Consider the following 121,896-nt stretch of genomic DNA (forward strand, 5'->3'; position numbering starts at 1 on the left):
TCTCCTCATATGGGGGCCTTACAACATTGGGTACACAGAATATTGGTGGGTTACATGAGAGGTGGACAAGAATAGGATAACTAAGATGACCAAATCTTTCATGCCATACCTTACTGATGCCCACTCCTGAAGAGACTGTTAGTGCCGTCAGCTCGTAGAGATTGTTCTTCCTTACTGCCTTGCCGACCACCTTGCCCGCTGCATTAAGGATTTCTGCTCCGGTCCTCTTGAAACGCACCTCCAAGTTGCGATCAGTTATCGCAGCAACCGAAAGCAAGTTCTTCTTTAGCTGAGGAACTAGTAATACATCAGAAAGCTCTTTAGTTTCACCCTCTTGAATGGAAAGAGAGATAGTACCTGTACCTTCCACAGGGCATTTTGCATTATTACCGACCGTCACGTTCATGGGCTCTTGTAGAGGCTTGAAAGAGCTATACCAATCCTTCTTTCTGGTCATGTGACGGGACGCTCCACTATCAAGGAGCCACGAATCATTCGTTGTTGAAAATTCTATTGAGGAGCATATTTCTTCAATTGCAACCCATAGCTCCAACTCAGTTTCAACTGTGTTGGCAGATTCCTTGCCTTTCGAAGAAGACTGTGTAGTGCCATTCTTTTCGTCCTGCTGCTTCTTTCTGCAATCCTTGATCATGTGACCGCTTTTGTTACAGTAGTGGCACTTACCTGAAAACTTCTTCTTCTTACCATTCTTCTTCTCTCCACCCTTCCCTTTGGATGTGGTTGAGAATGCTGCATCACTTCCGCCATCGCGGGTCTTCATTCGCATCTCCTCCTCTAGAAGCATCGCGCTGAACTCTTCAAAAGTGAGGGGTGGATTTCTTACCTACGTGTTGAGTGTCGTGACCAACGCATCGTACTTTTGTGGAAGGATCCGAATGCACCTTCTGGCCAACTCTTCGCTGGTCTTTGTAATCCCAACCGCCGCCATCTGATCACGTAGATTCTTGATCCGTGTGATGAATGTCTCAGCTGATTCTCCATCAGAGCACCTCTCTGCAGCAAGCATATTCTCCAGATTTTGAATTCTGGTCTGATTCCGCATTTCATACTGACCTTTCAGTATGTTCCAAGCCTCACTTGCCTTGTCTGTATGCTGAATCAGAGTCAAAACAGAATCACTTGAACTGGTAACAAGAGCACAGAGTGCATCTGCGTTCCTTCGTTTCCATGCCCGAAGAAGATCTGCATTCGGTGGCGTTATGACGTTGGGGTTGTTTGGATTCGGTGATCCAACCGGTTCTGGATCCAATCCCAGAACAGTATCCAGAAGCTCATATGAATCCAAGATCGCGCTGATCTTGAATTTCCACAAAGTATAATTCGTCCCATCGAGCTTGCCTTCATTGAAGGCAGGTGGACGAATTCGCAACGGGGTTGGTGCAGCCATCCCTCCTAGTAGCCTTTGCTAACAAAGCTCGTTGAACTTGCAATAAAGTCGTTACTCAGATAGCCTGAGCTCTAATACCATGTAAGAAAATAGTACGCAGCGAAAGATAACAACAAAACGCAAGTACACGATGGAAAGCTGGAGAGAATACAAAAATTCTAATATACCAAACTACTGATACAACTGATGGTTGGCTGTCCACCCGTGCGCTCTATAGACAGAGCTTCGATGGTGATCTAGACAGATGCTAGACAGAGGACTATGAGCGTGAAGAACTGGTGATCTTATGATAGGGGGTGGCCACTTATATAGTGTAAGTGGTTGACGATCGGCCCTGTAATAGGCAGTCGGCCTAATAGACAGTCGGCCTGGAAGACCACCGACCCTTCAGAAAACATGCCAATGGGCAGATGAAGGATCGCGCATAGGTCATACTGTCGGGCCTGGGGCTACCGGTAGCCCCCAGACCCTGCCGCTGGGGGCTTTGCCCCCAAACCCCCACCGGGGGCCTACGCCCCCCGGACCCCCTGCTATCGGGGGGGCTATCGCCCCCCCGAACCCCCCCTTTGTGCAGACAGGTATCTACTCTTGGCTCCTAAGCTGTCTCATAACCATCTGGTCTACTCTAAGACCCCTTCCAGTGTCTAAACTGGGGATCCCTCCCAATATCTGATACCCATCATGGCTTCTCCTCATATGGGGGCCTTACAACATTGGGTACACAGAATATTGGTGGGTTACATGAGAGGTGGACATTTGAGCTAACTCTAACATGATCATGAGATAGAAGATACAGATAGAAGAGATAGAAGATACAACATCGAGTAGCATGCAAACCAAATCGACCTTAGTTCATATGTTGGACACGAAAGCCTTTAGTCCAATATAAATATTCCACAATATCATGCCACTAACATAAAAGAAACAAAACTTGAGAGTTTTAAGCAAGCTCCATTAAACAAAAAAGAGATCATTTTCTTCCTTCAAAACCAATTTGGAGAGTGCCAATTTCATTGGATTTTCCCACTTTTCCTAATACAGTCTTCTATTGATCATACTAACTTCAATATCTACTTATGAGTGTAGTGCTCTTCACAAATTCATGCCATGATGTATCTTGATAAAAGTTTGTTTCAAAACTCACCTTTTTTTGGATCAAAATTGTGAGTGACAAAAAAAGTCCGACTTGGGATTTTCCCTCTTTTTCTAATACGGTGTTTTTAACCTCTTTTACCTAGTAACTACACTTCTCTTCATTATAGATGGGACTTATAGGGTGAGAGTATCCCAATTAAGTTCTTGAGACATTTTAATCATACATTAAACAAAACATATGTTTAGATGGAAGTCCATAGCAAAATTGATGACATGGCATGTTACAAATCATTCCAAGGACTTAATTCTAAGGTTTTTCATAGATTGTGTAGCATAAATTCATATATAAAATCAAAACATAAAATCTAAGGACTTCGAATATAATATACAAATCATTCCAAGGACTTAATTCTAAGGTTTTTCATAGATTGGTACATATGAAGAAGATCATACATGAAGCTAATGTTTGATTTTCCCCAAGAGACTATTTTGCACTTGATGGGATCATTGGCCCCAAAAAAAAATGCCCACCTTAGTGGCAAGTGATTGGCATGAGACATAAAGAAAGAATTTAAAAATGCATTAGTAAACATCAAGAGGCTATATGACAAAATATGAAGAGGGGAGAGGAGAAGAGTGGAGATGAGGAGAGAGGGCACAACTAGAGAGCACACCACAAATGACTAACTGTACACTAGATTTAGTTGCAAAAATAGAATATATACAAACCCTTTTAGGGTTAGGGTTAGGGGATCTAACCCTTTCCTTTATAGCACTCTATAAGGTTAGTGCTATGCACATATGATCACGTGATGGTGCTATGCACACATGATCACATGATGTTGAGCGTGAACTCTCAACACCTTCCCTCAAGATCAACATCATGAAGTAGGCCTTCCCTCAAGATGATGATTCTGGGGAATCGAAGAAGGAATGAGCATTACATTCCATCACATGTTTGCAACATTCTCTTTGCTATCACAATGCTGCAGTGTGATGTCACCAAGTAACACTCTTTCTCTGATGAAGTGCTCTCTGACATCAATGTGCTTTGTCCTAGAGTGATATACTGGATTCTTGGCCAATGCTTGAGCCGATTGATTATCATAGTATATTGTTGTTGGCTTTGACTCATCAAAGTAATCTGTTTCTAACAATAGTCTTCTGAGCCATATAGCCTCACATGCACCTGTAGTGAGTGCTCTATATTTTGCTTCAGTCGAAGACAAAGAAACAGTTGGTTGTTTGTTTGACAACCATGATATAGCACCTTGACCAAGGAAAAATGCATATCCCTATGTCGATCTCCAGGTCTAATGATCTCTGGCATAGTCACTGTCATAGTATCCATGCAACCGTGGATGACTTCCTCTGTATTCTATCCCAAACTGTCTTGTACCTTTGATGTATCTCAAGACTCTTTTGGTTTCATTCCAATGAGAATGTTTTGGATTTGCCATAAACTGTGCTAGTGAGCTTACTGCATAACAAATATTTGGCCATGTGATTGTCAGATATATAAAGAGATCTGATGAGCTATCATTGATTGTAGGCTTTTCTGAATCTTTAGTAAGTTTCAAACTCTATTCCATGGGAGTGGCTGCAATCTTGCAATCTGCCATATGAAACTTCTTCAGGAGACTGTCAACATACTTGAGCTGACTCATGAATGTGATATCTGAATCTCTCCAGAACTCAATTCCAAGACAATAGTGCATAAGTCCAAGATCTTTCATGTCAAACTCTGTAGATAAGTCTTGTTTCAATTTTTTGATGAAGCTATCCTTGCCTCCTATCACAATCAGATCATCTATGTACAAAAGTGCAATAGTAATGTCTTCCCCTTGAACTTTGTAGTAGAGAGTATGATCTGCATTGGATTTCATGTATCCCAGATCAGCAAAATACTTGTCAATTTTGCTATACCAACTTATGGGTGCTTTCTTTAAGCCGTAGAGACTTTTCTTGAGATGGCAAACCTTATTCTCCTTTTGTGGTTCAACATAATCTGCTGGTTGTTGCATGTAGACTTCCTCGTCTAGATAACCATTGAGAAATGCATTCTTGACATCAAGCTGATACACATTCCATTTGCTAAGTGTTGCTGGTGATATCAAGGACCATATGGAATCCATCTTTTCTACTGGAGCATAAGTCTCATCATAGTCTTGACCATATTGTTGTGCAAATCCTTTTGCAACTAATCTAGCTTTATATCTCTGAATACTTCCATCTGGATTGTACTTCACTTTGTATACCCATTTGTTTGCTATGGCCTTCTTTCTTGGTGGAAGGTCGCATAATTCCCAAGTGTTATTTTTATACAAAGCATCCATTTCTTCATTCATAGCAGTTTGCCATTCCGGCTTGTCTACTGCATCTTCGAAGTACACTGGCTCTTCTGTAGCCACGATGGTATTCATAAGAGCATAGTTGGTGGTTTCCACCTAAATTGCATTGCCTTTCTGAGCATATGTCAATCTGGCTGGTGGTCTGCCTTCCCTAGTAGACCGTCTGAGCTGTTGTGGCTCTGCTTGGGGTGTTGCTGGCAATTCTTGCTCTTCTTCATCAACCTGTTCTGTCGATGACCGTGAAGTCGATGCTTCTATCTCCTGTGTAGGTGAGGTTTTCCATTTTGATTCCTCATCAAAGATTACATCTTTGGAGATAATGACTTTGTGGTTGACGGGACCATACAATTTGTATGCTTTGCTTTCTTCACTGTAGCCAACCATGATGCATTTGCATGACTTCGCATCCAATTTTCTGCGATGATCATCAGGTATGTGGGCATATGCTATGCAACCAAATATGTGGAGATGCCCAATGCATGGCTTGTGTTCATTGAATGCTTCATGAGGAGACATACCCTATATCGGTTCGATAGGAAGCCGATTAAGCAAGGAGTTAGTTGTAGCTATTGCTTCTGCCCAATACTGATTTGGAAGATGCTTTTCACTAAGCATTGCTCTAACATTGTCTGCTAAAGTCCCATTCTTCCTTTCATCTCTTGCATTCTACTGAGTATCTGCACATGTGAATTGTCTTCGTATGCCATGATTTTTGCAAAAGTTCATGAATGTTGAAGACATGTATTCACCTCCTCTGTTTGATCTCATGACCTTGATCTTTTTGCCTGTCTAGTTTTATACCATGGCTTTGAATTCTTGAAATCTGGAAAACACTTTAGATTTCTCTTTCTGAAAGTAGACCCAACAATATCTGTTGTAGTCGTCGATGAAATTCAAGTAGTAAAATGAACCATTGATGCTACGGGTCTGGGCATAACCCCATACATCTGTATGTATCAAATCAAGAATACCTCATGCACGAGAGGTACTTCTGACAAAATTAATTCGCTGTTGTTTGCCAAAGCAGCATGCTTCACAAACCTTTCCAAGAAACTGTAGCTTCAAAATCCCAATTGCCATATTCTGATTCCTAATATCTAACAAGTACTTGAAGTTGACTTGACCATATGTCTTGTGCCATTTTGCAGATAGTGGCATCTGTTGCATTTGAGCTGACATGGCATGCTTATCTGGTACTGTAGCTAGCATTCTGTATAAGCATCCTTCCTTGAAAACTTTTGCTACTAGCTGACATCTTTTGGATTTATCTCTGATAGTGCATTCATCACCGCCGAAGATGACTTTGTAAGTCTGATGCAATTCCTTGCTTGCAAGAACATATTTCCTTGTTCATTTGCAAAATGACTGTGACTAGAATGTCCACCACGATGATTTCCTTTGCCTCGGAAATTCCCTTGATTACTGCTAGTGGATTAACCACCTTGGTCATACTACTTCTTGTGGCAATCTCTTTCATAGTGTCCAAACTTGTGACAGTAGTTGCACTGAATGTTTGACACATTGGTGGATGCATTCCCTCATCCTTGGAATCTTCCTCAATTGGAATGATTTTCTCTTTGTTGATTCTAATGTTGCTGAGAATGATGCTGATGTTGATGTTGATGCTAACTTTGATTTTGTTGATGATGACCACTTTTTTTGTATGATCTACCTCTGCCTCTGCCTTTGCCTCTGCTTCTGTTTGAAGCTGTGAATGCCTGATCATGAGAATGACCTTTACGTGCTTGAATGGCCTAAGTCCTGAGTTCTTCACCAAGTAGGACTGACTAAAGTTCTTCCAGTGTTAGAATTTGCCGTTGGATGGCAATACTCTGGACTAGATTCTCGTATCCCTCTCCTAGTCCATTCAGGATTACTTGAACCATTTCTGTGGGGTTCGTAGTCTCTCCTGCTATTGCAAGTTGATTGTTGTAGTCTTTTATGCAGAGTACATAAGCATGATGGATTTCATTGCTATTGCGGAAACTCTGGTTGATCTGGTTTCTCAAGGTGAGAATCCTGGATGTATTCTTGGACTCGTAGAGAGCTGCAAACATATCCCATGCTTCTTTTGATGTCTTGACTGTGTCCTAGCATGACATCTTGTACATTCTACTTGATCAGGTGACAAGCATACTTGTCTTTCTTATCCCATTCTGCTTGAGCTCGGGCAATGGCAGGATCTGATACTGGTGCGAAAATTGTTTATGTAGATGTAGACCCCAATGTAGATCTTGGTGCTATGATAACAAATGGAGTAGAGCTACTGGTGGCTGGATCGGCCAATGGTCTAGGTGTAGACCCATCGACATACTCCCATTTGTCCTAAAGTACAAGAATGGTCTCCATTCGGTATTTCCATGTACCATAATTGGAGTTGTCTAAATTATCAGATGCCTCCAGATTGAGGTTGCTAGTCGACATGGTGTAAGAAATGTACTCAAAAGTGTCATGAAGATCTCTGTATGAATCAACTGCAAATACACTGAATATGCCAAGTGAAATCTCTGAACCATCAGTGAAGATAGAACTGCAGTATATAAAATCTGATCTATATTACAAGGCTTGTGGCAATGATGCCGGGAATAGCCAAGAGGCTTTACAAGGCTGAAATCATGTGCACGATGCCGTGAGATAGCCGAATAGGCGTTACAATGGTGGCATGTGTGTGTGAAATCAAATGTATCTGCCCACTGAATCAATCTGCAATGCCTCTGAACTCTGAAGTCTGCTCACGAACCGATGAACATAAGGTTTCTGGTAATGTAATGATGTGAAACCATATGTGAGCGTATGGACTGACTCCGAGTAGGTACTAGTCGAGAATTTTTGGGCATGGCTTAGATTGGCAACTTGGGGAAATTCAAAGCATCCCCTCTATGGCAATCTAGTCTACTCTGATCTAGATCTAAACCAACCATCGATTGATGAAAGAACACCAAATAATTCCTTTTCTTTTGTTCTTTTTAAGTGCTGGGTCAGATGCGTCGATGTAGAGGCAAATGTGCGTGAAGGAAGTGGTTTTGTCAGTGAGGCTCAAATGTGAGTGTAAGTTGTGCCGAAATGTGCATGTGATATGACAAGCATGTAGAGCATGAAAAAACAATCGATTTTCCTTTTTGAAGCGCCCTCAAATTCTTCCTGGATCAAGAGATATGACTTGATCTAGGTGGAGGGGCAAAAGGACTGCAAATGGTGCTCGATGATGATGTGTCACTATGAGTCACATGTAGTGATGATGTGGCATTGTGATTGGCAAGAGGTGTGCCTGTGAAGCCCTGTGCTGAGGTGGCAGAAGTGGTCATATGCAGTGACTGTGAAGCACTGTGTGTGCCTGCAGAGGTCAGTGCTGACTGGACAACTGAGGTGGCACTACTGATGTGGTAGAGGTGATATGGCAGGATGATGTGGCCTACTTACATGGCATTGATGATGTGTCAGCTGAGCTAGACTACTGACATGGCAGTTGGAGATAAGATGATGACATGGTAGCTTCAGAGATAAGGTTGCCATGTGGCATGCACTGGAGACTGCTGACATGGCAAGAGGATAGGGTGTGACACATGGCAAATGAATAAGGTGATGTGGCAAGTGGATAAGTGCCACATGGCTAATTTCTCGCTAATTTTTTACCACTTTTCCCTGAGTAACCCAACTTGACTGGGGGTTCACTTAATCATAGTTACCTAACCAGCATTAGGGGACCCAACCTTATCTGGGTAACTGGACACGTGTCAGTCTCCTAAGGTAAGTGAACCTTGAAGATTTCTGTGAGACTTTGTGCATGGAGGCGACAGACATGAAGGAGACGGCGTGGACGACTCGTTGAAGACGCAAAAGTCGGAGGTCGTTTGAAGCTTGATAGAGGTAGTTTTGCAGAGGCAACCTGGGGCTATAGTCAGGATGGCGAGAGGTAGGGTGCTCACGGCGATGTAGGAGCCTTACTATTGTGGCATCGCTGTTGTAGTCTTGGAGCTATGCAGTCTCACTTCGCTTAGTCATTGCAGAGCGTATGGGATTCCGTAAGCCGTCGGGAAGAGCGATGAGCTGGAGGCAGAAGCACATTGAGGAGGCTGAAGCTCCTGAGGATCTAGGTGTTGCTTTGGGAGTTTGTTGTTGATCTCGGTCGACGGCTGTTGGGAGGTAGGAGTCGTAGGTATGTTGCCCATGGAGATTGGCGCTGTTGTCGATGGAGCGGCCCGTTGGCTTGGAGTAGTGCTGGACAATGAAGTTGGCAAAGTTTGTAGCTAGAGATAGAGGCATCTGGAGGCGGCATTCGAAGATGCAGTTCATTGGAGCATTGCAATGAAGGCTGAGCGCTAGCTATGGAGATGGCTGCAGAGTTTGCTAAAGGAGTCATGATGGAAGCTTAGGCTGATGGCGAGCTGATTGAGCCACCTTGCTGCACGATGAAGACTTGGTCTAGTCATTGAGGAAGCCGTCGGCTGATGGTCATTTGTCACTGTGGGTGTTAACTCATGCATCTGACAATAGAAGCTATTGCTTCTTCTACATAAAGGAGAGATAGAAATGTTGGTTAGAAAGATTCATTGAAGTGAATCTTTCTCCTTAGATTAGTCAAAACATTTACAAAACAATAGTAGGCCAATATAACTATGCAAGCAATCTTTCTCCTCTAAGTTAACTTATAAAGGTCTTCAAAGGATCTCTCCTTTTATCAAGCATCATTAAGACTAAAATTTACTCCATATTCATAGCTATGTTCTTGCTTGAGAAACACTTTCTCTCAAACATTATGACACAAGAGGCACACTTACTTATACTCATAGTCAATGAGCTAGCCATTGCACAAACAATGCATATCATTTGACACATTCCTTGAAAACCCCATCAAATCCTTAAAGCATTTTGAGAGACAAAAAACAAGACCATGGTAGAGGATCGGTCAATGTAGGAGTCATGGGCATGTATCATAGAGCTCACTGCATGCATGGGTCTTAAGTATCCCATTCCTTTTCCAAAGTTATGATGATGATTATGTGGTAGCTAAGGTTACTCAAGGAAAGGGGACCATGTGGTAGCTAAGGTTGCTCAAGGAAAGGGGATCATAACTTATAAGAAAGATAGCTAAAATTTTGAGGAATTGTTGGAGGTAGTGACCTCATCCCTCGTGATAGGCCAAATACATGTGGAAATGGCATAATGTGAAGGAGTCTTATAATTATTGGACACATGGATCTCTAGGATAATTATAACTATGGGCAAATAATGATCGAAATCCCTTCCTCTCCATCTCCCTCTATAGGGACCCTTTTGGAGGCGAGGAAGCCATGTGGCTGAGGAGCCCTTCATGGTATGGAGCCTAGAAACATGATAAGCCCTCATCGAATTCAATGAAAAAAAGTTTGTGGATTGCTAGTTTATGTGCATTCTTACGCAAGTTGATGTGTATTTGACTTAGGTGGTTTTATCAATGGATATTCTTGATGGATCACCATGTGTTCATCATGGCAGCCAATGTACTCACTATTGATGTGAGTTGACTAGGCTATTGCCACTCAAGGATTCAATCATAGGGAGATGTTTTAGGTAATGATTTGACTCCTCATGAAAATTTCAAATATACCTTATAAATAGGTCAAATATATGTGGAAGTCCTCTAATGTATTTAAGGGGGACCTAGACACATTAGACATGTGGCTCTCTAGTCTTCTAGATAATCCCATATACATGCATTGCATAAATTAAAATTATGAGCATATATTAGTAGAAGTTTAAGGGCTTCTAATGTGTTTAGGGTTTAAGGTTTTTGTTTGCTTGTGGAGGTCCTAAATGTTTTTTTGTCTTTATCCTAAAGCTTTTGTCTTTTGTTAGGTATCTCTCTTTGTCTCTTGTATGACACCACATTTATATTACTTTTGCCAAAATAGGCACTCATCCCCACTTTTATTTAATGGCCCATCCACCACACACACACACACACACACATCTTTTCACCTCTTTTCTCTCCTCTCTTTCACTCATGTACCTTTCCCGATATTGCTTCACCTTCACTTGCTTTTTCTCTTTTCCTTTCCTTTCCATTTACACCTATCGTTTTCTTTCACAAGTTATTCGAAATATTTATCGAGCTACTTACACTTGGACTTATAATGACACTCCAAAAGGCAGGGCCGAACTCTAAACAAATAAAAATAACACTTTTGTTTTTCTTGAAGAGTGTGAATAGGTATGTATATCTAATCTAAAGAATCCATGTACCTTAAAAAAAAGACAAGGATGAGTTTTTGACAAGTGGAAACTCGGGTGAGAAGAGCTTGGGAAATGCAACAACGTGCCACCCTTGGGCTCTTGGATATCATTACATTTGGGATTACTAACCTTGAACTCTTGGACTTTTACGGATGCATGAATTACCACAGGGCTCTTAGACTACCTCCCTTCGACTCTTAGACTACCAAGGGCTCTTAAACTACCACCGGCCTTGGACTCTTAAACTATGATGGGCTCTTTGAATATGCCACATGCAACCCTTGGACTCTTTTGGACTATCACAATCCACAATCCTTGGATGACCCACCCTTGGACTCCTAGACTTTTATGGACTAATGAACCACAACAAGATACCACACACATACACATGCATACGTGTACTCTACACACATACACACAAGTATACATGCCACAAAAAGGCAAAGATGCATGTAGTGGATGTGGTAAGAATTTGCAAGACCCATGGAAGGCAAGTCATGCAAACTATGAATTAAGCTCATTACCTCATTCTTTTTAAGATTTGTTGAATATATGTATAAGTAACTTATTTGATAATAGTTTTTTTTCCAACATTGGGGGCTTTCATAAGAATCGTTGTGACCCAAGATGGTGGCACGTGGTGGAAGCTACTCCTAGAGTAAGGTGAGTTTTAAAGATAGAGATATGGATACTAGGATGCCTATGCTTTTGGTTGATGCATTATCCTTTGAGGGAAACATGGACCTTCAATAGTAAAGGTCAATTCCTCTTTTCAATGGTTCATGTAGTGGGTGGAGAGCTGGTTGCATTCGGTAATCAGATGAGGCAACAGTACATTTTTTCGTGAATGCTGTGTGGTTTTCTTCCTGATTCTCGTTGTTGCGTGCAATTCGTCATTGTATCGAACGGAGGAAGTCCCTCATGCAACATGTATCAAACAGGCTTACTGGTTTTCATTGAGCGCCTGCATAATGTTGTGAACTTGTATGCATAATGCATTCATGCATCCAATTTACGATTATAAAAGAATCGTCCAAAGGTGTACAGATACGTAAGTACATTTTTGCAGTGTCTTCCCGGCTATGTCAATGGTAGTTCTCCGCGAGTACGCTCAAAATTTTGTGTAGAATACATGCCAAGAAGATCCAAATAATAAACTCTAATCTCTTTGAATGACGGTGTGTTATTCACTAAGAATTAGATCAATGTGCACGAACTATTAGATTTGCCGAAACTACGTACACGGACATGGCTGGCCAAAAGTAGAGGATCCCAACATTGGCGTATTGACAGGCTCTGCTTAGAGCTCTTAAAGCGCCAATACCAGAAAAATCCACGCACAGAGAAGTAGAAAGAGTGGCGGTAACAAACTGCAAGAAGCCTGAGACGCTGCAGGTGCTACGGACATAATCTTTGGATTATCCCACGCTATGGAAGCTGCAACAGAGCAAAATTTTGGAGTCAACCCCTAAACATTTATTGTCGTTAACAAAGCCGCCAAGAAGGATCGAGCCGATAATCAAACTGTTACTAGCAGCTTTGCAGGTTGAGAGAGAGAGGGGGAGAGAGAAGAGAGAGTGTGTGCACCTGCTTTAGAGAGCTTCCAATTCGTTGGATCGTCGTAGCTGACAGCCCAAAAGAAATAACCCCTAAAACCCAATTCCCTGAATTTCATCACCTTTGTAGCAACTGTTGTGGCATCGTCATATCCAATCCATACGTCGCCTGCATAGCAATACGCACTCTTCGTTGTGTTATCGTGGATCACTGTTGCGTTCTGGGAGACAATAAACTCTTCGATCTCGAAGAAATAGAAGATCCCTGACGACTTGCTGGTGTTCTGAGCAGGCCCCGGGCCTATAGCTTTAGCGCCGATGCCAGGATCTGCCTCGTCCAGCAGCAACCATGACCTTCCATACGCAGCGAGAGCAACGATTGCCATTTGCGGGGCTAGGCCGTCCTTCACCCATTCATCAAGGCCGTAAACAGTGCTGAGTACCGTGCCTTCCATCGCAAGAGCCGTGTGCTCTCCCGTAAAGTTCTCCCACCTACCATGATAGTCGAAAGCCATGATGCACACCCAATCCAAATTCTGATTAATGGAAGAAACTGGGTACGGGATATGTGAGCCATTATCATCCAACGCTCTAGAGCTATAGTATACAGCGGCAGTGAGGAGGAGAGGAGCCTTGCTGGACGCGTTTGCTTCCTTCTCCACAGCGTCTCGCCACTCCGAAAACAAGACCCCAAGGTTCTGCATGTCTGCTCCAGTTTTGGGGTATTCCCAGTCCAAATTCAACCCATCGAAGGCGTTTTGGCGAGCTAAGCTAATGCTTGAATTGATGAAAGCTTCTCGAAAGACTGGAGAAGAGACGCAGAGGGACAAGGCAGCGGCGTTACCATTGGCACCACCGATGGAGAGCAAGGTTTTAACGGAGGGGTTGAGGTTAAGAACGGTGGAAGAAAATGTGGAGAGGAGGAGGGGATCATCGGGTTGGACGAAGAAGGTGGAGTTGTCGAGCTGGGCGAAGGCATAGAGGAGGTGGGTGAAGAGGGAAGCGTTAAGGGAAGGGAGGGGGGAGTAAGAGGAAGAGAAGGAGGGCCAGAAGGCGGCTTTAATGGGGGGGAGGGAGGATGCAACAAGGGAGGAGGAGGAAGAGATGAGGAAGGCTAAAACGAGGAGGAGATGAAGGCGAACCATGCTAACTGGAAGGGAGGGAGGAGAAGGGAGGTTGGCAAATAGAGGAGGAGGAGATTGAGGTCTGGCTATGGCGAAAGAGAGCTCTACAAAGATCAGAAGGCTTAGGGTGACGAGGAAGAGCGTGAGGCCGTCGGGCTATGGCGAGAGATATCTCTACACAGAGAAGAACTTGACGAGGAACAGGAACAGGCTATGGCGAAAGAGAGCTCTTCACAGAGAAGAAGTTCACGAGTAAGAGCTTGAGGTTTGGCTATGGCTCTACACAGAGAGTTTGAGGTGTCTTGGCTATGGCGAAAGATCGCTCACAGAGAAGTTGACGAGGAAGATGAATAGTGAAGCATACTGAACACCTTGTCTATTGCACATATTTTATAAAACTATTTGGCGAAGTTAGCTAAGATGATCATCTTCCTCTAAACTTAGCCGGCCCTCTTATGCCTTCATACCTTGCCACTTGTATTGCCCATATTGAATACAACTATAGCTAAGATTCTCATCATCCACACATTTTCCAATGTCTTAGCCGGCGCTCTTAGTGACTTCTTACGTTGTCCCTTATATTGCAAACTTTTTTTTTAATAAAAATATAAGTTTAATAAAAAAACCTCCTACCACCACCCCCTATAAATGCCACTCACAACACTTTTCACGCATCTGCTTAGGTAGTCCATCTGTTTGGGCAAACCGTGCGTGAGACCTGGGGCACTGGGCCAAGTCCATGGTGATGGTCGAACCCACACACACACACACACACACATTTTGACCACTAGGTGAGGACGCAAAGCCTTACAAAGTTAGCTATGAAAGAAGAAGATCATCATCATGTCTCATCAATGTCTAATTAGCCCTCTTAGCACCTTCTTTCCTTGCCACTTGTATTCCCCTTATTAGATACACCTTTTGACAAAGATAACTATCAAAGAAGAAGAGATCATCATCATGTCTCTAAATTGCACTTTTATCAATGTCTAGCTAGCCGTCTTAGTGCCATTTTACCTTGCCTCTTGTATTGCCCATATTAAATACAACTTTTGGTAAAGTTAACTATGAAAGAAGAAAATATTTTCATGTTGTCTCAAATTTACACTTTTATCAATGTCTAACCAACACTCTTAGTGCCTTCTTACCTTGCTTATTCACTCTCCTATTTGCTTCCTCTCTCACTCTCCTATTAATTAATTATCAGTTTCCTCGACCCCCCTTTTTCCTGCAATGAACCCATTTAATCGCATTAATGTTTGCCATTCTCCTCACTTTGCTTCCTCTCGAGCTTCTCCCTCCCTCCTCCCCCTCGCCTCTCTCAACTCCTCTCGCTTCCCCATGCCTTCTCCACTCACCCCCCCTCTCTCTCCCTTCCTCCCCTTCTCTTCATCCTTATCCTTGAGAGGCTTTCACAGCCCCCTTATTTGCTTGCCTGCAATCTACTCCCTCCTCCTTTTATACTGGTGGCAGAACATTCTGGATGTGGAGGCTTCTTGAAGAGCCCCTCAAAACTTCTTGATTTCATATATTGTGCCCCTGCCTTAATAGATCATCTTACATACCTTAATATTAGACATTCCTCCCCTGCCTCTTACATACCTTAATCGATTTCAAACATGTTTAGCCCACACAAATTAATTATTTGCACAAACTCAATCTGAGGGTACCCTAATTACCTTGCCTCTTGTATTGCCCATATTAAATATAAAATTTACTCTTCCATCAATGTCTAGTAGGCCCTCTTGGTGCCTTCTAACCTTACCACTTGTATTGAATATATATTAAATACAAAGGTGAAAGCATGATTAGATGGTACCAAAAAGTAGTGTCCACAAAGAATTTTAGTCACAAGTTTAAGAACAAGAATTATCCTACAAATAGATTTCTTATTTCTGGGGGGGGGGACCCCATATATCACATGCGTTTTTGTAAAACCCCTTATCTAAAATTTTATCATGAATAAAATACACCCTTTTTTTATTCAATATATGAATACCCCCTTTACATGCTACCCTTCTATGTGAAAAATGTGTAAAAAGGGGATTTTAAAAACTCCTTATGTTGAACCCACCTGCTATGCTTACGTATATATGAGTGATCCCCCCGAGTCTTATTTCCACCTTAAAAGCGAAAAATTTGTCATGATCATTCACCCAAGCTTTCCTTCTCACTCAAGATGGTTGTCAGTGTCACAAGCTCCCTCTCTAGATGATGTTTCACCCAAGCTATTCTTTTCTTAATGGTTGTCTCATTGTAGGATTCTTAAGATGTTGCTTCATTCTGCATCTGTCATTTTCTCTCAAGTGGACCAACTCAGAGTCACTCTCTAAAAGCCTACTACAAGCGCCCATACCCCCCACATTTGGAACTTTGTATAAGTCTAAATGATTCTCACCTCCATTTCTAAGTGCACGAGGTTGAAATATTAAATATCCGCTCTTATGACTCCTTGAACTCGTAAAAAATTGCAACTCTTTGCTCACATGCACATCCTCATTCTAATTATTTTTTAGAAACCCATTCTAGAAATACAAAGTTAATTTCATAAGCAGCAAATATCCTCATATTTAGAAAAGTATCACATTAGTGTCCAAAGTTTTTAACCTTGGCAATGTGTGAGCATGCATGAGGGGGAGTGCATTGTTTTCATAACAACAAATAAGAAACAATGCCTTTTGATAGAAACAATACGATATCTTACTAAGCCATAAGCCTCGAGGATTGCACTTAAATATGCAACTATATAACAACATGGGTTTTAATTTAATCACAATCTAAAAAACTCATAGAAATATTCGTACATTAGCAAAGATTCAAACTCAAAAACAGACTCTCAAATTAGGAATGTAAGTAATATACTCATAGAAATATGCATACATTAGGGTTGGGGAGGTAGACATTATTTTTATAAAAAGGCATAAGAAGCAACATCTTTTAATAGAAACAATATGATATCTTTTAAAGCTACAAGCCTTCGAGTTGATGATTGCACTTAGAATATGCAACTAATAGTGAGTCATGAAAAACGACGACGAGTCATGATTTGTCGTTTGCAACATGTTATGTAGATTTTTCACTACTCCTAAATATTGATTAATTTATAATCTTTTGGTGATATTGAAAAATACTAATTTCATAACTTTTGCAAAAAATAAACATAGTTTCAAATGTTTTTAAAAGTTGTACAAATTGTTAATTTAAAGGTAAAAACATTTTTTAGTTTCATGTCAAAATTAAATAATGAAACAAAATTCAATTACAAGATCTAATACTTTTAGAGGTACTAATAATTCAAGCATGGCTATGTAATGTATAACATATCCTTTACTTAGAATTACAAAAATATGTCTTATCCTTTATAAGAAATCAAGTAATTTTGTCTCAATCATTGCAGTTCATCCTAATTAGTGAATAAGAGCATATCTTTGATGCTAAGCTAAATAGGTATATGAAGTCCATGCTGTAGAAGAGGTTTATTAAGAGTAAAGATGTCTAAAAAATTAGATATTAATTGAACAATATAAATGGTCAAATTTCAAATGAGTGAGTAATACAATATATCATCATTCGGATCAAATGGTTTAATTTTAATCTAATGGTCAATATTTAGAGGGTGGAGAGTTTAAATTTTATTAATTTAATTTATTTAATCTAAGCAATCGCAAAAATATAACTTCTAGTTTACAATAGTTAAATTTAAGTCATGAAAACAAGAATAATAGACGTTTAAAAACAATGATATGAACTGGGATCCTAGAATAGAAAATTTGTAACAGATTGACATTTTTGTCAATAGAAATAAGGGGAAAAGAGGCGGTCCAAAAATGATTCAAATCTCATTTCTATTAGATGAAACTTCTAGTGTTGAAAGTTCTTGTCTTGATGAAAAAACATTTGTCAAAAAATTCTATCAACAAAAAATTTCCATCATCAAAAAATTTCACCAATGAAAAAATTTCCATCGATGAAACATTTTTCTGTCATCAAAATCAAGATTCTTTTATGGAATTTCAAATTTCATTGATGAAAAAAAGAAGCAGGCCATCTATCAAGACCATTATAGATACGTGAATATACGTGATTTTTATATTTTCCCTCTCTGGTGGTGCTTCTACAAAGTACATATACTTGGCATAGATCAATTCCTCCACCCACATGAATAAGCATCTTCTTGTTGTGGTTCCTCCTGCACAAACATAACAACCTTATGCAAGAGATAAAAAACAATGTTGAATAGCTGGGAATGCTCTTACCCTCAAGTCATTGGTTCAAACAGGATCTAGCAGATTTACATTTGGAGGACAATGATCCAAGACATCCAACGGCTTTTTTTGACATCTACAAGGTATAATCCTATTGTTAATAACACTAAAGCACTCATTGAGGAGTTCAACAGGGCTATAGTAAAGAACACATATAGATCAAATTCCTTATGTGTTCCATAGAGCAAGTTTATACAAAAACATTGCTTCTGTTGAAGGTCAATGCCAACTAGGCTCCAATGGTTGCTATAAAACAAGACACATAAATCAGTGTATATTACAACAACAAATGATAGAAGCTTTGAAGTAAAATGCCTTGTTCACTTACTCTTGAGTGATAAGGGAAGATGAGGATAGTGAACAAGCTGAAGTTGTAGTACTTGAACCACTTGACAAGATCACCAATAGTGGACACCCTTGTTAAGGAAGAATGCAGGGATCAAGTATATGAACTTCAATTCGATACTTCTCTTTTATCTTTGCTTTTTACATGTTAGTTAAAATATTGCTATCAATGTATTGTATAAGAAAGTCATAACATATCGTCAACTATGCAAGAACATGGCTTCCTGAGAGTAGAAAAAATGATTATATCTATCACCACTTTGTCTGTGGCTTCAGTGCTAGCAAACACTCTTTGGTCAAAGGAATCTCTTCTTTAGAATTGACATCTCTCAAGTTGATGATATCCCTGACCCCAACTCAATCAACCTTTGTAAATTTTGTGCATCCCTTATAGTAGTCTCTTGAATAAATTATACATTAGATGCCTCTCTCTAAGCTCTCATGGCCTCTTCATATGTTGTCTTTCCTCTTGTGTCGTTATGTGTTATCTTAGGTACTTCTATTCCTTAACTATCTCAAAATCTTTCACCACCAATGTCGCTCTATATGAATGAGCAACAATAAGCATGGAATCAGAAGAACTCTACCATGGAATCCTAGCTGCCTCTTAGAGGGTGTATAATGCAGTCATCTATGAACTATATCCTAACTACCATTTGTCACAAATCTCCTTCACAATCCTATGAAAGGGGGCCTTGGGACTACAAATCTAGTGGCATTTTGCTCCTTCCTAAAATCTCCCTTAACACTATTACCTTTTGTAAAACTCCCTCACTTTGGCTTGGTGAAGGATGTGCATAGAGTTCCCTTTACTTTGATAAGAACATTTAAGACTAGAATGCTATGGCAATTTGTGCAATGGCAATCCCTTTACCAACCCTCCTAGCTGATTTCTTTGTCCTTGCCATCAGTAAGACTACCTACTGGCCTACAAATAAGACCTAAATGTAAAAGTACCAAAGACAGCGATTTGGGACTTTAGGATAAGAGCCAACACAGAAAATTGCTTTCTTGAGAAATTTTTGTTTTCATAACTCTATTAATATATCATAGATGTGCAGATTCTCAATCAAAAGCATCCATAACTGCAATTTGTGCTCCTAATACAACATTGTGTTAGCTTTCAAACCCTTTGGAGGAAGAAGAGCACCCAAAATAGAAAAAAAATGAAAAACATAGAAATGTGTTTAAGAAAGAAAATTTGAGGATTAAGGATATGCTAAATAGGCAAAATTGATTTCTTAAGAACTTTTTGTATTGACAATTAAATAGATTAGAAATGGACAACTTCTAGAATCAAAGGCACCGAATAAATTTTGAGCTCTAATAAAACATTTGTTAGCTTCTAATCACTCTAGGAGAAGAAGAGAACCCTATCAGAGGAAAAAAGCAACAAAAGGAGAATTGTACTCAAGAAAGCAATTTGTAAGTTTGGAAGCTAACCTAACAAGCAAAACTAATTTCTTAAGCACATTTTGCTTGGACATATCTAAAGGTTGTAACTACACAAACTCCACACCCAGAAGCACATTTTGCTTTGACTTATCTATAGATCATAAATACACAAATTCCCTTCAATGAGTTGAGATTTTAGTCAATTTTTGCCGACAAACATTTGAATTAATCAATGAAAATTTTAGCCCATAGACTTCTTTTTTCCACTTCGATGAAATTTGGGAAATCCACTTGGATTATGGAATTGGTATAAAAAAAAATCATCGATGAAAATTTTATCGTCAACAAAATCGGTGAGACTTTTAGCACTAAAATTTTCATCTGTCAAAAGTGAGTTTTAACACATTTTCAGACCACTTCTTTTTCCCCATTTTTTGGATGGAAATTTCACCTTGTCAATGGAAATGTCAATCCATCACAAAATTTTGGACTCAAAAATCCAAGTTCATATCACAACAATCTTGACCAAGATAAAGTAAATTGATAAATTTCAAAAAACTTTGCTATCTAATGGTCTTTGACCATTACATCAAAATCAAACCATTTTATCCAAATAATATAAGATTACAGATATCCTTAGTTAATATTTAAATCTAGAAACATCTTTACTTTCAATAAACCTCTTGTATGACCATAGACTCCATATACTTGCCTATGTTAATATCAAAATATGCTTAAAGTCAAACATTAGATCAACATTGTATAAAAAGAAAGGTTTTTTCAATATGTTCATTCCTATTAGTTTATGGATAGCACGTTATGTATAAGATGCAATTTGGAAACATGTATTGGTATAAAACTTATACTTAAGGGCAATGTTCTTACTTTTGTGGAAGTACATTCGTATAAAACTCTTTTGACAAAAGTACTCAAGGAAAAGGAGAGGAAAAGTATGATCCAAATATGCCTAAACAAAGTAAAAAATAATATAAAAGTGGAATTCATCATTGTGTGGAAATGTTTGAATTGGAATATGTAGAAATTCTTATGTGTGGATTAGAGTTTAAAAACTTTGGACTATTAAGTGCTAAAAACCAATTGATATTTTAAAGCAAAAGGTCCAAGGACTCTCGTTGTTGAATGAAAGAGTTTCTCCTCCTTTGTAAGTTGTCATGTTTTCCAAATTTTATGTTTAAAAACTTTTTCTAAATCATAATTTTGGACATTTTTGGGTCTTAGACCAAGATATCAATAACTTTTTCCCACAAAAGTAGTTATTTTAAAAAGATGTTTCACATGAAATTGAGTATTTTGTCTCCATTATTTTAAAGAAGGTACTTTTTTTTATTTTTTCCCAAAACTAGAGTTGTATTTTCCATAACTATATGTGCATTTTGTTACAATACATATTTTATGCATTAATCTTGGCTCTTAGAAGACATTCATATCAATAATGAACTCTTTGATAGCCTCCAACATTTATTATAAGGAGATACATAAATCCTCTTCTTATTCTATTATAGTTGTTTGCTACACGGTTACCTAGTAAGCATAGCATTCTTTGATTGAGTAATTTGAGCACTTCATGCAAAAAGGTTGATGGGTATGGAGGGTTCCACCTACCCAAGGATGAATTTTGGCTCTTTTCAACTAAACAAGCTTCGATCTACTTTGAATATTACAAGATTGGTTGTTACAATAGACCAAGGACTCTGTGTGTGTGGGGGCCGGGGGGGGGGGGGGGGGGATTTGGTAACTTGTAATCTAATTTCACGCTCATATGTCCTTGTGTTGGCCTACCCATCTTTTTTTTCATTTTGTTACAATATATATTTCATGCATTAATCATGGCTCTTATAAGGCATTCATATCATTAATGAACTCTTTGATACCCTCCAACATTTATTATAAGGAGATACATAAAATCCTATTCTCATTCTATTATGATTGTTTGCTACATGGCTACCTAGTGAGCATATTGAGTAATATGAGCACCTCATGCAAAAAGGCTATTGGTGTGGGGGTTCCACCTACCCAAGGATGAATTTTGTCTCTTTTCAACTAAATAAACTTCAATCCACTTTGAACGTTACAAGCTTGGTTGTTACAATAGAGGAAGGATTTATTGAGATGATTGCTCAAGTGGTGCACTCTAACTCCTTAGGTGAAATGTGTCACTTTTGCATGTCCATTCTATGCATGCAAAGAAAAAATATACAAGAATGAGCAACATCAATATGTCCAAGTGAAATATTGATGCCAAACTTTGTAATGGTATTACATTTTGTTATTTCCATGTTCTTGCAAAGTTCGATGTGCATCGGACACCAAATGTGAGGTGAAATGCCCTGGTTTGCTTGTGCATCCTACGTACATGAAGGAAAAATATGCAGTGGTGGCCCGCATCAATATGCCCAAGTGTTAGATTTGTTCCAAACTTTGCACAAGGATTAAATTTAGTGGTTTACATGTTCTTTCAAATTTTGATGTGCATCAAACACCAAATGTGTGTTCAAGAAGGTGATATGTCCCGATTTTGCATGTGCATCCTCCGTACATGAAGAAAAACTTTGCAATTGTGGTCTGCATAGATATGACCAAGTCTTGTATTGGTGCAAAAATTTTCATGGGTCTTAATTTTATTATTTTTCATGTTCTTACATATTTTAATGTGCATTGGACATGGAATGTGCAGCCACAAAGATGAAATGCCCCGATTTTGCATATGCATCCTACACATGTGAAAGAAAAATATTCAATAATGATCGACATTCCGCATGTCAAATTGGTGCCAAACTTTGCACAGATCTTACATTTTGTATTTTCCATGTTCTTGCAAAGTTTAATGTGCATTGGACACTAAATATATAGCTGGGAAGGTAAAATACACCGGTTTTGCATGTGCATCCTATGCACATGAAGAAACAATATGCAACAGTTGTCAGCATTGATATATTTAAGTGTTAGATTAGCTCCAAAACTTTCATAATTCTCAATTTTAGTGTTTTCATTTTATTTCAAATTTTATGCGCATTTGACATGAAATGACCACGAAATGTATGGCCAAGAATGTGAAATTCCCTGGTTTTAGATGTGCATCATGAAGAAAACAATATGCATATGGTGGTCAGCACTGATATGCCCGTGTCAAATCGGATCCAAATTTTGAATAGGTATTGAGTTAATTTTTTTCCATGTTCGTAGGAAGTCTTACATGCATCATACATTGACTCTATGATCAGGAAGGAAAAATGGCTCGGTTTTGTGTGTGCATCCCATGTATGTGAAGGAAAAATACACAATCGTGGTCAGCATTGATATGCCCAAGTGTTATATTTGTTTCAAATATTTAATGGGCCTTAAGTATAGTTTTTTCCATGTTTATGCAAACTTTAATGTGCATTGAATAGCTAATGTGCAGCTCGGAAGGTTAAATGTCTCGATTTCGCATGTGCATCCTAAACATGTGAAGGAAAAATATGCAATGGTAGGTGACATCAATATGTCCAAGTTTTAGAATTGGTGCCAAACCTTGAAATTTTATTAATTATATTGGTTTCCAAGTCTTGCAAGTTTTTATGTGTATCAAGTATCGACTATCTAAACAAGAAGGTGAAATCCCTAGTTTTGCACGTGCCCCCTATGCACACGAAGAAATAATATGCAATAGCAGTTGGCATCAATATGCCAAGTGTAAGATTGTGCCAATCTTTGCATGGATATTTAGTGTTCTCTTTTTTTATTCCAAATTTTTATGTGCATAGGACATTGGCTACAGGGTCAACCGTCGTCATTTTGCATGTCCATCCTATGCATGTGAAAAAAATATACAATGGTGATTGACATCGATGTGTCCAAGTGTCAAAGTGGTGCCAAAGTATGAATGGTTCTTAAGTTACAATGGTTCCCATTTTTTTCAAATTTTAATGTGCATCAAACACTCGATGTGTGCCCAAGAATGTGAAATGCCCTAGTTTCACATGTGCATCCTATGCACATAAAGAATAAATACACAAAAGTTGTTGGCATCAATATGCCCAATGTCAAATTCATGCCAAAATTTTCATGGGTCTTACTTTTAGTGGTTTTCACGTTTTTGAAAATCTTGATGTGCATTAGACATCGAACATGCAACCAAGAAGGCAAAGTGACCTAGTTTTGCATGTGCATCCTATGCCCATGAAGAAAAGCTTTCATATGCCTGGAAATTTTGATGTGGATTGGACACTAAACGTGTGGCTAGGAAGGTGTACCCTAGTTTTGCATGTGAATCCTATGCACATGTGCAATAGTGGTCAGCATCATTAGTTTGCATGATCTTTCAAAACTGCATCAGTTGCTGAATGTGCGGCTAGGAAGGTGAACTGCCACAATTTCACATGTGCATTCTGTGTATGCAAAAGGAAAATATGTAATTGTGGCCAGGATCAATATGCCCAACTACTAGCTTAGTGACAAACCTAGCAAGGAATTAAGTATAAGTTTTTCCATGTTCCTATAAAGCTTGATGTGCATCAAACATTGGTCAAGAATGTTAAATTCCCCAATCTTGCATGTGAATCCTATGCAAGCCTAAGCAATTTTGGTTGACATTGATATTTCCAAGGGTTAGATTGGTGCCAAAACTTGCACATTTCCTAATCATAGTGGTTTTCATGTTCTTGCAAAGTTTGATGTGCATTGGACACCTAATATGTGGCTGGGAAGGTGAAATGCCTAGGATTCACATGTGCATCCTATGCACATTAAGAAGAAATATGCATTATTGGTATGACTCATGACCAACCAAGCACTACTGAAACTCGATGAAGCTGCCACATTTCCATATTTGCAGAAAGTGCATCCTCATTGAACATGCTCTTTATTGAAGAGCATCTCAAAAAGTGATAATCGATGCCCTCGTCATTCCCCTCATGAGCAATAATAGCAAATACCTCATTAACAACCACCCAATTTTCCAACCAGTCATAATCCATGATAGATGCAAAACCAACATCCCTGATAGATTTCCACTTATCATAATCTCTACTAGATGTGAATCCAACATCCTATAAACATTCTGTGCTACCTTCCAAGGATGGTTATAAGGCGAAAGTACATGTTGTGCCCATGGATGAGCCCAGGTTATCATTAAACATCATCCCCATACACCATTAATATATGCCAAGAAAAAACAAGAAATTTATTGAGAGAAGATCGTGGGTTCCATAAAGCATGTGCTCCTAATAGAATGGAAATCCAAAGTACATGTACTGATTAACACTCATATGCAATAGATCAATCAATTCTCCCAACATCCATGCATTAAACAAAACACCTCACCACCCTATCACCATGTGATCAATAAGAAGATGTAGCACTAGTACTCAAGTGCTATGCACATTACTTAACCACTTGATATGCGTCTCTAGATTGATCACTGTTATGTCGCAACTGGTGGTGTCATAAAGCATGCTTCATGGATGCACCTACACCCTTGTGCTCTCCCTACCATGCCTAGTCTCAAAGTAGCTCCAAATAACCGGGATGCTAATGTCATGGTGCAATCTACACAATCAAAAATACTATTTAGCAGATTTGAATAGTGCACCACACCTATCGGACAAAGTCTAGTACTACTACCATGTGACTCCTTGATCTCTCAAGGAACTATCATGAAGACTGACAAAAACAAAATGTTCATCCCATGAACACCCATCCTTGATGTAGAAGTGATACTCTCTAATAATCACTCAAGAGTCAAGCATGCCAATCAACCCCATCCAATTGTGCCCACCCATGATGGTAGCTAATGTGCACAAATATAGCAACCTACAAAAAAATTTTAAAAAAAAAGGGTGATGGGATGGAAATAAATTCTTGGAAAAGCACAATAAAAAGATTAATTGTTACCTACATTAAAAAATAGTACTCTAACTAGATCTCGTGCTTGTGGCATGAAAGTGTAATTCCCAGCATAGTCCACAATTGAGGCAACCATCCATGTCACTCACATCTTGCTTAACCCTAGGAAGTCTAGCTAGTTCATGGCTCTCTCTCTCCATTGCTCTCGCCCCCCCCGCTGCCCTCGATGCCCCCCCCGCTGCCCTCTCGCCCCCCCCACTGCCTTCTCGCTACCCCTCGACCCCCCCCGTTGCCCTTCTCGCCGCCCTCGATGCCCCCCTCTCGCTGCCCCTTGACGCCCCCCCCGCTACCCCTCTCGCTACCCTCAATGCCCCCCTCGCTGCCCTCGACACCCCCCCCGCTGCCCTCGACGCCCCCTGGCTGCCCTCTCGCTGCCCTCGACGCCCCCCGCTGCCCCTCGATGCCCCCCCCGCCGCTACTGTAGCCCTCGATGCCCCCCCTGTTGCCCCTCTCGCCCCCCCCGCTACCCTCGACGCCCCCTGCTGCCCCTCTCGCTGCCCCTCGACGCCCCCCCCGCTACCCCTCTCGCTGCCCCCTCGTCGCTCTACCTCCCCCTCCCTCATCGCTCGCCCCCTCCCTCGTCGCTCAGTCCCCCCCTCTCGTGTAGCTCTACTCTACCCCCCTCCCGTAGCTCCACTTTGCCCCCCTCCTCCCATAGCTCCACTCTACTCCCCCCCCTCCCACAGCCTCTACACCACCCCCCCCTCCCGTAGCCTCTGCCCCACACCCTCTCGCAGCCTTCCCGTGGTCTGAGGGCCCTTGTCTGCTGCAAGCCTTGGCTTGCCACTGGCCTTGCGCAGGCCTGTGCACCCCTACAACAATGCTGCACAAGATCAGCCTCCCCTAGAAATCGTGCACTTGAACAAGTCCTACAATGGCCCACAAACCCAAACAGTCTCCGAAGCCAACCATGGGAGAGATCACAAAGCGCATCTCCAGGAGTGGATTAGCAATTGACAGCCAACCAGCCATGAAAACATCAGGTGCAATGGACACCGATGCAGTTCTTTCTCCCGTAGCCATCATCTCTACCCCAATCACTGCCCTCCCACCACTGTACCACTCAGCCTGCCCCCCATAGGAGAGGGTCACAGTCCCTCACCCCCCACACAGCTTCCTTCTGTCTCCACCACTCTTATGTCCCCCCTTCCCCTCACCTAGCAGCCTTTCTCCACTCCTCTGCCATATACAGCTAGCCTATCGCCCACGCCTCCACAGCCATATGCCATGTCCCAGTTCGCACCCCCCCGGGTCCCACCTAAGACGATAGATTACATCTTTGCAGAGCTACATCGACTACGGGATCACACCGTAGCACAAGACCAGCTTATTCAAAGCATGCGCCAGGAGATCACTCACCTCCGTCAGGAGGTTGTCTCTCTCACTGCTACAGTCACAGCGGCCCCGCGCACTACACCAGAGGTAGAGGAGCGGATCGCTACTATCCAGACTGCTATTGCGGAGACTACCAGATGGGTGGACGTTGCGAGATGGGCACCCAAAGCAGCAGTCTCAGCCACCATCGCCAAGCAGGAACAGAGGGCCAGTAAGGCTCTCAACATCCGAGTACGGGGTATCCCCCGCACAGATTCACTCACCCCCCTTAGCAGACGCGACTGCTTTTGTGACCTCTACCCTCGGCCTCGTCGAGCATAGGATCGAGCATGCATGGTGCATAGGATGGGATCCCACATGCCCACAGCCACTCATCATCCAATTCAAGGATACTCAGGCTCGACTTGCAGCACTCAGGCAGCGTGCTACACTACGGGACCACCCTACTATCTTCATGGATGAGGATCTCACACCTATGCAAGTGGAAGAGCGGCGCACCCTGCTTCAGCAGCAGCGAGATGTAGCCCGTCAGGAGGGGAAGTGGGCTGTCGTCTGAGATGGCTGCTTGTTAGTTGGCCCCCGCCACCGAGCCCCACCAGGTACTCCAGACATGGTAGCAGACTCCCCCCCCACATAGGGAGACATGGTCTATGAGACTCAGACTCAGCACACAGTACCCTTGGCATGCACCGTATGGAACTGTAATGGTACCCTCTGGTCTGACCCTGGGAACTTCTCAGAGTCATACACTGGACGCGACATCGCTTTCTATATAGAGACACATGAGAGCCCCGAGCGCCCTCTCCCCTTGGTCAGTGGCTATACCTGGGAGTCAATATTCCGTGAGGAGACCAGATATACTGGGGGGGTCCGAGGGTCAGGCAGAGTTGCAGTACTCCTTCACTACTCCTTCGCACAGCGCTCACGAGCTTGACATCCTTGGTTAGACGGGATGCCCATGCCCGTTACCTATGGCTCCAATTCCGACGCCCCTCCACACGTGACCTCTTTATTGCAGTCTGTTATTTTCCTCCTGAGACGTCACATTTCGCACGGATACTTCACGAGGACACGGGGGTATCCTCCTATCTAGATCTCTACTCAGACATTGTGGAGTTCTCCAGATGCGGAGAGTCCTCCTAGTTGGGGAATTCAATGCAAGGACAGGTGCACGTCAGACATCACTCCTGGATTTCCACTCAGATCCGGTCCTATTACCTGAGATGGACACAGAGGACTCGGGCTTCCCTCGCTCCTCGGCTGACAGTCGCGCTCCCATTACTAGGTATGGGCAGGCTCTTTTGGACCTTGGACGTATACATGATCTGGTCATCTACAATGGACTAGATCGGTGGCCTGCCTCCTCTGGTTTCACATATTTCCCACATGGCGGAGGAGCCAGTGTCATCGACTATATTTTGGGATCTCCTGCTTTATCCCCACAGATCACTGACTTCCGCACTGCACCCTTACCCCCAGGAGCCGATCACACTTACCTTTTCTTTCATATACTTGCATCCCGAGCCCCTCCTAGCCACACCCCGCACTATACTACCTATCATGATATACACTTCGATCATAACCTCTCACCTGATTACTCAGCCCACCTAGCCTCCCTCGTCAGATAGATAGGCACCATACCCTCTCTAGATCACCGAGCCACCCTTATGACCCACTCCCTTCACAATGCAGCCCGCCACATCTTTCCTTCCACTGCCCGGTCCACCTGCCCTCCACCCGCTGGCTCTACCCCTTGCAATAGATGGTATGATGACGAGTGCAAAGCATTACGCCGCACACTCCGACTCACAACCCAGCGAAACGCTAGGGCCAACCCACATCTCACCAGGGATTATCGTCGACTAGTCCATTGCAAGAAGCTAGCCTTCCTGCGCCAGAATGAGGATACGCTACTGAACATTCTATTTAGTAGCAACTCCAAGGATTTCCAGGCTGCTCTCTTGCTGGGACTGCCATCCAGATTCTCCTATATGCAGACGATGTAGTACTACTATCCTCTTCTGCTACTGGTCTTCAGTGACACTTGGATGGACTTCAGGCCTTCTGTGATACACATGACTTGAAGGTCAACCTTGGGAAAACCAAGGTGATAATCTTCAACACTTCCAGACCCGCTATGCACCGAGAGCAGTTCCTCTTCGCAGGCGACCTTGTTGAGATAGTTGACTCCTACACATACTTGGGCGTTGTCTTCTCAGGCCCCCGATCTTCACGATGCGCCTAGCCATGCAGGCTAGGATCAGCCGGGGATATGCCGCTCTTGCCAGGCTGGAGCGACAGTGCTACCACTCCACTTCCAGGACCCACGGACCAAGTCTCTCCTTTTTTATTCTTTGCTACAATTCTCGGATCAGCGGTGCCTTGCCGCTTTCTTACATGAGATGACCCACCACCGAGATACTTCTCTCCGAGCACGGCGACACGAGTAGCACACACAGCGTGAGGATATCCAGCAGCCTATCACTGACTTCTTTCAGCCACAGGATACCTCTTCTCAGTCTAGCCGACGACGTGGACGTGAGCGAGAGCCAGAGTCACGACAGCTGCGTCAGCGGACAGATTCACACATCCAGGTCCATGACATCTCGTCTCTACTCTCGGCCCACCCCACTGGGGTTACCGTTGCCCTCATCCACAGGGCCACCCGCTGCCCTCGACGACCGAGCTCGACTAGGCCGCGTGACGCCAGAGACCAATCATCTATCGCAGGGTTTTTTCTGACTTCCCATTTGACAGCCCCTCTATGATTGGTCTCTGACGATCACCACCTGCACATGTATACTATATCTCCCCCCTCTGCCCCACTTTTTTGTGCCCCCCCTTCTTCTTCTTTGTATCTTCTAGAGGTAGACACATATTATTTGTATCAGGACTAGACACATAGTCCTTCATAACCTCTTTTTTTTGTAGAAACGGTTGGTTGGCCCGTTTTGAGACCACCACCGTTATGCTCATTGTATCAGTTATCTTTAGTCTCATAGACCTTCACGGTCTCCCAAAGACTTTAATAAACTTTCTTTCTTTCTCTCTCTCTCTCTCTCTCTCTCTCTCTCTCTCACACACACACACACATGCTCTCCCTTTCCACCACCACCTCCTCTACACATCCCTCCCATATGCTCACCTCCACCAGTTCCACTGGCACGTCCTCCTACATCTCATCCTCCTCCTTAACAAGCCATAAAAAGGCCCATGCATCCTATCAAAAAAAATAAGAGCGTAAAGAAGAAAGATCAAGATACATCACAGACATTGTCCTAAGTCTTTTGACTCCAAATATAGAGCAAGAAAAAATCTAAAGAATGTGGGGGTTAAAGGTCACTGTGCCTTTACCCCGGTTATGTACAATACTCAAACACATATATAAATGAATGAAAAAGAAGATTAGGGTGGTTCTACACCCACCAAAACTTGTGTGGCTCTCTGTTTCTTTCTCTCCCTCTTCCATTCTTGCTTCCGTTGAGAGCACTCTCAACTGGTATCAGAGCCTGGATGATCTAGCTGAGCATACGTGAATGCCTGGAGGCTCAGCAGCTTTGTGAGAGGAAGGAGAAGCTTTGTGGGAAGCTTTGTAGGTGACTTTACTTGCATCCGAGTGTGTAGAGACCTTGGAGGAACCTTTGGAAAAGTCACTTTGGCTTTGCGAAGTGGTTTTGAGAGCCTGTTAAGTGTGTTCAAAAAAAACGTCGTTTTTTGAGCTTTTCTCTGTTCCGTTCGATGACAAAAACTCCGTATTGACTTGTAGAGGCAACTATTGCTTGCTTTTGGTGTCCACTTCACTTTAGGAGCTTGGAAACACCTATATTCTTGAATCTGGGATCATTTCATTGGATTTCTGACTCACTGTGTCAGTTTCTACGTTTTTCTACCCAGGTGTTGGAACTCAAGTTTGGAGCAACCATTTGCAGATCTGTCAGTTCTAGTGGACTCAGGAGGTCCTAAAACTTCTATGTTGCTCATCATTTGTACTTCGGTGGAGTTTACAAATAGCTCTGTTTCCAAAAACGTTTTTCAGTCTGTGTGTTGGACCCAATGATTGAGACCACTGTTTCCAAAACCATCTGTCCCATTGCGTTCCAGATGCCCAAAAACCCCTACCTGTCAATTCTTACACGATTCGGTGGAGGATTTTCAAAGTTATAGATCTCTGTGTATTTGATCTCGTCTCTGTTACGCATTTTTCATTCTAAGTTTTGAAACCTTAGATTTATACCACATGGTAGTGGATAAGTGTTGACTCCCATTTCTCACTCATCGGTTGGGATTTTGGAGTTCCAGCAGACGAGAGATATTTGCAGATTTTCTTGCTGAGTCCGATTATCCAATGGCGCCCATGTTTTGAGGCATCTCAGGTTCTATTTTCAATAGTGGTCATTACCATGGGACTATGATTTCTTGAGCATACCTTATGCATATCACTTTGGTTGTGGTTTGAGCAATGTGTGCTCATTCGTGGTGTGCACTGGGTTGCAGTGGATGATTTATAGGCCATTTGGATGCATTGGGATCCTTATTGGATGCGCTGATAGGCCCAAATTACCATGTGGGATGCTATTTTTAAGGACGCTTTGCACATGGATGCTATTTTATGCCGAGGGACAGCTTTGACACATTGCAAGTGATACATTAATAGTGCTATGCTCTCTTGGATGAGATATTATTAATGCATATGCCAATGGATGGTGTGCTTGAGTCATTTGGCACTTATTGGCATTTTGGATTGCCATTGTAGTTGGCATTTTCTTTTGGGCCAGATTTGCTCATATGGATGCATAGTATATGCACATGAGTCAAATGCTTTGAGACATGAGTTTTGGTGATATTTCACTCTATTGTGGCATACACATTTGGGTGCACCTAGTATTTGGTGTGATTCTCTCTTGTAGGCACTAGCATTTGGGATTTTTGCTTCATTTGCATCATGGCATCCTCCTCCATGTCTGAAAAGGAGTTTTTGAGCATTAAAAAGTTTGATGGGACAAACTTTTCTTTGTGGAAAGAACAAAAAAGGATGTGCTTATTCAAAAGAAGCAGATTAAACCCTTGGTAGGGATTGAAGCTAAGCCTGCAAATATGTCTGAGGATGATTGGAATGAGTTGGATGCATTAGCAAAATCTACTATTAGACTTCATCTTGCAGAGTCAATTTATTTCACAGTAGTAAATGAGCAGACTATGGAAGATTTGTGGAAGAAATTGTGTGCCACTTATGAGAAGGAAACTGCCTCTAATAAATTTTACCTCATGAAGAGGTTGTTTGAGCTACAGATGAAGGAAGGGGTCTCCATTGCTTCTCACTTGAATGAATTCAATATTATTTTCAGCTAGCTTTAGGCTCAGAAGATGAATTTTGATGCGGAGACTAAGGCAATATTTCTCTTATGTTCATTGCCATCCTCATGGGATACCTTCTATACAGCTGTCATTATAAAGGGTTCAAGCAAGAGAAGGGTGTGGACTTTGATGAGATATTCTCTCCAGTTGTGAAGATGACCACACTTAGATGCATGCTTGGACTAGTGGCAGTAGAAGATATGGAGCTTATGCAGATGGATGTTAAGACAGCTTTCTTGCATGGGGATTTGCATGAGGAAATTTACATGGTACAGCTGGAAGGCTTTGAAGAAAAGGGCAAAGAGCATTTAGTTTGCAAGCTATAGAGGAGTCTCTATGGTCTTAAGCAAGCACCTAGAGAATGGTATCAGAAGTTTGATGCTTTCATTCAGTCCCAGGGTTTTAGAAGGAGTGAAATTGATCAGTGCCTCTACACTAAAAGGGCTAAGGATAATAGCCTGATACTCCTGACACTATATGTGGATGATATGCTATTGGCTAGCAAGAATACTTATGAGCTAGATGCATTAAAGGCCAAGTTGCATGAGGCCTTTGATATGAAGGATTTGGGACTTGCAGGTCATATTCTTGGTATGCCCATCACGCGTGATCGGAGTAGGAAACTCCTTTGGCTTTCACAAAAAGAGTATGTTACAAAAGTGCTGCAGTGTTTCAATATGGAGGGGGGGAAGGCAGTGAGTACTCCATTGCCTCCATATGTGAAACTGAGTCATATAGATAGTCCCAAATCAGATGAGGAAAGGGCCATGATGGCCAAGGTTCCAGATGCATCAGCAGTTGGGAGTCTCATGTATGCCATGATAGCTACTAGACCAGACATGGCATTTGCAGTGGGAGTTGTTAGCTAATATATGGCTAATCCAGGAAAGAGGCATTGGGAGGCAGTTAAGTGCATCATGAGGTACATGAAGGGTACCAAGGAGATGTGCATCTACTTTGGTAGAGGAGACATGCGTGTACTTGGTTACACAGATTCAGAATATGCAAGGCATGTGGATAGTAGGAGATCCACTTCTGGTTATGTGTTCACCTTTGCAGGTGGTGCAGTGTCGTGGATGTCTCGCACACAGAAGTGTGTTGCTTTGTCTACCACAGAGGCTGAGTATGTTGCAGCCACAAAGGCTTGCAAGGAGGCTATATGGCTTGATCGGCTAGTGGGAGATTTGGGGATTCATACAGGTGTACTGACATTGCATAGTGATTCCGTGAGTGCTATTCAGCTAGCACAAAATCCGGTCTTTTATGCAAAGACCAAACACATTGAGGTCAGGTACCATTTCATCAGGGAGGTACTTGAGGACAAGCGCATAGAGCTTGTCAAGGTTCATACAGATGATAACCCCATAGATATGCTGATGAAGAGTCTACCTAGTCATCGGTTTGAGTATTGTCATGTATTGATGGGCATTGGATAGTATGCTCACTGGTTGTTCTCCCTTAAAGGCACATTGTCCTTTAAGTGGGAGGTTGTGGGGGTTAAAGGTCAGTGTGCCTTTACCCCGGTTATGTGCAATACTCAAACACGTATATAAATGAATGAAAAAGAAGATTAGGGTGGTTCTACACCCACCAAAAGTTGTGTGGCTCTCTATTTCTCTCTCTCCCTCTTCCGTTCTTACTTCCGTTGAGAGCACTCTCAAAGAGACATATAAATTTTAGCTAGTGGTGGCTGAGACTTTTTTTTTCCTTTTGCATGGCCTTGCTTAGGGTAGACTTGCAGTAGCAATTTTCTCTAACTGTGAATTGAGTCCCACTATGGACTTAGGGTCCATACAATGCAAGATTTGCACTCTAATGAATGTGTCCCATTGATTTTGTGTGAGCAATTGTATGGCATAGAGGACTTGTGCCAAGCTCTCTATGTCTTCGAAATTTGGCATTTTGAAGAGCATAATACTTGCACAAGAAGATGCTGGAATATGTGCAATGCCCACCTCTCATATGTTACCATCACTGTTCTATAATGCCCTTTTGTAAGGCCCCCATTATGAGGAGAAGCCATGGTGTGAACAGTAGGCATTGGGGTAGGATCCTAGTTTTGACACTAGATGAGGTCTCATGGTGACTGTTTGATGGTTAGGATATGGTAAAAGGAATAACGTACTCCTTGGGGGTTGAGGGGCAGTGCTCCCAATCCTGGGGGTATGGGGGCAATGCCCCCAACAGGGATTTAAGCATGCCCTCTGTTGCATGCATGCAAGCATTCTCGTATGAATTTGCTTACATGCGTGTGGTCCATGGTAGGTGGTCAATGGTCTTTGGCCGGTGGCAAAATTCAAGAAAACATGTGCCACCATCGTCACACTTAGTCACGCAATGTGCTAAGTCAATATGCATGTGCCACCACCAGGCCACCAATGTGGTGGAATCGGTCTACTACGAAGGGCTATATAAGGAGGCCACTTCTCAAGTCTCAACATCAAATGCCAATACCCCTACCTCAAGTCCTCCTCTGTCTAGATCACCATTGAAGCTCTACTAGAGAGTGTACAGGTGGATAGCACCAGTAGTTGTATCTTATATGGTGATACAAAATTTGTATTCTTCTCTATTGTTTCTATTCTTTGGTTATCGTACTATCAATGTTGTCAAACGATCTCTCCACTGCATCGTATTTCTATAGAAGATACCTTGCATACTACTTGCACAACCCTTTGCTGTACTATTTCGATAGAATGAGAACATGCCAAGAAATACAAGACCCACACATCAGCTTCTCCCTATACGCACCTATGTGTGGGACTGCAACATGTTTTTTTCTTCCTATGCCATGTGCGTATTTCCCATTCCACTACATGCACGCAACAACACCCTTACTTTGCCTTATTTTTATATTCTCATGATTGGTATTGGTTGCAAAAGTGTCATAGCATTAATATTCCTTGGCATTCATTCTTAAAGTAATTTTTTATAATTCTATGCTAGATGTCACAAATATTGAAGAGATATGGACTTTCACCATCCTAAGCATACCATCCCAACAATGTCCTACCAAGAAGGACCAAAAATCAACTTTTTCACATTGACCCTGAAGGGTTACTTCAGCCTCTTCCTTCCTGGTAGCTCTCATCTTTTAATCAATGCAATGGGGGTCATCCCATCTACATTTATTTCTTCCTTCGGTGGCATCTTTATCTCTACATGTTTTGATCCCTTTGTCACATGGTAGCTTCTAGTGAGCTAACTTCTTCGTCACCTTAGCTTTCTTGAGAAGATGCAAAACTTACCTAAATACCTACAAGACATCATTTTCACGAATTCTATTAGAGATTTATCCTAATCTTCACCAACATTTCTATAAAGATTTGCAACGAAGGCTAGCCCCCTCCTATGAGTACAAGAGCTTTCAACGGCTGCTCGCGTTACTTTTGAAATTTGGAAAAGACTATGGCTACACCTAACAATGATGCAAGGATCACATCAATTCTTGGTAAAAAACAAAACCCATATTACCAGACAGGAAAACAATTTTGAGAGTACCAAAATGTTCTAGAAAATTTAGTGGACACAAGCTACAAACACAACATTCTTGACATAAGGTGTCCCAACAAACATAGCCTAAAAATACCCAACCTACATATGGTACTAATCATTGAGAAACTTGAAGAGATGCAATTATATGCTACTCATGCAATGTTCTTAGCAAAATAACAAAGGAGACTCCAACTTAAAAAATAAGAATGTTGTAGAAGGCATTGACATTCTATCATATTCCGCTCAAAAGTACAAGTTCAATAAGGACTTAGACCCTAAAACATCATGAAACTTAGACCACAAGATACAATGAGGGGAAAAAAAACTATAGGGGGGACATGGTAAGCTTTAAAAAGTTCATGAAGTAAGATTACATACTATGCAAGAACATAAAATGAAAGGGGGGGAAAAGCAAACAAACCTTGAAGCTCAACAAAAGCAAGAACACCAAAACAAGCAAAGAGCGCAAATTCATTCCTTAGCAAACAATATTTACAAGCCAACTACACCCGCTAAACCAACCCCAAGAACTACCACCTCTGTTGCAACAAAACATAAGAATCAAAGAAATCTAAGGCAACATACTATATTTCCCAAGGAACTACTTGAGGCATAAGGGCACTATAAAAGATGTTTGTTGAGTCAATGTTATGTACTGCCTTGGCACCCATATATGCAAATTACTTTTATAGTACACCTGTGTCTCAAGTAGTTAGCTCGTAAATATAATACCCCATAGACTCAACAAACCTTACCACAAGAAACCATCAAAGATGCCAAGTGGGTACTATCTCCATGTTTGTGGTCTCCAATCTTCGAACTGAGACCGGTGGACGTCCTATACCAAGCATCAAAACAAAATCTTCGTGTCAAATCCTTCAGACTTAAAACATGCTCCTCACGTACTCCTGTGCATTCCAAAGTATGCACTATTGCAACTCGATGGGCTAGATTAAACCTTACTGCCTAAGAAAAAACGTTTGCATTTCTTGGTTGAATTTCTTCAAGGTCTTTGTCAATAGCAAAAATAACAATGTAGACATGTGCTGAGTGTTGCTACACAGACACAATAGCCTTCTGATAATGGTGCAACATATCATCACGTTTCCCCTCTATGATGAACTCAAAACCAAATTTTGAGAATTGATCTCTATCCTGCACCAAATATCAAGCGACATTCTACTACATCCAAGAGCTTCTACTGCCAGTTCCTTAAGCTCAGGCAAGACAACACCCCCAACCACTTCCTTAACCTCAGGCAAGACAATAGCCCCAACATCAAGGTAGGCATGTTGAAGCACCACTTTGATTCTGCACATAAAATCAAATAATACTACATATTTAGAAGGAGAACAAGAAGCATTACAACACTTAGGCTTGTATACATCCTAGCCATGAAGGATTCGTATTGTTTTTCAAATTTCCCACAAATAATCAACCATAGACTGTGAGTCAAAAATGCCTTCTGCATGCAAATCACAGATGTTGACATTAGTACATCTAACTGACTAGAGGGGTGTAAATCTACATCAACTTTATTGGTCGACGTAGATCATCGATAGGATTTTGATTGGGTAATAGAGACTTAGGAGCCTATAAGATAGGCGATACCTTGTGGATCTAATGTGGATCACCAGGAGCCTTGCATTGAGGCTGATAGCTAATGCATATTCTCTACGCTTTGGCTTTGATCTTGTGGTTCTCCATTATCTTCTTATCCCTCATCCCACGTAGTGGCTCTAGCCTCTTTCATCATTTTTCTTAACATGGCATTAGAGCTATGGCTATTCTGTTCGTTCATTGAGTTTTGCCATATCATAAGTCCTCCCTTGAAGATTCAAGGACCCTCCCCTATGAAATGGAGAATTAAAGACCCCCGACCAACCAAAGCCCCATCCTCCCCCCCCCCTCCCCCGCCACAACTTTTATGTGAAATTGGATCCACTTTACTCTTTTTTATCTCATTGAAATGCATTTCTCAACACCATTTGGAGATTGATTTTAGAGTGAAATTTGTTTCTATTAAAAGAGCAACTCTTGCTACCATAAATAACCACCATTTTCACAGTTTTTTTGGGCTCGTTTTGGTTGCATTTTTTAAAGAGTCAAGGGGGGAGTCAAATTATCTAACTATATGGCTACGATAAAGATATAAGAGTTTACCTCTTCTATAATGAAGATTTTAAAAATACAACCTCAAGTTTGAGAATCGATAAAAATAACACCAAGCATGGTCCTTGTGAAACCAAAACATGGTCAACAAAATGCTCTGGTATATCAACTTCATCAAGGTAATATCCTATGCAAAAGACCACACATTTCGTGTTGTGACATTTAGTTTGGAACCCTCCTAAAGAAAGATGAAGAAACGATATTTCGATGGCCTTTTTTTGACAATCTTCCATGATTTCCCAAGACCTTTTATTGATTTTTGTCTCCATCATTGATGGTGTTAATTATACTAGAGAGCCCTCCAACATTTGTCTACAAGGTTTCCAAAGCTTTGTTTTTTAATGGGTGCAGTACTCAAAATGGCATAAAGTGAGGACTCAAGCAACACGTAAGAGTAGTTCTCAAACATCATCAAGGGAGGACTCACCCTACGACTCACGCAACAAAAAAGAATGCATTTATGAAATTGTTCCACCTTCCAAATTAGCACTAATAAAAAATCAAAGATTATTGTTTTGTGAAGGTTTTAAGCTTTTTGAAGTTTAACGGATTATCATGGCATCTCTGAATTACATCAAAGCAATTAAAAATTAGAGATTTGCCCTTATATGTTAAAATGCTCCCACGAAGAACATAAAATATGACTAAAATAGATTTCTAAATTTCTTAAAATACAAAGAAACATGAGAAATAACATAGGACGTATGTATAGTTTGGAGCTGTTAAACTTTCAGGGGATAGTAAACACAATCTTCCCTAGAAAAATGAGTAATAATTGGGCGATAGGTGCATCGTGGTTAAAATTTTGAACATTTTTTTACATTATTTTATTGTAAAGCTACAAATATATTTGTTGATGCAACTTTGAAAAATGTATTTTTCCTTATTGAAATTTGAAAAAACAAAAAAGAAAAGGTCAACACACCTTATATTAACATTAAGCCTTCATAGGCTAACAAAAAGGAAAGTCTTGGAGCAAGAATTACAGGTGTGCATATGCAAAATATACAAATAGAAAACCCTTGTACTTGCTAGCCATGTATGTATGGTATTTTCCAAGCTACCATTCTTGTTTGATGAGCTACGTAACTACTGATTTCCACCATCTTTTGTGAGATGAGATGAATCACTATTAATCACCTTTGTTGCTCTACTAGCCATCTTTCAATCGATGGTGCAATTACCAATGTGCCAAGGATAGATGTCACATGAAACCCTTTCAATGGCCCCTCCTGGCTCCTCGTCTCGAAATCGAATCAATTGAAATTCGATCCTAATTTCGTAGACAAAATTCCTATGACTTCAAGTGGCTCTGCTGCATCTTGAACGACAGCAGCCAGAGAGGGACGCCGAGAGGGACATTTAACCTAACGGTACATTTATTCAACGGCGCGAGAAATGAAGGAAGAGAAAGAGGAAGGGAGGCTGAGCGGAGAGAGAGAGAGAGAGAGAGAGAGAGAGAGAGAGAGGGGAAGGCATTGAAGGAGGAAACAACCAGAAGCTTTGCGAGACAGACTAATATTTCCATGTATTTCCTTGCAATAGGTTAATTGTGCCTTGCACCCCAAGAGACTAATTAATACACGAATAAATCTCATCGTGGGGACCTACTTGTGATAGAAAACGCTTGATCTATAATTTGCGAGTTTGGAAATGCTAGTTGTCTACCAAAGCTCCAAAGAAAAGACAAGTTTGAGTGGTTCAAAAGACTCGTCTGTCATTGTTGCAACTCCTCTGCAAGAAGAGAAAGGCTTTTAAAGAACTCAATATTAGGGTTAAACATACATCCCAAAGTCAGACCCTGGGGTCAACTCATCATGAAGATGCTGGGAAAACGAGGTCAAAACAAACCAAGAGCAGCCCCTTTGCATTTATTCTGATGTCTGGCTGAACCCCCCACGGATTGCATTCTTGAGATTATCCACATAATTCTATAAATGAGAACCTCAATGCTTATAGCTTGAACAAAGAATGGGCTTTAAGCAAAGGGACACAGGCAATGAGCTCTATTATAGAGCCAATACGGAAAGCATAGGTGAAAAACACTGCCCAAATTGAAAATCGGGGCCCATACCCAACGCACAATTATGTATGCGAGTAACTATTTATAAAACTTCAAATAAGAAAACATGTACAGCTCCATTCAACAATAATCTTCTTACACCACCACAGCAATCTGAAAGCCCTACGTACACTAGTATGAATAAAAAATAGTCCAGGAGGACACTAAGAATGGCATTGCTATCATGTTTTTCCAATTGCTATCATTGCTATCTTTGGGAACACAATCTATTCACAGTTAGGTTCAGCGAAGAAACAGTCTTCGAACAAATCGAATCGGTTCTCTGCAGAGAGGACAGAGTGATTTCTTTTGTTTCAAAATCCTGCGCATGCAAAACAGTGAAAATCAATCTCTCTCTCTCTCTCTCTCTCTCTGCGCATACATACATGCACACATTCACTTCCTATAGCATCAAGAAGAATGGAATATGAGATAATGGAATATGAGAGAAATAAACATCTGGATCACTGTAATTTAAAAAGACTCGCTGTTATAGTTGCAGCTCCTTGAGAGAAATAAACATCTGGATCACTGTAATGTGAAAAGACTCGTTGTTATAGTTGCAGCTCCTTCCAAGAGGAGAAAAGGCTTTTAAAGAAAGTCGATATTAGGGCTGACATACATCCCAAAATCAGACCCTGGAGTCAACTCATCATGGAGATGCCGGGAAAACAATGTCAAAACACACCACAAGCAGCCCCTTTGCCCTTACTCTCATGCCTGGCTAGATCCCCCATGGAGGGCAATCTTAAGATTGTCCACGTATCTCCATAAATGTCGAGCTCAATGTCTAAGACGGTGCTTTATGCAAAGGCACAAAGGCAAGGAAACAAAGGCAGACCCTGGAGTCAACTCATCATGGAGATGCCGGGAAAACAATGTCAAAACACGCCACAAGCAGCCCCTTTGCCCTTACTCTGATGCCTGGCTAGATCCCCCATGGAGAGCAAACTTAAGATTGTCCACATATCTCCATAAATGTGGAGCTCAATGTCTATAACTTGAAAAAAGAAGACTGTGCTTTATGCAAAGGCACAAAGGCAAGGAAACAAAGGCAATGCTATTATAGAGCCAATATGGATATCATGGCTAAAAACACTGCTCCAAATGGAAATCTAGGGTCCATAGCCAATGTATGCCGTTGTGAAGCTGTAAAGGCTTTGTTCATGTAGAGAAGAAGCCTCTCAAAGGTCCACCAAGTAATTCTTTTCTTTCTGGGGACATATATAGCCCATGAAATCTCTGGTTACAGCAGGGTTCTATTTTCAGGTCGCTAGGGAGTGTCGCCAATTGTAGATATTGCACCTTCAAGGAAGCCTTGAATTTTTTGCAAATGCCTTATATTTTACTTTGAGATATCACAATTAAACCTTTCCAATAATCTTATACCCACACCAGCCCTGCTACGGACCCTACTGTAGTTTTCGCCAACTTTGGGAATTGCTACTTCTGGGAGGTATGAATGGTAGGGCTGCAACCAATCCAAGATTTACAAATTCAAGTAGACGTTTCTTCTTTCTTGAGTGACGGTGGTCAATATTTTTTGAGGCCCTCAATCGACCAAGGTCAATTCGTAAGCCTACTAATGTCAATGTGTGTGTCTCTGTGTGTGTGTGTGTGTGTGTGTGTGTGTGTGTGTGTGTGCTATCAAGGAGATCTTCCTCAGTCATGCCTGGAAATAGTTTTTCTTTGCTTTTGATTTCCTGTTGAGGCTCTCTGCTTTTTTGAGACCCTCATGTAAATTTTGCTGATAATATGATCATGGATTTACCAAAAAAAAAAAAAAAAAAAGTGTGTGTGTGTGTGTGTGTGTGTGAGAGGTGTGACTTGTGTGTGTGTGTGTGTGGGTGATCTACATGCTTCTTGCATAGAGCTTTTCTTTTTATGCTTCTGATCTTTGGGATACTCTCCATTTTGGAGACTTCCCATTTTGTAAAGTTATGAGAATATAAATACAATGCACTGGATTTTACCAAAAAAAAGTGTGTAGGTGTAGCTGGAGGATGCTGTGTTTGATCCTCCTCCAGCTTGATATGTCACTTTTTACTTGGCTACCTCATGACTTTTGCTCTGAGGTTTTACTTGTAAAAACTTTTTCCTTGTACTTATTGGTGGGTTTTTACCTCTTTTGAGGTTTCCCACACAGAAATATAAAGATTTCACTATTAAAAAAAAAAGTGTGTAGGTGTGCTCTAGCCTTCCCATCAGCTCCAAAGCCTCCCCCAACCAGCCTGTTTGCTTCAGCTACCTGTTGCACTACTTCAGAGCTCAAAAAAAGGCGATTTGGAGCTTTAAAGACCTGCTGTACAGCCCGCCACAGTTCCATACGGTTTCCGTACAGGTGTACGGCCTGTACGGCCTGTCTCGCCTTCTTCAGGTTGCTGTTTTCAGTTGACTCCCTGCTCTTTGGGTCAATTTTATGCAGGGTTTGGCTCATGGACTGCTCTCTACGCTGGTTTTGAAGGCTCTCTGCTCCCCTTTCTCTCCTCTTGGGTTTCTGGGTCCTGTGTACTCTTTCCATCGCCAAAATCTTCACTCTTTTTCTGAAATTTAGTTCATCTGGGAATTTTTACTGGTTTTTTTTTCTCTTTTTCTTCTACATATCTTGTCTTTTCTTTTCCTTTGATCCCTACATCTCTCTTTCTCCTTCTTTTCCTTACAAATATACTATTTTCCTCTTCTCTATGGGCTTTTTTTGGGACTGTTTTTTTCTCTACTATCATTTCTTAGGTACCTCCTTTTTGGGATTCCATCTTCTTCCAAAGACGGGGCTGAATATTCCTATGAAAAAACTTTTCAAAAGGACCGATCAGTTCAATGCAAAAAACAAAGGCACGTTGAGGGTCAGCATGACCCAGTGCATGATTCTATTGAGGCACAACTGGTTTACGATGTCATGCATGAAGGATTTGTAGACACAAGGAAAGAGTGGAAAGACTCTGTTCCATCACTTGGTCTCATGGTTAAAGTGGATGAAATTGTGGATCCAATTAGAGAATATGCCCAAAATGCAATTATTTTATTTTTCCCAGGTCGGATGCCACCTACTACAGAGGTAGGCAACTGGTTGACCCGCACACTGGCTGGCTCGTTTGTTCGGAAGGTACACTATGCAACCATAGGTTTTTTTGAGATCATTATGGTAGATGAGATTCACAAGCAAATGCTTCTCGAAAATTCACCCCTCTTTTTTGGGCAGCAAATGGTGCACGTTTTGCCATGGTCACCCACAAGGGATTTTCAGGCTTTCCAACACCGATGTCTGGTCTGGGTTGAAGTTGTAGACTTCCCGTAATGCATGGCTTCACTCTTGCCTAAAATTGCAGCGACTTTAGGCAAAGTGGTTCGCCCACCAAGGCCCAATGGCAAGTCAAATCGATTTTGCATTCTTTGGGATACTGATAATCCCACACCAGAGTCTTATTCAATCACGATGAACAATGTTGACATGGGAAGTGCTTTTTACAAATTGAAATGGGGATTATTTGCAGGGGCTTGCTTTGATTGTAAAAAATTTGAGCACATGGCTTCATAGTGGCCAATGAATCACCATAAAATACCGCATGCCACTTTGCCTGTTCAAATGCCCACTAAGGATGCTCCTGCCTCTATTGGAAATAAAAATAAAGGAATAGATAGTTTTTTGTGAATCAGAATAAAGGCAAAGCTCCAGTGGTTTCAAATGGAAATGTTTCTTTCCCTTCATCTCCTGCTGTTTAATCCTCAATAAAAGGACTGAAACCTCCAACTGATGGATGGCAAAGTCCAAGAAAAGTTATTTCTCTTCGACAACCTCCACCCCCTCGCACTTGGAATGGTGCATCTTCTAGTGGAAACTTCCCAGAGGTCAATTCAGGAATTGGGATCACATGGGCTGCAGTGACAGCTAGCAGAACCCTCAAGTAAATATTTCTTCTCAGGGAAGAGGTCCCGACCCTGAGGTAGAAATGCAGGGTTGACATCATGAAGGTTGTTGCTGTACATAGCTGTTATTCTCCTATAAATATCTGTAAATATGACTGCTCATATCAAATGCTTTACTCTTAATGTTCAGGGGATGTGTGACAGTAGGAAATGGAAATCAGTGTGGCTGTATATCAATAGATTTCAGCCTGATATAGTGGCATTACAAGAACACAATCAACATGCCTATGCAAGAAAGACAGGTCATTATTGTGGCTATGATATCTTCTATGCTGGGGAGCATTATTTCTCAGGTGTAGTCTTTCTGATCAAGCATCAACTTTAGCCAATTATTGCCTTAAATGACAACCAACGCAGATGGATTATTCTTCAACGCATTATTCAAGGCGAGGTGTTTGCATTTGCCTCTGTCTATGCACCTCAATCTTCTCGGCATAGAACCGCAATTTGGGATGCCATGCACCAATATCAATGGAGATATCATGCCTTCATATGTGGGGATTTCAATAATGCTCCGCAACAGGGTGACAATACATCAAGACATACTCGTATGTTAACTCCTGAAAGGCATGCATAGTCTCAATTACTGATGCATCTTGATTTGGTTGATCTTTGGAAGGAATTGCAGCCTTTGTCATAGGCTATACCTTCCAACATAATGCCCTTTCTTCTTATCAGGCACGTCTCGATCACTGGTATAGTGTAGCTCCGCAACAAAATGATGATTTTACATGCAAAATGTGGATTGACTATGCCTTTGTGCATTCAGAGCATGCATCTTTATGGTTGAGATTATCTTATTATGATATGCTAGATGATAGACTGCCTCAAAGGCAACATCTGTTTGTGAACAATAGCTATTTGCAACATGTTTTCAAGGCCATGGTTACTGAAGCATCTCACCCTCTGTCTTCTCAAAGCCATTTTGATATTGATAATACATGGGATTCTTTTGTTACCAAAATGCAAGTTGTAATTAGAGATTATGGCAAGTCTTACATGAAGACTCTGAGAGAAACTGTTGCTCAGGCCAAATTGACTTGTCAAGACCTCACTGAACTCAGCCATCTTCGTCCATTGTCTTTGCATGAGCAAACAACACTATGCCAAGCCAACACTACCAAAATGATTGTTGATCGGCTCAAAGGTTATTTACATGATGGGTTGCATCCTGCGCAATATGGTTTTGTTCCACGTAGGCATATCACAAATAACATTGCTAATGCTTATGTTGGAATCGAATAAGCAAAATATATGCAGCAAGATGTTTTGCTATTACAAGTTGATATTGCCAAAGCCTTTGATACTGTTAAGTGGGACTTTATTTCATCAACTATGCAGGCATTGGGATTTGGCACAAAAAATGCAGCAGGTTATCAATTGGCTATATCAAGATAGTAAAGCTGCCTGCATTCTTTCAGGGGATATTTCTACAACCTAGACTCTTGGTTGTTCTGTTCGGCAAGGATGTCCCCTCAGTGCTTTACTTTTTGCCATAGCCACTCATCCAATGCTTCAATATATGGACCACCTTTTGGACACTGGCATGTTGCACGGATTGGAAATTCCTGGCAACTGTAGCATGATCGCTCAAGCATATGCTGATGATTCTTTCTTTACTCCGAAAAATACTCGGAGCGATCTCTCCATGATTATGCAGGCTCTTTCTACATATGGTTTGGTTGCTGGTCTTCGTGTCAATTTTCAAAAATTAAAATTATTGCCGTTGCATGCTAAAGACTGGCATAGTCATTTGTGGCTTGGGGAAATAATTTCAACTTCTCAATTGATTCGACATCTTGGCTATCCTATAGGTTGGGGGCTCACTCGTTCTCAACAAACTAATTGGGTACTCACAAAGTTGAGGGAAGGACTTTTTTTTTCCTTTTTTTTTTTTCTTTTTTTATTTGGGCAAAAAGAGACTTCTATTAAGTATTAAAGAAAAACTATTAGAGCAAGCTCCATACGGGATACATCATGCAATGCATGAAAAGCTCAAGAGCCAAACAGAAAGGATTGAGGCTGATAGTGCCATCTCAATCCGGTAGAACCCTCCGAGAAAAAGGGAGAACCCCTCCAAACTCGAAGAAATATAGTCCTTCTAGAAGAGGCTGCCCGTGAAGGGCCCTGCATGCTAGCCCATATGGCTATCAAAGTGTGAACCATGTCAGTCCAAATACCCGTGAACACCTGTGATGGGTGTATCTGGGTGCCATCCAAGGCCTCAGTACATCTGGCTCTCCAAATGCGCCAAGAGGAAATGCTAGCCAAAATCTCCCAAGAGGTATCCACTGCAGCATGAGAAGCTCTGAAGAGAGTCAGTGGTACATCCTGCAAAGAGCAGGGCTCTATCACCTGCCAGCGGACCGAGAGTGCCCAAGAAGAAGGCTCACCCTCATAAAACACCTGGGGCCCAGTAAGAGATAACCATGCGACCGAGCCCCAAGTCATGAAGAAAGGGGAAGTGTGAAAGATGCTGAGTATCTGAGCAACCCCTTTCCAAACAGTCCTCACCTGAATATTGGAAGCTTGCAACTTGGCCATTACATGTTCATTTGCGAATAACGCAATCCATTCTGATAACATACATACAATTCTATCTGCCTCTCATCATGTTCACTAAGGCAAATCTAGTTTCCTTTATGTCTGCTATCATGGAAATTTTCTGGTGTTCAAAAAATGGCAAGAAAAGTCTCAGATTACTCTCTATGCATCATCTCTGCTCTCCAAAGATGCATGGGGGACTGAACATACTCAATATTCAAATGCATATACTTGCTCACAGGGGGAAAATGATGTTGCAGTTTATGCAAGGGGATCAGCCTTGGGCTTTCATGATCCGCTCTCTTTTACTGCATATTAATACTTCTGCTTTTGGGCATTGGCAGCCTACACAGTGGGATTTCCTATTTGGCTCTATTCAAGGAAAGATCAGAGGCTGTCCTTTTGTCTCTCGTTTGCTTCTTGATTGGAAGCATATTTTATCTCACTTGGAATGGCATGGCAAGGATTCTTTGTCGGGAAATTCTTTGAGGGCTGAGAATATTTATTGGTCCAAAGTATTCCACCCTCCTTTGGCCATACAAGAACCCAAGCGTTCTTATTTTCTCTCTTTCAAAGGCATTTGTTTTGTGGCGGACGTACTTCAAGATGATGGCACTCTTTTATCTTTTTCTATGGCTGCTAGCAAATATGGTTTGGGAGCTCATTATCGTCCTTTCTGGCATCAAATTTCACAAATGCTCCAACCGTTCTTGCCGGTACCTCGTTTGGAACTTCAGAATAGGCTTGAGGATTGGACTCTACATTCTTCTTCCTCTTCAGCCCGTCCTTTGAAGCTTTCACATATCACGGTGCCCTCTCTATATAAAGTGTTATTATTTCCGCCTTGGATTCTGATAGAGCAAATTCTGTTTGGCATATGGATCGCCCACTACAGAGATGGAGAAAGCGTCTGCGTCTCCTTTGGCATTATGAAGTCCCTCTTAGGCAACAACTTTTCCTTTGGCGAGTCATACTTGGCATTTTTCCATCTGGCAGTTACTCGCGCAGACATATTGCTCCGGCTGTTTGCCTACATTCTGCTAAATCTATGCTTCACATCTTCTGGCACTGTCCACACACTTGTGATTTCCTCGCTCTCATCCGACAGAGGCTTCAAGCGAGGTTTCCTACTATTACCTTTGGCAGGTTTTTCTGGTTGTTTGGAGTTCATTCAGCTAGACAGGGTTTTGATTTATTTTTTGTTTGGGTGCAAACCTGGGCACTGTGGACTCTATGGATGGACAAAAATCAGTCTTTGGTGATCCTCTTTTTTCATCTTTTGTTTTTTTCAAACGATCTCCGCAGCAATCATTCTATGATTGCTGCCAGACTCATTTGATTGATCATGATGTATATACAGCTTATACTGAGATTTTCAATTGAGTAGTAGTTACTCCACTTTGAAGTAACTATGAATGTAATTATTTTACAGCAATAAAATATTTCTTCTCACAAAAAAAAAAGTGTGTGTGTGAGAGAGAAATTTTACCCCCAAAAAAAAAAAAAGTGTGTGTGACACGCGTGCGTGCACGCGTGCGAGGCAGCTATCATATGTTTTCCTTTCTGCTTTTTTAGCATATGGTAGGTGTCTCACTTTGAGACAGCTATGAAGGTACATTCTTCTTAATAACAGGTTCTTTACAAAAAAAAGAGTGTGCGCGGGAGACCTAGTGCTCATCACCACATCTTTTAAGTCCTTAAATGGACCCAAGGTCGGTGCAAGCATACCCATGCCAGTTTGTGTCTCACATGTGTATGTGTGTGTCAGTGTCAGTGTGTGTGGTGTGGCATGCGGGTGTGAGAGAGAGAGATAGGTGGATGACAAAAGGAGAGGAGAGAACTGTCGTACAGCCCCCCCCCTTCTTGTTGGCCGCCGTACAGCCCGTGCTGTCTCCATACACCTTGTACGGAATCCATACATGGTCCATTTGCTGTCCGTATGCTGTCTAACAGCTTTCCGTACCCTACAAGCTCCCTGTTTTCTGCTGTCTGGCCCCGTCTGTACAGGTCCACGGTGCTGCTTGCCTCCACGACCCTGCTGTCCTCTCCTTTCCATACAGCTTCTGTTTTCTTTCCGTTCAGCTCCCATACGTTTTGTCAGCCTTTTCTGTCTTTTCTTTTCCATACAGCTTCTGTAATTCTTGGCTCCATACAGCTTCCGTGCTGTCAATCATTTCCGTACAGTTTTCTTTCATGCTTTCTCCTTCAACTTCAATGCAATGCTCTTTTCCTTAACTTCTCCCTTTTGGTTCCGGGTTCCCTCTTCTACAGCTCCCTTTCAAGCTTCCTCTTTCTTGGGTTCTTTTTTCCCTCACCTTCAAATGGCAGATTGTCTTATGAAAAGACTTTTCAGAAAGAGAGATCAATGCAACACAAAAAACAAAAGCAGGTTATGGGTTAGGATGACCCCCTTCGTGACTCTGCAGAGGCTCAGCTTGTCTATGAGGTGATGCATGAGGGTTTCGAAGACACTCAAAAGAGTTGGAAGGATCTAGTTCCCACCATGGGCATCATGGTGGATGTGGATGATATTTTTGATCTTGTCAAGGAATATGCCAAGCATACCATTATTATCTTTTTTCCAGGACGTATGCCTGCTGCTGCACATGTTGGTAATTGGTTGACTAGAACCCTGGGTGGTTGCTATGTCAAAAAAGTTCATTATGCAGCAAGGGGCTTTTTTGAAGTGATCATGGCAGATGAAGAGCATAGATAGATTTTATTGGAGCACTCTCTTCATTTCTATGGGCAGCAGATGGTTCATGTGTTGCCCTCGTCACCTACCACAGATTATCAGGCATTGATTAAACACAGATACCCTGTCTGGGTGGAAGTGGTAGATTTCCCTCAATGTCTGGCTTCTCTTTTACCAAAAATTGCAGCCTCTCTTGGCAAAGAGGTTTGCCCACCACGGCCCAATGGCAATTCAAATAGATTTTGCATTTTGTGGGATACAGACAATCCAAACCCAGAGTCTTATTCGGTCACAATGAATGATGTTTTGATGGGCAATGCCTTTTATAAATTAAAATGGGATCTCTTTGCAGGTGCTTGCTTTGAATGCAAGAAGTTCGGGCATATGGCTTCACAATGCCCTTCACATGCTCCCAAAATGCCATTGCAGGCTAAACTGTCACCGCCTCCGAGCAAGAATTCTAATGCCCCCTCTTTGATGAAGCCTAAGGGGGTAGAACAATTTTTTGTTGTCCAAGACAAAGGGAAAGCACCGGTTGCTTCGAATGGTGATGTTCCTCTTTCTATCCCTTCGGCCTCTCATCCTCAAGCGAAGGAAAAAAATTTGATCGATGCTTTGCAAACCCCAAGAAAAGTCATCTCACCTAGGAGACCTTTGCCCTCCCAGACTTGGAATGGTGCCTCCTCTCAAGGCAAGGGCAAAACACCAGCTGAAAGCTCTGGCATTGATCTGACTTGGGCTGCGGTGACTGCAAATCATACCCTCTTTCTAGAAGAGGAAGTTGCTGCCTCATTGTCTTCTCCCACACTGACTTTTCTTCTCAAGGCCGAGGCCCGGACACTCAGGTGGAAATGCAGACATAGAAGGCCTTTTGCTGTTGTACATACCTGTCCTATATATGTAAATATGCTTGATTATCTCAAAGTGTCACTTTGAATGTACAGGGATAGTGTGATGGTCAAAAATGGAAACTGGTCTGGCTGTATATACGACGCCAATTGCAGCCTGATGTACTTACTGGCTTTACAAGAGCATAATCAGCATATGTATGTTGGTAAATCTAGACATTTTGCTGGTTATGACATTTGCTATGTTGGAGAGCACTTTTCTCTGGGGTAGCCTTTTTGGTTAAGCATGATCTTCACCCTATTGTGGCTTTCAATGATCACCATGGTCGATGGATGATCATGCAATGCCTTGTTCAAGGCGACATCTCTGAATTTGCATCAATATATGCTCCTCAATCTTCTGGGAATCGAGCTTTGATTTGGAATGCTATGCATAAATATCCCTGGTGAAATTACGTTTTTATCTGTGGTGATTTCGATAATGCCCCTCAACCAAGAGATAATACCTTCGGCCACACTCACATGTTGGCTTCTAAAAAGTAGGCATGGTCTGATTTTTTGCTTCAATTGTCTGTGGTTAAATCTCTGGAAGGAATTGCAGCCCATGTATTACACAAAAACATGTTCGCTCCTAGCTTGTTACGTCGAATCACAGGCGCTGACACATTGATTATCCTCCCAGCCAATCTCAGTGGTCGTAAGCTTTCTAACTCAAAATTTTCGTTCAAGCTCTTGCTTACTGAACCTCCACCAAGCCCCAAAATTCCCTAGATGGATCTAGTATGCCACATGTCTTCATTCTAGGGTCCCTCCTTAATGCATCATTTACCCCTCTCTTGGGATATCATTGAAACCATTTGCCCCTAGGCACATTTCATGCATTTAGGTCCCTTAGCCTTAGATCCACCTAGTCTAGTGCCATGTCACCCTCACCAAGGACCTTGACCTTTATTCCTTTTTGATCATTTACATGAAGCCCAAACAAATATAATACAAACATTGATCTTTTAAAGGAAAATGTCGACTAACCCTTCCCAGGTCATCCTCGACTTGAGCGTAACATTCCTTCCCTCTTCAGGCATCAGCATCCTCAATGATAAAGTCTGGGAACACTCCCCGTAACTGGTATACAAATTCCCAGGTAGCTTCTGATAGAGGTAGACCATGCCATGCAGCCAACACCGTGGGTATCTTCCGATTGCGTACTTGCATTGTTCCTCGGTCCAAGATTCTTGTTGGTTTGCGTCTTGCATTATCCTCTATCTCCTAAAACAAAACAACACCCTCGATTAGTAAGTCACCTGTATGCAAAAATTTCTTTAAACGAGAAACATGAAACACTGGATGCACCTTACAACCCTGTGGCAATTCTAATTTATAGGCTACCTTGCCTATCCTTTTTAGAATTAACCATGGCCCACAATATCGAGGTGATAACTTAGCACACTCTCCTCCAATCAAAGACTTACAGTGCGAAGAAACTTTGAGAAAAACTTTTTCTCCTTTCTTGAATTCTCTAGCGGATCGGTTTTCATCCGCATACACCTTAGCTCTATCCATAGCTTGGCGGATGTTAGCTCTCGCAAGTGCTAGAATCTCCAACATCTGAACCACAAAGTTCGCGGCACTACGCACTTTCTGAGGTATTCCAACTATAGTTGGATTCACTGGTCTATAACCATAGTTTAGCTCAAACGGACTGAACCCTGTAGAGAAATGTTTTCTATCATTATAGGCAAATTCTAACAATGGCAACCACTTGTCCCATGTATGTTGCCTCAAAAACCCTAAAACGAATCACTCCTGGAAGAAACGTAGCCTGGATTTTTGATCTTGGAAGCTCCTGCGAGCCTCCCCTTCCCCTCCCGCACCTCTACCTCCCTTAGCTCCTCCTCGTCTCGACCACCCCCACCCCCTGCCTCTCCGCCCTCACCCCCCCTCACCCGCCGCCTCACCTCGCCGCTGCCGCCGCCCCCCCTCGCACCTCCGCCTCACCCCCTCGCCGCTGCCTCTCTGCCCTCACCCCCTCGCACCCCCGCCTCACCCCCGCTTCACACCGCCTCCCCCTCGCTACGCCCACCCCCCCTCGCCGCTCCGTCTCACCCCCCCCCTCGCCCCCCCGCTCCACCCTCCCCGCCCCCTCGCTTTGCTCCCTCGCCCCTCGCCACACCACCCTCGCCCCCTCCCGCCCCTTCGCCCTTCCGCTCCTCCCCCGCCCTTTCCACCTCGCCCTTCCGCCCCCCCCCTTTCGCTCCACCCCGTCCCTTCCGCCCCGCCCTTCCACTCTGCCCCCTCCCGCCCTCCCGCCCCGTTCCGCCTCTCCCCCGCTCCCACTCCCGCCTCCTCACCTCACCCGCTCTCCGTCCTCACTCCATCCCGCGACACCTCTGCTTCCCGGCCTCCCGTCCCGCTTCCTTCGCCCTCCGCCCTCCATCCTTCCCGCTTTTCGTCTCCGCACCCGTCTTCTTCACACCCAGGCTCCACCCTCCCGCATCTATCCCCCCCTTTTTCTGGGTGGCAGCCTCTTCTTCATCGGAAGCCTCGCAGTTTGTCTTGGCGGTATGGCGGCTCCCTGCCCAGAACCGGAGGCCCAGTCGGACCCTCCCTCTCCAGATGCCTACCGCGTCATCCTGACAGAGCAACAATCATCTCGGGTTCAGGAGGTTGCCAACGACTTTGCCCTTACCTCTGTTTATGGCAGAGTCATTGGACATTCCCCCTCCAGATCAACCATCAGGGACTGGCTCCAGTCCACTCTCATGCTAGAGGACGGCCATATTGAGGAGGTGGCCCTTATGGGAAGGGGCATCTTCTAGCTCAAACTCTCCAATGCGAAAGCTGCGAGCAACCTGATTGCTGGCTCCCCCACGTCGGTGGATGGAAAGATTATCATGATAGTCCCGTGGTACCGTGGATTCAGCGCAGCGGATTTTGATGTTCGGTTCCGTATACCTCGCCATCCAGTGACGCTAGTTTTTCCAGGTCTTGCTACTGAGCTGCGGCCGATTGTCAGGGACCTGGGCTCCCACTTTGGTTGGGTTATGCACGACACTTTTGCCGATGCGGTGACTACGGCAGGAGCCCCCCGAGTCTGTGTGGCTGTGGCGAATCCTGCGACTCTCCCTGCAGTGATCGAGATCGTGACAGATGCCGGCAGCATCACCCAGAGCATGGTAGTCACCGGACAGCCAGGCCAGTGCCTGAGGCGTCACGGCTTTGGACACCTGGCGGCTGTTTGTCCACGATTCGCCAGCTCTTCTCGGCCTCCCCCGCCCCCTCCCTCTCCGCCCCCTCCCCCCCCCTCCGGGCAGCCACGTCAGGAGGAGCAGAGGCAGCCAGAGTCCGGTCCAGAGTTAGCTGGCGGTTGGACTGAGGTTAGAAGGAAAAGAGGAAAGAACAAGAAGATTTCTGATAAAGGCAAGGAGGCAAAGGTTACCCAACCTGCAGCAACACCTCAGAGACCTAACAGGCAGCCGCCCCAGGGACCTGGGAGAGCTTCTTCTTCGACGGTAGCCCGCCCTTCATAGCCTCAGGTCCCCCTCTCTTTCGTTCCCCAGCCTCTTTCCACTCAGTCCCAGCCCCTCCCCCAGCTGCACCCCACTTCTCCCGACCCGCAACTTCAGCCCCCGCCTCTTCCTCCTCAGTCTCCTCCTCCTCCTTCTCAGCCCCAGTTCCAGATGCATCCACATCCCCCCCCCCCGCCTCTCTCAGCTCTCCTGCAGAGTTAGCTGCACCGACGGCTCCTCAGCCGAGGGCAGCCCCCGCTCCCCCTCCTCCTCCTCCTCCGCTAGTCGCCTCCGAGGAGTCTGAGTCGCCTATCCCCCAGCCTCCTCCCCCTCCCCCTCCACTGGCAGGACACCCTCAGTCTACACCACCACTGGAGCAGGCTTCTCTGTCCGCTAGCCCCTCAGTGGCAGACTCTGATGGGCCTCAGCTTCAGGAGAGAGAGCTTCCTCGTGACTTTTACAGATCTGGCCCCTGGGACTACTTGGATGTGGCCGACCTCGGGACCTTCCCTGCTTGCCTCGACATCAGTATCTTCCTGCTCCGCAAAGGGGCGGATGGGAAGATAGCTGCCTTGGCCCCTAGGGATGGCCCTAGCTTTGCTTTCACGTTCCTCAGCGATGGCACCGAGACTTGGACAGACGACTCGGTCTGGGAGGCTCTCAGGGAGCAGACGCACGCTCAGGTTTGCTCCTGGATAGGCCCGTCCGGTGGGCAGCTTCTCGAGACTCAGTGGTCCGAGGGTGACGTGCGCCTGCGGTGGCGTTGTGCCGCCAAACGCTTCAGACTGATTGTGATCCTCAGGCCCCCCCTACCTTGGCCCCTCCCCCAGGATGTCAGAGCCTGGACTCCTCAGAAACTCCGAGCCTTCTACGGGATGACTACTTCAGAGATCTCGAGCTGGCTCGAGAAAGCTTTCGCTCATGGCACCAAAGGCCTCTCACCTTTGCTGAAGGTGTTGAAGAACGGGGACCCCGCCTCCCCCTCCAAACCTTCTCATAAGTGTCAGCGCCTCCACTCCGAAATGTCAGCTTCTTCTTCAACTTCGACCGCGAGCAGACAGCTGTTCGCAGCCTCCCAGTCCTCACCATGAGCCTACACCTCGTATCCTGGAATGTGAACGGGTTTCACTCTTCTAGCACCCGTGGTCCTAGGAAGCTCATTTTGAGATAGGAACTTCAGCCAGCAGTGATTGGTCGTTTGGATGTACTTCTGCTCCAGGAGCACAAGCTCTCTGCGGCTCACTCCCGTAGATGCGAAAAGATTCTCCCTGGACGCTCTCACACTTACTGGGAGCCCTCGATCGGCGCCCTGGGGAGGAGTGGTGGTGTCTGTACTTCCGTGTGCGAGCAGCTAGCCCAGGGAGTTTTCGGTCATGGCACGTTGATCCCAGGCCGTGCCCTTTGGGTAGGCCTGGAACTGGAGGGTTCCAGAGTAGGAATCCTCAACATTTATGCTCCCACAGACCTCCGTTGCAGAGCCACCTTCTGGAGGACACTTACAGGGATTCTCCCAGACATGGATTCCTGGATTGTTGGAGGTGACTTCAACAATCTGGAGACCTTGGAGGACCAGCACGGCAGAGGACCGGAGTTTATAGGTATGTCTCAGGCAGAGCAGCCCGCTTGGGACTCTTTTATCTTTGCGACAGGAGGTAGGGACAGTTGGAGAGACCCGTCCTTCCGGCGTTGGCACAGGAGCTTGGACTTCTCGTGGGGCTTCCGCAGGGAAGGAGGCAGACTCCTGGAGAGGCTGGATAGATTTTATGTTAGTGATTGGGCCATCAGCAGAGGCGGTCAGGCGGGCATAGTTCCAGGGACGACACTTTCCGACCATGCGCCTGTGCTCTTATCATTAGACTCGGCAGTTCAGGCCCTTCCCCCTGCTCATGCCGGATTCCCGACTCCATTTTCTCGAGGGTGGACGTGCGCAGCAGTATATGCAGTCTATGGGACAGAGATTGGGGTGAGTGTGTGGATCTGGTTGATTTGGTGGCATAGGCTTTGCAGGAGTCCAGCCAGATTTGCCAGCTCGCAGCCCTACAGGTTCGACAGGAATGGTGGGGTAGAGAGAGAGCTCTTCGAAGGGACCTCGCCTCCATCCAGCGACTCCAGCAGGCAGCCCTGGGCTCGGAGGAGCTTCGGATCCAGGCCCTTCGAGCCAGAGCCCTTCTTGAGGAGACCCTACAGTGCCGTTCAGAGTTTTCCTATCACGCCTCTCTCTCCTTCTGGGCTCGGAAGGGTGACCGGATGTGCAGGGAGTTCTTTAGGACGCATGGCCAGAGAGCAACAGGTGACCAGCTTCGGAGTCTCAGGACAGCGGAGGGGCACATCGCGGATCCGGGTGAGGTCTTGGGGTTGGCTACCGACTTCTACAGGACCCTTTTCCAGCAGGAGCCGCTTGCCCCTCGCACTCGACGCTCCCGTGAGGAGGTGTGGAGGCACACTCCACTAGCCCAGCATGCAGGCGACGTTGTTGGCACCGTTCACCACGGATGAGATGTTGGAGGCCTTGATGGCCATCGACGGGCAAAAATGCCCGGGTGAGGATGGGCTATCCCGGGCATTCTTCACCTCCTTCTGGGATCAGATCCATCAACCCCTCCTAGCAACTTTTCAGAGGATTTTCAGCAGCGGTTATATGCCAGAGAGCCTCTCCTCGGGACTGATTTGCCTCATCCCGAAGGGAGGAGATAGACAGGAGATCCGTCAGTGGCGCCCGATCACCCTCCTTACCACTGCCTACAAAATCCTTGCCAAGATGATCAGCGCCAGAGTTCGGCCTCTACTTCTAGACCTCATTCATGACACTCAGACAGGCTTTGTCCAGGATCGCAGTATCCTGGATAATGTCTTCACCTTCTCAGAGGCGGCGGAGTGGGCTCAGCACAGTGGATCACACCTAGCCATCCTACTTCTCGACTTTGAGAAGGCCTACGATCGAGTGGACTGGTCCTTTCTGGAGGGGACTCTGAAGCGACTAGGTTTCCCAGCAGGATGGATTCAGGGTATTTCAGCGTTGTACAGGACAGCTTCTAGCAGGGTCATCATTGGCAGCAGGATGGGTGAGTGTTTTAGTTTGGAGAGATCAGTGCGTCAAGGCTGCCCCCTTGCTCCTTACCTGTTTCTCTTCTTCGCTGAGGCTATGACATACTACCTTCGGGCGAGGTCTACTGGGATCAGGGGTGTTCGCCTTCCACTCCGGGAGGACACAGAGCTCCTGGACTCGGAGTACGCGGATGACACAGCCCTGTATGTCCAGGACGATGAGATGATGCTGGAGAGGGTGAGGATGGCCCTAAAGGTCTTCTGTTCGGCTGCTGGTGCGAAAATCAACTGGAACAAATCAGTTGGTTTTCTCACAGACCCCGGGGCGTGCTCTCAGTGGGGGAGGTTTGGTTTTCAGGTCGGCCTGCATATCGCGCCAGCTCAGCAGTTTCTCCCGGTGCTAGATTCCATTCGACGAAAGCTGGCTTTCTGGAGCACTGCTAAGCTCTCCCTTGCAGGTCGTGCCCTGGTAGTCAACCAGGTCCTCCTAGCCACGGCTTGGTATGTGGCTTCCTGTTGGTGTTTCTCGAGATCCAGCGTGGCACAGCTTAGGAGGTTGGTTCGGAACTTCCTTTGGTCCGGGGAGGATGGCCTCAGAGATACAAGAGCTAGGGTTGCTTGGCAGACAGTCATTCTTCCGCAGGCTGAGGGTGGCCTGGGGGTCATCGATCCAGAGCTTCAGAGTCAGGCCCTGTTAGGCAAGCTAGTCATCCGCGGTTTGACCCCGGGGGGGCAGACGTGGAAGATGTTACTTCAGCAGGGGGTCGGATCTTGTGTCCCGTGCCGAGGTGGAGAGTGGCTTCCGTCCCTCAGGTGGATCTTCACTTCCGCCCCGCTCACTCAGCCCCGCACCCCACTCGTTCGTAGCCTCCTCATGGTTTGGAGGCGGCTCCGCCTCAATCTCATTCATTCCCCTCCTAGCTGTCAGGAGGAGATCGATCGCCAGCCGCTTATCTCGAATGATCAGGTCAGAGATGCCGAGGGCCTTCACTTGGGGGAGAGATCACACATCAAGTGGGATGGCTGGATGCGGGGCCCAGCCCGGTCCCTTCGAGTTTGGAGGGACACTTACAGACATTTGGAGACGGCTGATCTCGCAGACGCATCTGGAGGTGCCCGTGGAGCCCAGGCGAGACGTACGGAGACCAACGGCGCGATCCCAGCTGATTGGTTGGTTCCACCTGAGCTTCAGATCCTCATGCCTGGTGATGACCGTTGGCTGGGACAGTTCACCCCCCGTGGCATCCCACTGGTGGTCGCAGGACGTATGGACGACTCCTCTGTTTCCTTCTTCGCGGTTATGGGGGATGGACGGCTCAGGAGAGAGGATGCGCTCATCGACCCCCTACTCCCATGGCAGAGGGTTCGGGTCGTAGGCCTCATGGGGAAGGTCTGGCGGACCGATCCTAGCATAGAGCAGGATCAGCTGCAGCTTTGGCGACTCTGGCTCTAAGAGGGGCGGGCCTTGTCAGAGCTTGATTGGGATCCAGGAGAGTGGAGATGGCCAGAGATTGTGACAAGTCAGGGGCCGACCTCTTTCTTTGCCTACAGCACGACATTGGGCAGGCGAGTTCTTGGGAGGATGCAGAGCCGCCCTCCCACCCAGTGGCCCAGCTGGTATGCATAGGGTATTTCCAGGTTCTTTTTGCAGGCCTTCTGGAAGGCCTTGTGGGAGAGCTGGCGGCAGCGGAAGATCTCCTACTTCCTGTGGCTTCTTGCCCACAGAGGTCTTCCAGTGGGGAGCTAGTTGCGGCAGATAGGCCAGGACGGATGTTGTCAAATCTATCATGAGGATGAGGAGTCACCAAAACACTGCCTGTGGCGTTGAACTCGCGCCCAGGAAGTGTGGAGGTGGACTTTCGGGATTCTTACTCGCGCAGCACCGGAGCTAGGATTGATCACTTGGGGCGCGTTCTGTTGGTGCAGCACCGCACCTGGTTTTCATCACTTATTCGAGGCATGTCAACAGAACCCCACATTCCTTATCACACAGGGGACGTGGGGGCCGCTCGAGAGTATCCCGCAGCACCTAGCAGAGGCTGATACAGGAGCTCAGGAGAGGCAGCCAGTCTGGGATATTATTAGCAGCATCGCAGGATGGCACATTTGGACCTCGCGCTGCGCGCAGATCCTCGGTGGCACCTCCTTATCGACTGCCCAGATCATGACTGATATTTGGAGCGAAATTATTCATACCCTCAGAGGCCAGTGGGACCAGATACAGGGGGACTCCCGGGCTGGTCGGGAGAAGCGGAGATGCTTCCTCCGGGTTTGGGACACACAGGGCCTCTTCTTCGAGCAGACTTTGCAGGGCCTTTGGTGGCGCTACTCACCACCTCTCTTGCTGTTCATTCACACTCGCCTTATCCCTCCGTGAGAGAGGGCTTTACTTTTTTGTTACCTTTTTGGGCTGCGTCCGATTTGTGAACGCAGCCCGTCAGCTACAATGCTGACCTCTTGTATCTTGTTCTCGAAGTAATATAATTAGCACTGTTTTTTCGGCAAAAAAAATGTATGTTGCCTCAATGACACATATGCTCTAAAATTTGGTTGATTCTTTCCGTCTGACCATCCGTTTCTGGATGATCCCCACTACTCATTTCCAACTCAGTCTTTAGTGTCTCAAACACCGCAATCCAAAAATGACCGGTAAATTTGACATCTCTGTCTAACACTATGGATTTGGGTAATCCATGCAAACGAAATATATCTCTAATAAACAAATCCGCCACTTGCGGGGCACTAACAAACTCTCTAGTTGGAATGAAGTGAGCCATCTTGGTAAGACGATCAACCACCACAAGGATAGAATCATATCCACCTTGTGTCGTAGGCAGACCTACAATAAAGTCCCTCCCACCTACCTAGTGGTATCTCCAAGGACTGTAAAAGTCCGGGTGGCTTCACCCGTTCTGCCTTACTTACCTGACATGAAAAACAACGTGTCACATATTCATGAATATGCTTTTTCATCTTTGGCCAAAAGAAATCTCGCTTCACGAGATCATATGTCTTCTCGACTCCTGGATGTCCCGCACATGGGCTGTCATGGCATTGTCGAATGACTCTTTGTCTGAGATCATTCTGATTAGGTGCTACCACCTGGCCATTTCTTTTCAGCATACCATCCCTTATGGCATATCTTGCATAAGTTTGGCCTTTTCTGGATGCCAGGTCATCCTTTTTCCCAGGTTTGAATACATGAGCCTTAGGCCAAAGGCTCTGGACGAACTTGTCCACCTTTTGAGTTTCTCTAATCTCGATCATTAGAGCACTCTCTAATACCGTGAAACTCATGTTATGCATAATACGTGACAACGCATCAACAACTTTATTATCCTTCCCTCTTCAGTACCGAATCATCAAGTTAAACTCCTACATGAGTTCTGCCCACCTAGCTTGGCAACCTCTTAAGTCAGGTTGTTTACAAAAATGTTTCAGAGTATCATTATCAAGATGAACATAAAACTCTGACCCATACAAATAATGTCTCCATGTTTTCAAAGCATGGACGACAGCATACAACTCTAATTTATGAGTTGGCCAATTTCGTTGAGAGGGAGAAAGCTCCTTGCTTTCAAAGGCTACTGGCCTTCCCTCTTGGAGAAGAACTGCTCCTACCGCAATGCCACTTGCATCGGTTTCAAGGAAAAACAGTTTCTGGGGATCAACTATTTTTAACACCGGTCCTGAGACCACAGCTTGTTTTATGGTGTTAAAACTTTCTTGTTGATTCTGTCCCCATATAAAAGATACTTTATCTGAGGTCAGATCAGTCAATGGCGATACTATTTCAGAATATCCTTTGATATGCCTTCGATAAAATTGGACAAATCCCAAGAATGATCGCAAAGCGGTCAAACTCTGAGGGATTGGCCAAGTCAAAATCGCAGCCACTTTCTTTGGATCCATTTCTACCTCCTCAGGAGTAATTATGAATCCTAAATATTCAAGTCTTACCATAGATAGTATAGTTTTCTTTTTATTTACATAAAGACTGGCTTTCCTCAAAGTATTGAACACTATCCATAAGTGTTCATGATGCTCAGCAATACTTTTACTGAATACCAGAATATCGTCAATAAAGTGTACTACAAACTTTTCGATATATGGACATACTAAATCGTTCATAAGCATGACGAATGTAGCTCGAGCATTGGTAAGTCCAAAGGGCATTACCAAAAACTCATAATGTCCAAACTTGCTTCTAAAGGAGGTTTTATGCACATCCTCAGCCCTAATACGGATCTGATGGTAGCCACATTTAAGATCTATCTTACTAAAAAGTACGGCCCCATGTAATGCATCTAGCAAATCATCGATCCGAGCAATCGGATACCCGTGCTTATTAGTGATATTATTCAATGCTCTATAATCTATACAGAGGCAAAAAGTATCATCTTACTACTTCTTTAATATCACTGGTGAAGCAAAAGGTAAGAAACTTGGTTGAATCTGCCCCAACTTGAGATATTCTTTCAGTTGTCTTCGCACCTCCGCCTCTTCAGTAAAACTCAACCTATAGGGAGCTCTATTTACAGGTTCTGCTCCCAGGATTAGTTTAATCTTATGCTAAACATTCCGCTCTGGAGGTAACCCATAAGGTAGCTCATCCCTAAAACAATCAGAGAACTCCTCTGCTCTTTGATCAGTCAGCTTGGCCATCTCTCCATTTTGAGCAACATCAGTACTAGCCGAAGAATCATTAATCGGCTCTACCAATACTGTATAAAAGAATTTCCATTACGGAAACCAATGGTCCTTGAGATATATCCTTTTCACCTCGTAAGACATACAGCACATCATTCATCTTGAATTGATAAATGTGCTTTTTTCAATCTATGGCTGGATTCTTCCTAGAATGCCAAGCCTTGCCCAGAGCTATGTCTGCATGAGCAAGCTTAGTCATTTCAAAATCCAGCTTCTCAGCATAGTCCTGAATTCGAAGCTCCAACTGGATAACCCTTTGGTCCCATACTTCAGTTGAACTTCCATGTGCCATTCTAACTATATATGCATAGTCAGATGGGCTAGTCTTTAGTTTCAGCCTCTTTACAAGCTTGGAGTTAATTACATTGTGCGTTGACGCTGAGTCAAACAACACAATGACATCATGATTAGCTACTTGCCCTTTCATCTTAATTAACTCCGTATCATTAAAGGCTGTATACCTCATTGCTGCGGGCTTTGACAAGATATTATCAGGTGCACTAGTTACTAACTTAGCAACATACACACATAAGAAAACAGGTACTGACCTTTGAGAAGATCCCACTGGCTGAATCTGCATCTGTTTTGCTCTGGGGCTTCCCTCCATTTCCACATCGCATTCTGAGACCACCATCTCAGCCATCCGACGATCCTTGTTTCGTGGACAATCTTTTCACTGATGAGGCTGAAGGCAACCAAAACACAAGCCTTCTCTCCTCGCTTTTTCCCTTCGCTCTAGGTTCAAAGAAGACTTCGACCAAGCCCGAGCTGCCATTGGTGTTACTTTTCTTTTCATTCCAATGGTGGTACTTGATTTAGGAGTCTCAACTTGTTTCGCCTGCTTGGCTTGACCACTAGGCTGTGAGGCACTCCCTTTGCTAATCCACTTCTTCTTAAACCCAGTTTTCTTCCGGTACCCATACTGAGTCCCAACCTGTGAGTCCCAACCTACAGAAACCCACTTGGTCTGTTCCCTTTTACATCCTCATAGTTCAGGGCTATGACAATTGCTTCATCTAGCGTGTTCACATACTTAGCCCGAAGTTCCATCTTGATTCGATCATTCAATCCAAAGATAAAATCTTTTACTTGGATTGACTGAGGTAGAGGTTCATCAACCTTCATTACACTTTCTCTGAACTTATCAGTGTATTCTGCCACTGATAAATTTCTCTGACGAAGGTTTCAATACTGATCCCAAGCTCGGAATGCTTCGTCAGGAGGTAAGAAGTGTTTTCTAAACTCTTTTTTAAACCCCTCCCAAGTAGTGGATGCCAATCCATCTTTCTGCTGTTTTATCCACCACCTATCTGCTGCCTCATTAAACATATGGGTGGCCTCGCGGATTTTCTTCATATCATTCTTGATTTCACAAATGGCGAATGCCTCGTCCCATTTGTGTAACCAGGTCTCTATGATATCGGAACTATGGTCAGACATCCGACCAGAATACTTTTCTGGCCTATAATTGGCAATATTAGGCACCTTAGCCCTCCTAGGCTCAACCGTACGAAGACTAGACTCCAGTTCCATTGCAAATTTACCTTTCTCCTCACGAGATGGTCTAGCAGACATACTATGCACCATTTTCCTGAGCTCAGATTGCCCTACATTTGTTTGCAACTGCTGCGCTAAAATCTAATGCAAGGCATCCTCTAACGTTGCAATTATGCCAGATAGTGTAAGACCTACTGGGCGCGACACCTGCAGGATCGGCCGGACTCCCGACTCTACGGGATCCATCTTGGAAGCTTCTTCTTCTACTTCCATTTAGGTCAATAGGTGTGTGTGTGTGTGTGTGTTTTTTTTAATAAATAAAACACCGCTTGAAACTGTAATTACAATTCGAAAGTCCAACTTCCAAATTTACAGTTAACAAAGCATATATCACACTGTAACCAAAACCACTTTTCCCTATACTAGGGAAAACTCCTGCAATCCAAATTGACTTAAACACGGAGGCAAATAAACAAGCAAATACTCCAACAAAGCTTAGAAGGCATAGAGAGCTCCCTGGTTATATTTCTACTACATGAAGAGATTAACCAGTCCTTGTAAGCCACTTCAAATCTACATTTATAATCTGTCCTGAATGGATGATGTGGCTCTCTCTCTTTTTTTCTTCTTCTTCAAGGTCCAAAGAGCTTAAATGACGTGTCCCCTATCAATACCACCGTCCCAACGGTTGTCTGCTCTCGGGATCTCCTTCACCAAATTCCACCAGATACTATTGTGACCTTAGCCCCAAGCTAAACTGTTTCACGCTCCAAGATAGCGCCCGTAAATAAACGTAATTAACAACTACACCAAAGTGATCAATTCGATGACGAGGAAGACTATTCTATGTGACGATTTTACTCACGGACTTCGCACATCAATTGACCCACGATACGAACGCCAGCCAATCCTTATAATGTTCCGTCTGAGTCTTTAGTACTAACCAAATTCCTCACGCGATGCCAAGGAGTACCAAACCGTGACCAACGCGTGCGCCATCCTGATATCCTGTGAATTAATTATTCGAGCTTCGAGGTTAACAATGTTCTCCCTGGTTCTTTGAATTGCGATGACGTCCGTGAACAATTAATGCCCTAGATATCACAACAGCTAGTTCCGTGACCACACAGTAGCTCTCGTCGTGCACTGCCCATCAACGCTACCCAAACTGACGAACTGCCAAATTACGGTCTGTGTAGACGACTTTGGGCTCCGTATTGTCTGTCGTCATACGCCCATGTGCAAAATGGGTCTCCAACGAACGTGTAGCTGAGCCACATCAGGAACAACTTGATCGCTCGCACCCAGCATCGATAACGTTGAAGGACCTCCACGTAACGTAGATATCAAAAGCCAGAGTTCCAAATCCTACGACAGCATCTCCCACAAGATTGCGCAGCTAATCCCTCGATCCCGACTGGAAATCACTGGCAATCCTTCCTTAATTCGACAAGATCTCAAATCTGGGCTCTGATACCAAATATTACACAAAAACATGTTTGCTCCTAGCTTGTTATGTCGAATCACAGACGCTGACACATCGATTATCCTCCCCCCCGATCTCAGTGGTCATAAGCTTTCTAACTCAAAATTTTCGTTCAAGCTCTTGCTTACTAAATCTCCACCAAGCCCCAAAATTCCCTAGATCTAGTATGCCACATGTCTTCATTCTAAGGTCCCTCCTTAATGCATCATTTACCCCTCTCTTGGGATATCATTCAAACCATTTGCCCCTAGGCACATTTCATGCATTTAGGTCCCTTAGCCTTAGATCCACCTAGTCTAGTGCCATGTCACCCTCACCAAGGACCTTGACCTTTCTTCCTTTTTTATCATTTACATGAAGCCCAAACAAATATAATACAAACATTGATCCTTTAAAGGAAAATGTCGACTGACCCTTCCGAGGTCATGTTACCTCGACTTGAGCGTAACACCATGCTTATGGGCTATACCTTTTGGCACAATGCTCAATCTTCATATCAGGCACGCTTAGATAGATGGTATCGGGTTGATCCGCAGAATCCTAATGCCTTCACTTGTCAACTTTGGATTGACCATGCTTTCACATATTCTGATCATGCTCCTCTTTGGCTGAGGCTCTCTTGGCATGACCTTCCAGATGATCAATTGACTTGCAGACGCCTTATGCTGATAAATAATGGTTACCTTGACCATGCTGATTTTAAAGCCATGGTTTCTGATGCCATTCAGCCTCATTCTCATCAGATGCACATTGATGTGGATTATCCATGGCAGGCTTTTGTTGCAAGAATGCTGCTGGTCGGCCCAGCCCCTTGTTGGCCGACTAGGGGGCTGGGGGCTATTTATAGGCCCCCCCCACTTGAGCATTTCATCACACATTCCAGGCCCTGGCAAAGGAGCAAAGCCAGCCCAGTCTTGCATGTGTGGGCAAGGTAGTGGAGCAGTTCATCCACTCCCTTGTGCTCCCTTCACTTGGTTGTTGAGCTGTGTGTTCCGAGCTCTCGAGAAGCCCATTGTTTCTGAGGTTTTCCCCGAGTTGTAGCGGGGTTTTCTCTAGAGATCACTTGCATTTCTCTTGTGCCTTTCTCTCCTTCTCAGTGTGGTGTGTGTGTGAGGCATGCTATCTCTCTCTCTCTTCCGTTCATTTCCTCTGCACTTCTCACATGGTATCAAAGCCCCAGTTGGCTTGAGACCCAAGGGGCGGAAGGAGTGGTGAGCCAACACATAGAGAGGAGGATTAGGGTACTGCTCAGAGGTGTCTTTGAGGAGAAGCGTGTGCGAGGAGTGGACTGTTCGGGTGACCAGCAAAGGGTGACTTTGAAGGGTGTTTTCAGATCAGAGAGGAGTTTCCCGAGGGATGGAAATCGAGGTGTCAAGGTACATTGGGCTGTCAGCCCCCTCATCCTCATGTTCAAGCTTCCCTTTCCTTCAATCCTCAGTTCCTTCCATCCCATCCACCTTCTCTTTCAGTTCCTCATTCTCTACAAGGGAGACCGTGAAGCATGCCAAATACACTTGCCAGAGTTTGATTGAACTCAGTCATCTTCGGCCTTTGTCTTCAGAAGAAAGCATGCTATTATGTTAGGCTAAATTTTATCTCGAATCTAATGATCAAAGAAAGCTTGCTAAATGGGAGACCCGATCTCGGCAAATGGCTTTTTTGGATAAAGGTTGCTCTTCCAAGCAATTCTTTAAAAGTTTGCATTACAAAAGACAAGCTGCTAATATTTGTTGCATCCGGATGCCTCATGGTTCTTGGTCCTCATCTCGCTAAGAGCTTGCGGCTTTTTGTGTGCAGCACTTTTCATCTCATTTTGGGCATGTGGATATTATTTCTCCTCAGGTTGTGTCTGCCCGCCAGCTTCTTTTGCAACATGTCCATCCCATTCTCCCTGATGCTCAAGCTTTGGAATTGGAAATTCCTTTCACTGAAGAGAATTTTCAGATGCTCTTAAATCCTGTGGCAAATGGAAATCTCCAGGATGGGATGGTCTCACAGTGGAATTTTTTCTTGCCTTCTGGGATATCCTCAAGCCTACTTTGCTGCAAATGGTTAATTCACCATGGGAAAATCAGCAAATGCCTATGTCATGTAAAAAAGAACTTGTCAAGCTCCTTACAAAAAAGCAGCTATGTGATTCACTCATTGATTGGAGACCAATAACGCTCATGCCAGCCATTTACAAGATCATAGCCAAAATGGTTGTTGATCGTATTAAAGGTTATTTGCATGATGGGCTGCATCCTTCGCAATATGGCTTCGTTCCCCATAGGCATATCACAGATAATATTGCCAATGCTTATATTGGGATTGAATATGCCAAATATGCACAACAGAATGCTTTGCTCTTATAGGTGGATATTGCAAAAGCCTTTGATACACGATGGAAATTCATCTCGCAAACAATGCGAGCTTTGGGGTTTGGAACAAAATGCAGCAAATTATTTATTGGCTTTACAGGGACAGCAATGCAGCCTACATTCTTTCTAGAGATCTCTCTAATGAGTGAGCTCTTCGTTGTTCAGTCCGTCAGGGATATCCCCTTAGTGCTTTATTGTATGCCATTGCTACCCATTCTATGCTGCAATATATTGATCATCTCGTGGCTACAGGCTCCCTTCATGGTTTGGAATTGGATGAAAGTCGCAGCATGGTTGCTCAAGCCTATGCTGATGATTCTTTCTTTACCCTGAATAATATGCAAAATGATCTTTCTGCTTTGATGCAGGCTCTCTCTGTTTATGGTTTGGCAGCTCGTCTTCATGTAAATTTTCAAAAGTCCAAGCTGCTCCCATTGCATTCTAAATACTGGCATAGTCTTTTGTGGCCCGGGGAAATCATTCCACCCACTCAAATTATTCGTCATCTTGGTTACCCTTTGGGGTGGGGTCTCACATGTCGTCAACAAATTGATTGGGTGATGGTCAAGCTTCAGAAAAAGCTAGAGTATTGGAAATTGGCAACTTGGCCTTTGCATGTTCGGCTTCGAATAGTGCAGCCCATCCTTGTGGCTTATATTCAATTTTATTTGCCATTGATCCTGTTCACCAAGGCAAATCTTACTTCTTTCACATCTGCCATTATGGAAATCATCTGGCATTCCAAACATGGCAAAAAGAGTCTCAGGATGCTTTCAGTGCATCAACTTTGTTCTCCTAAGATGCATGGTGGTTTGGACATCACGAATATCCAGGTGCACATCCTTGCTCACAGGGGGAAAATGTTGCTACAATTTCTACAAGGTGATCAGCCTAACGTGATCAGCCTTGGGCTCTTATGATTAGATCTCTAGTCACACATATCAGTATTTCTGCCTTCGGTCACTGGCAAATCAATTATTGGGATTTCTTATTTGGTCGCATCAATGGCACTTTGCCTGGCTGCCCTTTGGTCTCCAGGTTGCTTCTTGATTGGAAGCATGTCCTCTCTCATCTGGAATGGCATGGTCGATAGTCTTTGCTAGGTAATTCTTTGCGAGCTGAAAGCATTCACTGGTCGACAGTTTTTCAGCCTCCACTGGCTTTACATGAACCTCGCCGTTCTTACTTTGCTTCTTTTAAGGGCATCACTTCTGTTGCTGATGTTATTCATGATGATGGCTCTATGCTACCTTTTTCTCTGGCAGCTACACGGTATGGCTTGGGTTCTCATTATCGTGCTTTGTGGCAACAGATTGTTTGTATGCTTTCACCTTTTGTTCCGATTCCTCCTTTGGAAATTCAGGACAAATTGGAGGATTGGACTTTGACCTCCCCAATGTCCTCTTCTCACCCTTTGAGGCTATCTCAGATTAAGGTGCCTGCATTATATAAAATCTTTTTGCCTCAACCTTGGGTTTCAGAGAAAGGCAATTCTATTTGGCGAATGCATCGCCCAGCCAAGTGCTGGAGAAAGAGATTACGGCAGCTTTGGGCCTACAAAACTCCTCTTAGGCAACAGGTTTTCTTATGGCGAGTGCTTCTGGGCATTTTTCCATCTACATAGATGTCGGCTCGTAGACACATTGCTCCTACTCATTGCCACAGATGTTTGAGTTCTCAAGAGACTGTGCCTCATTTATTCTGTTTTTGTCCATGTTCTCGAGAGTTCATTGATCTTCTTCGGCAATGCCTGCGAGCAAGATTCCCAACTATTCCTTTTGGGAATCTTTCTGGCTCTTTGGTTTTCATCCACCTAGATTAGAGTTTCATCTTTTCTTTGTTTGGTTCGCTATTGGGCACTCTAGACTTTATGGACTAACAGAAATTGTTAAGTCTTTAGTGATCCTATATTTTTCTTGTTTGGCTTTTTTAGGCATTCTCTGCAGCAATCCTTCTTTAATTGCTTGCAAACGCGCTGCATAGATCATGATGTATATCTCGCATACACTGAGATTTTCAGCTAATGTAATTTCCGCTGCCTCGTTTTGAGGTCACTACTCTTGTAATATAATCAATCAAAAGTTTTCACTAAAAAAAATAAGTGTGTGGTGGCGCGGGTGGAGAGAGCTTGCCAGCAACCATGGCAACCTACAGCTGTCTCTAGGGTTTTCTGGCCCGTGCACCCCTCCTGAGGTGTTCAAGCTTGCCCAAAATCCTTCACAACTTCATGTTGGCGCGACAAACGACACTTTCCTGCACCTCTATATTTCTGTACGAGTCGTCCCAAGCAGGGCTTCGGCCTGCTTGCAGCAGTAAAGCCTCGAGATCAGTTCTTCTGCCACGACCATCTCCTTGGAGTTGCTGCTGCTGATGTGCTGTCCGTACATGATTTCCTGCAGTCCCCTCATCTTTTGTGCTGCCATCCAACAGACCTATCTGCTGGCACAAGCCTCTTTGAAGCTTGAACTGCTACTCTCCAACCACCTCTCCCCTATTTCGTCGCCATCTTTCCTGGCTTTTCACCTTCATTCACAGGATGTGTGCGTGGTTTTGTGTGTGTGTGTGTGTGTGTGTGTGCATTGATGGAAGCTTGTAGACTTTGATGGAGGTCAAAACAGGCAGAGGTATAGGACGAGATTCATCAATATGCTAATACTCTATGGCATATCAGGCAGCCCCTTTCATGGTGGCGGAAGAATCTCCGACTATTATGGAGGTGTAAAATGCCTTTGAAACAAAGACTCTTTCTTTGGAGATGTATGACCGGCACATTGTCAGTGGGAATCACACTTGCCAAACGTCACATTGCACCACCCACCTGTTTACGGTGTCACGCTCCTTCAGAGACTGTCCCTCATTTGCTTTGGTATTGCTCGTCTACTCGCAATCTCCTTGGGAAAATTTCAGATCTTCTTCGCCTCCGTTTCCCGAGTCATATATTTGGGAAACATTTTTGGCTATTTGGCAGATTTAGAAGGCCTTTATCTCAATACTCCCTCTTTCTCTCATGGGTGAGATATTGGGTGCTTTGGACAATCTGGGAAGAGCACAATTTGGCATACTTGGGCCGCCAGTTTCAAAAGTCATATGAATCTTTTAGAGCCTCATTGCGGCAATCTTTATATGATGCCTGCCATGAGGGTGATCTGCATGCATCTTGCACTGAGCTTTTCTTTTTATGCTTCTAATCTGTGGGATACTCTCCATTTTTTGGAGACTTTTCCTCTTGTAAAGTTATGACAATATAAATACACTGCACTGGATTTTACAAAAAAAAAAGTGTGTGTGTGTGCATTGAGCTGCAAATTACTTTTCGCTTCCCTCCTGGTTGCCATTCTTTTTCTCTTTCCTCACCTGTGCAAAACACGTTTCTTTTAGGGCTTTTTTTCTTTGCTCTGTATAAGCCTGCCTTTTCATATCTGGAACTCTGTAAACCTCTCTTTTATGGGGCTGTTTTTTTCTTCTGTGTGGGTCTCTCTCTCTCTCTCTCTCTCTCTCTCTCTCTATTACTATTTCCCTTGTCTCAGTTTTCAGCTCAGCTTGTGGGGGGGTTTGATTGTGCTCAAATGGCTAATCCTCAGTTTGATAAGACTTATAACAAAGAAAGAAAGCCAAAGAAAAAGCTGAAGCATGCTATGGGTCAGGATGACCTAGCTCATGTCTCGTATGAGGCACGACTAGTCTATGAAGTTATGCATGAGGGGTTTGAGGACACCCGCAAAGCCCACCCCTCAGGTGGGCATCACTGTTGAAGTGGATGCGATTCTTGATCACCTTCAGGAATATGCTAGAAACATGTTGCAAGTTGGTGTCTTGAATGTAAGAAGTTTGGGCATATGGCCTCAAAATACCCCCTGGCCTTACGTAAGATGCTGCTCCCGTGGATGCCCCTAGGACCTCTGCACTCAAAACTAAAATAAATAAACCAGCTCCTATGGTCCAAGACAAAGGCAAAGCTAAAGTCATTGCTACTACTGCTCGAACGCCCTCTGTTGTTCCACCCAAATCAAAGGAAAAAGCCTCAAATGAAGGTTGGCAAACCCCGAGGAAAACCAACTCAACTAGGAGGCCACTTCCACCTCGTACATGGACAGGCACATCTAGTGGGCACACTCCTACTGAAAATTTGGGTATGGGTATCACATGGGCTGCAGTGATGACTGCAAGCCGCACTCTGTTCCCAGAAGATGAAGCTGTTCTTTTATTGCCTGGCCCCCAAGATCATGCTTTAGATCCTGAAGTGGATATGTAGTCTTGATTACTCTTGGGAGTTTAATAGTAGGTACATACTTGTAAATCTGTAAATGTGTTGCCAAAACTATAATGCTTGACATATAATGTACACGGTTGTGTGATTTTTGCAAATGGAAGATGATATGGGCATATGTCAGATTGCAACCTCATATAGAGGCCTTGCAGGAGCATAACCAGCATGGTTATATAGGTCAGACAAGGCACTTTGCGGGATATGATATTTTCTATGCTGGTGAAAACTCCTTCTCTAGAGTAATGCTTCTTGTGAAACATGCCCTTCAGCCAGTTTTGGCTTTTAATGACTAGGTTGGTCATTGGATTATTGTGCATGTTAGGCTACACTTTCTAAGATGCAATGACCACGGGAAGGTTCACAAATGGAAACCAGGGCCAGGAAAAGGGCTTTAACTTATAAGGACTGCTTATAAGGACTGCTCCTCAAAGGAGATTTTTAAAAACTTGCATTATAAGAGGCAATTTGATAATATCTGCCGAGTTGAGAATTTGGATGGTACTTGGACCAATTCCAGAGCACAACTGGCTGAGGCTTGTGTTTCTCATTTTGCAAAACATTTTGGGCAACTTGATTCTCAATCAAAGGATATGATGACAGCTCAACAGGAGCTCCTTCAACATGTCAATCCAATTCTTTCTCCACAACAGGCTATGCAAATGCCATTTGACTTGTATTATTATATATGGTTAATTGTGCATACGAAACTAAACAAATTCCAACCAATTGGAAGAAAGGCTTGGTGAAATTATCCTCAAAAAGCTGGGAGATGGGAGACCCATTACTCTAAATCATGTCATCTACAAGCTGGTTGCTAAGATTAGGGTCAAAGGCATTCTGCATGATGGATTGCATCCTACTCAATATGGTTTTATTCTCTGCAGACATATTACTAGCAATATTACCAATGCCTATGTGGGGATAGAATATGCAAAGTACACTGAGCAAGATGTTATTTATTACAAGTGGATATTGCTAAAGCCTTTGACATGGTACAAAGGGATTTTATCTCACAAACCATGAAGGTTTTAGGATTTGGGAGGAAAGTGCAGGATCTAGCGAGACAGCAAGCTGTATCAAGACAGCACACTGTTGGCATTCTAGCAGGTGATATTACGGATTACTGGACTCTTTCTTGTTCAATACAATAGGCATGTCCTGTCAATGTTTTCTTTTATGCCATCAATACTCATCCCACAAGTGTCTTGCATGGTCTAGAGATACATGGCAGCAGACCCCTAATTGCACAGGCATATGCTGCAAATAACTTTTCAGAAATCCAAACTTCTTCCTCTGCATGAAAAAGCTTGGCATCACATCTTATGGCCACGGGACATAGTTTTGCCCACGCAGCTTCTACGTCATCTTGGCTACCCTTTGGGATGGTCTATCACTCGTCGTCAGCAAATGGACTCGGTGCTTGATATGCTTAAGAAGGAATTGGAATATTGGAAGTTGGCCATCTCGCCATTACATGTCCACTATCGTATAGTACAATCAATTCTAGTTGCATATATTCAGCTTTATTTGCCCTCGATGATGTTTGCCAAGTTGGACATCTCTTTTTTTATGTCTAATATCATGGAGCCTTTTTGGTGATTGCACTTTTTCCCAAAGGCTCTTAGGCTACTTTCGGTGGACCACCTTTGCTCACCTAAAATGCATGGGGGACTAAATATCCTGAATATTCATAATTCGTATGCATATTCTTGCTCATAAGGGAAAAACATGTTGCAGTTCATGCAAGGTGATTAGCCATGGATATTTGTGATGCGACAATTGATTTTACACTCGTCTTATGCAGCTTTTGGTGATTGACAGCCCTCCCAATGGGACTTTCTCTTGGGACACATTGATGGCAAAGTAAAGGGATGCCCTTTTGTCTCTTCTATGCTTTCTGATGGGAAGCGCATACTCTCCCATCTTAAATGGAATGGCAAGGATAATCTTGCAGGAAACTCCTTGCGTGCTGAGAGCCTTCATTGGTCGAAGCTATCTATGACTTTATGCCCTCAATACCTCATCCCCCTTGACGCTCTGATGATGAGGATGTTAGTGTTATGTAGACCATCATCATTCTGACATGACTATGTAGCATTTATCATTTTGCATTCTGCATTGGAGTGGATGCTCGTTTAGTAGCTCCACCCACACACCTTGTTTGTATCTGGATTTTTCATAGTCTCATAGACCCATCGGTCTTTTGAGGACTTTAATAAACTTTCTTTCTTTCTCCATTTTGCAGTTTGGTTCTTGTGGTGTGTGCGCTCTGTGTTTTTGTTCAATTTCCGCTGCACTCTCAGCAGCTTGCTTCCTGCTCCTCCTTGCACCAAATAGAAGACTTCACCTGTTGTCCTACTGCTGTTCATGTTCCTTCAGATGCATGGCCCAAGAATGGGCTTTAGTGTTCCCCAAAAGGATCTCCAGAGCAGGACTGTGATAAACACTTGAAAAGTTTGTCTTTATCTATCCAAAGATTTGCAAATGTTTGGTACAAATGTGTTTGGCAAACCAGTTTTCTTTTTGTCTCAATCGGATCTTGACTATGTCTCAAATTGTGAAATACCCTAACATGTCGCACCTTGATGATAATGATAGCAAAAGCATCATGCATCATGCCCATAGCACAAATTGAATACATTATGCAGATTGCATAATGCATTTGATAAAATTCAAGCCTAAAGGCTCTTAGAGGGGGTCGTGGGTTTTGGGCCCACGTTTGGAACAAGACACAGACATCCAAACATTAGAAAACGCTTGAAACTCCAAACATTGGCATTTTTCAGACGTTTGGATGTAACTATGATATCAGTTTTCAAACGTCTGGCATTTTTCAGACATATGGATGTGGTTATGATATCATATAAACCATCCCTTTTTTAAAACTCATATGTTGCATGCAATCCGTCTACTGGATCATACGCTCCTTGCATTGAAAAAAAAGAACGGAATATGCTGTCTGCTCTGCTGTGCCAAAATAAATAGACTTGTGAAGAATGTGATCCAATCTTTCACAAATCCTGTGTGTGTAACAAGTTTTATCTAAGGGCAACATTTGAAGGTTAAAAGATAATAAAGGTATCTCACGGCATGAAGCACTCCATCCCTAGTGGAAGTCTAGCCCTGTGACAATGAGAGATATAAGACACTAAAAACGATGAGAATTTGCAACTTGAGCCAAACATTCTATGAGGGACTCTGCAGCAGTCACTTGTCACTGTATAGCTCGTGTGCAAGCAACACTGTCCAAACATTGCATTGCTCCTACATCAGGTGAGCATCCCAATCCTCATGCTCCTATGGAGCCACATCTACGTATTCATCACTGATGAAATGGCCTCAGCCCATGTCCTCGGTCAGATTTTGAGCTTCTATAGCAGCTCCATGAATGCAATTTGTGCCCATACTTTTGAACATACTACCAAGCATTACAATAAAGAGGTCATGTCTGCAATGATGGAGTCTATTACGAAATATAGGTTCTACACTGACCAAAACATATATAACAAGAGGGGCAGGCCAGACCAGAAGACACTTACTTCATACTGCATGCATAGCATGTTGCACAGTGTCCACATGGATCAAAAAAGCAGCTTCTCTGCGCTTCAAAGCAGATTATGCAAAGAAACTCATCCGAAGTTTCATTTCCTTCCTCATCAAAATCTATGGGAAATTTTGCAGGTTTAGTAAATTTGTCTTCCACCTCATCAGAAGTAGTAAGGGGGGTTGCCTCTGTAACAGATTCTTGACTGTCCTCTGATTGACTGTCGCGAGAAGTTGGTCTACAGAACACCAGCAATATTAACATAAGGATTGCCATTGCCCCTGCAAAAAAAACAAACTTTAGTCTATTATGGAACGTTTTGGCCTTTTTTAACCCAAAAGAAACGGTGCTGCATTGAAAACATCAAACCAGCTCTGCACTCTCCACTGTGACAGATCATAGCTTACCCCAAAAAACAAGATATGTAATCCAGCGCTGCTCAAACGCAACATTCACACTCCAAGCATTGGCAGGTTGTTGCAGTAATCTCCCTTTTGGAAAAGTCTCTCCGTTCAAAGTCCCCTTCATAAGAGCAAAACAGACAGCGCTTAATCAACTAAACTATTTATTTCGTACTGAAACTTTTAAACTAGAAGACTAGCAGTATGCAGTAAAGACCGTTTCATTTTTCTCCCCCACAAAAATAAGAACCAATGATATGTCTCACATCAGCAGGACCAGACATAAAGGGAGCACATGACCACGAAAATGAGAACAGATGCAGGGCTACAAAATCAACAGTTCTACCCTCCAGGATGCAGCTCATATCACTCTGATGCTACGCTTCTTGCCATATGCTTGAAGTTCAAAGGCAGATTACTTGCTCCTTACCATGGTGGATTCAAACAGCTCTATGGGAAATCTACAGTATTTAAATTGCATTTTTCTTAACAAAACAAGAATTTTATGCAACTTGTACTTGTATACCACCTTATATATCCTGCACCCTATGAGCACATGGCTGCTAATCATCACCCACAACTTCAGATGATTCGCCCAAATACTCAGGGTGACACTAACTAGCACCTCCATGATTGACTCTAGAGGCATAAAGCCTCGTACATATTGCATGCAATCTTCCACATCTCTACCACCTCATATATCTGCTAACGAGCTAACACATGGCTCCTAAACATCACCGACAACTTCAGATGAGTAATCTCCTTCAATCCCCTTTCCATGTTGTGATCAAGGGAATCAGCACTAGGGGGGTGCTCAGTATAAAAGCGCTAAAAGGGGTACTCTAGGAGGGGACTCTCAGCTTGCCTTTCCCCCCTCCATCTCATTCCTATCTGTCCCTCTTCGTGTACTGTGCAGGCCGCTGTGGGGCTATCTGGAGCTGCACATGGAATAGCAACAAGCATTTTGTCTATTGGGACAATCTATTTGAGGTGATGTATGAATACAAATTTGTGAAACCTTCCACAAGGGCAGACATGTCCTTGAAAGACAGCAAGCAATAGATGGTCGGAGAAGAGGGAATCTCTTTTGTAATCGGCCAAAAAGAACATACAAGGAACCCTAGGCCAAGCAAAAGAAGTATGTATATAAACATCACAGTCATGTAGAAGCATTCAAGGCTCCACAAAAACAATCTACAAGGTTAAGGAGTAGCATATCAATTGGAGCTAGCACCCACCTCTAGGAGTTTTGATGTAGTCACCATGTCATTGCCGAAAGCACATGTAAGTCAGAATGAGCAAGTTTGCTCTGGGCTGCCACCTATGGATGATGAGGGAGACATCTCCACATCTGTGAGCAACTCATGTGCTTCAGGGATCAGGTTCTTTGTAAGAGAGTTTATGCAGAGGATATCGTCAAATGGAAGGGCCTATCGGAAGACAAAAAGCCCTCGCAGCCAGAGAGCATCATGCATGGGCACTCGCACTTTTTGTGCAGATTGGACAACCTTCACAGATTGAGATGTCTGTTTTTGGTTCAGCCACAACTTGTGGTGTTGAGGACAAATTTTCTTTTGGAAGGGATGGTTGTAAGGGATGGGAAAAATGGCTTAGTTACGAGGGGTTTAGCAGTATTGGTATTGGGGGGTATTTTAAGAACAAGATGGCTAAAAGAGGTACTCTAAGAGGGAGCTATGAAAGTCAGCCCTTGTTTCATTGTTCCTCCCATTTTTATGTAAGAGAGGGATTGGGGCAGAGTCTCTTCAGCAGCAGTCACAACAGCCTCTTCGGCAGCAGACCCCATAGCCTCTACAAGATCCATCCTCTAATGGGGACATATCAGCCATAGCCTCTACAGCACAGCCTCAACGATAGCCTCGGCATAGCCTTCAGTGGGACTCAGACGATTGAGTACAGAGGGGTATTACTAGTGATTTGTAGACCCCAGTAGAAAGAATGAAGAAAGTACGTGGCAAAAATTATGAGGTCCACAGTTCTCTCTCTCTCTCTCTCTCTCTCTCTCTCTCTCTCTCTCTCTCTCTCTCTCTCTGAGACTAGGTTGAGGGCACTATTGGAGTGAAACAAGGCTGCCCCCTCTCATCGACTCTTTTCGGGCTAGGTGGAGAGGGTTCACTTCTAGCTGACCTAATGGTGTAGATATTGTTGTACGCAGATGACATAGTCCTCATATCATCCTCGGCACAGGGATTGCAAAAACATCTAGAGGCTCTGGAGATGTTCTGCAAAGAGACAGACTTGACAGTTAACCTTGGGAAAACCAAGGTTATGATCTTCAATACCTCATGAGCAGTGTCCCGTCGCCATAGCTTCACAAGTCCACTTACACGGTTGATCCATTTTCCCAATCAGGTCTCTGTTGGGCTCTATCTGATTGAGATGCGACAACAAAGAGATATACTAATGCGACAGACCAGACACTTGTTATAGATTTCTATGCATCTAAGTCAGTTGCCGGCGAGGCTGAGGGAGAGGAGCTTGATGAGATGAAAGAATCATGGACTAGCACCAAGTTCCTTTTTCTGCAAATAAGGGAAAAAAATGTTGATACTCTAAAAACTCGAAGGTGGCTTACCAAAGGCATCATACTATCACTGACACCTACTTTGATGACGATGTCCTTTTTCTACGGTAAGTGTATGTGCCAGGTAGTTAGAAGTTGATTGGGATTGGCAATGCCAAGAAGTCCCATAAATGAAAATGGAGCTTGTCCGCAATTAGCCAAACCTCCACATGTAGCAATATTCAACAAGCATTACTCGCATTGGCAATGTGCTCTGCTACTAGACAGATGATGTCATTTTCGGAGAAATGATATTATGACGAACACCCACATCAAAGACAAATAAAACCGATTTGTCACCAAGACAATCCTAAGACTTCATCAATGAATGGTGAAGGTCCTCTTGTACCTCATGTCTACCATCCTTACACAGACTGGTTCCTCGTCATTTTTCTTTGGCTAAGCTTAATCTAACCCTTTTTACTTTTCAGAGAGGACAATTAAAGAATTTGTGTTAAGCAATACATGATCCCTCTGTCTTGGACTTCTCTACTATCTTGCCTTCAACCCACTTATGGTCAACTTTCAACTTCTCTGCATCTCTATTTCTAAATTTTCCTTCCTGAAATCTTCTCGTTCACTTTGAGGAGCTTTTTATTGACTGGTTTAGAATGTTCTTGTCTCAAATGTATTTCCCCCTTGAGCTTGCTCTTGCAGGTTTCATTCTACTTAATAGAAGTCTTTCTTGTCCTTACAACCGTCAGATCGATCTCATCCATTCCCAGAATGACCTCATGTCTACTTTGTGGTCTCTGCTACCTGAATCATGGATCAACTTGTGTACAATTCAAAGGATCCACCTGCTCTCCAATGGAACAAAGGACTCCTCCCAAATGGCACTGAGAAGCCTAAACTCACATGTGCATTCTTCTATGTTCCACCGGTGGAGAATGGAAGTGTTGCCATGCTCTAAAACACCATTCTTCTAGTCCCATCTCATCAATGTATAGGGTAGATCATGTGAAAAAGTGCAACTTTGAGTATGCCATTCTCCAACATTGTGTCAATGTCCATGGGAGCTTAAAGAGGTTGTGGCCTTGGATTTCTTATAAGGCTCTCCTATGTAGTGATCATATGGCACAAGTGCCAATCTATATCTGATTTGTGGAGATTGTCACCAATGGAGAATGGCAGTGGTTCCAATCTCAAGGTAGAACCTGGAAAGTAGCACTATGAACCCTAAACTTAGAACCTTTGCCATTCTCCTAGTGCCAATATGATCACTGGAATGCCACTACCCTATGCTCCTTTGAGGACTTGAACTCGAAAGTATCAATTTTAGTACTATGGTCCATAAACTATCAGTGTAGCCTGAAAGTGTTTCTTTTGTCCTTTCTCGAACATTGGAAGCCAGTTGCAGCCCAATCCCACATTTATTCCCACATACCAGCATACGCAAGCACGCGTGTTCGTGTGCCTTTCAAGTTCAGTACACGATTCTGCACTTACAGTTAGAGAGCAGGTTATATAGAGAGTGAGTAAGATCACTTACCTGCCACAGCAACATCATCGCCAAACAATACGATCATGTAAGCCTACAGTGGAGCCTCTAACCAAAGACAATCGGTCATAGGCTGATAACTCATCAATGTAGAGGCCAAAAACGGACGGACATAGAGGACAAAGTTCTATGACCCCCATGTGTGGATGATCTCCTCCATCCATTCTTTGGCAAGCCGCCATGAGCATGGAATACTAGCTCAAATACGAATATCCTTAGAACAGCAAGCATTAACTTTAGCTGGGCTCAGATCAGCAAGGTTGATTGGAGCTGGTTCAGAGAGAGCTGTTAAACCTCCACCAGAAAGATGGACCTTGTAGTTATCGTACCATACTTGATTGGGCTATGGCCTGAGTTGGCACTCTTGACAGATAAGTAGGCCTCTATTACTTGTGTTCTACAAGGACACAGATTTCCTATGCCAATGGTTGATGAGTCAATTCATGCACTCTCAATTTTTGGTTTGCATGGTGCTAGCAATTCCTAGATCTAAGCTCTGGTTCACATATTCGTATTGGCAGATGACATTAATGAAAGCGTCCCACCTCTAAATCTCATATTCAGGTCTGCATAAATGCCATGGCTCAGTAAAAAACCAAGTCAGGGTCTCTCTTTCATCAGCAGCCCAGGCAACCGCTATGTAGTGGCATGTGGTTGATGAAATGGATTCATGATCTTCATCACTCACAGGAAGGTTTGGCCACTCCCCCTTATCCTAACTATCAGAGGCACCAAGTCACAAATCCAGGAAAAAGGGGATAAGAGATCCCATAAGGAGTCAGGCATACACATCCATGTGTGTATCCACAGGTGTACACGCGTCAGTACATGTACGGACCCTTTCCAAAAGTGATGTGGAAACTGCGCGCCTGCTCAATGTGGTTTTCATTTATCTTGCATTAGCGTAATACGCATCTGTGTATTGAAAAATGCAATCCCCTACAAACTTCTCAATCTGCCAAAAAAATGGGCTTGCTCAACGGTAGACCTATCCAAACGAAACATCTGAGGATAAGGAGAAATGGACAGAATCAGAACATAACTAAAGAAGGTGCGAGAAGAAGGGAACCTCTAAATAGAGGCAGGGGATGGAGAGAAGAAAGAAAGATGCAGATTGTTCAGCATGTACACATACTAGCAAGCAACTTGTGTCTTAAAACTGTGCCCATGGGTTTGACCAAACACAGTTGAAGCGCCTCTATTCAACATATCTTATTTGATATATACAACAATATCCATCCTCACATCAGGCCAAAGCAAAATAACAAATATCAGAAAGTCAAAATCGACTGGGAAAAAGCAGCCGATGGATACCTGCGTATTCTGTGGTGTACTCAGGAGTAATACATCCGAGCCTAAAAAGTTTAGATGTACAGCACAGGTCGTAGATGTCAGATAGCATCGAGATTTATAGTTCTCTGTATTGTATACTTTACTTTCAAGTGAAATCTGTAGGGTCACCTGCTCTACAAAAGAAAAGTTCAATAAAGCATACAATAGCTCCAAAGAATCTGGAAAAATAATATCTGATTTTGATGCAAGTTCAGAGAAACGTCGGAACCAGTGATCAATTGAAATTTAAATCACCTTCACACTTGAGGACTGTATATTCCCAAGAGCAAAATAGAACTTGTGATCCTTTTCCACATCATGCTGAAGGTTTCCAAAACCTATCAATCAAGTACACCACAACAACAAAATCGTAATCTTTAAAATAAAGGAAGTATAGGAATAAACACAAACAGTATGGGCATATACAACTAAATTTTAGCAAAGTACAGCCCAGTTTGAGCAGAGAAGCTTCACACAATTATTACCTTTAGCAGTTTTCCAAGAGGCAACTGGATCAAAATTGCTCGGATCCAGAACCCACTTCTGCATGTTCTCCTCCCCTGTACACTGACATCAGATCATTCAACCTAGAAACCTATAGTGGGGATCTACACTGTTGAATAAAGTAGTGAAACACATTCTTGCTTACCCCGTATCACAACAAGCAGCACCTCCATGGTCGGATCTGAGATATTATGCTGTAACACTACATGGGAGCCCCTATTAAGCCAGAAGGCCCATTCCTGGAAATATAGCAATTAGAAAAAGAGTCGATCAGTCCTCGAAAGTGTAAAAGAGTTACGGAAATCAACACTGTAATAGTGGTAGAGCGCTGTGACATAAGCCCTTTGCCAAGTGCAGTCCAAGCTATACTAACATTAAAAGAAGCAATATTGCCTCTCTTCTGCAAAGATAGGCCTCAAATTAAAAAATCTGATGGCAATTTAGACAGAAAAACAATCTATGACAAAAAATCCTAACTTTACCTGGTGTTGGTTGCTTGAAACAACAGCATCATGCACCTCAGTCCAATCAATTTCTTGGTCTAATGCAGGGTTTGCTGAAAATCCATATACCACCGGTCCATAAACAACTGGGCTTTCAGCTTGTATTCTACTGGTAACCTGAGGGACCACAATGTATAAATGTAAATTGAGTGTGAGATTAAAAATTTTGCAATGATTGAGGCTTGGAGAAGAGATACTCACCGTGATTCTCTTGACAAACAAGGAACTTGCTGAAAATACACGGGAATAATTTTCCCCAATCTCCAGATTTTCAGATGCATAAAAGCTCAACAGCAACCACAGGGATCCTGTAGCATCATGCAAAACTCACAGTTCAGCTTGACCAACAAGAGAGAAAATTTATGTTCCTCAACAGAGACTATGTATGCTGTACTTGCATTGGCCACATTTTATCCAGCTTCAAGCCTTTGGAACTCTATAACTAAAAATTCAAAAGAAAGAAGATTCTAAAACGCTCAACGGTTTCACATGGTACACACCACTGCATACCCTTTCTATGATGGACATGGTATGAAGTAAATATTTAGACATTTTTTATCCAAGATTCCAAGGTAGACTCAGATGCAGCAGAACAAGAAGGTCATTAGGTTACAACAAGACAAAGAGGAGAAGTCACTAAAGCTTCAACGAGCTCAGGAAGAGAATCTTCATAAGCAGCAGCAAAAGTAGTTCATGTACGTGTGCCGAAAAAGGTAGCATCAATCAAATCCACATCAAAATAGATAGTGAGGAATATTTGTTGACCATGCATACATGTCCACAGCAGAGTGCAATTTTCTTCCCAGGAAACAATACCCTGTATATTGTTTTTGCAAAAACCCATACAATGATCGACTATCTGCAACGGCATTGACAAAAAGGGAGAGACCAGCTGTTGGCGGCCTGCTTCTCAGGGTTCCAACTCACTGCCTAAGGTAACCTTGGAGTAGGCCCTAACACCCAATGTGGTAGGCTATACAATAAGCAGATTCCTTGATCCATGAGAATGTAGAAGGCTCCCCCAAGCCAAGTCTTGTGAGAACCGCGCAATGCTCTACAGTTCTCCTAGAGCTCTGTGTGTGTGTGTGTGTGTGTGTGTGTGTGTGAAGCAGCCACGGACGCCGTACCTTTGTACGGACGCCGTACAGCCACGCCTCTCTTTCTCTGCGTTGCTCCGTCGCGTCTGCTTGCCCTACGCCATCTTCCCCGTTGCACAGCCGTACCACTCGTCCTTTTCCGTACATATAGTCTTGCTTGCTGCGTCAGCCGCCCTTTCCACCTCTGAAATCCGTACAGTCTTTACTCTCCCTGCCTCCTCCTTCATTCCGTACAGCTCGCACCTCTAGCCTGTTCCTCGTCCGTACAGCCCTTCTTTGTCTCCGCCCTTCCTTCAATCCTGCCCTGTTTCTCTTCATGGAAGATCAGTTCAAAAGCTACTCTCGCAAGGAGTCGACCCAGGACTCCAAAAGACAACAGGTTGATTTTTCTACTACAGATTCTGTCGACGCTCACTATGTTTTTGACATGCTTAAAGATGAATTTCAGTACAGCCGGAAGGAGTGGGCCAAACCTCCCCCGGCCATCAAATACAAGTTGAAGCTTCCATCATTGGTTGCTCCTCTTCGAAAATTCTCTCAGCAAGCAGTTATCATCTTCTTCCCAGGAAAGTTACCTTCAGCAAATGATGTGGCTCAGTGGGTTCAGGCATTGTTGGGAGGCTGCTTTGTTGAAGGGGTATATTTTGCTTCTAGGGGTTTTTATGAGGTGCACTTTTCGGATGCCTCATATCGCCAGCAGATTTTGGAGATGTCGCCCCTTTTCTATGGCAGACAAATGGTGCATGTCATGCCATGGTCGCCAAACAAAGATTACCACAGCCTCATTCGACATCACTGCCCCGTATGGGTTGAGGTAGTGGATTTTCCAGACTATATGAGGGCTGAGTTACCAAGTTTGGCAGCCACTTTGGAGCAAATTGTATGCCCACCCCGCCCTTCGGGTAATCGCAATCGCTTTTGTATTCTTTGGGATACAGATCACCCAACCCCTCCTTCCATTGCGGTAGAAGTGGAGGATGTTCCCCTTGGTGAAAAATATTTTGACTTGAAATGGGGAGTTTTTGCAGGTGCTTGTTTCACATGCCATAAGTTTGGCCACTTAGCCTCACAGTGTCCTGCAATTCTGCATCAGCTCCCACCCACATCTATTGCTCCAGAAAATACTCCCCCTCCGACTTATGCCCCGGGGTCTAAGGCAATGCCTACCAAACTGGGTGATGTGGCTCTCAAATCTGTCCCTTCCAAAGAAAATGTGCTTCAGGTTTCAGCTAAGCAAAAGGATAAGGGTAAGGGCAAAATTTCAGAATCTCATGTCTCTCCCCAGGGTGCCTGGCAGCAACCCAAAAAGGTATTTGCTCTCAAACCACGTCCACTACAATCTCGCCATTGGGATGCTTCAATTTCTACCCCTGGTCAGACCTCTTCCCCTGCTGACAGCCTTGCTTCTCAACTGTGGGTTGATGTGCTAAAAAGAGGCATCCCTGTATGTGATAATGATGAGGATCATAGAGCTAATGATCCACGAGCCCAGGTGGATGTTGATGTCATGGCTGAGGCCTGACAGTTTATACTCTATTCTGCCTTTTGGTTTGACTGTACATATCTTTTATGTCTACTTCAATTACTTGCATTACATACAATGTTCAGGGTCTTTGCAATGTCAATAAGTGGAGACTTTTCTGGCATTATGTACATAGAATGCATCCCGATGTGATCTCTTTACAAGAACACAACCAACACTTCTTGGCTGGCCAGCAAGGCCACTATGCTGGTTATGATATCTTTTATGCTGGTACAATGCACTTTTCGGGGGTTTGCATGCTGGTAAAACATGATATACAACCCACGGTGGCCTACAACGATCCTCAGGGTCGATGGATGGTGATCAGGTGCACCTGGCAGGCTACTCTCTATGAAATAGCATCTGTTTATGCCTCACAAACTTCTGCGACTAGAGCTCAAATGTGGGCTTCCCTCAAACAATATCCATGGCTTTCCAATGCTTTTTTGTGTGGAGACTTTAACAATTCGCCTGCCTCCCAAGACAATACTACTCATCGCTCTCACATGATCCCCACTGAGTCTCGACATTGGGAAGATATGCTCTCATCTCTGCATGCAGAAGATCTATGGCTCTCAACAAGGGACACAGATATGGGTTATACATATCATCACAATGCCTTTACTCATTACTGGGCTCGACTTGACAGATGGTATTTGCTGCATGCTCAGCAGTATGCTGATTTTACATGTACATTGCGGATTGATCACTCCCTCCTGCTATCTGATCATTTTCCAGTATGCTTGACATTATCAATAGCACGCCTGACAGATGATATGCCGTTTTTTGGTCATCGCCTGCTCCATGTTAATAGTGCCTACTTGCTTCATCAACAATTTCAGAACATGGTGAGAGTGGCTGTCCGTCCCCTCCTCTTACATGCTCAGGAGGATATGGATTTTGCTTGGATCAGTCTTGCTCATCGCTTACAGGCTGTTATTCAAGACTATGGACGGAGTTACATGGAAAACCTTAGGCTTAAGATAAAATGGGCTCAATCTCACAAGCAGCAAATGGATGCAATCAGTTCTCATAGGCAGCTTACTTCTTCTGAACAGGATTCTTGTGCTTATGCGGTTCATATCATCCACCAAAATGATCTTCGCAAATTAAAGAAGTGGCAAATCCGAGCTCGTATGAAACCCCTTTTGGATAAGGGCTGCTCCTCCAAAGCCTTTTTTTTAAGTCTCCATGCGGATAGGCGAAAGGAGGATATTTGCAGGATCAAGAAAGATGATGGCACCTGGACCACTTCCAAATCAGACTTGGAATTGCAATGTTCTAGTCATTTCCAGCATCTCCTTTCTTCTCAGCCTGATCATTTGACGCAAGTAAATGCAGCCAGGTCTCAATTCCTTATGCATGTTCAGCCCATATTATCTCGGGAACAGGCCCATGCATTGGAGCAGCCTTTTATGCTTAGTGAACTGGAAGATGCTTTGAGTCATCTACGCAAAAGCAGCTCCCCTGGTTGGGATGGACTGACTGTTGAATTCTTCCGTGCATTTTGGGGTGATCTCAAGAACACTCTCCTTCTAATGATCAATCATGCTTGGGCAGAACAATCTCTTCCTCCATCCTGGAAACATGGCCTAGTAAAATTGATTCCCAAAAAAAGGTTGTGTGAGACGATGGCTGATTGGCGGCCTATATCTCTCATGCCTGTCATTTACAAACTCATTGCTAAAATGATTGTCCTCAGGGTTCGCTTCCTCTTGCAAGCAAGACTTCATCCTAGGCAGTATGGGTTTGTCCCCAGAAGGCAGATCACTGACAATATCTCCAATGCCTTGCTTGCGATTGAGTATGCCAAATATTCTAAACAAGATGTTCTCATTCTCTGCAAGTAGACATTGCGAAAGCTTTTGATACTGTCCATTGGGATTTCATCTCTCAAACTATGCAAAAATTGGGATTTGGCCCTCGGCTCGTCCACATCATTTACTGGCTTTATTCTCACGCCACGGCACAGTGCTTGCTTGGTGGTGGGTTGTCAAGAACCTGGACTATGACTCGCTCAGTGAGACAGGGTTGCCCTCTTAGTTCCTTACTGTATGCCATTGCTACCCATCCATTACTCTTGCATATGGACTATCTGGCAGATACAGGACAGCTTCATGGCTTGCAAATTCCAGGGGCACAGTCATTTCTTGCACAGGCCTATGCTGATGATTCATACTTTATGCCAAGGAATTCTCAAAGTGATCTTTCTCGTTTGATGCATACACTGAATGATTTTGGCATAGCTGCTGGACTGCATATCAATTTTCAGAAATCAAAACTTCTAGCTTTGAAAGAAGCTGATTGGCATGCACTTTTTTGGCCAGGCCACATTATCTCTTCCCTTACTATTGTCAGACATCTAGGATACCCCATTGGCTGGAATATTACTCCGCAACAACAGCTCAAATGGGTGCTTCAAAAGATCAACAAGAAGCTGGAATACTGGCATTTGTCCACTTGGCCTCTACATGTTCGACTCCGAATAGTACAGTCCATCATTATGGCATATGTGCAATTTTATTTGCCTCTTCTTCCTTGGTCTTTCAAGCATTTGGCTTCCTATATGTCCCAAGCTATGGAGATATTTTGGAAAAGCAAATCTCATAAAAAAGCTTTGCAACTACTACCTATGCAGTCTATTTGTTCACCCAAGACTCATGGGGGGCTGAATATTCTCAATCTCCAGGTTCATATGTTGGCAAGAAAGAGCACTATGATTGCTGATTTTTTTCAGCAAAAACAACCATGGGCTATTGTGTTAGCAGCTATGTGTGGAAACATGGCTTCCCATGCATATGGGCATTGGATTACAGATCACTGGGAAGCAGTTTTGTCTTCCTTTCAGGGGAAAATTCCTGGTTGCCCTGTTTCTACTGCTTTTATTCATGATTGGAAGAGAATTCTTTCATATGCAAAATGGACAGGTGCTTCCTCTCATCATGGTAATTCTTTTCGATTGGAAAGCATCCATTGGAGCAAGGTGTTTGCATCGCCTCTCGCTTTACAGGCACCTATCAAAGCATACAATCTCATGAAATTGGGCATAAGATTTGTTGGTGATGTTGTGGATCAACAAGGCTATATACTTTCATTTCCACAAGCTTGCAGGACATTCTCCTTGGGTCTGCATCATAGATCCATTTGGAGAACACTTTCAACTATGTTGCAGCCATTTGTTCCGGTTCCTCCACTGTTTGCACAGGACAGATTAATGGACTGGAATTTGACTTCCATACCTCCTGCTACCCATACGCTCTCAATACACAATCTGACCTCCTCGAAGGTTTACAGATTTCTTCTTCCACAGCCATGGATTGACAAGCATGCCAACACTCTTTGGAATTTGGATAGGCCTTTATCTTGGTGGCAATCCCGACTCATGAAAATCTGGAAAGCCAAATTGCCATTGAAACAGAGGCTTTTCTTTTGGAGATGTATAGTGGGAGCCTTTTCCATTGGGGTGAAATTGGCAGCACGCCGCATTGCTTCTCCTTTCTGCCCCCGTTGCTTTCATCCCCACGAGACAGTTCCTCACCTATTATGGTTTTGCCCGCACTCTCGCACATTGATCACTCATGTCTCTCATTTACTGCGGCTTCGGTTCCCTTCTATCAGATTTGGGAAACTTTTCTGGATGTTTGGATGCCTCTCATCTCAGATGTCTCCATTACTCCTTTTCTTTCACAGGACTCGCTTTTGGGTATTATGGACCATTTGGACACAGAGACTGCATTCTAGGATGGGTCAACAGTTTCCTCAGGCATATATTTTCTTCAGAATGTCCCTCAAGCAATCCTTACATGACAGTCTTGCTGCAAGGGATTTGGATGCTACTAGCCTTGAAGTGTTCTCTACTTGTTTTTGAGTTCTTCTATTGGGCTCTCTTTCGGAGTTCATTGCTAGTGTGTGGGAGACTTCCCATATTGTAAATTTATGAGGATATAAATACAATGGATTTTACCAAAAAAAAAAGTGTGTGAAGCAGCCATGGAGAGCTCGTCTCCTCCCTCCTCCCTGCCTGTATCTGCATCTGTCCCTCAGTCCGCTGCTGTACCCTGTCCGTACACCCCTGCACCCTCTGCAAATCTGTCTGTACCCAAGCTGCAACCTCCTGTACGGCTTCCGTACAGATCTTGCAGCCTCCCATACCTGTTTTACAGCCTACTGTACCAGTTTTGCAGCACCCTGTTTATACCTCGTCTGAGCCTCTTCTTTCTCTGCCTTCATCCATACCCTGCCTGCATGCTGGACGACCTGCACAGCCGTCCGTACAGGCTGTACAGGCAACCGTATCTATTCACACTGCTGTTTCACCTCTTCCTGCGCAAAACCCTTTGCCCGTACAGCTTTTGGATATTTCTTCTGTACAGCCGGTCCTTCCTTTGCAGCAACCAACTTCTTCCCGGTCCTTCCTTGATGCTACTTCAACTGATTCTCCTTTTGTCTTCTCCGTTTCAACTCCTCCTTCTGCCTCTTCTCTTCCTGCATGTGTCTTTGTTCAACGGAAGCGAGGTATTTTGGCTCCTTCATGCTCTTTTAAATCAGCGAAGCTTGATCTCGTAGATGGCCCTTCTTCTTCCCTTCAGCTGGATCTTCTACGCCAATTATGTTCAGCCTCTATTACAGATGTTCCTTCATCGGGTTCCCCCTTTGTTTGTTCTTTGGATTCTTCCCTTTTGGTTTCAGGTCTTCGACAGGCTCAACAGTTTGGGGTCTGTCTCTACTTTATGGGTAGAGTTCTTTCTGCAGCTAATCTTCGCCGGTGGGCTAAAGCAGCAGTGGGTTCGGATTGTATTTCCTCCTTTGTCTTTTTGAGTAAAGGGTTTTATTATGCCCATTGTTCTTCAACTGATGTAGTGGAGCGATTTGTCACTCGTGCTGGTGTTCCGGGGGCTGGTTTCTTTGCTTATGTGATGCCCTGGGATCCACTTTTCGATCCATCTGCTACCCTTCTAACACACTGTCCGGTCTGGATTACTCTCAAAACATTGCCTATGCCTCTTCTTCAGCATCTTCCTACTCTTGCAACACTTTTGGGGAGGCCTCTTCATATTCCGCGACAGGAGTTCTTGCAATCTTCCCGTGATGTTCACCTTTGCATTTTGTGCGATATGATGCAACCCATGCCATCTACTCCAGATCTTGATTTGGGATTTGCCCATCCGATGTGCATCAGGCTGCACTTTGCATCTTTTCCCACTGCATGTTATCGGTGCCGACAGGTTGGTCATTTTGCACGTGATTGTCCTTCTACATCCAGGACGACTCCTGCTCCTTCAGCTGTCAAGGTTACTCTCCCTTCTCCTCCGGTTTTTGCTATGGCTTCATTGGAGAAGCGTTCTTCTACTGCTCTGAAGCACTACTGGAGGAAGGTAGATAAATCTCAGGTCAATCTTTCTCTTGCTAAAGAAGCTCAGGATTGTAACCCTGTTGTGCACCATTGGCCTTCTTCTCCTCAGGATATGGATGTGCCACTTGCAAAGGGGATCATACAAGATGCTTCACATGCTCTCTCTCAAGTTGATATCCCGATTGAAGCTGGCATGCTGACTCATGATTTATCTGATGCAGCTTTTTCATCCGATACTCCTTCAGAGAGTACAGATATTGATCCCGTTCTTATGACTGTGAAGACTATGTCAGAGTCTCTTTCTATTCAGGATACAGATGTTTCTTTTTCTCTGGAGTCTTTTCATCCTATGTTGCAACAAGTTTTTGACCCTGTGATTCAAAAATTCAGACTTCCAATTTATATTAAGAAGCATCACAAGGGCAAAAAACAGGTGGTTTTTATTGATGGTGCAGTCTCTTCACTGCATCAATGTTTACAAAGCAACAATCTGAAACTGGAGGATGTTGTGTTTGATCCTCCTCCAGTTTGATCTTGTAACTTTTTACTTGGCTGCCTCATGACTTTTGCTCTAAGGCTTTACTTGTAAATTTTTTCTTTGTACTTATTGGTGGGTTTTTACCTCTTTTTGGGGTTTCTCACACAAAAATAAAAGATTTCACTAAAAAAGTGTGTGTGTGTGATAATTTCACTATTAAAAAAAAGTGTGTGTGTGATGTGTGTGTGTCTGTGTGTGTGTGTGTGTGTGTGTGTGGCCACTTCATGTCAGGCTCAGAATAGTACAGTCTATTGTAATGTCTTATGTTCAGTTCTTTTTGCCTTTGCTACATTGGTCCTCCAGAGATATCTCAGCTTTTATGTCTCAAGCTATGGAGCTGTTATGGAAGACAAAAACTGCAGTGAAAGCATTGAGACTGCTTAAGATGGAAATGGTATGTTCCCCTAGGATGCATGGAGGACTTAATGTACTAAATACATGTACTTGCAAGGAAGGCAACTATGCTCCAAACCTTTTTCTGTCAAAAGCAGCCATGGACTTGTATGATAGCATCCATGTGTTAATATTTTGTGATTGCTGCTGTGAATTCTATGCAGCATTACCATTTTGTGCATCTACATCATCAATCACATTTACTGGTTTATACCAATTGCTCATCTCATAAAAAACAACATCTCTGCTCACTATAAACTTACGAGTAGAAAGGTTATAGCATCTATACCCTTTCTGCTATAGAGAATAACCAATAAAGATACACTTCTCAGCTTTTGGATCCAACTTGGATCTCAACTCATCTGGCACATGAACATAGGCAATGCAACCAAAAACTTTCAAATGAGAAATATCTAGTTTCCTACTAGTGTACCTCTCCTCTGGCGTCATGCCATGTATTGCTGCAGATGTATTGCTGCAGTGGGAGTTTTGTTCATTATGTAGACTACTATAGCAACCACTTCAACCCAATAATAATCTGGCAGGTCTTTTTTGTTGAGCATGGCACGAGATACCTCCCCAATATGCCTGTTTTTCCTTTCTGCAAGTCCATTTTGCTATGGGGTATGACTGCATGAATATTGTTGCTTTATGCCATGCTCCTATAGGAACCTTGCAAACTCATTTGAGAGGTACTCTCCCCCTCCATCTGACCTTAGGCATTTCATTTGCAAGCTTGTTTCTTTTTTAACCATAGCTTTAAATGCTTTGAAATGCCCAAACACTTCAATTTTCTTTTTCCAGCCCCTTTCATGGTGGCGGAAGAATCTCTGACTATTATGGAGGTGTAAAATGCCTTTGAAACAAAGACTCTTTCTTTGGAGATGCATGACCGGCACATTGTCAGTGGGAATCACACCTGCCAAACGTCACATTGCACCACCCACCTGTTTACGGTGTCACGCTCCTTCAGAGACTGTCCCTCATTTGCTTTGGCATTGCTCGTCTACTCGGAATCTTCTTGGGAAAATTTCAGATCTTCTTCACCTCCGTTTCCCGAGTCACATATTTGGGAAATTTTTTGGCTATTTGGCAGATTTAGGAGGCCTTTATCTCAATACTCACTCTTTCTCTCATGGGTGAGATATTGGGCTCTTTGGACAATCTGGGAAGAGCACAATTTGGCATACTTGGGCCGCCAGTTTCAAAAGTCATATGAATCTTTTAGAGCCTCATTGCGGCAATCTTTATATGATGCCTGTCATGAGGGTGACATGCATGCATCTTGCATTGAGCTTTTCTTTTTATGCTTCTGATCTGTGGGATACTCTCCATTTTTGGAGACTTTCCCTCTTGTAAAGTTATGACAATATAAATACAGTGCACTGGATTTTACCAAAAAAAAAGTGTGTGTGTGTGTGTGTGAGGAGCGAAGTGTGTGTGTGTGTGTGTGTGTGTGTGTGTGTGTGTGTGTGTGGTGTGTGTGTGTGGTGTGTGGAGCGTGAGAGAGGAGGTCGACGCAGAGCCAAGATCCCGTTCCGCTCCCTTTCCGTCCGTACGTATGTACGGACGACGTACGGTTGTACGGCGTTGAACGTACTGTTTTGGCTAATCCCTGCGACGCCTTGTCTGAACCAGTTGCTGTCCTCCTCGCTATCGAATTCTTCCTTCTCAACTTCCTTCTGTTCGTCCGTACATCTTTGCTTCTTCCGTACAGTTTCGTCCCTTCGTATCCCATCAGCCTCTCTTTTCCGTACATTTCTGTTTATATTCTCTGTTTCAGTATTTCGTAAGGGTCAGTCTTCTTCTTAGTATCTCCGTACAGGGCCTCCGTACATTCGTACGTCCCTTCCTCTTCCGTACAGCTATAGCCCCGTCGTGTCCCCTAACCCCCTCTGTTCCGTACAGTTTTGACAGTTTATCTGTCTCCATTTTCCGTACTGTTTTGTTGCCTATCCGTACACATGTACGTACCTCACTCCGGTGTTTCTCCCGTACAGTTTCAGCCAGCTTCTCCTTTCGTCAGTACAGTGCTGCAGCCATCTCTTTCTCTCTTCGTTTGATATTTGTTGAATCCCTCAGCCTCCATGGCAGAAGCAAACAAATATTATGTCAAGAGAGCACTCTCTCCTGAACCCAAACGACAAGCACGGGAAACCTCTCCCCCCATAGCTCCTTCTTCTGAAGATGCTTCATATGTGTTTGATATGTTGAATGAGGATTTTCAACAAAGTAGAAGGGAATGGATTCAACCTGCTCCGGAACTCACTTACAAAATGAAGTTGCCTTCTCTTGTGCATCCTTTGAAGAAGCTCTCTCAAACTACAGTGATCATCTTTTTCCTAGGCAAAATTCCCTCTGCTAATGATGTGGGACAATGGGTGAATTCTCTCCTAGGTGGATGCTATGTAGAAGGAGTCTATTTTGCCTCTCGAGGATTTTATGAAGTACATCTTTTGGATGCCTTGACAAAACAAAAGATGTTGGAAATGTCTCCTTTATTTTTTGGTCGTCAAATGGTGCATATTATGCCCTGGTCCCCTAATAAGGACTATCAGAATCTCATCAAGCATCACTGCCCAATATGGGTTGAAGTGGTTGATTTTCCAGATTACATGAGAACAGAGCTTCCAGGTTTAGCTATGACATTGGGACAAGTGATCTATCCTCCTCGTCCCACAGGTAATAAAAATCGTTTTTGCATCTTGTGGGATACTGATAGACCGACCCCCTCCTCTATTGCAGTTGAGATTGAGGGTGTTAACTTGGGAAAAAAATATTTCACTTTAAAATGGGGCATTTTTGCTGGAGCTTGTTTTTCTTGTCACAAGTTTGGGCATCTTGCTTCAGAGTGTCCCTCTATCCTTCATCCACCTCCTCCAGCAGCTATCCCTATGCCATCCAATAAAGGAGGTCAGAAGACAAATGTTGAAAAGATTGAAGTTAAAGGAGCCAAGCCTTCAATTCATACAGGGACCCGGGCCATTTCTGCTCCAAATAAGGATAAAGGAAAAAGCAAGTTAGGGGAAAATAACCCATCTTCTCATGAGGGATGGCAGACTGCAAAGAAGACGGTGCCCCTCAAGCAAAGACCTCTCCAATCTCGTAATTGGGATGCCTCTGCTCCTTCTCCAGGACAATCTTCTACCTCTCCAAACAACCCCATCTCAAAGGCATGGGTTAATGTAGTCAAGAAGGGTCTTCCCCTTTGTAAAGAAGATGATATTATCAGGGAATTGGATGCTGAGGGTCAGCAAGACCCTGTGGCAATGGCAGAGGCTTGAGGCCTCCTGTTCTTTTTTAGGACAGATCATCTCTTGTATATATTTTCATGCGTGCTTCTCTTAAATGTTTTTCCTACAATATGCAGGGCCTCTGCAACCAGAATAAATGGAGGCTTTTATGGCATTATATAAATACAACTCATCCTGATGTTGTGTGTCTACAAGAGCATAATCAGCATTTTTTGGCTGGCCAGCATGGGTTTTTTTCAGGATATGATATATTTTATTCAGGATCTGAACAGTTCTCTGGGCTGTGCATTTTAGCCAGACATGATCTGCAACCCTTGATAGCATATAATGATCTTGGTGGAAGATGGATGATTATCCAATGTATAATTAATGGAAAGATTTTTGAAATAGGATCTTTGTATGCTTCTCAAAATTCAGCTTCAAGAGCTCAAATGTGGAACTCCATCAAGCAATATCCTTGGTCTTCAAATGCACTACTTTGTGGTGATTTCAACAATTCTCCTCACTGGAAGGACAACACTACACATAAATCCCATATGCTGCCTTCTGAAATTCAGCAATGGTAACTTATGACATCATCTCTTCAATTTGCAGATTTATGGACAGCAACTCACCCATCAGTTATGGGATTTACATATCATCATAATGCTTTCACAGAATATTGGGCCAGCTTTGATAGATTTTATCTTCTTCATGCTCAGCAATATGATGAATATACATGTCAAATGCGGATTGATTATTCACAACAATTATCTGATCATACTCCACTATGGCTCATTCTTTCTTTTGGTATGCCTCTGGATGACTTGCAGCTCTCTTCAGTCAGAAATTTACAGGTTAATCAATCATATCTCTCTCATGAAAATTTCCAGCATATGATCAAATTGGCTTGCAAGCCTCTCCCACGCTCAGGAGGATCTGGACTTTGCTTGGACCTCTTTCATACATCGTATTCAAAATGTCATTAAGGAATATGGAAGATGGTACATGGCAGAAACCAGACAGCATATCCAGTGGGCAAAATCATACAAGCAGTATTTGGTACAGCTTAGTCATCAAAGATCTCTCTCTGATTCTGAGTAGCATTTATTGTCTTGTGCTTCCTCCATAATTGATGCCAATGATAAACGCAAGTTGTCCAAATGGCAGATCCGGGCCAGAGCTAAACCTATGCTAGATAAGGGCTGTTCCTCGAAATCTATTTTCCGGAACTTACATGCACATAGACAAAGCCAATCTATCATGAGGGTCAGGAAACCAGACGGCCTTTGGACCCAGACTCTATCTCAGCTAGAAAAACAATGTTTGGATCATTTCCAGCTTCTCTTTTCTCAGTCATCATCTTCTACACCTCAGGTTATTTCAGCCCGTAACAAATTTACTGCGTTTGTTTCTCCTATTGTCTCATTGCAAAAAGCCTCAATGCTGGAAATGTCTTTTTCGGATGTTGAATTGGATGAAGCTCTTAGGCATTTGGGTAAACATAAATCCCCTGGTTGGGATGGTCTGACGGTTGAATTTTTTGAAGCCTTTTGGCCTGAACTGAAGGGTCCAATTCTGCAGTTTATAAATGTAGCCTGGCAGCTTCAACATCTTTCCTCAGCTTGGAAGCATGGTCTGGTTAAGCTTGTGCCCAAAAAACCTCTATGTGAGACTATGGGCGACTGGAGACCCATCACTTTGATGCCGGTTATATACAAACTGATTGCCAAGATGTTGGTACATCGGCTAAAGGATATCCTTCATGAAGGCCTTCATCCCAGGCAATATGGTTTTGTTCCTAGACGGCACATACATGACAATATCTCTAACACTATCATCGCAATGGAATCTGCAAAATATTCTAAACAAGATGTGTTGGTCATGCAGGTGGATGTGGCTAAGGCTTTTGATACAATACAGTGGGATTATGTTTCTCAAATCATGTTAAAACTTGGTTTTGGTCCAAAACTAGTTAATGTCATATATTGGCTTTACTCAGATTCCACTGCTCAATGCTTTATTGGGAATCATTTGTCTGAGTCTTGGACTCTCGAACGCTCAGTTCAACAGGGATGCCCTCTCAGTGCTTTGCTCTATGCCATTGCTTCACACCCTTTGCTACTTTATATGGATCACATGGTTGATACTGGACAGCTAGAGGGGCTTCAGATTTCTGGTTCACGACCCTTCCTTGCACAGGCCTATGCAGATGATTCATTCTTCATGCCAAAGAATAGTCCTTTGGAGATTCGCCTCTTGATGGATACCCTTTCAGAATTTGGGCTAGCAGCTGGTCTTAAAATTAATTTTCAAAAATCAAAACTCTTGCAACTCAAGCATTGTGACTGGCATGCTATCTTGTGGCCAGGCCAGATTGTTTATCCTGAAAATATAGTAAGACATTTGGGCTATCCCATTGGCTGGAAAATCAGCAATAAGCAACAAATGTCCTGGGTGGCAAACAAAATTCAGAACAAATTAGAATATTGGAAGATCTCCACTTGGCCTCTACATGTACGGCTTCGAATTGTCCAATCTATTGTTCTAGCTTATGTCCAGTTCTATCTTCCTCTATTACATTGGTCATCTCGAGATCTCACTTCCTTTATGTCTCAAGCCATGGAGATTTTTTGGAAAACAAAGCTTCATAAAAAAGCTTTACGGCTGCTCAAAATGGATTTGCTCTGCTCACCAAGAATGCATGGTGGTTTGAATATAATCAACATCAAATTTCATGTGTTGGCAAGAAAGATCACTATGCTCAAGACATTTTTTGAACAACAGCAGCCTTGGTCTATCATGTTGGCAATTTTGTGTGGACAGATGAGCACTAATGTTTATGGACACTGGCTAGTTGATCCATCGGAAGTGGTGCTTGGCAAATTACAAGGTAAAATCCCTCGTTGTCCATTCTCTAATTCCTTGATTCAGGACTGGAAGCAAGTACTCTCTCACATCAAATGGTCTCCCCATCCTGCTTCTTTAGCTTCTTCACTCAGAATGGAAAGTATTCATTGGAGTGCTGTCTTTTCCTCTCCCCTTGATGTTCAACAACCCATCAGAGCTTACAATCTTATGAAAATGGATATCCGGTTCATTGATGACGTAGTGGATATGCAAGGAAATATTCTCACTTTTCCAGTAGCATGTCGACAATACAATTTGGGGATGCATCATCGACCCATTTGGAAAGCTATTGCTGATCTCTTACTCCCTCTGCTTCCAATTCCGACATTGAATGTCGGAGACAGGCTTCAAGATTGGCACCTTTGCTCTTCAAATACAAGCATATCCTCTAGGCCTTTGAATTTATTGACTTCTATACAGGCTTATCGTTTGATATTACCTCCTCCCTGGATTGCCCATCATGCTAATTCTCTATGGCATTTGAACAAGTCATTAGCCTGGTGGAAAGGAAGATTGCAATTGATATGGAAATTGAAAATGCCTTTGAAACAACGACTCTTTCTATGGCGATGTATTGTTGGTATTCTTCCAGTAGGGGTGAAATTGGCTCAAAGAAGGATAGCTTCGCCCCTTTGTCCAAGATGTCATCTTACATCTGAGAGTATTCCGCATTTACTGTGGTTTTGTTCATATTCCAGAGACCTTCTCGACAGAATCTCCTATTTCTTATCTCTCAGATTCCCAGCTCACAGGTTCTACAGGTTTTTCTGGATATATGGCAAACTATCAGCTTCTTTATCACAGTATTCTCTTTTCTTCCACTGGATCAGATACTGGGCTTTATGGACCCTCTGGTTACAGTGAAATCAAGCATACTTGAATTCTCCACTTCAGCAGCCATATGAGTTCTTCCGAGCCTCATTGCGGCAGTCTTTATATGATGCCTTACATGAGGAAGATTTAGATGTTTCTTGTATTCAGCTTTTCTTTTACTTCTTTTGATGGATAGGGCTTTGGCTCTCTTTTGAGCTCTGCCCAGATGTAAATGAATGTATCATAATATAAGTATCTTGGTTTTACAAAAAAAAAAAAAAAAAGTATGTGTGTGTGTGTGTGTGTGTGTGTGGGGGGGGGGGGCGAAATTGGCAGCACGCCGCATTGCTTCCCCCTCCTGTCCCCGTTGCTCTCATCACTGTGAAACAGTTCCTCATTTATTATGGTCTTGCCCACACTCTCGCATATTGATCACTCGTATTTCTCATTTGCTGCGGCTTCGGTTTCCCTCCATCAGATTTGGGAAACTTTTCTGGATGTTTGGATGCCTCTCATCTCAGATGTCTCCATTCCTCCTCTTCTTTCACTGGACTCGCTTTTGGGTACTATGGACCATTTGGACTCAAGGACTGCATTCCCGGATGGGTCAACAGTTTCCTCAAGCATATATTTTCTTCAGAATGTCCCTCAAGCAATCCTTATATGACAGTTTTGCTACAAGGGACTTGGATGCTACTAGCCTTGAAGTGTTCTCTATTTGTTTTTGAGTGTTTTACATTTGGCTCTAGTTTGGAGTCTAATGTCAGTGTGTGGGAGACTTCCCATATTGTAAATTTATGAGAATATAGATACACTGGATTTTACCAAAAAAAGTGTGTGTGAGAGAGAGAGAGAGGTGTGGCTCTAGCTATGGCGATTCCAGCCAGCCCTGCTGAAGATCCCGACCTGCCCCTACTGCTACCTACGGTCCGTTCTTCCTCCTGAGCCTGCTCGCTGTTACCCGCCACCTTTCTAGAGCTCCGTTTGGTCTCTTTTCTGCTTCGTTCTAGCCTCCTGCAGCTCTCTGGTCTCTTTTCCACTTCGTTCCAGCCTCCTGCAGCTCCCCATTTGTGTGTGTCCGTTCCCTCCAGCTCTTTGTTTCTGTGCCTATGAGCAAGATGATCTGCTCCACGTTTCCAGCCTATTTGCAGTCCTTACCTCTGCTTGTTGAAAATTCGTCACTGTTTCGCCATCCTGTCGTATTCAAAATGTCATATGGAAGATGGTACATGTCAAAAACCACACAGCATATCCAGTGGGCAAAATCATACAAGCAGTCCTTGGTACAGATTAGCCATCAAAGGTCTCTTTCTGCTTCAGAGCAGAGTTCATTGTCTTGTGCTTCTTCCATAATTGATGCTAATGATGAACGCAAGCTTTCCAAATGGCAGACAAGGGCTAGAGTTAAGCCTATGCTAGATAAGGGTTGTTCCTCGAAACACCATGTGTTCACACACTCATAACCTTAGCCTTAGGACTCTAGATATGATGCCATTACATCAATTTGTCCTTCATTCCCCCCCACAAATTGATGACCTCAACCCTAGCAATAGTCCATGGGAAACTTCATGGCTTGCCTACCTCTGATGGCAACACACATGATCCACAACCTAGTACTCACTCTAGTTGCATCAGCATTAGACTCATTTGGGAATCCTCATCCCAATATGATCTCACTCTGACTTTGGTTTGTTGGTTTACAATTGGGAGATAGACAATGACTATGCTTGGGAATACCCTTAGATCCAACAAGGTAACACATAAGACTAACAATCATTTGAGAGGGACATCCCAAGGCAGAGAACCCTTGTTGACCACACACACAAAAACATTCTAACTATACCCCCCTTTGATGACATATCTTGTCCTTTTCCTCCTCCTCTTCAAAGCTACCATAATGCCAAGTTCATTGTCATTGGAGAGGTTCTTGGTGTAGCCAATCTTGTAACTCCTTTGCTCTTTGTCCTTCTCCACCCTCTTTAATGTATCTTGTCCATATTCTGCAATACAAGATCTTTGTAGTCCTTCATCTTCTTTGAGTGTCCAAGCCTTAAAAACATTTTGTGAATCACATGGACTGAAGAGGGTCTTACCACTTGTCATGCAAGGGTAGTGTCTACTCTTTTACAAGAGGTGGTCATGATTGTATGGCAAGGTATAGTCAACCAAATGCAAGTACATTTCATACATCATGAAAGATACTAAAAACATAACTAAGGCATCTTCAAAATAAGAATCATAATGGTTGTAGTTGAAACCTTTGTTCCAATCATATCCATTGGAAATCATCATGCAAGTCATGATATATTCTTCCTTCAAAAAAGCTCTTGTCATAGTCAACCCACACTAGTCAACTAGTCAACTAGTCAACAAGATAGTATGACTTGAAATCCACTTCAAAGTATCATAACCTCAATATAAAAGATGAAAAATACATTCAACTAAACTTCAAAGAGCATTTTCACAACTGAAAATACAATCTCTGAATCTCTGATCTATACTTTAACTCCTCAAGCATCACCTTAGCATTTAGTGTAGCATCAACCTTCAAAAATAGTCTAGAAATGCTTGCAAAAAACAGAGGAACTTTGGAGGGTTGCTACCTCACTCCACAAAGCATCAAGTAGAGGGCATTTGCTGTGCAATCAAAGGTACTTGGAAGTAGAAGACTCAGTGCAAGTCTCAAACCAAATGAAGCTTCACACCTCCAGGGGCAGCATCATCTTCTCAGCCTCCAAAAACATGTCTTCTTCAAAACCCAACTCGTTTTTATTTAGTTTCTCCTCATTCCCTTGACCATTTGCCCTTAAAATTCACCAATAGGTAGTCCATAGGGTGGCCTAAGTGCACCTCAGACCGTTTTTGAAATGGTGGCTCCAGCAGGCTGTATCATCAGAAGTGGCACGGGATAGGGCGAGTGTAAGCACGAGTTGTAGAGTCCATAATCCTTCAATTCCTCTCAAGTGGAAGTGTGCCTTAACTATGGGAATCTACACCTGAAAGGGCTAGAGCAATGGTTTAGAGATGAAAGAGAACAAGCACTTGGAAATTTCATGGGAAGAAGAGGAAGAAAAGCTTCAAAAACTTCATGGTGAAGAAGATAATGACATGGCACTCAAGGAGGTCTCAAGGAGAGTGAACCAAGGCTCTAATACCACATGTTGGAGTTGCAAGAAAGATTCAGCAAGTAAAGCAAAAGAGAGAGTTTATTCAAGAGAGACAGGCCCAATATATCGGCTCCAGTTACATCCAGTAGTGACATCACATGTGAGCTCAGTAGAGCATCTAGATCCACAAATCTCTCAATCAGTTCCATGATTCTCTCAATCACACACCACACACCTAGATTCACTCAATCACACCTACTGACACCTATCCAAACACACCATGTGTTCACACACTCATAACCTTAGCCCTTAGGACTCTAGATATGATCCCATTACATCAATTTGTCCTTCATGCCCTATGGTCTCTCAGATGTTTTTTAATTGGAAACATATTCTTTCACTCTTGGCATGGAATGGAAGAGACTCTTTACAGGGTAACTCTTTGCGAGCGGAGAGCATCCATTGGTCGCGGGCTTTCTCTACTCCCTTGGCTTCACAGGATCCTCAACGCTCTTATTTTCTTAATTCAAAAGGGATTGCAATTGTTGCAGATGTTATCAATGATGATGACTTTATTTTATCTTTCCCTTTGGATGCTGCAAAATATGGTTTGAGCATGCACTATCATCCAGTATGGCAGGTCATTTCTCGAATGAGTACCGCCATTAGAGTTTCGAGACACGCTTCAAGATTGGACTCCTCTTCCTTTATATTCTTCTATTCGTCCTTTGAAGATGTCTCATATCACTGTCTCTTCTCTATATAAGGTTTTGTTGTCACCACCTTGGGTGTCAGACAAAACTAATCAAATTTGGGCATTGCATCGTCCACTCAAATGGTGGAGAAAGAGATTCAAGCAGATTTGGCACTCTAAGCTTCTTTTACACCAATAGGTTTTTTTATGGCGTGTTCTGCCAGGGGTTATACCGTCAAGACAACTTTTATCTTGCAAACGCATTGCTCTTGTTCTCCGTCGTCGGTGTTTAGCTCCCCAAGAATCTGTATCTCATATATTTTGGAATTGCTCGGAGACACAAAATTTCTTGGGTATTCTTCACGACAGATTGAGATTCTCTCAGGCTGTTTTTGGAAAGCAATTTTGGTTGTTGCGATCTATCCCAAACGGCCAAATTCTGTTTTGTTCTTTACCTGAGTTCACTACAGGTCACTCTGGACTCTCTAGAAAGCTAGAATTCGTAGAGTCTTTGGTGATCCAGTATTTTATACTTTCGTCTTTTTCTGTTGTTCTTTGCAACAATCGCTCTTCAATTGTTTGCAAACTCACTGCATAGATTAGGATGTATATTTGTCCTACATGGACATCTTTGCTTGATGTATTATTTCCGCTTACCAATTTTTTCCTGGCTAGCTATATTGTATTATAAAGCAATCACAAATTTCACCCAAAAAAACAGAGTGTGTGTGTGTGTGTGTTTTTAAATCCCTAAGGTAGCCCTATTCTACTGCGAATTATCAATTATGCTTGGCTTTATGGCACTATGCCTCACTTGTAGAAACAAGGATTGTGAGTTTGATTTCCAAAAAACCATTATCTGAGCACTTGTCAAACTAGCGGCTGATTACACTCATGCCTATGGTGTATAAGTTGATTTCTAAAATGTTGTTTTTATGCATCTTTTCCTTGTACTTTGGGTTGCAACCTGCCCAATATGGGTTTGTGCCCTACAGACAGATCATGGATAACATTGCTAAATCTTACATTGGAATTGAATATGCCAAATACATAGGACAGATTTTTTTATCAAGCAAGTGAATATTAAAGTGTTTGACATTGTTTGATGGGATTTCATTGTGGATGTCATGGCATTGGACCCAAAATAGGCACAGCACATTGTCTCTTACTTGATGCCCTCTCTTCTTCTTGGACCTATTGATTGAAAGCAAAAGAGAGATGGAGAGCAAGCCACACAAAACATATGAATAGAAGAGATAAGAGAAGACTAACAAGAGGAGAAGGTTTTGTCTAAGTAACAAAACCTTATCCTATTCACTAACTGTAGTTAGGGATCCTAACTGTGGTTGAGGGAAAAAACCTCTAATGAGGGAAAAGTGCCCCTAACCCACTTATTGACTATACATTGGTCATTACCATGAATTATGGCGATAATTCCGACACCTCCCTGCAGTGCCAATGTGATGATGTACAAGAAAAGGATCAATCACCCAAAGAAGATAAGTTCAAGGCATTGCGAAATGCCTCAAACTTCTCACATGGAAGTGCTTTGGTGAAGATGTCTGCAACATTGTCATGTGTGGAGACATAGATCATACTAATCTCCCCTGCATGTACCTTCTCTCTAACATAATGATAATGAACCTCAATGTACTTCGTGGGAGCATGAAACACAAGATTCTTTGCAACTACTATAGCACTCTGACTATCAGTGAGAATTGGAGAAGGACCCTCCAATGATAGATGAAGATCAGCAAATAAGCAGCGTAGCCACACACACTCAACTGTTGCTGTGAAAGCTGCCTGTACTCAGCTTCACATGAGAAAATAGCCACAATAGATTGTTTCTTACTGAGCCAAGAAATGCAAGCATGTGACAAAAAGAAACAATTACCACTTGTGGACTGCCTAGTGTCATAATCTCCACCCCAATCTGAGTCACTATAAGCATGCACCTGCAAGTCACCCCGCTTGGGAAATATCAAGCCATAAGACTTTGTGCCTTGCAAGCAACAGAAGATGTGTTTTACAAGTCACCCCCCCATAAAATTTTGTGCCTTGCAAGCAACGGAAGATGCATTTTACAGCTTGCCTATACCTGCTCACCTGTGATATCGCAAACTGAATATCGGGCCGTGTATTGCACAAATAAATGAGGCATCCAACAATCTGACTATAGAGTGTGGCATCTATTGATTCACCTGCATCATACATAGTAAGCTTCAGCCCTGGCTCCATGGGAGCGGCTGTAGGCTTGCAATCTTGCACGTTGAACCGATCCAAGAACTTTTGCACATACTTGGATTGAGACATAATAATGCCAGGTCTCATCTTGTATAAACTGGATCCCCAAATAAAAATGTAACATGCCCAAATCTGACATGTCAAATGTAGCTTTCAATTCAGCTTTGAAATCTGCAATTTTTTCTTCATGTGACCCTATGAGAAGCATGTCATCTACATAAAGAATGATGACCAAAATATCACCCCATCCTTCTTGATGTAAAAGGTACTCTCAATTGGATTGTTATGAAGCCCCTTGCTGGTCAGAAAGACATCAATCTTGGAGTACCATGCACGTGGGGCTTGTTTCAACCCATATAAAGCTTTATTCAACTTGCAAACTTTATGTGCATTACCCGAAATTTCAAAGCCAAGAGGTTATTTGACATAAACCTATTCCAACAAGTCTCCATTAAAAAAAGTTGTTTGTATATCAGTCAAAATGTGCAGCCATAGCAATATCTGATCTGATAGTGGTCATCGTGGAAGTAGGAGCAAATGTCTCCTCATAATCAATGCCCTTCTTCTGAGCATAGCCTTTTGCAACCAGCGGTGCCTTCTACCTGTCAATGGACCCATCTAACTTCCTTTTTACTTTGAAAACCCATTTGGTACCTATGGTATTCTAAACTGGTGGCAAAGCCACAAGATTCCAGATCTGATTTTTCTCAATGGACTGCAACTCATCTTGCATGGCTTGCATCCAATGCACATTATCCTTGGCTTCTTCAAAAGTATCAGGCTCTTCCTCATCAAGAAGAGTACCTGCACAAGCTGATTCAACAGAAAGACCCCCCCCTTCGTGCCTTGCTGCACTACGTGTTCTGCTAGATAAAGGAGCATCAAGCTTTGCCTGACAGCATCTTCCACTGCCTATGGAGGAACCAAATCAACTGGTGGCTAAATCAGGGCATGTGGAACATGAGGAGCTTGCTGTAAATTCTGATTTTCAGCACGGATATCAGATGCAGAACCCAAAGCAATGGGTATTATCCCTCACAAACATCATCTGATGTATAAGAAACCTGACTGGGACAAAGGTCGAAGATTCTTTGGACTACTTCATGACAATGCATTAACTAAGACTTAAAATTCTACATTCTGAACCTGTGTAGCAAACCTTGTAACATGAGTTGAAATTCTACATTTTGAACTTGTGTAGCAGCCGTTGTAACTTGAGTTGAAATTCTACATTTTGAACCTGTGTAGCAGCCCTTGTCTTGATGAAATTCTACATTTTGAACTTGTGTAGTAGCAGCCCTTGTAACTTTGTGTACTTGGACTGTTTCATGCCCTCTTTTGACAACATACACTGAATTCCCAAGTAATAATGCAACAGTCCCAAATCTACCATCTCAAGTCAGCACATTAAATTCAGCTTGTGTATGTGCTGAATTTTCTAAAAAGATTACATCTCTGCTGACAAAAATCTTGCGTGAAGCAAGATTGTAGAGACGATAACCTTTGCTCTTTGCACCATACCCAACAAATATGCATTTCAGTGCCTTATCTCTCAACTTATGTTGAAATTCGATAGGCACATGGGCATATGCAGCACATCCAAAGACACAAAAATGTTCCAAAGCCTTAGTAGGAGCCCGATTCAAAACATAGTTGGTACACATGAGACCCTCAAGCCAAAACCTATGAGGCAACTTTTTGCTTGTGACCATGCATCTATCTATCTCCATAAGAGTTCTATTCTTCCACTCAGCTTTGCCATTTTGCTGAGGGATAAGCCTCACTATAAGCTGATGTGTGATGCCTTTCTCTTCCAAATAAGCCTCAAATTCATGAGACATATACTCCCCCCCTCTATCTGAGCATAGAATCTGAACTGTGAGGCATGTTTCCACAAAGTGTCGAAAATGCTTAAACACATCTGATTTTTTCTTTAAACCATAGACCCAAGTGTAGTTGAGTAGTCATCAATAAATGTGACATAATAGAGATAACCACCCAATGCAGGAGTCCTCATTAGACCACAAACATCACTATGAATGAGCTGTAATTTTTGAACAACTCGTACTGCACCATCCTTCTTGAAGGGAAACCTGTGCATCTTTCCAAGTATGCACCCTTCACAGGCACGAGGAGGAGGTGATTCTAACAGAGGCAAAGCATCAACCATAGAATGTTTTTGAAGTCTCGTCAAGCTGCCATAACTCATATGCCCATATCTAGCCTGCCATAACTCTACATTCTGCATAGCAACAGTGGGAGAAGAAACGGCAAGTGGATCATCCGATCTTTTCTCAAACACATCAAGCTGAAAAAAACCACGAAACAGTGTGCCAAATAGTCTCAAGGCATAATCATCTTCCCTATCTCAGACTGCACACTTACCATCTTCAAAGACAACCTGAAATCCTCTTTTATTGGCAGAGGACACTGAAAGCAAATTCTTTGTAATTCCAAGTAAATAAAGCACATCATGAATTCTGAAATTCGTGCCATCTATGGCTGTAAGTACAATCTCACCAATACCACAAACTGAATAAGAAGAATCATTTGCAGAAGACACCCTTTTTCCAACGAGTGATGGATGTAGAGATTCAAGCAAACACTTCCTAGAAGTGATATGTTTGGTGGCACCACTATCAAAGTACCAATCATTTCAATGTCTCATTGACATTGAAAGCGTATGAATCCTTAGAAGGATCATAACTGCAAGTTAGAAAAGTATAAGAGTCATCCTCAAATGTGGCTGTAATATCCGGAGCAGCCACCTAAAAATCAAAGATGCAAGTCAAAAAGGCATAGTCTTCTTCCACTAAGTTGGTTGAAGCAGCATCACCATCATGTGCATGAGGAGCTGAATCTGTGATAGCCATACTTAAATCCTTTTTCTTTTCCTTGGCGATTGTTTTCTTGCATTCTCCTATGTAATGACCCGGCTTCTTGCAATAATGACAAAAACCCTTTCTCTTGGGCTTCTCTGCATCATTCTTAGCCTTGTGAGAAGGCTTTCTAGAATCAACTTTATGCTAATGTGAAGGCTGATTTGCATGCTGCTTATATTGCCCCTTCCCTTTGGGCTTGAATTTCGAGAGCATGGCATGCTCACCAGCCCGTGAAGCCATGTTCTTCCTGGTTAGTTCTTCCTACAACAAAAGCACTATCAACTCATGAAAGGTGAGAGGGTTGCCAACCCCCCTCAAAGACAAGTTCAATGAGGTGTGAAAACCAAGATAAGACTCAAGAAGAGAATTCAAAGTGGTAGTGACCATCTCTGAATCTGGAATGATCTCATCAATATTCAACAATTGCCCTCATAAATCCTGAAGTTTAGTGAGGTGCTCAGACATAGAGTCACCTTCATCCATATGAGTATGAGTCAACTCTCTCTTCAGGTCTCTCTTCAGGAAAGAGACCCTAGCATCATTACGGGCTAAAAACATACTCTCCAAAATATCCCAAGCTACCTTTGAGGTCTTGCATGACCAAATGTGCGGAATAATAAACCCTTTGACAGAAAGGGTGATTGTTGAAGGTGCTCATGCATCATGTGAGTCCCACCCTTTCTGTTCCTCTGTGGGAGCCACACTACAACAGATACTACACCTAGCACTTGTCCTACACCCTGAGCTTGTTCTCTACCCCTTCCTCCACCTTGTTGAGGAGGAGTGGCAAGTGCAACCACATTCTCTGGCATGTCTCATCCCCATTGACATAATCCCACAAATGTTTGCCAACTAAGATATTGTGTACCATGAAACTCCATAAGGAGTAATTGGTACCATCCAACTTATCCTCCTATGTGAGGACGCAAAACACTTCATTGGGATTGTTCTGGGCCATAACTGCCAAAGAAAAGAAAATGCAGCAAATGTGACAAGAATATGCCTTCCTAGGATTTCAGATGCACAACCCAAAAGTGCCAAGAAATATGTCAACAATGACAGCTTACTGTCAAAGCCAATCGAAGGCTCAAAGTGCACCCAAAATGTCCTACAAATGCCCAAAAATTACCAAAATAACACTGCATAGATGGCAAATGTCTGCAATGTCACTCAAATTGAGTCCAAAACTGCCTGCAAAGACGCCAAACAGCTTGTACATTGCCAAATTGCATCCGAATGCCAAAACGCCAAATTCTAGCAGGAAATTGCAACCAAAAAAGGGCAAATTTGCTGAAAGCCCCAAATTTGCAATCTACCTGCAGCCCCAAATTTGCAGATTTATCTGCAAAGCCTCAAAACAAGATCTGCTCCAAATTTCTCCACAGCCAAACAATGTCTTAAATGCAAAATATTTCTGCCCAAAAAATCAGCCAAGCAGTGGCTCACAAAACTGTAGCAATGTCTTGCTAAAATGGTATCCAAAGTGTGCACACCTTTAACCAACAGTGAGCCTCAAAATGCTTAACACTTGAGCAATACCAAACAATGCAAATGTCCACCTCTGGGCACACCCATCCCCAAATGCACTCTGCAAAATCCTTGCAAATAGAACCTCTGTCCGGATAGGAATGATACTACTACAAATGTACGGAAGAGCTGATGCGGGAGCACACGGGCTGTAGGAGTGTACGAACGGGGCAAGGTGGACAATACGAGATCCGTACAATGTATGGACTGTAGGATTCCATACAATTGTACGGCTGAGTACGGGCAGGGGAGCGCGGACTCCTGCAGGTACGAGCAAGTCGACCATACAATTGTACGGTTTATGTACGGAAATGACGAGTGTACGGCGACTTCGGGGCAAGTGCGGACGGGGCAGCGTACGGAATGGTGAGCAACAGTCCACCTGTGTGTGGATGGGGTAGCAAGCCATACGGCTGTACGGCAACACTAAGGGCAGAGCATGAAATTCCGTACAGTCATACAGACTGTACGAACGGATGGTGAGGCTGAGGTGAGCTTGACAAAGAGGCTGTTCGGATTGATGGCTAGGCCTAGAGTGCATGGGCTCTAGGTCTAGGAGCAAAGGCAGGCTCTGATACCAAATAAAAGCAAAAGAGAGATGGAAAGCAAGCCACACAAAACATCTGAATAGAAGAGATAAGAGAAAACCAACAAGAGGAGAAGGTTTTGTCTAAGTGACAAAACCTTATCCTATCCACTAACCGTAGTTCGGGATCCTAATTGTGGTTAGGGGAAAAAACCTCTAATGAGGGAAACGTGCCCCTAACCCACTTATTGACTATACATTGGTCACTGCCATGAATTATGGCGATAATTCCAAGATTGATCTATCCATCAAGGATGTCCTCTCAATGCTATTGCATGTCCTCTCAATGCTATTGCTACTCATCCATTGTTGACACATATGGATGCCTTGGTCTCTGAGCAACATTTGCACGGCATTGATTTCCCTGGAGGTGTACCTTTTATATGCCACACTTCTGCAGATGACTCCTTTTTCTTCTTACGAAATTCATAGTCAAATGTTCGTCACATTTTGCAAGCACTTGGTCTGTATGGCCTTGCACCGAGGTTGACGGTGATTTTTAACAAATCTAAGCTTTTGCCTTTCCATGAGTGTCACTCGCATCACCTTTTGTGGCCTAGCTTGGTCTTTCCCTTGTCGAAAATACAAGGATCACTAAAACATATATCAATCACAACCTCCAAGAAATCATGGACTCATAACAAGAACCCCCTGTAGGATCAAATAGAACTTGTCGCCAAAGACTGACTGGATGCCTTGGAGCTTAGATGGGACCTTGAACTTTGTATTAAATGCTGCTTCTCCCTTTCTCTGCCTTGTGATTATCTTCACTATTGTAGATCAAACACTTACGCCTAATCAAGAAGCCTTCCTTATACATTGTCACCCATGCTACTGTCACAAGCCACCAATATATTCTAAGTTCTCATGCACCGAACCATACAAGATCTCCACGGAATTGCCCGCAACAATGCTTCCTTCTATGCTTTCAGCTTAATGTAGCCCTTCGAATTACACTTGGCCAAAGCAAGGAATGTATTCAAACAACTCGGCTCATGTTATGCAGCCAATCGGTTGGATCTTCTCACGGCCCTTGAGCAAAAACTGTCGACCAAGAGGCTTCACGTATTGCCTTCGAACTGTAGCTAGAAACACTAGGAGCTACAATTGTTTTGCAATCCTTGTGAGTAAAGCAGTCGCCAACATGCAGACAATATTTCATATCCCATCAAAAGGCCTGATATCCTTTGTCACAAGAAGTCTCCTCTGGCAATTCGGTTGTGGAACCGCCCCTGTGTACACTCGTGTAAAGCTTGGAACTGCAATCTCATTCTAAATCCGGCTCACAAGATTTTCTTGTTTCACCTTGGCCGAGAGATGCCGGAAGAAACCACAAACCATTATTGTTTGGCCAGACCCTAAAGTTTCCCATGATGAATATCCCTAACAACTGCTGCAGAGACACCAGCGCTCAGCCACCCTCACGTATTGAACTGCACTTGCCAGAAAAAATCCGTTCCACTAGAAGACCTGGTGTGCTGCTTCTATCATCGAGATATTAGCCACAAGTAAATCTGTTTAGATGGGCCTGGAGATTATTCCACAGTTCGTGATATATGCCACCTATACTGCTATCGCTTCAGCTCCGAATAGAGTTTCAACTCTCGTACCTATTCAGCTGCTGTTGTGGGCTTGCAGAAATCTCTGCAATCCTTTTCTCAACAGCTCTCATGTTTCATGGCATTGGTTCTGATGCACTGTAATATTGCAACTTAGACAAACTCTCTCATGTCGGATTTTTGTGGCGGCCTCTACAACCCAAGAGGACTTGATGCTCATGAATTTGAATTGGCTATTCACCACGCTGGATGGTAGGGCTCAATTGAGCAGCCTATGGGCCAACTTGGGGAGGGGCAAAGGTAGCCTATAAAAGGCACCTTCCCAAGCCCCTGAGCCCTTGTTTAGAGCTGCCTTTTGGGGGTCCTCTAGGGCTCCTACCATGGCTTCTCCTTCCCTCTTCCATAGGCCACCCTTTGGGGCCTTAAAACCTTACAAATATGCTGTGTTGGGGTGCTGCAAGATGGTGAGAGTGCAGCCAGTTGTCACTACCACCTATGTGTGGCATTGGTGCATGTGATATTCCCCTCTTCTGAACTTGTTGCTGGGTGGGTACCTCGCAACACTTTGCCCCAGTGACCCGAACTGCTCTGCTGTGGCTTGTGACTTTGGGAAATAAGAATGGACCCACGTAGCTCGTGCCTAACTCGTCCCGAGACTAGGGTTCACAAAGGAGTCACAGCATACCAAAAGGGGGATGTGACATTCCCTCCTGCTGAAATTTTGGACGATGGTCACTACTACTGAGGGACTGAGTGAATCTGCCAAGCAAATGTGATCATGATGACCACCAACTGCTGCTCAAAACCTAACTGTCCTCCCAAAAAACTAGGGAATAACAATCTGGCACTGGGATTGATCTGGTACCGCTCCGAAAGGCTAAGGGACGAATACTCTACTACGATGACACGGTGGCTCAATAAAAACTCCTGAGAACCAGTATTGCCGCAAAGAGTGGAAGTTGAACTACTCTGGCCAGTCATCCCACCACACTACTACTGCAAGCTAATCAACGGGTGGTATGACACTCTGATAGGCTCCTAGAAATATGAACTCCATGTTGTCTCGTGAACTGATGAGGATTGACTGGACTGCTGATGCGGAAGTACTAGGCTCTGGAGGCTAACGGCATGAAACTGGCCATCAACTGCTGACATGCACCATAGTTGCCAAAAACGATCGTTTCTTGGCAGGAAACGGAAACGGCAAAACGAAAACGGCCATTTTGTAAAACTTGTTTTTGACCTAGACTCCCAAAATAGCGATTTCGCCGCCTCCCGCCCATTGCACTCCTTCTGTGCATCCTTGCTACTCTCTCCACCTTCTCTAAGCTCTCTCCATCCCTCCATCCTTTGCTCTTGGACTCTTCATCCCATTTTCCTCGGACCTCCATCCTTCTCTCTCCATCCTCTTCATCCTTCTCTACATCTTCTCCATCCTGCAAGCTGCAGCTTGGCAGCCTGCTCTCCATCCCTCCATCCTTCTTCTCTCCATCCTCTCTTACCTGTAACCTCTCCATCCTTCTCTCCATCCTCCTTCACTTCTGCCTCTGATCCTCCAGGCTCCTTCCACCTCTCCATCCTCTTTTACCTCTGAGCTCTCCATCCTCCTTCCACCTCTCCATCCTTTCTCACTTGTGACCTGTCCATCCTCCTCCTCACCTCTCCATTCTCCTCAATGCTGAGAGATGCTTATTGGGTCCATGTCTCCCTCCTAATGTTGATGATTCTTCTTCAGACTGACACAGATGCCTCAGGCTCATCTGAGGAGGCAAAGGATGACGATGACAAGGAGTCCATGGATGATGCAGATGATCAGTAGTGATGTACCTTGGTCCTTGTCACTTGACTACGACTGTACAGACTACAGTGCTAGCCTACTCCTAGTCATGACACTTCAGATGCATCATGCATGCAGCCTGCAGGCTGCAGCATGATGCATCTTGATTCCTAGACTATGTTATTTCTTCAGCAAGAATCCTAGACCAGGAAGAAATGACCATTCGGAACTGGAAGATACCTACGGTGCTGGTCTGCCTCTATCTAAGGGTACCTGGAAATCTGTTTACCAAATACAGAGAGCATTCCAAGATTTCATCATTGAGGATGCTAATGCTTGAAGAGGGAAGGAATGTTACATTCCAGTTAGAACGTAGCATTACCTCAGATGGTTCGGTGACAAAAGGTCCTTGGAGAAATGTATATAAATGTAAATAATTGATTGTTTTGATGTGTTTTCAGCATCGGTCAAGGATAAAGCCATCGAGGTCTTTGACAATCGGGGTCCGAAGACAAATCAAAGGTTTTGAGGCCACATGGGCATTAGTTCAGGTTAATTCATTAACTAAGCACCCAGGGGAATGTACCTAGGGGGAAGATTAAATGTTAATGACTTAGTGAGAACTTGAAAGGACTTAATTGATTTGATGCATGGGGAGGGGGACTAGGCTTAGGAAGGGAGCTAAATATAGCAAGGGACTTTCTGGGATTTCGGACACTGCGAATGAATGTACACACGATTTTATGATTGAATCGCCCAAGCTGGGCAATTAAACATAGCAGTAGCATGAGGTTTATGCAATTGGCTGGGTGTAGAAAGTAGCTTGAACACACGTTAGTAGTTTGAGTAGAGAGAGCGAACCTGATCATAATACCCTTGGTTGATGATACATTGTATCATCGATTGGGCCTTATCTCGTCAACGCACACCACATCCTTCTTACTCACCAGCACATGCCCTGACATTTCTTTGCAGTCGGAGTGTTGAGCAAGTTCTCCCAGTCACCTCACCGGGCATCACCATTACAAGGTCTCCAGAATCTGAAAGGAACTCAGGCCTATGGTATCTTCTACTTCTAGGGAGCAGAGCATGAAGGATACACCGACTCAAATTAGGGTTGAGACATTGATTCACGACAATCTACTACAGGTTAGTGTTTCTTTCTTGGATCAGGTCTCGTTTCTTGGTCAAGCAAGAAGCAACCGACGGTGGCTCTCTCAGCAACAGAAGCAGAGTACCATGCAGCGAGAGTAGCTTCATGCGAGGCTGCTTGTTAGCAAATTTGGGAGATACTCATGATTGATCCAATGCAACAGTGAACGTTGCATCTCTATTGCACGCTTGATCAAGTGTTTCATGATCGCACAAAGCCTATTGAGGTACGCTGCCATTTCATCCAGAAGCTGATTGAGGATGACGTGGTGGAGGTTGCTCATTGTTCGACAAAGGAGAATGTAGCTGAATTTCTGACGAAGGCACTTCTCAGGAGCAGCTGGAATACCTTCTTCAGCGTCTAGGGGGGGTTGAAACAGTGTTAAGGGCAGTGCCTGCCCGTGAGTGCCATCAGGGCTGTTTGCCCTCATGGTCTCAGAAAAGACCCTGCACATGGCCGTTTATAGGCAACAGGACCAGACGGCCAGGGGTCAGCCAGTCAACCCTGGTCCACTGTCTGGTCAGCCAACAGACCCACTGGTTGGCCCGACCAGAGGCCAGATCTGGCCCTAATATGGAACCCTTTCCCTAGCCTCATTTTTGGCAGAATTTCCCCCTCGCTTCCAATGCCTCTCCAGCCTATTTTCAGTCTACAGCCACTGGTTGTTCTCCTCCTCCCCTAAGCCTCTCCCTGAGGCACGTGGAGCTGAAGACGATGCAGCAGCGGTTCCTCATGACACTGGGAACCCTATGCTGATCTTTTGTAAATGATACACTGTTTTGGTCTGCTGTAATAAATCTCAGTCCCCCTGCAATAAATCGCCGTTCTGATGTAATAATGGCAGTTCAGTTTTTTCATGTGTACTCTGATGGAGGGCCAACTCCATGACAGTCCCACATGGACTGTTGTGTCCCTAATCACCAGACCAAATCCAAGGACATTCCCTCTTCAGCCCATATGGCAGCCAGTTATGCTGCCCACATGTCAGGCTGTAGCGCTGCCCACATAGCAGCCAAGATGCTGCCAACGTGGCAGTCCATACAGCCCTCAGATTTGCCCATGTGGCTAGATCTTAGCCTTGCCATGTGGCAGCTATTGTGTTGCCCTTATGGCAGCTCCAAACCTAACCCTAATACAGGTATCACTCCCCCTTGTCCTCATTTGGGGGCTCATGCGACACGAGATGACCCTCATTGTCTAACACGCTTGAACAAAGAATCCTCAAGAAGCGTGGATGCTCAGTTGCATAGGCGCACGCGCACACACACACACACATAGAGAAAGGGGAGGGGGGGGGGGGGCGCGGGGGCAAGATGTTCCCCATGCCTTTCTTTGAATCCCTTGCATAGCTTTCTAGAAAAGGTACTTCAAGTTTAATCTGCTTCACCAAAGTCCTGCTGCTCAAGCTTTAGCAACAGAATCCTTTAAAAAAACCTTCTGCTGCCTTGTGTGTTGCACACCAAGGCACTACACTGTTCCCCAAAATATAGCTCTGTACCGTTGAACCAAAACAAGGTGAAACTACACAAGACAACAATGTACAACTGTATAGATTGCTAGGAAAAAGTTAGAATGGGAAATGGAGGGGAAAGATAGGCGAGAGTTGTAACTAAACCAGGTACGCCATGCAGCACTCTACAAGAAAATATGGGTAAATGATAAAGCAAACCAGGTACGCCATGCAGCACTCGTCATGTCCGCGAATGCTTTATGATGGCCTGAGCAAAACAGCAAATAAGGAAGAAGAGAGAGGAAGAGGGGCGGGTGGCAGGAAGGGCGGGGAGGGGGGGGGGGAGGGGAAAGAGAGAAAGAAAGAAAGTTTATTAAAGTCTACTAAAGACTAATGGGTTATGGGACTGATAGAAAACCTGATACAATGAGCAAAATGGTGGAGCCACTAAGCAAGCATCCTAACCCATGCTAGAGAAAAACTGTGTAGACATAGTCAATGCTGTCATCATGCATGTCACCATAGTCATAGTCATCTCTGGCATCATCTCCCACAATAGATGAAATCTGATCCAATACAACACAATGCAGTGCAGCGCACACATGAAATGTCAAGGTACACCAGTGTAGGCAAGAAGCCCAGAATAGATCACTGTCTGCTGTCTGGAGGAGTAGTCTGTCGTGCCCTCCTGGCAGCTACTCTATGCCTGACGAGCACCACAGTAGCCTTTGTCGGCTGCACTCCAGGTCTGAAAAGAGAGAGAGAGAGAGAGAGAGAGATGAACCGTTCACAGTCCATCAGCCCTTCAGGACAGACATGCCAGAAGGCCGGCCATCATAAGCAAGGAGCTCCAAAGGATGAGTCGGGACCTTGACAAACTCAGATGTGAGTGTGCAAAGGGGCCCCAGCCATTGAGGAAATCCAGGATATCTCCAATGTAGCCAATCAAGCATTCTAAAAAAATATCGAGCATAGCAAGCCCCCACCAAAAATTTGTAACCGTAATAGATGCCACCATGGTTTTTGATATACAACATAACTATGAAAAGCCAGCACTGTGCTCCGATTCTGCAACAGTTTTACTCAAAAACAAATGAAAGAGAGCTAGGACAGCTCAAAGTACTTGCTCAAAGCACCTTTCAAGTTGGAAAGTAATCACAGAAGTAGTAACTGAATAAAGGGCACCACACAGACACTTTCAATGGAGCATTTTATGTTTGAGCTCTTAATAGTTCACCTAAAGAGGTTGTAAACAAGGTTGCCACAATGGATCAAATTTTCACATTCATCATGTTATGCAGGCATCCATACACCCCTTGTGTGCGCAGACATTTACATCTATTTTTATTGGTGCCGGGGTGTGGGCGTGTCGGCAGAACAGAGTTTTTTTCTAGGGAAACAATCTATTCGATATTGAAAATACGGCGAATGGCTTCAGTCATTCGACCTCTATGCATAAGCGAGTGCATGTCAGGGTTTTTTCTGTGGGAGGGGGGGAGGAGGATGGGCTGTAAGTAACTATGAGACACACACGTGTAAGTAACTACATCTATCTGCATGCATACATATGCATGTATGTAATTATTAGATACATGATACCTTTACAAAATATATTAATTTATGTATATAGATGTGGATGTTGATGCATACATATACAACTACATGCATATGCATGCACACAGATACATACATGCCATTCACTCATGTATGTATCTATCTATCTATAGGGACAAGCAATCAACGTACATAGATACCTACACAATACATGAACTTACACATGCCACATGCATGCATACATCCATACATGGGGTCATACCTGCATGCCCACAAATACACCTACATGTATGCACACATGCATGCACATAGCACATATGTACACGTACAAGCATACCATACATGCATGTGCATATCTCGATCCATACATATACATACATGTGCATACGTACACATACAAGCTTTACCATGCCGTACTATACATACATGTGCATATCTCGATCCATATATACATACATGTGTATTTGTACACATTCAAGCATACCATACCATACCATAAATACAAGTGCATATCTGGATCCATACGTTGTGCATGCTATGTAGGTACACATGTATTTTACGTACATACATGCATACATATCTCGATCCATACCGTGTTCATGATATGTAGGCACACATGTATTTTACAATACATACATGCATGCTGCATGCATGATCGTGCATGCCATGTAGGTATGTATGGACATGGATTTATTCAGGATCTATGCATGCATAACGTATGTATGAGCTCGTATATAGGTACGTATGTCACTGTAAATTAGTCATTCAAGTTACAAGAATCTAGAAATCTTTTGCTTTCACAACTTTTCATTTTCATTCTCGTGCACTACCAAGAGGGCTAAAGCGTCAATGGGCATTTCTTGATTGGGAGTATTGTATCGTCTTGATGAACCATTAAAAGCTTCACTATACATATTGAGGCAAGTGGGCAATAACAGTACCGCTAAGCAGAAGTGAAAAACAGAAGACGCAGACGGAGCCCACGATCCATCTTGTAGTACAGCACCGTCGTCTCCGACGCGCTGCTCGTGCGCGATTTGAACGGACCACATATGCCTGCGTCGAGGGATATATAAAAGTCGTTGACGACCGAGCAGGTGTCGCTTCACGACTGATTTTAAAGCTGCCTGCCAAGCCTTGGAAGCTGGAACTAGAGGTAGATGTATCCCCAAAACTCCCCTGTCTGAATTGTCCTTGTGCCATCATTGAAGAAACGTCCAAAATATTGAAGCTTTCAGTTCAACTTTCGAAGAACATGGGCGATAGTAAAACACGTCTTTCGTCTACAGCTTTGGCTTTGGAGATACGCATTCCTGCATTTTAGCGAACTCCGAGACTCGTTGGCGGTTCGCATGCTTCTACAACCCGCTGATGCATTATGGATGCGGAATCAAACTTCGCCTAGTCACGAAAGCTAGTTTTACGAGTGCGGAACAATGCTCACGACGACTGGTGGAGCACCGGGCGCCTGGGCTAGCCTCGAACTGTCCGAAGGACTGTGGGAGGGCAATGACAGTTCTAGAGGTTGTCAGGAAGGGCCATAAAGGCGGGGAGGATGAGGTGGTGGATGGTCATATCAAGGGGCCAGCTGATGAGCAAGGGAGAAGGGCGGCTATGGAAATTGGAGGAGGGGTTGACAGAGAGGGAGTGATTGCATTTGCGTTCTTCACGACTGTGAAAGAGACGACAAAGCACCACGCGAGTTGCACCTCCTTTGCTCTCTTAACTGCTCTGCTTGAAAAAGGAAAGCTTCTTCACTCCATTGCGTCTCATCTCAATAGCTCTCCTTTTCACTTGTTTCTTCACTGCATTCAAGACGCCAATCTTTTCCTCTTTTCCTTTGGATCAGGATCACTTCTCACAATTTGAACTTTTGAAAGTACCCTCTTTTTACTTCGCCAACTCATTTTTGGGTTCAAGTTTTTCCCACGATTTTTGCTTGTAGACTTCACCTCAAATGGCCTCCTCAAATTTTAAATTCGGAAATATCCTCTTTAAACACCAATGTGAACTAGCCTCTTGTAGCACCATAGAAATGTTCCCCGAAAACATTTTTTAGTTACCAATACAACCACCTTCAACTTCCATTTTTTACCAATTCTTTTCAAGATTTTGGAGGTTTTTCCCCTACAATATAACTAAGATGGCCTCAAAAATTACAAATTGAAAAACCTTCTCTCCCAAATTTTCAAGGTTTTTTTCTACATTTAACAAATCATGTGACATTGAACCTTGGTTTTTGGTGAACATTGCACCATTGGAGGATCTTCTACACATTATATTAATCACTTTTAAGCCCTTCCATAAGACATAAATTGCTCTTCACATTCTTGCTAGCCCCTCTCAAGAATTCTCGATATTATCGACCTCTCTCTTGAGAAAGAATGTAGATTCTGAAGTCAACTTTCCATGAGGGGAATTCACCCACAAGTGCTAAGGATGGAAAGCTTGCGTGTCAAGTTGATCTTTATTGAGGAACACCACCCAAATATCACATGGGCAATTACTCCAATCCTAAATACAACCTCTAGGCTCTAGAATGGTCCAAGTCAAGAAGCGATTAATTCTATTCCCTTTTGGATCCTTATGTGTCAAACACATGCCTTCCTCACTATCCCCTTCACCATATAACCCTCCTCTTTCCCGTATTCTTGTCATCATACCTTATGAGGTTTAGTATTCCCCACCACCTTCTCTTCTCTTCCAACTAACACCGTACCCCCACAATGAAGGCCAACAATGATATGTTACTGTAATATATTATTACATGTAAACCTCCTTTCCTACAAAGCCACTTTCCATGAATCTAGCAGATAAGAAAGCACACTTCCTAGTCACTTGCCTCCTATATGTCACCAATGTGATCATCTTATAAAAGGTTGAAGTGATCAAACTCTTTGCATTGTGATGCATAGAATCCCCTCTTATTGTCAACATATTCAAGGTTACATTTGTATAGTAGCAAAGTATGACTATCAATTTTCTTAACAATAATTTCTATATCTACATATTGTGTGTTGAGATGGGACTTAGAAGGACCTTTGTATTGCAATCCTCTAGTTTCAAACGTTTAAGTTAGATGGACTTTCACCAAACCTGATACCCTGTGTATTGAAAAGTGGGGCACCATACAACCTGGCTTGCTCTTAGAGTAGCAATACTATTTTACACTTGGCAACCACTTATTGCGTTCAAAAGTGTTGGTGTAACTTTGTGTCCAGATTGCTATGGCTCTTGTGATGTAGATGCTACACATCCCTACTGAGAAAGTAATTGTCTCCCCTCTTTCTCCCTAACTTATGTCCTCAAACCTCCTATAATTGAAAGAGCATGCGCTATGGTTATTGTGATAACCTAGTGGCTAGTCTTGATACTTGTTGTACATATTTAATGCTCTAAAGTGACTAAAATATATCCAAAAATGTATTACTCTATTCCAATTGAATCAAATCGTAAAAGACTAAAATACATTTAACACTGTATTACTCTCTTTCGATGGAGTCGGTCTTCTCTTCAATTATTTAAAAAGCATATTTAAGTCCACAATTTGTTTATTTCTCATTCAAGTGCTTACCCATACCTTTTTTTGTGTCCTCACTCTTTCATATTTGCAAGTCCTCTAATACTAATGTTTGAATGCTTGTATTTAAACTTTATTTGTCTATCCTCTTATTTATTTTTTGTTCAAGTGCTTACCTACACCTTTTTTGTGTCCTCTCACTCTTTACTTATAAGTCCTCTCATACTAAAATTTGAATATTTGTCTATTAAATTGGATTACCTTTTTATGAGGCTATGCATCGATTCATGTCTCCACCCAAACCTCCACTCTTGCTTTGAGAGTATCAATAAGGTATGTTAGGACAAATCTTCCCCAGCCTCTAGATTTAGCTCAAAAAGTCATACCCTTTCCCTACATGAGATAGCAAGCAATGGTATTACTTTTAGACCTAGATCCAGCTACGCAAGGTAAACCTCCAATCTTGACTTCCTTAGTAACTTATCCCCCCCCTCTTAAAGTCAAATTGTTCCCTCACTTAGATCCTGCCCGTTCATTCATCCTCATTGACCTTTCTCCCTAACTCACTAATTCTTATGTCCATCCCTCAGCTCTTTTCGTTTAGGTAGGGCTAGATTGCCATAAGTTAAAATACTTAATTTGGCGAGTCATGCATCCCTAAGATCTAATGTGGTACAACCTAATCCATGGCATTGATTCTTAGGATGGAGTAGGACCCATCATCTAGAAAACCATCACAAGACTATGCTACAATTGACATTTACCCATAGAAAGGGATGCTAAGCGTGTCTAATATATGCCATCCACATCTTAAAGTTGGGAAAGAGATTGGAATTGTAGAATTTCCCCACCTTAGGCTGGGTGGAGCTTTAAGGTGTAACCTCAATGATGACACGGGGAGGGGAAGACAGGGTGGGGTGGCATCGAGCAACAACTCAGCATTGCCCCCACACAAAGCTCAACAAGGTAGGTCTCCGTTATAGCTAAATGGATGTAGCGATGGAGTTCAACAACAAGCTATGATGACTAAAGCTCTAGAGGCAGCACGCTAGATCGACAAAGGCAGCAAAGTAGGTAGACAAGGGTAGCTGAGTGCAGGAGTCCATCCAGATTCTTTGGAGAACCTATGAAGTGAGGTAAGGAAGTTTTCTTTTGATCCATTCCACCCATCACCAAACCTAAATAGTTCTCCTTGTAATCCAAACTTTTTTCCCGTGTTTGGTACGTTTTTGGTACACTGTGCTTTGTTTCTCCCTATGAATCTTCAAAGTATGTTCAATGGGCTCTTCAAACACTAATTTTCAATTTAGATATGTAAATTGAAAGGAGTAATACATGTTTGTCTTATAACAAAAGTCAAAATTGCCAAATGTACCTCTATCATGTTTGCTCTTTGCATTTTCATGCATTGCCCAAATTTGACATACCCCTATTCTTGTCTTTTTCAAAATTTTCAAGTGTGGAAAATACTCTCTCCACATCATAAAGAACATAATCTTTGAAAGAATAATCTTTGGGTCCTCTATCATTGATTTGACATTCAAGTAGTGTTTTCTTAACTAATTGTCAAATAGCACTATAAAATGTGCTATATTATTTGGCAAAGTCCTTCCTTTTTTTAATTATAAAAAAATAAACTTTTTAGGTGACAGAGATTTTTGTGGGCTTTACCAATATATTGAAATAAAAAATCTTTAATTGGAATTTGCAAAAACTTATTTTCTTAAATGCATTCATGTTTTAATATCTTCTTTGTACTTTTTTAATGATGTCAACTAAGCAAAACACCAGTCCGTAGGAAAGTCTTTTATCTTGATTTAACTACATCTTCTTTTCAAGTTCTTTAAGTTTGGAGCAACGTTTAGGAGTGACGTTGGAGCAACCAATCTTGCTGTTGCCTTGTTCAAGTTTAGGAGTGAGGTTGGAGAAACCACTCTTGCTAAGGCCTTGTTCAAGTTTAGGGTGTTTAGGATCAAGCACTCTTGTAGAAGTTGTTTTAGCACTTCTCTTAAGGAGGTTTCTAGGTCTTGAGGTAGGCACTTCATCGTTGGAAACTCTTGAGTCGAGAAATGTAGCTTTGAATCACTTCTTGGAAAGCTTGATTGAAACGCTTCATGGCTTCATGGCTTTCAAGGATTGGCTTCCTTGCTTCAATGCTTGTTGGAAGTCATTCTTGGATCAATGCTTCATGGCCTAATAGAAATGCATCAACAATTGATTAAAATTGTCCAGGCTTTCTTAGTTTGTATTCTATGCTTCAACGCTTTGTGAAATCTCTTCATAGAAATGTTTTCTATGGCTTTCATGGTTTTTCTTCAATAATTCAATGCTTCAATGCATGAACGCTTGCTAGAAATCAATTAGATAAATCTTCATGGCTTGAGATAATGGTTTGGCTCTACGCTTGATGGAATCGCTTGATGAAGATCCGTCATGTCTTGATAGAAATGTTTTATGGAAACATTCATGGCTTAATAAAATCGTTTTGGGGAAATCGTTCATGGCTTGTGAGAATCATTTTGTGGAAATATTTATTGGCCTCATAGAAATCATTTCTTTCATGGCTTCATGGCAAAATGATTCATGCCAAGTTGCTTCATACAATATTTCATGGCTTATGGCAAATCACTTCATGGAAAATCACTACCTTCATGGCTTCAT

The 121,896-nt window shown here is 43.3% G+C and overlaps 1 protein-coding gene and 2 pseudogenes across 1 annotated transcript; 1 reads left to right on the top strand and 2 right to left on the bottom strand.

The window, feature by feature from the left end:
* Positions 1-12,376: 12,376 nt before the first annotated feature.
* Positions 12,377-13,768, bottom strand: LOC147895949 (class V chitinase CHIT5a pseudogene; annotated as a pseudogene).
* A 26,078-nt stretch (positions 13,769-39,846) lies between these two features.
* LOC147895950 (E3 ubiquitin-protein ligase APD2-like) lies at positions 39,847-117,515 on the bottom strand. The gene is made up of 10 exons (XM_087382632.1): positions 116,657-117,515; positions 81,525-81,631; positions 81,303-81,440; positions 80,966-81,059; positions 80,802-80,876; positions 80,572-80,654; positions 80,299-80,445; positions 74,909-75,023; positions 74,497-74,782; positions 39,847-40,397 (listed from the first exon to the last, which is right to left on the bottom strand). The coding sequence occupies exons 1-10, from the start codon at positions 116,919-116,921 to the stop codon at positions 40,319-40,321; spliced, it is 1,389 nt and encodes a 462-aa protein (XP_087238758.1). The 5' UTR covers positions 116,922-117,515; the 3' UTR covers positions 39,847-40,318.
* On the top strand, positions 92,414-101,276 carry LOC147895951 (uncharacterized; annotated as a pseudogene).
* Positions 117,516-121,896: the final 4,381 nt, after the last annotated feature.

The sequence above is a fragment of the Dipteris shenzhenensis genome, chromosome 12, assembly GCF_047967505.1.
Source record: "Dipteris shenzhenensis isolate YYH24624 ecotype China chromosome 12, Dip_SZ_1.0, whole genome shotgun sequence".
In the NCBI taxonomy this organism is placed as follows: domain Eukaryota; kingdom Viridiplantae; phylum Streptophyta; class Polypodiopsida; order Gleicheniales; family Dipteridaceae; genus Dipteris; species Dipteris shenzhenensis.

What these genes read in the sequence shown, in the direction of transcription:
- LOC147895950 (XM_087382632.1), bottom strand. Translation starts at nt 116,921, where the DNA reads ATGATGGCACAAGGACAATTCAGACAGGGGAGTTTTGGGGATACATCT. An exon ending in CTCTTGGAAAACTGCTAAAG is followed by an intron (nt 80,655 to 80,801) that starts GTAATAATTGTG and finishes CTTGATTGATAG; the next exon opens with GTTTTGGAAACCTTCAGCAT. An exon ending in TACAGTCCTCAAGTGTGAAG is followed by an intron (nt 80,446 to 80,571) that starts GTGATTTAAATT and finishes TTTGTAGAGCAG; the next exon opens with GTGACCCTACAGATTTCACT.